Consider the following 134,208-nt stretch of genomic DNA (forward strand, 5'->3'; position numbering starts at 1 on the left):
AGGGCCCATGGTCAAAGCAGAAGCTTTCGCCCAAGCTAGACTTGCTTTTGAAGCACAGAAATATCAGCTAAAATTTCCTTTCCCTTTGGTGGATTAGTGCCGAATAAGAGAAGGGGAGGAAGAATCTCGAATCGCGGGCTTTCCGAGAACATAAACCGTAGGCATGTAGCAGGAGGTGACTATAGGTGCCCCTTTCTTCTACAGATGTCTGTCACTCTGTGGCTAAGTCTTGCAGGTCAAGGCCAAGAATGATGACATTTCATTCATCAATACTTTCCCCCTCAGAGCTATTTTCTTCTCTGGAAAGGTCGAATCTCTCTCTGCTCTGAATAAATTACTAGCTGGCTTAGCTATTTTCCGGTGAATGGGGTGGGCAGTCCAACGGCCTGTCCTCCAGCTGCAGAAGGGAGATAGCACAGGCGGAGGGAGCGGGCACGGGGGGGGGGTCGGGGACCCCAGCCCAGCCCGGCCCGGCCCGGCCCAGCCCGGCCCAGCCCGGCCCGGCCCGGCCCGCGGCTGCAGCTGGCGAGCCCGGATCCGGGGCCTTGTCTCCCGTAGGACACACTGGGACCTCCAGCGCCTTGAATGACGGGAACCCCTGCCACGGCTGCCTCTGGACGTGGAGGCACCAGGGCGGCCCCCTTAGCCCCAGTCCACGGATATGTAGATTTTGTTTTTAACTGAAGCTATTTTTAATGTGCGCTTTTTACATTTTATCTGTCACTCTTTGGAGAGAAAGGAAATCCTTAAACATTTATACAAGAGGAAACAACTCCTCCAAGATCACAAAGCTGAGAAGTAAAACCAAATACTGGCCCCCCATCTGCACGACTCCGACGCGGATGCCCGAACAGGGCCATCACAATCGCTTCTCTTTTTCTTTGAAAAAATATGGTTGTTCTTCTATAGCCACCTAAACAAAGATTATCTCAACTTCTTAATGAATTCTAAAATTACTTAACTGAAAATCTAAATGCCATAATTAGTTTTTTTTTTTTTTGCAGGTTGATCTCTCACATTTATATTTGAATAAATGACAGTAATTATAATCAATAGTGATGATGTTCAAAAAGGCACTCAGATGCTGAAATAGAAAAGGGTATAAAACATGGTCCCTGCTCTCAGGAGCTGGACAAACAGTACCTTGATTTAAAAAAGCTCATAATGTGTCCAGCTTCTGTGGCTCAGTGGTTGGGCATCAACCCATGAACCAAGAGGTCACCAGTTCAATTCCTAGGCAGGGCCCATGCCCAGGTTTCGGGCTCCATCCCCAGTAGAGGGCATGCAGGAGGCAGCTGATCCATGTTTCTGTCTCATCGATGTTTTTATCTCTCTCTTCCTCTCCCTTCCTGTCTCTCTAAAATCAATTAAAAAACATATTAAAAAAGCATATAATGCATGAAACGATAGCTAAAAACAAAACTAAAGATAAACGCGTGATCGTCAAGGGTTATGAGGAAACCGGCACTGAGTTGGTGGAAGTTAAACAGAAGTTTTAAGACAACCACACGTCCCCTCCATGCCTACCCGCATGGTTTATTTCGTTTATTCCCAGTGGAAAACCTCCCCCTCCGCTGAGAAATACTACATCACCGCTGTTGTTCCAATAAACTAATATTTCTGCCTGGCTCCACAGTCAGTAATTTTATTAGGGTGTGATCAGGTGGCCTAATGCTGTTTTATTAAGCCTAAAGCCAGAGCACAGTCTCAGGTTACATCTTCAAGTGACGAGTAGCATAAACAAAGGGACCAACTTTAATTTCAAGGAACATCCCGGTCACCCAAGGTCACGAAATAAGGACATCAGTGAAACTGAAACATTCGCTGTGAAAAAGTGATCATCGCTGCCTGGACGGCTAGACAAACAGAGAAGCGTTTGCATCTACAGTTTCGATAAACGTCCCCTCACACTGAAGCTGATTTTAAGTGTTTTTAATTTAAAACCAACCAAAGGGGCAGAATCAGGCTTTGCCTGTGGGCTTTTTCTTTTTTTCTCTCTTATGTGTTTCCCCCGCCTCGACCATGCCGACTCCGACCCCCTCTGCCCCGGGGAGGAAGGTGGGAACCTGAGCAAATCTTAACGCTCGACCAGTTTCCCACGGGCATCTGGTCGCTGTTCTTTCTTTCCCTGGTTCAGTCCATACAACAATACGGCGCCTAAGTCCACTGTGTGTCGAAGTTGGTCTAAGGCCGTGAGCGACACACGGGGGTCCACAAACCCACCCGAAATTCGAATGTCAGTTTTCCTTCTCTTAAGAATCAAAGCCTTGCACTGCCTGCTGTCTTGTGCTAACACCAGTTGCTCGTCCATCTCGTCCCGTGTTAGAGTTATCTACAGGAGGGTCCAAACAAACGAGGTGTGTGGTTGGGTTCTCTTGGGGGGGGAGGGGGGCAGTGGCTGCTGTTCCCTAAGTACTGACATTTCCAGGGAATGTCAGCATTTGCTGCGAATGAACCCGTTGTGTCATTTCCAATGTACCATATCTCATGGACTCCAAGACTCTTTGATTGTAAGATGCACCGCTATTTTTAAAAACACTGAAGCAAAAGCATGCTGTTGATTAAACATAATTCCCTCATAATCGCCCTGCATGATGCGTGTATCAGTCACACCTGCCTCTTGCTGCTCCGAGTTTCTTTCCTCTGCTCTGAGAAGCGTGGCCATCTCTCCTGCCCGCAGTCGCATGGCCCCGAGGGCACTGAGCAGCCCTTTGCAAATACCGTGATGGAAAGTGCAGCCCAGAATCACCTTCCTTTCTGTGACCTTTACAAAGTCCTTGGCTATTGTTTGCTGAGGAAATACGGAATTGCAAGTATTCCTCCAACAGTGAATATATGTTTCGCTGACCACATCTCTAGGTTTCACCGCTGTTTCTGGGCCCTTCTATGCACACAGTGCCTAATTGTGGTGTAACCGTCCCGTAGATATTTTAAATAGCATGTAATGTTAACATGCAACGATGCACATCACTTATTGAAGTGGTATCAGTGTGTACCACCAAGGCCAAGTTCGTGCATCTGTGTGCAGAACAAACACAGGCCCTCCCTCAATTGTAAGATGCCAGAGTAACGCATGGCCTCGATTGTAACGCATGGCCTGATCTCAAATGTTAAAATGTGAAAAAAAAAAAAGCCCTGGCCGGTGAGTGGTTAGAGCATGGGCCTGCACACCAAAGGGTCAAGGGTTCGATTCTGGGTCAAGAGCATGTACCTAGGTTGCAGGTTCAATCCCGATTGCAGGAGGCAACCAATCGATGTGTCTCTCTCACATAGATGTTTCTCTCCCTCTCTCTCTCTCTCTCCCCCTCCCTCCCTTCCACTCTAAAAAAAAAAAAATCAATCGAAAATATCCTCGAGAGAGGATTAACAATAACAAAAAAGTGGAAAAAAAAATCTACATCTTAGAATTGATAAATACGGTAAACATAAGTTACACACACACCTGTATGACATAAAGCCGTACCGGAAATTCTTTGCTCACAAAAGTTCTTCTAGTTGCTTTGTTCCCATTTCGACAACTTCAAGTGCACTTCAGGGTTGCATCACCACTGGCCTATTCATGGCCTAGTTTTGTGAGCTGGACTGCAATTTAAGGACACTGCTTGTGAAACGAGTCATTGCAGTGTGGGCGTTCTGAAGGACATCCCACATCGCCCTCACCACCACCCCAGCCTCGGAGTAGAAATCATCCAAAATGCACCCCTCGCTGCAGGGACCGGCTCCGCCTTCGGCTGTGGGCTGCCTGCTCAGGCTCGGTGGTTACTGCGAATGTCTCCGTCCCAAGAATGAAGGAAAAGGACCCTGCTCTTGAACTTGTAGCCTTACTGAGCATGGTCGCCTAAGGCCACAGGGGCTGCTCCCCGTGGGAACTATGGAAGCCAGTGTAGAACACAGCTCAGAGTGAGAGAACGGGGGATGCATCGCCACTGCCCACTAGTCATTGGCTGGGGGCTGCTTCTACGGTCGGGCATTCATTCCGCAGAGCTTGGAGCAGGCTCCCCCTCCCAGAAGAAACACCCCAGCAAAGAGTCTCAGAGGCTGGGGGCTGGAAAGCAGGCCCGCCTGCAGGGCAAGGTAAGCGTGGAAGAGACACGGGTGAGGCGCCCACGCAGGGCACCTGATGAAGCACCTCCCATACTACGTGAGGGCCGGCTCTTGGGAGGCTAGCTCCTTCCAACCCCAGGCCTATTGCCTGATTCTTTTTAAAGCGACAAAGAAAATTGTTATGGGTGGAAGAGAGAAAAAAAAACACAACCACGAAACCAGCAGTATTTCCCTAGACGAATCCTTTAGGCCTTCCTGCGTCTTCCAAGGGGAGCAGATTGCTTCGTGAGCGCCAGGATCTTGGCTGGCAACAAACTCAGCTCCTCGCCTCGGATTTTCCCAGCTGTGTGTACAGCACAGGCGAAGGCCTTTAGCAGCCTGGCAGCTCTCGCAGGGATTAGGGTTGCCAGGAAATGGCCTCCCTTTCACGCCCGCTCCTGCATCCATGATTTCACTTTGAAATTAGTTTCTTGTTATACAAGGGGTCGTCCACGGGGAGCCCAGAATAAACCTCCTATAAAACTGGATGGTTTTTGTGGACTTGAACTTTTAGGGTTTCTCTTTCTCCACTTTGACTTCAATGGAGCCACTGTTCTCAGAAGAGGGAGTGAGTGATAACCCTCGGGAGCCCTGGCATGGGGCCCTGGCACAGGTCTGCATGTGTAACTGGCCATCCCGAGGTGCCTCCTCCTCAGCATCTCATCCTGAGATCAGCCTTTTTGTTCCAAGAGGAGCTGAATGTGGAAAAGGGCTGACAATGCAAGCTTTCTTGTCCCCAGGCCTCACTTCACACCGCTACGGTTTCCCCGCTGAGAACTGACAGCGCCCTAGGACGGGGACGCCCTGTTCCCACCCCCCTCCTTCGACGGCTGTGCAGACGCAGGGTCAGGAACCAAGGTGGCTCGTTACTCACACCGTGGGTAGGAGGCAGCCTGGGACCTAAATCTAGTCCCCTTGTCACTATGGAGTTCCCAGGGTCAGAAAAGAAAGAGAAACGTGGCCATCTTGAAAAAAATGACACGAGTCTTGAACATTTCTGCACGTCCAAGTATCTGTGCCCTTGGGGCACATGTTCCCCCAAGAACATGAACAAAATGGGGAGACGCGTGTTTCTGCAGTTCGCGAATGCAGCGGGTCTTTACTGAGGTTTGCACTCGGGGCTGCGTGAGTCACTGTGGCTCCTTCCCCCCACGGCCCCCAGCCCACCTGAGTTCACCTGCAGCTGCTGGGGACGGTTCCTGTCCAGGCCCGACGGTTCCCACGCCGAGTGCCTGCCCCTGTCTCTGCTGCCTGCGCTAGGTCCCCACCTGCCACAGGGCCCCTCAAACAACAGCGCACGGGAGTCATGGAGAAATGCTCCAGGGGGACAAGCCGAGGTGTTTTCTATCCGGCCTCCAGAGGGGCCCTGCAGTAGCTGTTTATGGACCCACCCCGCATCGAGGCTTCTCTTCCCTGATCCTTCCTTCTCAGCTCGGCTCTCTGGGACACCCTTCCCTGAACACCTCCTGCACCCCGGTTTCTGTCTCAGGGTTGGTTTTACGGGGCACCCACATATAAGCACCATCCTTGCTCAAGACGGTCTCCTTTCCTCCGTCTCCCTGCTCCAGCAGCTGACGTAAGGAGGCGATCTGGCGGCGACATCACACTCACTCCTCTGCAAGCCCCGGGCCTCCCCGCCCAGCGCGGGCTCCCCACTCAGCCGTCTCGGGGAAGCCTGGGCAGCCGGGAAACAGGCTCCTTCCTTCGCCCATGGTCCTGGGTGCTGGGAAAACATGTGCCCAGAGCCCTCATTTCCAGGCTGCCGGTTTTTAGCACTTCACTGCACATGCTGCAGGTTTGTGCTGTTCCTGAAGGAACGGACGTCGTGAAAATCTAAATAGAACTTTTACCTTCACGGTCAAGTTCCTGCTGTCCAAATGCCACCGCTCTTTAGCATGCAGTGGTGTTCTCTTGCTCCTCTGGCTCCCTTCCCACAAGCATGCCCTTTGGACATTGCTCAACAGCATCCCTCCGCAAGGGAGCCCCAAAGCGGCTGCTCCTGTAACCCCGAACCTCTGGAGAAGCTCAGTGGGCTCCGTGCCCTGCTGCGACCTCCTGGCTCCCTCGGGTCTCGGGCTTGCCTCAGGAGAAGCTAGTGCAGGTGGGATTGTGTGGTTGGGCCCAGCGCCAGCAGCGTGGTAAGAAGGCGGGGACACTCCCTGCTCCTTCTGCACAGATTCCTTCTTTTGGCCCCAAATGCTGCCCCCCTTCCCCTCCACACACTCACACACTCCATCCACCGCATCTTCTGGAGTCCCTGTGCCCCACCTTTGACCTCCTGCTCTCCAGGACTGAACCAGGATAGCAAGAAACAGGTAAAGAAGAATTAGGCTCTAAATGTCCCTGCTCTTAAAGCCTGAGTCCCCAGCACCATCGGATTCAACACCTGTTTTGTACGATAGATATTTCACTGGCCTAAAAATACCATTTATAACTCTTATAATGCACCTATACATATAATATTTTTAAAAATCAATATAATCCCCCAAATACAACAATGTAAATATCAAGTATATTTCTATAATGGAAAAAGAAATACGTTGGTTTTTTAAGTTACATAAGTTGATTCTGGGCCTGGATAATTGATACAGGCCTTTCCCCGACGTGTATGTCCAGTGGGTCATTCAGCATCATGTGCTGGTCCATTCAGCGGGTTGTCAGGCACCGAGCTTCCTTCCCCTCCCCCCAGCAAATGCCAGCTGGCACCCCCATCATTGTGCTCACCCAGAAAAGTCCCCATCAATTTCCAAAATGTCACCTAGAAGGCGGTACCAGCCACACTGAAGAGCATCGCCCACCCTTTGCGCCCTACACACACGGGCCGCAGGAACTCCAACAGAACTGCGGCGGGAAGATGACGCCCAGTGGGGTCACCTCCCCTCCACCCCAGCTAATGAGCTCAGGCGGGGGCCGGGCTGAGGAGCTGCCAACGTGCTGGAGCTGAAGCACTAACGAGCAAGAGGACCTAAGCACACTGCCAAGGAGGGCACCGTGGCCATGTTTACCAACATTTTTAATGTTCCCACCCTTTAATTCAGCAAGTCCACCTCTAGGAATTCACCCCACAGGTAAACTTTCTTGCGCAGAATCATGGATAGTCAAGGAGCCTCCGGTATAATCGGAAAATATCGGAAACTATTTCAATTTTTATCAATAGGGCACTGGCTGGCTGAAGGCATATCCATACAGTGGCATGTTCTGTAGATATTGAGGTAGAGTGATGCCAACAGTACAGAATGGCCTCAAATACGTTTTTTAAGTGAAAAAAGCAGAGACCATGATGTGTTCTGGGCTTCCATGGGGAGATTATATATGTGGGGTGGGGTGTGTGTGTGAGACACTTATTGGACTTGCTTGTATGGGCATGGACTCTCTTTGGAAGGATTTACTGGAAACTGGAAGCACTCCTGGCCTTGAGAGAGGAGAAACAGGGTGGGGAAAGGAGAGGGGTGGGGGGAGACTTAGTTTTCACTCTGTACCATTTAAACTTTGAATTATGTTCATTTACTACTAATTCGAGCCATTTTAACTTCATTTTTAAGACTAAGAGTCTTCCTGATAAGGTTGTCTGGGAACAGCTGTGTCCTCAAGACTTAACTCAAAGGAAAGAGAACGGCTGCCACTGAGCACACCGTGGGCTGGCTGGTGGGGCATGTCTCTGCTAGAGGCTGGCACCGGGCAGGAACACACACGTGTCCCCTGCTGCAAGGGGCTGGCTCCCAAGGGAAGCTGCATCCCCAGGACCACAAAGACCCAGACTTCAAAGACTCAAAGAAGTTCACCCTCTTTGCTCATTCACTTTCCCCAAGTCCAGCCAGAGAGGCTTCCCCTAAAACTTCTACAAAGGAAAGTGAGCCAAAGGACAGGCCTGAGGACACTGGCCGCCGGTTTCCCTGGCAACCATCATTTGTCAGCTTTTCAGCATTAGTTTGAAAAGCGAAGAATCCCACATGGAGATCAATCGGCTGGGCGCTGACCTCTCCTCATTCCGGTCGCCTATTCTTGAGGTGATCTCTCATTTCTGATGGCTCTTACATCCCGGCTGAAATAAATGGTGCTAAAAACAATCCCTGTGGCCCTCTGGGAGTCAGTGACCCAGACAAAGGTCAGCAAATGGCTTTTCATTCACCACTACAGACCTTGTCAGTGCAGTCAACTATCAGCCTGATAAGAGTTGCTTATCATGATTATTATAGTTGTTTATAATATTATTATGTATCGATCACTTCACATGTGTCCAGCATAATCCTCACATTGAGTGACTAGGTCACAGTGTGGGACCTCTCATATAGATGAGAGTTCAGTCAACAAGTATTTATTGGGCAACTGCTATGTACTGAGCACTGCTGCAGGAGATTAAGGTGAAATATGGCAGCTCTAGCACTGAGTACCTACAAAGTGCCAGCAGCAGGGCTGGAGCGCCAGGCAGTTAACGCCCCTCCCCGGCATGGCCTCAGCCTGAGACTGGCTGGAGCTGATGGGCCCCTGCCTTAGCTCCCTCTGCCCCGCAGGTGACATAACTCTGAAGAACGTGTTCCATGCCAGCCCCGAGTGTTCCCCAGTGGGATTAGCTGCCGCCCACCCGTGTCCCTGGACATTTGTCATTGTGACTTTGCTATTGCCTCTCTTAAGCCAGCCTGCTTCACTCCACCTGATCGTGTTTGGATTTGTGACCCTTGAACGACAGTCTCCAAGGTCCACTGCAGATTTCCGATTCCTTGAGTCCACCAAGCTTAGAGAAATGCCAGTGAAAGAATACGGCATTTTCCCCAATACAGGCAGGCTGCAGGCTGTTGTGGACTAAATGCTCATGTCCTCCCAGAGTTCATAGGTTGAAGCCCCAACCCCCAAAGGAGGTGTCGCCTTTGGCAGGTATTTAGGGTTAGGTAAGATCAGGGGGTGGGGGCCTCATGATGGAATCGGTGCTCTTACAAGGAGAAGGCATGGACATTGCTTTCTCTCTCTCCCCGCCATGTGAGGACACAGCCAGGAGAAAGGCGCCTGTAAGCCAGGAAGAGAGCTCTCACCAGGACCAGTCTGTGCCGCCCCCCCAACCCCCATCTTGGTCAGGCTTTCCATGGCAGGGCAGGAACTGGGAGGCCTATTTGGAAGTGAAGGGACAGCTAACACCCTTGTAGCAGCCACCAGCCAACATGCGTGGAAGTTGGTGGGGAGATGCCCCAGGCTCTCCTCCGGCCTCAGGTGTGGCTACGGGGCATGTTCCAAGAGGATCTCACAGAGTCCCCACTGGGACTGAGTCCACAGAGGTGCCGACTCATTAATTAACATGCGCTTGGCTGTCTTCCCTTCCCTGCTCCATGTGACCACTTCCAATAAAGTCCCTGCAGCCACACGCTCATCTCAGCCCTGCTTTTGTGAGCCCGCAAACGAAGACAAGCAATTCTAAAGGAAACACTGCTTCCAACGACCACAGCGACTTCCTTCTGTCCAGTAGGTCATTCCCCACAATGTCAGGTGACATTGGCTATGTGGGCCTGTGAGAAGTTCTGGGATAAATAATGGTATTTCTAATACATGTTCAAGAGGGGAAAAAACCCCTCAAGACTCAACATAGAAGTCTTTAAAGGAATACATCTCTAGCTACAGCCAACAGTCTCCTGACCTCCTTTAAATGGGGATCACTTGTGACAAGTTTAAGTTCTATGAATAATAAATTAGGAGGCTCTAATACGTCCCTGGAAAGTCCACTCAGTTTTCTACAAATGCAAAGTGGACATGCGTCTTAAGAAAAACCCTAGGTTGAAACTATCTCAGCTGTTTCAGGGCCTGCTCTTTGGGGATGCCTAACCTAGTCTAATGGAACCTCACTTAAATTCTTTACACCCACAATCAGATGAAAAGTTCTAGATTCCAAAACCAGTCAACAGTCACAAGTTCCCTCTCACTGCTGCTCTCTCTGTCTCTTAAATGCCACAGGGGGATGTGGCCCTGGGGGCCCAGCGGGCACCTCTCAGTGCCCTGAGGAGGCGGGCGCAGGGGACCCAGAGGGCACTGCCCTAGTCTATTCCTTTCCGGAGACTAAAGGATGGCTTAGGCTGAAACCTAATTACCATCTCACACTTGGTGAAACACAAAAACAACCTCCAAACAAGAGCCCATTGCAACTTCCCTCGTCTTTATTTGTCCTGGAAAGCAGACCCTTCTCTCCTTAGTACAGGGGGGAAGCCTACATATCAGAGCCCAAGGGGGGCCTCAGGCAGGGGTGGGCACGTGTTCATGCAAATCCCCGCTCGACCTTCTCGCCAAGCTTCCCGGGCCCCCACCATCTGGAGACCCCGGCAGCTGAGCGCAGACTCCGATTTTGAAAGACGCCCTCCAGCCCCTTCTCCACGAGGGAAAGGGGGGGGGGGGGGCCTGGGCGGACGGCGGGATGGGCAGCGACCCCCAGGTCCCAGCTGGGGCGGCCAGGGCCGCGGTGGAGCGTGGACAGGAGCCGCCCTCCCTGCGCCCGTTTGCCGTCGGGGAAGCGGGGTTGGCCCGGCCCTGGCGGGGACGGAGCCCGGGCGCCCGCTGGCAGACCCCAGCCCTATGGCAGACCCCAGCCCGCTGGCAGACCCCAGCCCGCTGGCAGACCCCAGCCCTATGGCAGACCCCAGCCCTATGGCAGACCCCAGCCCGCTGGCAGACCCCAGCCCGCTGGCAGACCTCAGCGCGGCGACCCGTGCGGACCCCGCGGCTCGCGGGCTCGGCTCGCCCGGCTCCGGGTTCGGGGGCACGACCGCGCAGGGACGGGCGCACGGGCGCTTGGGGGCCCCCCCGCCTCTCGGGGCCCGCGAGGGAGGAGGGGTGAGGTCTGATCTCAAAGCCCAGCAACCCCAGTTCCGGAGGGCCGGGGCCGGGGCCGGGGCCGGGGCGGGGGCTGGGCGGACGCCGAGGGCGGCGGGGAACCGGGAGGGCGCCTCTAAGGGGCGCTCGCTGGCGCCACTTGGCGACGAGAGGCCGAGGCGCCCCGGGCAGGAGGCCGCTCGGCCGGGAAGGTAACGCAGCCCCTTCCCAAACCGAGCGAAGCCCGGGGGTGGCCCCTCATTTTACAGCTGCGGGAACAGCCCCATCGGGGCCGCAGCCCCCCACTCCCCCGGCCCGGGAACGCCCGCTCTCGGGGTCCTGGGGAACTTCGAGGGCTTTTCCTGGCGCTGGGGAGAAAGTGAGTCCCCCCCTCTCCCCTAGGGGGCCACCGCAGCCTGGGATGCTCAGAGAGGGGCCGACCCCCGTCCCCCCAGAATTGCACTCTAACACCAGCCCTGCCCAGTGTCCCCCCAGCTTCCTTCCCGGCCCCTCGGGTCCCCAAAGAAGACTAAACGCGGGCAGTTTCCCATCGCGGAGGGGACCCCCGAGCCCCAGGCCTCCCACCCTGGGGAGCTCCGTGCCGGGCGGGGCGGGGCAGGGAGCCCCTGGGGCGGGGAGGCGGCTGGACACCCGGCCCCCCGGGCGCGCGCGGCGCCCTCTCCCCCGGGAGCCACGCCCCCGCCGCCGCCCCGCCCCCGCCGCCGCCCCGCACCCGCCGCCGCCCCGCACCCGCCCTCTGAGCACGTGCCGCTGCGGGCGCGTCGGCGCCCCGCGAACAGCTGACTGGCCCCGCGCCGGGCGGGGCTATTTAAGAGGCGGCCGCGGGCCGGGCCCCGAACTGGCTCGGCTCCCCCGCCGCTCCGCTGGACCGCGACGCGGGCGACAGTCTCCTGCGGAGGTAGGTGCGGGCTCTCGGCCGTCCGCGGGGAGCCCGAGTGCCGGCGTCCCTGCAGGACGCTGGTCTCCAGGTCCGCGCCCCTCGCACTTCGTTTCCCTGGGGTGGTTTTGGGGTCTTCCTGCGGCGTCTCCCGCTGTCGGGAACGCTGCGCTCGGGGTGCGCCCCGTGGGGCTGCTCTGCGGGGCGCCGCGGTCCTTGGGGGGCCGTGGACACAAACCACCAGGAGGCTCTGGGATTCAAGTCCATCTTCCTCAATAGCGCAGCACAGTTCCCCGGGGACGTGCGTTTTATTTGCTCGCGGATCTAAAACGCAGCGGAGCTTTGCCAACCCGACTGACAACCGAGCCCGTATTTCTGAGTTTTTCCCCCCCTCCAACCCTGCCTGTGCCAATTCCCGCGTGCATATGGAAGAAACTTTATAAATATGGCTTTCACTTATTGCTCTCTTTCCCCCCCACCATTTATTCCCCTATTTGAAAGCCTCTTAGCCGTCTGGAAGGTGCTGCCTTCCGTCCAGGGTCCATTTCTCCCACCGCGGCTTCCCCCTAGGAGATGTCCACACGGTCGTTCATCTCTCGCTCTGGCAGTTAGGGGAAGACAGACGCTCTAGAAACACCTCCTCACACTCAAGGCAAACAGAAGACGTTCCTTCTGCTAAACAGGGCAGAAGACGGGGCTCTGTCCGCCCCCAGGCACCGGGCGTCTTTGCCCAAAAGACAAGCGGGGTGCGCCCGGACGCGCGTCCCGAGGCCACCGCGCTCGCGTCTGCGCTGGGCGAGCCCTGGCGCTTGCACCCTCCTGGCGCGTCTGGAGCGCCGCGGGTTTGCACTGAGCCCCCTCCCCCGTACCCCGGCTGCCCCGACCCTCCGCGAGAGCCTACGGCTGCCTCACCTTTCCGTTCACGGCCGCCCCCTTTGCTCTCCGCAGCCATGAACAGCGGCGTGTGCCTGTGCGTGCTGGTGGCGGCCCTGGCGGCGGGCGCCCTGGCGCAGCCCCTGCCTCCCGCGGATCCCGAGGGCCCTGGGGCGCAGCGGGTCGAGGAGGCGCCCCGGAGACAGCTGAGGGCGGTGCAGAGGGCGGACGGCGAGCCCCGAGCGCACCTGGGCGCGCTGCTGGCCAGATACATCCAGCAGGCCCGGAAAGGTACCGACGCCGCGCCCCCCCCATCCTGCCCCTGCGCGGGGCTCCCAGCCCTGACCCTCTTCTCTAGCGTCTGGCTGATGGAGGTGGGTAAACCCTCGGGAGGAAACACAGGCGACACTTTGAGCTGAAAGGTTTTTCACTTTTTTCTTTCTTTCTCGAGTTACACCGCGCAGGGCAGTGCAGTTTCCCGGACGTCCTTTGTAGCAAACTGAGAGCGAGTGTGGGGCTCTCATCAGTCAGGGAAACCTTTTTAAAAAGCTTGCTTTAATTTTTGCTAACGGTGTTGCTGCTGAAGTGCTGCACCATATTATAGACACATTAAAAGAAACTTCCTGAACCAATTACTGACTCCAAAAGGGTTCACAGGTCCACTAACCAGCCTTTTCTGTAAATGCACAGGATGCTCGAGACTGACAACAGTTTAAAAAGAAGAGACAATGTGTCAGTTTTCGCCAAAGTCTGTAACAGGAGGAAAGAATCAGTAGCAGGTTTGAGTTCTTGGCAGTGATTTAACATAATTACCCAACAGGAGACATGTTTGTGATTTTGCTCTTGGAGAGGCGTTCCCAGCTGCAGCCCCATCAGAGGTTTTCTCCAGGAATGAGGTGATCCAGCAGCTTGCTGGCTGAGTGGCTGACACACAGCCCGGTCCCTTTCCTGGGCCTGCCTGTCTCACCTGTAAAGAGGGGAGGAGGCTAGAGTTCCACGCTTGGGGAGTGTCAGGGGAAGGCCCGTCCATCTCTAGGGTCCTAAGGAATTGTGACCGGGGCTGGGGCAGGTTTTTCCAATCAATTCTATCCCCAGTGGCAATGATGGTGAACACGCTGTTCTGAGGGGCAGCGAGCTAAATTGGACCCACACACCTGGACAGCAGAACCACAACAAACACTGCTGGGTGTGCCCAGGGCCTGGATCTGAGCCGTGGCCCCCGGCTTGATCAGATGGGGGAGAAAGCCATAGGGGAGTCTCCTATAGTTTCCTGCGAAGGTGAGACCGGTTTTGAGCAGTCGATTTCAGAAGGGAGCAGAAGATGGTTTGTTATATTTCTTCCTCTCTTTGGGAAATTGTCCCAACTACCATCTTCTGTTTTATTTCCCTAATTAAATGGAAAGATGTGGAAGAAATACCAATCAGAGGACAACATCCAAAAACCTTTGAGGTTCCTAGTGATTGTCTGTCTGAAAGTTACTGAAATATCTGTCCTTGGACGTGGGCTGACTTTCAGCCAAGCCGGTCTGAAATACCCTTGGCTTTTCACCAAGCCGTAATCTGGAGTCTCCCCCCACCTCCAGGAAAGATGCACGAGAAACGGTTCTGGGAAGGAAGCCGGTCGCCAAACCGGTCCCCTAGAACTGACCCTTGGCGGTGGCTTATCCCACACATTTTAGCTGGAATCATACTCTTCTGTTTGAGAGATATGAACAAAGAATAAATATTTACTAACATAAATACTATACAGTTTCTTTGTTTGACGTGTTTTGAGGTCACGTCAGATGTTTTTCTCAGCTGTCGTATATATTGTGCGTAAAGGCTCTAAAGTACACAGTGCACCCTGGGCAGTGCTCGCAAGCTTGGCATTGGGAACTGTCTGCAGAGCTCTCACTGATCTGAGGAGAAGTGGTTCCCTTGGAGGTTTGTGGCCAGCAAAGCCCCTGGGCCACAAAAAGTGGGGACACAGTGGCCCCCAATACAGTGGGAACCTCTGAGTGGTCCTTCATCCCTCTACTCTTGAGGCCACCTTGGCTTTGCCCATGGAGGTCCCAGAGGGACTTCTCTTGTCCCTTAGTTTGCACCGGAGAAGGCTTTCTACTGGTTTCCGACCCAGGAGGCCACTGTCTGATCTCTGGGCAGGGACTGTGTCATGTGCGTGGGAAGGAACCGCCGCCTCGTGTCCCTGCTCACTCAGTGTGAATGATATCCTGAGGTGCAACGAGGACCATCCTGTTCCTAAGGACTTAACTGCCACCCCAAAGGGCCCATTTCGGGCTCAGTTTCTGCACTTTGGTCAAAACGGCTGCATTAAATCACCTCTCTGCCCGCCCTCCTTCGGGTGCTGCTGGCCTGCCAAGTTTTGAGTCTGACAGTGGGCCTTTTTCTTAATACCACTTTTTGAAAAGAAGGGAGCTTTCAGATGAATGATTTTTAAAGGGTATTTGTCTAGCAATAGGACTTGATTCCATTTTTTCTTTAACCGTGCCAATATCAGAATATTGTCATCACATCACCTTAACGAGAGCCAGGGATGCTCAGGGTCGGGGAGGGGTGAGCGACAGGCCTGGGGAAGGGCTGGGGGAGGCCCTGGTTGGCTTCTGCTGCTGGGCCGGCTACGTGGGGGGCGGGGGGAGACAGACGTGGGGCCGCCTCCTCTCTAGACCCCGGTCCAGCAATCTCGCCCTCTCCGTGGCTCTCTGATGCCTGTAAGAAGGTGCACAGGACCCATTGCCTGGCTTCCCCACTGCTCTCCTTTACAAATCGAACTGGTGACGTTTGAGGGGTAACGGCTGCGTTTCCTTCCTCCCCGCCCCTGGCAGCTCCTTCTGGCCGAATGCCCGCCATCAAGAACCTGCAGAGCCGGGACCCCAGCCACAGGATCAGCGACCGGGACTACATGGGCTGGATGGACTTCGGCCGGCGCAGCGCCGAGGAATACGAGTACCCCTCCTAGGGCGCCGCCTCAGCGCCACCAAGCGCCTCCAGACTCCCCGGAGGCGGGATAACAAAACAGTCACACTCACAGCTCATCGTCTCTGCAGTTTGACATTTTGTCTATTTATTAAGTTCTCCACGTGAAAACCCTGTGAGGTTGTCTGGCACAGCCAGCACCTCAGCAGAATTGTACAAACGGAAGACAGCTGTCTCCCTCATCCGTGACCCCTGGTTCCAAAGTGTGGCGATGCTATTAAAGTGATTTCATTCTGTGCCTTCGTTCCCTGTGTCTCCGGTTCAGTCCCCAGAAGGTTCGAGGAGGGAAGGTCCCGGTGCCCAGGGACAAACTCCTGCAGCAGAGGGTCCCCGAGGGGGTGAGAAATGAGGGTGGGGCGGGGAGCTGAGCCTGTGAAAGGGCCTCTGCGCCAGCTGCAGGCCCAGCCCTGGCCACCCTGGCTGCCGGGGCCCCAGCTGGCACCACTGCAGAAAGAACCCGCCCTGCTTGCAGCCAGGGCCTGCTGGTCGGGGTAAAGCCCAGAGAGGCAGCTGGAGACGGAGCGGCATTAGCGTGGGAATGAGTGGTGGCTTTGAGAGGACCCGACGGAGCTTCCTGGGCGAGGGTGGGAGGGAGCCTGAAGACCTGTTCCCCTAAGCCCCATTCAGCACCTCCACTGCATTCGGGATGGGCCCCGTCTAACCGCAGTGTCCTGCTCTGATCCCCAGGCCACTTGCCAACACAGGGACCAGGAGCTAAGCTGAGCAAGTCTCACAACAGCTCCCCAGCTCTGCTTTAAGGGGCCCCGGGGTTCCCCGCTTCCTCCTCTCCCACCCTCACCCACTCACTCCTCTCCACCCCCCACCCTCTGCCAGCTGCCCCTCTTGAATCCCTCCGACTTGCCTGCCCTCCACCCCAGGCCACTCCTCCTCCAGCCGTCCTGGCCATTTGCACCCTTGGCTCTGCCAATTAGGGCTGGTCTTCAGATTCCTTTTTGTGGATCCATTGGAATTTACAAGTTGAAAACAAAAACAGCTCTCATTCTAGCCCAACACACACCGTTTCCCTACCCCACTCCCATTTTATAGATAATAAACCTGCCTAGGACCACACAGGGAGTGGGTGGTGGAGCCTGCGGCCCTCTCCGGAATCAGCTCCTTGCCAGGCTGAGACAAACAAGTTGCCTGGTGGTCGCTGCACCTGCTGATGCCCTGAACCTCCGGCTTAAGAGGCCAGGCCTGCCCTGACCCGTGACTACTCAAGTCTCAGCGCAGCCAGCAGCCAGGGCGTGAACAGAGTTCCCTTTCCCAAGATTTACCCAAACCTGACGGTAACACATCTTCGCAAGGGGGATCTTTACACAACGCACCCCAACCTCCAGCACCCAAAGGCACCTTTGTTCTCAGGTTCAGCCAGTCGCAGGTAACAGGAAAGGGGGACTGAGGGAACTTCTATGTTTATTCTTTTAACAACACAAAAACACTTTTTTTCCTTGTCTCGGGTTTAAAGAGACAAAGGAAAGAATCTTGACTTCCAGATTGAGATGGAGCCACATTAGCATATTGGGTGGGTTTGTTTTTTTTTCCAGTATCTTCAAATTATTGCCAGCCCTGAAGATAATTAAATCAGAGATCAAGCCAAAAGAGAAAAAATATTGCCTGGCTAAATTTCCTCTGGGCTCTGGGTTCTGAAAGGATTTATTAAACTCACCTGTTGGTATCTGCCGCCTGCTCCGAGTTGTGTTCTCAGAGAACCAGGACCGGGGGCTCCCAGATGAGGGAGCGCCTGCCCGGGATTCCCCAGGGTGCCTGTCGCTTAGTGACATCTAATCACCCGGGTGTCCGTGAAGTTCTTAGGCGCTTACCTAACCCGAGAAAAAGGAAGTTGGTTCCACCTACAGAAGACGATAGTGCCGCCCAGTGGAAAACTGCTTAGAAAACTGCTCCTCGGGGAGCCAGCTGTGTGAGACCCGCAGGGTTCAGGCTCATTCCTCTTTGCCCACCTGCCCTTTATCCAACCCTGTCAGCTGGACCGCTCAAACCGGAAAATTAAGGACATGGGGCTGTTTTCTAACAATGGGTGTTTTCTGTTATTTTAATTTTGAAACTTTCACATGGCTGCCAAAAGGCCCCAGGGTTTGGAAAATCACCAATAAAACCGAAGAGAGAACAAGACGACTGACAAGTGAGGTACTTTCTATAGAATCAAAACAGAGAAACAGGACATTTAGATATATTTGGATACATTTAGATCTATAGTTACCAACTTGTCGCTTGGTAACTATGGTTACCTCTAATTAGTGAGCTCCGGATGCTTTCGAGATTTGAGTGGAGGGAAATTAAAAGGAAACACAATTCCAAATAAGTAGCAAATCAGCTTCTTCCCCTTCCCCTTCTGACTCTCCTTGCATAATGAGGACCCATAAACCAAAATTGGGAGTTGAGGTCCTCTTGAAGGAGGTGACACCAGAGGCCAGGGCGCGTGGGACAGGAGGCTCACCGCAGAATCAGGCTGAGGCAGGAGGCCCGGGGGGCTGAAGCCGGGCGAGCGGTAAGGCTGATACCCAGTGTTCATTTGAAGTGTGTACGTGTTCAATACGGAAGACTTCCCGTTCAGTTACGACTACAGGACAACAAAGTTGAACGTAATTGTGAGTCTCTATATTAAATATTCTACACACACTTTCAATGAGTAACACTCACTATTCTCATAATTCTTTTCTTTCCCCGTTATGTTCGTTCTTTGATTTTTGAAATGTAACTTAATGTCTGTTGAAAGTCATTTAAAAATTGGTCTTGGGTTTTGTATTTTTTTTAATTCTCTTTTCCCTGCAATTCATTGTTATTGTATTTGACACAACTCCTGGCCCATGATGGATTGATTTAAAACAAACCAACGGATTCTGAGTTGCTTTCCTGGGAAAAGCCAACCCTCCCGAATGCAGGCTTGGATGCTCAGGGCCTGTTCCTTCAGGTTTTCTCCTGTCTCCGAGTGCCCTCTACTGGCCACCGAAAATACATTGTCCCAGGAGAAGATGTTTTCCAGCCATGAGCCCAAATGTGCAAAAAATTAGTTTTGTATTTTTCTAAATCCTGACTTAATTCCTATTATGAGCTCCCAGTCCATTCCGATAATTAAGAATAACTTCCCACCTCCACCAACTTCTCTCCAGGTGGCCTCTATGTCCCCGTGCCCATACTCATGTGAGCTGGGGGGGGGGGGGCATGTGCCTACATTCTTTGTCCTGTTGAAAAAACCCCAGGGCATACCTGTGTCTCTGCTCCCAAGCAGCGTTTGGAAGTGAGTCCCACATCTGTCTGGGGCCAGATACTTGCTGCCATTTCCGCTGTCCCTGCCCCATGTGGTCACTGCCGTGTTGGAGATGAGGAGCTGGCATGGGTTCTGGAACATCTCCACTCCCTCCCCTAAATTAGCTCAGTTGTCCTTGGATCCCCAGACCCATCAGGGGCTTCTTCCAAGACCCTGCACTTGGCTTGGGGATAGGGAAGGTGACTGCTATGCCAGCTGTGGGTAGGAACCCTCTACCCAAGAATCTCACTGGCTTAACACCACCGTTCGTTCCTCTTTCAGATCACATGTCACACGCAGGTTGGCAGGGAGTCTGGTCCACGCCGTTCCTTGGAGACCCAGGATGATAGAGGCTCCGCCAACATGTGACACCACCATCTCAAGGCGTGGCTTCAGGGGAGGAGGGGAGCATGGCTGCTTCTCTGCTCACAGCCCACTGGCCAAAACTAGTCGTGTGCGTCCTTGCCCACGATGTGCCTGGGAAACATGTAGACCAGATGGCCCGTGTGGTGAACACCATGGTCTCTGCCACAACCACGCTCCACTTCTTTACTGATGCCCAGCCACAGGGCCTCTGTCTGCTCCTCAAACACAACAAATGCTTTCCTACCTTTGCGCCTTGGCACCAGTTGCCCTCTGCCCAAATGCTCTTGTGCCACATCTCACATGGTTGACCCAAATGCTACCGCCCTGAGAGGCCTTCCCCAACTGGCCAAAGCAGCCACCCGCCCCTCACAATTCTCTGCTAGCCCTCGGCAGGCCATGCTCCCAGGTTCAGCGTCTCTCCTCCGACCTGATCCCATGAGAGAAGCTGCTCGCTGGTTTATCATCAGATCCCTGCTATCAACAACTCCTGCCATATGGCAGACGTTCAGAATATACTTACCCAGCCAACTAACCGTAAGTATTCCTGTGCCTGTTCCACAGGTTAAAAAATGGGGGACCCAAAGAAGGGGCTTGCCCAAGGTGACACCACTGCAAGATGGTAGCACCTGGTATAAGACCCACACAGCGGCCACCCACTGCTTGCATGATTTCGCTACTTCCCAACACTGAGATGGCAGAATGTGTTGTATTTCACCCCTTTTTCACAGTTCTCTATTTGGTGACCCTCTATTTGGTGTTTAGTTTTTAAGTCTCTTAACACAACTCTACAGAGGTCAATTTGGTACCATCTGTCAAGGACTTTATCTCACAGATGTGCTCGCATATGTAAAAAATTACATATATGCAAGGTTTTTTTGTGACAGTGCTGTGATAGCAAAATATTAGAATTAACTCAATGCCCGGCTGTAGGACACTGGTCTAATCTGGTCACAGTGGATATATGCACATGGTGGAATAGTATGCAGCCCTGAAAAGTAGGGAAGAGCTTCAGGTTCTGATTGGAAAGTTGTCTAAGATACAATATTATGTTAAAAGAAGGATTGGATATAACTATGTAAAGAACCACATAGCATTTGTTCATTTCCCCAAAGAACTGGATACCTTACAGAGAGAGGTCATCATCTATCAATGAAAAAGATTAAAAGATGCAAATCAGAATACCAATGTGGTTTCCATCATTTGAACTTATTTTATTGATATTCATTAGCAAATAAAATTTGTTGATTTTTGATGCATTACAACACACTTGTTGATAGTGGTTGCCTGATGTTGATCATTTATTTGCTAAATACTGCAACCTCCAAACTGCTGATTTTTACACTGGTGTTTCCTTTGTGACGATGGGTAGCTCCTCTCTCTGAATACATAAAGTGGTCCATTCAGTCCATGGTTTTCATGTTCCTTTGTTATTCTACCTACTGCTTTAAAATACATTCAAATAAAAAGATACACGTTCCTTGCATTGAGTGCACACATACAGCCACAAGGGGTGTTGAAAATAATTGACCAACACCCTCGTGTTCACAGAATAAATAGTCTGAAATCTTGGGACCGAGGCTCGTTCCTGGGGACTTTCTTACAGTATCTCGTGTGGACATAAGGTTACACTCCTTCAGTTGAATGACACATCCTTTGCCAAGGGAGGAGGGGGACGAGGGATGCAAAGTGGCAATTTCATTTGCATGTGATGCTATCCTTGCATAAATGTTGGAAACAAATGGCCACGGGACACCGTGAGGTACACTGTAGTCTTCAGATTAAAATAAATAAACAACCTGCCCAGACGGGGATGCCACAGACACTGTGACCGGAGCTGGAGAGAAGACGCTTGTTTAAAATACAGCATATATAAATAATAAATAAAAGTCCAAAACTCATTCGGCGACAGTGGCGGGACCAGGCTCCCTTGCTCACTCATGTACGTCTCACAAGCACCTCCATATTTTCCTAAGGATAACAGTGGCCCTGGGAGATGGAAGGCTTTCGGGAGAAGGAATACCTTGTGGTGACTGTTCTGTTCTAAAGCAAGAGGGCAAAGTATGTGGGGGTTGAATGGCTGCCACGAAAGACCACGGAAGTAAAGCATGTGGACAGACTTGGGTCTCAGCTGAAGGCCAAAGCCTCGTTTCTCTCATAAACCAGGTTAGTATTATGTTTGGTTGTGGTTCTTTTTCCTTTGACTGTTGAACGATTTCATTCACAACCTTTTCCCTGCCCCCTTTCCTTTCAATGTTACTGTTGAGGTTGTCTTGGGTCTGGTCTTACTCCATCTGGTTGTGCTGCTGGGTCCCAGAAATAAGCTGCTATCTCCTTAGGGGCCTGGTGTGTTTGCCGCTTGTACTTTGATGTCATAGAACCACAGAGAGAGCAGACACTGGGCCTTCCCCACCTAGGACTGCTACTTCTCTGCCTACAAATATAAAATTGAATCAGGACACACACAGCCCACAGGGGCTGCAAATTGGTTCAGTGGGAGTGTAAACACATTCTCTTTCGGGTCAGGTGTCTGGCCTGACAGCTGAATGCAAGACACTGAAGGATGACTTCAGGTTGAAGGCGTGGAGAGCAAAAGTCACACCTCAAAAAAGAAGCAACCATCCACTGAGGCAGTGTAACGAAGGTCCTGAAGGAGCTGGGCCACCCATAAAAGAAAGAACAGCTCTCTGGTCCTGAAAGCCACGCCAGCTGCATGTGGCCAAGAATGGAGGTTCCTTACGCTCTTACAGGGGTGGGCGAGGCGAGGTGCCCAATGACATGGGGCGGGGGGGGTCATTGTGCCCTGTGCCATGTGACAGCTCACGACAAGCACACTGGCAGCCAGCCATAAGTTCCCTGGTTTCCTATCCATGGGATAAGAACACCCTGGGGAGTTTCAGTGCTTCTCAAAGGACAAGAGGAGAAAAGGACACCTGCCTGCCCTGCCCCACCAGGCTAGCACAGGTGAAGTCCTCAGGAGAGCAATGACAGTGCAGGGGCACTGCCCATGGGATCTAAAGAAAGGGCAGGTCGGATACTGGTCTCCAAGTCCTATGTACACATTTTACAAAGTCTCCACTCTTCCTCCATTAGGCACAAGGTTGATTTGTCTAGTTCAGGAGGGGATGGGCGCAGAGGGAAGAGAGAGCGCGCAGTGCAGGGGGGAAGCGAGGGAGGAAGGACAAGACTGGTCTCCTCCGAGGAAGGGCCCCCCTGCCACCCTCACCGCAAGCTGGTTTGTTTGGGGAGCTTAGCACCCATCAAGATGCCTGAGGTGAGAGTCACAGGGGCCTTCATCTGCATGCTGGACCCCACCATGGTGGGAAAGCTGCGATTCCGCCGGATGCCACTGCTGAGCTGCAGCCCACCCATGGCATTTGTGACGCTGGGACAGCCGAGAGGCAGGCCCTCGGGTCCCAGTCCTCCAGGGACAAGGGCCTGTGCTGGGCCCGAGGGCCCACAGAGGAGAGGTCCCTGGTCCTCAGTCAAGGTGGGGATGTGGGCTCGCCCTGAGTTCACCACTTTGGCCACACCAAACCTCCTCACTTTGTCCACGAGGTTGAGGTTGGAGACAGACACATCTGTCTGACTCTCACTGCTCTGGACGGGCTTCTTCTCCCTCACCTCCCTCAGGATGGAGCTGGCGGGCTTGGAGGCCAGGAAGTTGTCATAGGGAGGGCTCGTGCACTTGAACTCAAAGGAGGGCGGGGAAGACGTGGGTGTCTGCATGGGCGAGTTGGGCGGAGTGGAGGGGATCACGGCCATCCTGGGGGTGTAGGAGTGCAGGAGGGAGCCTCGGCCAGCCCTGTCCCAGCTCTGCGGGTCATACACTGCCGCAGAGATGCCCCGTTCCTTCAGCAGCCACACCAGCCCCAGCGATGTGCTCATGGTGGTTGTGGACTCGCGGATGTTAGTGAAGGACTCAGCCAGGCTCAGTCTCCGGGGAGTGCACGGCGTGGCCACCGGCGTGGACTTCAAGTGGCTGGTGCTGCCACAAGTTGGAGTCGGGGCTGAGTTAAGGCTGAAAGGAAAAGAGGTCATTCATCAGAAAATGCCTATGAGCACCAGGAAAAGGGGGCAGTGGCCAGTTTCCTGCAGGGATGCAGGGCAGGCCTGGGACAGGATGAGAGGACACCCCCCCAGCCCAGGCTCCCCAGATGCCTCTTTCCATGTCTGCACCTCCCCTCACCCCTGGGGGCTCGGATTCCCTTAGGTGGGGCATGGATTCAGTTTGCAGGAAGTTGCACACGATTTCTGTCTCTCAGCCCTGTAAGGTGCATTTAAGTGTCCCCTTTGCAGGTGAGGAAACAGGCTCTGAGTTAGGTGGCTTACTCAATGTCACAGTAAGCTATTAAGTGGGAGACCCCAAATTCGAACCCAAGTATAGTGACCCCCAGAACAAAGTTCCTTCCTACTACTTACTCCCCTGAGGTCAGAAGTTACCCACGACTATGGGTTATGAGTTTATCTAGGAATGGCCAGAGCAGGTGAGACATTCAGGTGGAGGGACTTTGGGTGACGGGGAGATGGAGGCTGAAGGCGCACATCAAGTCATCAGCAGATACTGGCCTCCCTGACTCCCAGAATGGGGCAGCACCTAGCCCTCCCTGTGGTCCCCCAAATCCATAACTTGACAAGTGAAGTCATGGGGTTGGAGGAAGCCACATTGCATCTATGGAGCTGCATAGAGGAAAGTAAGGATTTCTACATCCACTCGTGTAGTGCTGACTGAGGACCCTCAGGTTCCAGAAGTTGGGGCTGGGAAGTAGGACAGAAAAGTGTAGAGGACCAGCAGGGGGCATGCCTAGCTGTCTGCTTAAAGGACAGGAGGGGCCCCCTTCTAACAGCTGTGACAGGAGGTGTGAGGCCACACCCACAGGTAGCCTGCAGGAGCAGCAGAGGGACCAAGCAGCACCCTCCTAACAGTCTCACGAGACCTGTCTTGCTGCCGCCCAAGCATGTGGCTGTGGCTGCAGCTGCAGGTGCCCCTTGGAGCAGGCCAGTGGGGTAATCCCCAGGAGCTGGGGACAGGGCCCTCTCTCCTCAGCCTGACAAGGAAAGGACCAGATTTGGGCAAAGCACCAACCTAGGGAAAGTGAAGGAAGGGGACACGCTCTGGAGCAGGTTCCTGGAGTGACTAGAGCATCTCCCCCAACCCCTTTTGGGAGGCAGCGCTCACAAGCCAGTCCAAGCGGAGGCATCATCTGGCTCCACACTCGGTGACCTCGCCGCTGACCGGTCAGCACAGGGAGAGGCACACAGAGCAGGCCCATCCCACACAAGCCCAGGGGCGCGGATGCTGGTGGCAGGGGCACTTGGAGAAATACGAGATTAGAAACCAGAGATTCCTAAAGTTAAAAGGTGGACTATTCAGCCCTGGCCAGTGTGTCTGTTAGTTGAGCACCGTCCCGTGCACCGAAAGGTTGCAGGTTTGATTCCCAGTCATGGCACATGCTGGGGTTGTGGGTTCTGTACCCAGTTGGGGTGTGTGCGGGAAACAGCCTATCAATATTTCTCTCTCACATCAATGTTTCTCTCTCTCTCTCTCTCTCTCTCTCCCTCTCCTTTCCTCTCTCTTTAAAAAGTCAATAAAAAACATATATATTTTTTAAAAAGGTGGTGTACTCTTCAAACAGGGCAGGTGGAATTCTACAAAATGTCGATCTACAAGCAACGGAGGGCAGTAAAGTTCTGGACCGAACATCCTGTTCCCAGGGCCGTTCCCAGGGAGTTTCCATTTTGTTTCAAGCTGCCATTCTTTCAAACTCAGACAAAAGCCTTCCCTTGCTCCCGACTGCCAGGCTTTCCCGTCCCTGACGCAGCCCTGTGGCTGCAGGCAGGCCGGCAGCTTTGAGTCCCAGGGCTGCATTCGGAAGAGCTCCAGGTGCCAGCCTCTCCCCAGGGGAAACCCTACCCCGTGGTGTGAAGCACAATCTCTTCCTCACAGGTCCTCTGGAGGCAGGGAGGGCGATGGAGAAGAAAAGCTAAGATGTGGAGACCCCCTTCGGGTGAGAACTGTGGTTAGGCCTGTATTAGTGCTGGCGCTCGGCTCGACTGGGGCGTTTAGATGGGTTAGGGGCATCCACCGTCGGGGCCGAGTTAGCCAGGCACAACCACAGAGACACATCCACGCCTAAGTCCTGGGTTAGTGGCGGCCACGCGTGCACACACAGCCCTTTCCACGTGGCCCTGCCGGGGCAGGCACGGCTGGCGTGTGCTCACCCCCTGCCTTGCCCGTGGGCTCACTGTCTGCCCTACATCTCCTCTCAGCTCAACGGGGCATGGGGCTGCTTCGCCGTCCTCCGCACATGACCTGCGGAGAGTTATTCAGAGTTGAAGGCAGCTGCTCCCTCCAAGCTGGCCCTGCTCGCCTCCCCCCCTCTGGGCTTCACCTTCAGTCCCCAGCATCTCATACCGCAGAGAAAATGGCTGGGGGTGGGGGCCCTCCCTTTCACTGGAAGCTGGGGAAGGCCTGAAATCAAGCCACACCGACCACCCCAAGCCATACAAGTCCCCTCGCCAGATGGTGCCAACCTCTATTGCTTCTCAGAGACACCGGCGGAAAATGGACCATGTTGGACATGTGGTGTGGTCTTCAAATCTGATCATTTCAATCATTACAGTGAAGCTGTGGTGCATGGTTCCTGCAGTCTATCCCAGGGGCACAGGGGCTTCCAGGGGCTCAGCGAGGAAACGCCATGCTCTACTGGCAAACTTCCAGGCAAAAGCCACCAGACTTGGCCTTAGGGCCTATGAGTGTCAGCTTCAGCTGGTGAAGGAGAGGCCTGAGAATCTTCCATAACCAACTAAGAGAGCAACTAGAGGTGGTCCAGGTCTCTCTATCTGCATGGATCTGAATTAACAGGGACCTCGAGTCACAAGAAAATACGGGACCCAGTATAGGAGCCTGCAAGTGCTTAGGAGATGCCCCAGTTGGCCCGAGTTGGTGTTGAATGAGCTTCTGTACTTGGGTTTTCTCAACATTACATCTCCCAGGGAGAGCCCCCCCCTTACCCTGCCCCTGCCCCCCCCCACCCAGGGCCGGGGCCCCTTACCTTGGTGTGACCCGTGTGAGCTCGTCTGAAGGATGCAGGATGCGACAGGTGGTGAAGGTGAAGGTGGAGTTGGTCTGTGACATGCACTTCCCAGGGTGGTGTGCTAAATCGGGGGAGGGGAAGGGACAAAACATGTTTCTTGCATCCAAGTACACCCGTGAGAAAAGGACCCAGCTCAGACCTCAACAGATGCAAGAAGCGATGAGCTACCTTGATAACCGGATCTGGGCCAGGAAGGTGAAACGCGAATGTTCTGGATCGAAGGTGGTGCCTCAAAACCAACCACACTTCTGAGCACTGGCGTGCAGAGCATCGGATTCCAGCTTCCGACCCAGTCCGCACAGGGCTCCCCATCGGAGTTCTCCGGTCAGTAGTGGATCCAGTTTGAGGGGCTATGGGGCCCATGGGGGGTAAATTTGGTTTCCCTCTTAAGAGGTCAGAATCTGCTTCGGTCTTTGTTGCTTTATATTTCTTTTGATTGGCAAACGGGTGCTGAACTCTGCCAAAGGGAGGGGATGGGCTCGGGGCAGGGAGAGGCTCTTGCCCCCTGGAAACAGGGCAAGGCTCACAGGGCTCCCTTTTCTGTTTATGCAGAAAGGGGCTTGGCTTGAGGATCCTGGTTCCACTACTGTCTATCTGTGGTCGTCAGGGGGGGACATGAGACCTCAGCTGCCTCAGCAACAACGTGGCTGAGACCCAGACCCGGGGCTCTCCATGGTGCTGTCTGACACACAACGATCCCAGCAGCACCAGCCCCTCCCCGGGCCACGTTTTTGCCATCTCTAGGATGTCTGATTTTAATGAAAATGAGACAGCAACAAGTGATCCTCCATTTATTTCCTTTTAAAGGTCTCCAGAGTTGTTGTTAAGGCAGCTGAAGGCTGTGAGCCGGAGCGAAGTAAATGACAGAAGCGTAAGGACCATGCATCAGAGGCTGGCAAGTGAGCAGTAAAGGCCTATGGGAGACATCATGATTGCAGAGGTCATCCTCATTCATAACTCAAACGTAAAAAAAAAAAAAAAATTAAAAAGGAAAAAAAAGATGCTGCTGCTGCAAATAGCATGCACAATGAAGGACTGGGGTGCCCCCTGCCCGCCCGGCCCAGCCCATCCCACCCCTGCAGCAGCTCAGCCCCCAGAGACCTCCTGGGAGAAAACTGATTAGAGACTATCAGAGGCCATGAGTGCCCTGAAGATTCAAAGGCTGTGAATGAGAATCTTCTAGCCCTTTATGGCAAGTTTTCTCTTGGATTTCACAAAAAGGAAAAGACAATACAGAAGAGATTGGTGCTCCAGGCCCACAGAGCCACACGTGGGTGATTGTGTCTTTAAAACAAAATAAAACCGGAAACCAGATGAAGGAAACAAACAAAAAATGTTGGAGACACGCGAATGGAAGGCAGGCAGGACAAAGCCAGAGCACAGAAATGATGGTGGTGACTCGAGGAGCAACATGAGACTGGTTTTTATGGTCCAACCGTCTCTCTGTGTCGACAGAGGCTCCCGTGGCCCCTGGCGTGGCAGCCAGCGCTACAGCCACGAAAGCAAACTCTCAACCACAGGGAACTCCAGGCCAAGGGCGGGGGGGGGGGCACATAAAAATAGCCTTTATGAATCTGTGCTTCTCAACCAACAGACGGAATGGTTTAGGAGCTCGGATAACCAAGAAACTGCTGCAAGCAAAACAAAAATGGAATAAGCTATGAAAAAAGGCAACCGAACAATCACGATTCTCCGACTGCCATGAGGTCTAGAAACAAAAGCAACAGAACGCCTGAGAGAAGCGTCCCAAATAACGCCAGGGGTTATTCAGGTGGGGTGGGAGGGAGAGGTGGAGAAAAGGGGGGTAAATAGAAGTAATTAAGACAAAACAGTTGAAAGACAGGTAACATTAAAAAAAAATCAAACGAAAGCAAGGCTGGATTTGCAATTAGAAGCGCGCCCCATTTAAACGCAAGGCCAAAACATCAGATGGAAGGGGTGTGACGTTCACTTCCTCCCCCCCATCGCGTCAGACCTCCGACTGCAGCGGGGGGTGTGCGATGGACGTTTCAGAGACAGTTGCATCAGCAGAAGCAAAACCCAGCTTATGCAAATGGATTTGGGGGACAGTAAAGGCTGCTAAAATTCAGAAGTCATTGTCCCCAGAAGTCAGAGAGCTTTAGAAGACCAAGGAGGATTAACCGGTATCAACAGAGCCAAAGCCAGAGGCTGGGCCCCTCCGAAATACCACTGGGACGCCTGGACCCGCCAGTTCTCCGCGTGTCACCGTCTGCCTGGCCGCTGCAGCACCTCCCTTCCTTGGGACACAACACAGGGACAGTGAGTCGCCCTCCGGGGGCTCCTTGCGATGCCACGGAGCAGCTCCGGGCCAGTTTCTACCACCCTGCAGGCAGGAGAGAGCCATTTTCACAGGAAGAGGCACAGCACCCCAGGGTAGGGGCTCGGGGCACGGGTGGCTCATTGCTGAAGTCCCCGGTCCCCGCCTGCACCGGGCCTGCCTGCAGCGCTGCTCACTCGGGCCTCCTAGGACGGGTTTCTTGGACTCAGTGCTCTGACTTCCTACCTAAACCCTCCTGCCCTCTTCTCTGCGTGACTCTCTCTCGGCGAGGTGCGGGGAGTAAACGGGTTAGAGCATTACCACTGACAAGTGCCTTCATGGGGATGTGATTCTCCGGGGACCGAGAAACCTGGGACTGACTGGAAAACTGGGCGGGTGCTTGGGATCCTGCTGCTGCACCAGTCACGGGGGAGCCTGGCGTCCCCACCCCACGCCCGTCTCCAGCGATGCCCTGGACGCCCCGCAGACTGCGCTGGGGGTCATCTGCAAGTGTGTTTCCCCGGGGGACTGCTGCTGCCGACCTCTCGGCTCCCGGAGCGATGGGCAGGGAAGCCCACCGCCCTCCCCACGGCCCACTGCTCTAATGGCGAGAAGAGGGAGGGAGCAAGGGCAAGGCCACTCTGGTGGGGACCTGAGGATGACCGGCCCTGTGGTCTGGGCATCCACGTCATCAGATTCGTACCCACCGAGGCGCATGCATTTCAGTCGTCTGAAGGGTGCTCTCCCTCCCCCACCCACAGGGAAGACAGGCCAGTAAGGTGCTGGGCAGAGCAGAAACTTCTCTTGAAAGGCCACTGTGGCATCTGGTCCTTAAAGGAGCCCTCGGGTGAGCCCACACAGATGTCAGAGAGCAGCTGCACCCGGGAGTGACAGCACAGCTGCCTGCATGGACCCTGTCCGAAGGGCTGCCAGGGTTTGTATGTTTCTATGGGCCTGTTTTAGGGTCTTTCCCCCACTTGAAATGGTCTCCACGTGTCTGAGTATTAAAATAAACGGACCCTCACTTTCCTCGTCTCTGCGGCTCTAATCCCACCTCCTTCTCTCGTTGAAAGATCAAGGCCTCCAAGAAAATTCAACTGGACTGTCCGTCCAACTGTCTACCTTTACCGCACGCAGGCTCTTCCCTGCTCACAAGTGCCTAACCCCAGAACACCGACAGCACAAGATAACGCCTCCTTCTGCGGATAAAGCGCACTTTCTGGGTGAATTAAAACATACAATGTCACTGAAAGAAAGTAAAACTATAATCTAAAAATCGTTTTAAACAATCCATTTTAATTATCTAAATTATTTACAAATATGAAAACAAGGACTCATCATTTTTAAGACATGGCATTTTAAAAACCAGCAAATGATGATACAATAATAATACATTAAAATATAATAAAAATGTTTTTCAGTATGTACTCCAAACTTTTTCTCCATGAGATAGCAGGCTCTAGACACGAGTGCCTAACATCAAGTCTTCCCAATTTCCTTCCATCATCCATTTGCAAGAAAAAAGGTTAATCGCCTTTTGTCTTCTAAGTTTCTCCCTACTGGGTCTTCCCAGGCAGAGGGCAGCTCCTGGGACTGAGCTGTCTGGCAACAGAAAAGGCCAAGCGTGAGGGGTGGACCAGGGAGGGGACCAGAGCAGCCTAGATGCAAATGCCAAGACAAAAGATGCCCAGGCCTTCCTGCTGAGGCTCACCCGTCTATCCTTGACTCCAAGATTGTGTGCCTAGTGCCACTTGGGGCCTCTGGGGTCATATCAAAATGGTCCCGTCCTTCCCAACAATAGAGAAAAAAGAGCCAAACCATTGTCCGGGACTTTTCTTTCTGCACCGAACTTCGAACGAGTCCTACCCAGAAAACGAGCCCCAAAGAACTCTGGCCTAAGCAATCAGACCTTTCCTAAGTTACCTTCAGCAATCCACATGCTTCTCTTTGATGGTTCACTTCCAACCTGACCCCTCTCCTCAGAGGTGCTGGGCTGGATGTGCTGCAGGGCTGAGTAAGGAGGGAAGGAGCAAGGTCCTCATCATTGGTCTCCTCTCTCCTTCTGTCTACCAGGAGAAGTTCTTAGCTGACCTGATAAGCTCTATTCCTTCTGCACAACTTCTCGAAGATGCACCTAATGGTGCTTCTTTAAACTTCCAGATACACCTTCTATTCCAGGTGCAGGGCTGCAGGGAGGGGTCATCACACTCGACATGATTCCTCCCACTTCAGCCACAAGAATCAGCAGACAGTGTTTCCTGTACTATTTTCTGCCTTCCCGAGGGTACCGGGGTGCTCATAACAAAGGGAGGGAACACCACGCTGGCTTCCCTTTCTTAAATGTGAAAAATACTACACAGTAAGCATTGTCATTCCCGTGCAAGCTTCATCTGCTAACTCAATTGCTACATAAGAAAAAATAAACCATAAATAAACCTATAGGCTACACAAATCCCTTTAACTTGATGACACCTCTAAAGTTTATGTTGAAGGTAAAAGAAAAGTTGGTCCCAATTACAGTCCCTTGGCCACAGGCGCCTGAACTCAGCCAGGGGATGGGAGATGCCACCAAGACCCTCGGCTCTGTCCAGCCTGGCACTGTGCAGGGAATGCAGCGGCCTTCAGGAATGACAATTATGAACCACGAGGATGAAAACACTGGTGAATCCACCCTTTCCTGGGTCTCTCCCTTTATCCCGTAAGAGTTTCCCTGTTCTCTTAGCACAGGCAGCCAGGAGGTCCGGGAAGCCTGACAAATAGTAACCACAGGACGCCTGTGTCCAGGCCCCGAGCACAAAGCTTTTCAACCCAGCGGCACCCAGGACGTGGGCAGTTCCGTAAACTCAGGGTCACGCTTTCATGCTTGCTGGGACAGTGGGGCGGGGGGGTTAGAGGGGAGACCAGACCGAGTTGTTTCCCAGATTCATCTAGCGTCCTCTCTCTGGAAGAGCTTCCTGATATCTCTTAGGCTTGGTTTGGTCAAGGAGTATTGCTGACGCTTTTTAAAAACCCACTTTTGAACAAACACGCGAGCTGGAAAGGAACACAAACACCTTCATTCAAGTTAGAAAAGTACGAAGGCTGATGGAGTGTCGTCTACGATTCTGAGCACGCGCCAGGCTTTCTCCTAGGCGAATGCAGCAGCAGCTGAGAGACTCGTTCGCCCAGCCCAGCCCAGCTCAGTGTGGGACTCAAGGATCTGTCCCTGAGACACAGGAAGAGACCCACAGCAGGGGGAGGGGAGCTGATGTGCTGGGGGGTGTTTGGGGGGGGCGAGAATCCACTTCTTTTTAGCAGCCTTTCCTGCTCCCCCTTCGAGAGCCCTGCTGGGGCGTACCTCCAAGGTGACCCACTTGTTACAAAAGGAGGCCCCGGACTCTAAAAACCAGAATTTTGCCATGGGAATGGTGTCATCACCCACACGGACGAGCGGAAGCTACAGACAGAGCGCCACTACGGATGGTGCCCGGGACAGAGGTGAGGACGGCCCAGAGCTCTGCCTCCGGTACGGGTGCCGGGCTCACGGGACTTAGCTGGGTGCCCTCACCAGACCCCTCCTCGGCCTCCGCCTCCGCCTCCGCGGCCGCCGGCGGCTCCTGCATCTCTTCTGGGAAAGCCTGAGGCCGGCTCGGGTAACTTCTGCCGCCTGAGACAGTCACGCGTGCTCGGGACCTCTCACCTGAGGTCTCTGGGCGCTGCACTGGCGTGGAGGTAGCTAGGCCCCGGGGGGAAATGTGGTCACCTGTGTCGTCTTCCTCAAAGTCGTTAAGGCAGTACACTTCATCCACGTCGACATCCAGCGTCCGGAAGCCCTTGGTGACCACCCCGGGCCGGGGGTCCAGGATGCCCCCGAGGTGAGGCTGGGCCAGCTGCTGCCAGTGGTGAAGGGTGGCGGAACCTGCGGGAGGAAGGGCGGACAAGGGGCGGGGAAGAGAGAGGGTTAGGATGGACGTCCAAGCTGACGGCCACTCGCCACCCTCCGGGCACCCGGCGGGACGTGAGCTCCGCGGTAGATGGACCCTGGCGGGGACACGGGTGGCACTGCCTCCCCCTCCTCCTCCACCACAGCAGCTAATACACACGATGCCCGTCGGAGGCACCAGCTTAAGGAATAAAAAATAAAATTTTTTTAAGTAAAATTCATGCCATACTGTGTGCCAAGGGTGTTTGGGACAAATGCTTTATTTTAAATCGATTGATGTCAACCCCCAAATCCAACACCACAACACTTCAGGAAAAGAGGGAATAAAATAAGCAAAACAGGCACAAGGTGGGGGCGGGTGGGGATGGGGGTGGGAGCAACGCGTCCTGATTCTATGCCACGTGCACACTGCTGGGAACAGGGGGACACAGCAGAGGCAGGCTGGGACAATGTCGAGCCAAGCCAGGGGCCTCAAGAAGAGAAAAGCAGAAAGGAAACTGCAGTAGCAGAGACGAGCAGTGGGCTAGCCCCGGCCTCCTTCACTTCGGTGCTCTGCATCTGCCAGCGACCTCGCCGCGCTCCAGGTTTAGGGATGGGGACCGGCCTACAGCGGGGTGACTGAAGGACACGGTAAGTCTTCACAGAGTCCTGAGGCAGAGGAGCCGATCTCCTGGGTGACACTGGACCCTGGGACTCAGGTGACATCATGCAAGGTCTGTAATAACACCAGCGTGTGTCCCCGAGGACCTGAGGGTGCCACAGGCGCTCACAAAGAGAAGTGTTCCAAGACCAAGTGCGCTTAGGACACCTGGGTTAAGAGGTGTCTTTCTGGAGGACCATCTCGGGACCTTCAGTGCGCTGCTCGATGCTGCGATTCTGCCCACAGCCCCCTTCCCCTCGGAGCACCAGCTACACCTCACGTGGCCCGGGAGGCTGGCATGCCAGCCTCACTCTCCAGGTGAAGTTAACCACAGAAATAAATACTCTACACTCAGGACAGACTTTGAGAGGGTCTCGGGCACAGGAAAGCAAGATTCTTCAGCACACGTGGCCTCCCAGACGGTCACTGTTGATTTACCAGTGGTGTCCTCTTTTGGGTGGGCAAGGCCCCCTCCAGGCCGCTAGGCAGCCCCATCAGAAAGGGGAAGCCAGGGATGCCCAGAGCTAGTAGCTCAGGAAGGCAACCAGGCATCTGACCGAGAAGCAGGGAACCCTCGCTCATCAATCAGGGGCTCCTGACCCTCAGGGGTGCCCAGCGAGGGCACCGCCTCTCATCACAGCTGGAAAGTGACTTTCCTACGGGGCAGTCTCAGCCAAGGAGCCGTGAAAGAATTTTGTAAATGTGCAATTTCAAATCCATTTAAGAGAGAGAAAAAATCGTCCCCACCGCACCGCCTGTCTTGTTTAGAAGACTTCCTGGACCCCTGCTTGCGTTCTGTCCAGTTTTAAGTATGCACAGTTCAATAGCAGCCTACTTAACTGGAATCTACTGAATATAAACAGAAAATATTTCTTCTCTTGCAGAAAAGAAATAACATTAAAAAAAAAAAAGATGCCTATAATGACACAGGACACCACACATCTGTTCTCTCACTAGGTGATAAGACACTTAGAGCAGTGGTTCTCAACTGGAGGTGATTCTGCCCCCCAGGGGACACTCCGTAATGTCTGGAGGCATTTTTGGCTGTCACAGCTGTGGAGGAATACGGAATACTAACAGCATTTAATGGGTAAAGCCAGAGGTGCTGTTACCCATCCTACAACGCACAGGACAGCCCCCACGACAAAGGGCGATCTGGCCCCAATGCCAACGGTGCCGATGGGAAACCCTGACCTCTGGCTGTGGCTCTTCATTCTCAGATCCTTTGGGAATCTGAAGGCAGCCATGGACCCTCTCCCCAAAGGGATCTCACGTGTAAGCATCACCGTGCATGAATGGCCAGGGCTCCACACACGCGCTGAGACCTGTTGGCGGGATCCTGAGTCCCAGGTGCCGCAGCATCGTGGTTTACGAAGAGCTACGCGCACTGAGGCATGCCTGCGTGGCAGAGTTTACAGGTGTGACATCCACTCAGTCCTCAGACCAACCAATGAGGTTACATATTATTGCCCATACTTCACATATGAGGGGACTGAGGCTCGATGAAGTGACGTGGCTTTGTACAGTCACTGAATCAGTGGTGGCATCGCCAGGGTTTAGTGCTAAAGGCCAGGTTCTTTTAGTAATCTCTGGCCACCTCCCAAAACCCACGGATCTGAAAACAAGCAAGGACATCAGTGCTCCAGCCAGTGAGAAGCATAAACAGTGGTAGCAAAACTTCCAGGTGGGTGTCCAGGGCCCACCAGGAGACACGCGTACTTCTGCTGATGGGATTTCTCATGCCCCCCACCCTGGGACCCCCATTCATAACCCACAATAGCCTCCTGTTCATGCGTTCGTTGGAGGCATGGGCACATTCCTGGCAACAAAAGCACATGGGGAGAAGCCTTCAACAGGAATAGGACCTCGCGCTCGGGACTGCACATACAGGCCTTAGAAGGGTGATGAGAGATCCCCGGGTACAACGTGGCCACGGATCCTCTACCCCTGGAAGGGGCAGAATGGGAAAGTGGACACTGTCAAGGGCGGGCCAATCTCACCATGCTTCTGAAGGGGCCCGAGATGTTTGCAATGCACTGGGAAAGAACTCGGTGAGGCTGGGGGACGGGCCCAGAGTCCCTGCACCTCAATCCTCCTGTTCAACAGACCGTTCCTGCCCCCTCCGCGCCCCCGGCCAATGCACGAGCTCCAGAGAGAAAGGAGGCTACAAAGGGCCTGCTTTTGGAGTTAAAGAGGCTACAGAAGTGCATGGGGTTATTTGCATTCCCTGACAACGCACAGCCAAGGAAACTGAGTGACATTACAAAGGAAAGATTATGCTGAAAGATGCACGGACTTGGATTTTTCACCCCACGCCTCGGGCCTCCCTCACTCATAGAAGGACAGCTAGCTTTTACTGAGCACTTACTAAGTGCCAGGCACTCTCCTGAGGTCTACATTTATTAACTCACTTAATTGTCACGGTAACACTGTTGTCCCCATTTCACAGATGAGGAAACTGAGCACAGGGAGGTAAAGTAACTCGACAGAGGCCGCACAGCCAGCAAGTGGCCAAGCGGCTCCAGTGCCCACCTCCTGAACCACACAGGCTGCCTCTCAGCCAGCGGCGAGGAGGCCTCTCATTTGTGAGTCTCAGGAACCAGGTCAGTAACCCACCCAAATGGCAGTTCTAAGAACCCATGGACGACGTTAAGTGAGGACTGGCTGTACCATTGGCTACCTCCCACTACCACCCCCCTCCCACCCCGTGACAATCAGGCTGTGGTCAGGCAACGGGGAGGGAAGAGAGGAACCTTCATGCTTCTCGTTGGCACCAAGATGAAATTCTATGAAACAAGGGCATGGACAGCACAGAAAACATACTTATGGGTCCCTGTCCCTCTGTCTGCCTTTCTTCCACACCCCACATCTAAAAAGTATTCACATCATTGGACAAGAAAAACAAATCCATTTATGTCAGAGGAGGGCCTGGGGCCTAAAAGTGAGAGCTAACCCTCTGGGCAACGTACAGCTTAGAAGTGTATGCTTTCCCCCAATTACATATTACCTTGTTTATTTGGAAATACTACCCTGGCTGTAATTAATCAGAAAGGAAGAGCAAAATTCGGGGAGGGGGGGGAATACCACCTAAATCATCTTTTCAATGCACATCTCTCTCTTCTAGTCTGAATGTTTTGCTGGCCCTCCACCCGCTCAGAGCACGGAGGTGAGCGGGAGGAGCGGGGACTCGCATTCTAAACGCCTGCCGGCCATGCAGCCGCCTCCAACAAGCAGGTGGCGAGACGAGTCAAACAGGTAGGGAGGCACCGATGGAGGACACGGATCGCCATCTGCTGTGATCCCAGCCAACGTGCTCCAGGGGCCTCCACTCAGGTACATTTACCTGGGTCACTGGGGATCCCTGGAATCCTATCAGCTTCTTAGTGGGCCACTGGAAAGAGATGACGTAAGTACATGGCCCCAGCACAGTGCTGGTCCAGGTAGGTCTCAACCCTGATAAGGCCGCCTTTAGACCTGAGCTGCTGGAACTTTTGAGGAGCCTAAGTTTTAAGGAGCACCAGTTAGGTGCCGGGCGTAATACAAAACACATCACACTCACTCTTCTCTTCATCACAGTATCGTGTGGCAGATGTGAGCCCTATTTCACAAAGGGAAAGAGGGGTCAACAAGGTGAGGTAACTTATCCAAGGCCACAGTCAGAGCTGCACCGAACCTGGTGTTGCGTAGATTTCCACGCTAGCAGTAAACCTTTGCAAAGTAAACATGGTAACACAAAACATAATTGTGGAGGGGAGGAAGAAATAAAATACTGGTTATATTTTAAACAACTAAAAAGTCCAAGAGCTGCGAAATGGAGCCAGAGGGACTTCGATTATGAGGATGCATCACAGGCCATAGTGATAAGAGACGACTTCTTAACAGTGCTTTAGCCCTCTGGTGATCAGGGTACTACAGATGAAATTTATCATGCAAATCTAAAAGGATTTCCTCTTAATCCATTAACATATCACAAAAATACTGCTACCTAAGTCACAAGATTAAAAGAAAAAAAGGGTCTATTGGTCATATTAAAAAAAAAAAAATCTTCCTGCAATAACGATTGGAAAATGGATCCAAAAACATATTCTTAGATGAGCTAATGAAACACAAAGTCAAATATAGAAAGCAGACAAGATAGAGATGATAAATTCCAATGATCTTTGAGAAACAAAAGGGAAAAAAGAAAAGAAAGGCATAAAGTAAAATTGCAGAAATGGGAGATTTTATTGAAAGAAAAAACAGACATAATCATGGTTCAGAAAACAATCACCAAGCTTACAACTAAATAAACATGAAAAAAAAAAAAAAATGAGCCGTCCCTTTTCTGAAATCTAAGGACCTAAATTATACAATTAAAAAATAATCATGAACAAAAGAATATAACCCACCCACTTCCTTCCTTTGGAGAATATGGAACCCAGCTTGTCCTGGGTCTTTAACAAGCACAACCTCATCTTATAGCAGGAATTCTCCACGGGGGAGACACTGCCCCCTAGGGGTTGAAGATGGGTTCTTGGGGGAGTGAAAAGAATCTACTCTTCTTAAGCACAGAGCATAGATATACATATAGTACATAAACAGTATATCTGTGGTATTCCATTTTCAGGGGGAATAAATATCTAAAACAGCTCCTTCAAGGGGGCAATAATTTTTTAAAAGTTGAGAAATACTGCCTTACAGAAATTCTGATTTGGCTTTAATACAGAATTCGAAAACACCTTCTCCAATTCACATAGGTTTCCAAACTCAAGGAGTAAAAAAATGAAAAATACAAACATGTGGTGGGGCAGTGGTAGGTAAAGGCAGGCATCCTATAACGCCAGAGGGAGAAGAAAGAAAAAGAGGTACATGTTTCCATGAGCTTCAATATCTGGGGTGTCCCTGGCAGTAGAAAGGGAACTCCCCCTGGAAAAGGAGGGATTAAGAAGGCATAGAACTCACTGGCCTCCACAGCCACCCTCGGCCTGGCCCCCAAATAGTGGGGGTCTGGGAGCCTTGCTCAGAACGCGGCATAGGAAGGAAGCCACACTCCTCATCTGAAGATCCAAGCAGAACAAGTGAGCTGACAGACTGTGAAGACAAACTGCAAATCCCTTTCATGTGGTTACTGAGAAAACTTACAGCGTTGGCTTTGCACCCCTCCCTCCCTGACACCAAAATTTCTGAGAAGTCAGAGCATTAATTCCTGGGCAGGGCCTAAGGAATTTCTGAGTACGTGAGCAGTGCCTCTGGCCCTCGAAAAGATTTGTACTTCTAAGGACCTAAATGCAAGAGAGAGCTAGAAAGCCAACGCCTGTCCGCATGTTCTTTCCCTTGGCTTCCTGGCCGAGGTTAGTGGCGGGTGCCCGTGTGTTTCCAAACCTGCAGGGGGAGCTGGGGGCTCAGGCAGAGCCCCTCAGCGGAACTCAAACCAGCAGCACGGGTGGCTATCCCTGAAGAAAAAGGAGTAGGTGTGACAGACACTCCCTGCAGGCTGGTGGTGGATCAGAGCCCACAGGGAGTCACCGAGGAGGGCAGAGAGGGGCCGGGGGCCCTGGTGATCACCTTCCAGCGGCTTCACGATCTGGAGTTTCTCGGGCAGGTAGGAGCGGCTGCTGAAGGACATGCCCGAGAAGCCGGTGAACTCGGAGAAGCGGGAGTGCGTGCCCAGGGACATGATGCTCTCCGTGGGCGTGAGGGAGCCGCTGAGCAGCTCGCCCTTCTCCGCCAGCTCCCTGAGCTTCCTCTCCTGCTCCTCCTCGAAGAACCTCCTCTCCGACAAGTAGTTTTCCCGCCGGAGGGACAGCCTCCTCAGCGCCGTCTCCAGGTCGTGGGAGCCTGGGGTGCCCGGTGTACCCGGCTTCTTACTCTGCTCATTTCTGAAAGAAGGGGGGACAGGGTGAGTGTGGAACACCCAGCAGGGGGAGCTATAGAACACACAATGAGGCCTTGCTGCTGAATGTCCAGGGGTGGCTACAGGATTTTCTAAGGAAGCCAAGACAAGCCACTGAGATGTAGGCAAATATGGGTAAACAAATGCCTATTCTGAAGAACTAATTCCCTCTGTTGGTTTTTTTTTTTTTGGGAGGGGGTTGAGGGGGAGGAGAGGGAAGAAAGCACTCAGGCAGAACAAAAATTTGCACACACGACGTAAAATCCAGTCCCTATAAACACCTCCCTTAGAAAGATGCCTTCTTCAGCTGTGGTTCCTAGTTATAGGAAGGGCAGCAGGCTCAAGGGATGCTTCACTATCTTCTTGAATTTAAGGAGCTGAAAGCTCCAAACTTCTGGTCAAGCAGTTTTCCAATGGTCTAACCCCACTGGTCAGAAAAACCATTTTTTATTAAGTCTCAGGAAGAGTGTGCACAAAGTAGACAATGTTGGGGGTTGCTTGAAAGGGCTTCAGGATAGAGAGGGAACGAGCACTGCTGAGGAAGGCTCACCGCAGGGACACTCAGTGTGGCGGACACCTGTGGGGTACCCTGCACCCCACCTTCTGAAGCAAACCCGATTCTGGTCACAAGATAGAGCCTGAGGCCTCCTCAACCTTTCAAACATCCCAGCCACAGAAGAATTCATGAAAAAAAGTCTATCCTGTAGCCTTGACAGTGAAGATTAACAGAAACATTCACTTCTCCTCCCCTTCAGGATTTTGCAGAAAAGCAGACTTCCTGCTGCACCCTGTAATACCTCTTTAAACTGGTTACAATATCAGTATCAAGGATAAGACTGGCCTCAGAGGGTTGGTGAAACATTTGAGAACTGAAGGGTCTGTATTTTTCAGGCAATTCTTACTGGTCTCCCTCTTCTGCTTACTCTGAACCTGTGTTCAATCCACACCACCTCTCTCCGAAACAGAAAGGTAAAAACTCCTGGCTGGCTCACCCCAGGTTTGTTGACTCTGCTTCCAGGATGATGCTGTTGGTCTTGTTGTCCAGGACGACGTTGCCAACGTCGCTGCCGTAGAAGCTGGACCGGGGGGTGCTGACGCAGCTGGACAGGAGGGAGTTCATGGCCGAGGACTGGTTGGAGCCAGGGATGTTCATGGGGGAGGGCGTCAGAGACCTCTGCTTGACGACCTGGTTGATGTTTCTCACGGTCTCGAAGACGCGCTTCTGGTGACTGGGGAGAATGTACATTATCATCCATGAATAAGCAAGTGTAGGAATGGCCCTGGAGTTAAACCCTCCAAAAACTGTCAACTGAGAAGCCAAAAAGGTAGCTAGCCCACGTGAGTGCCCAAGCAACCTGCCATCCTGTGCCTTCCATGTGTTTCTCAGGGTGTTGGTTAGAATTCAGAAGACTTGCCAACTCCTGAATTCAGGGCTTGTGCCCTAAAGGGGATGCCAGCAGGAGTGATACTGCTTTACACCTCTCTTAAGCTTGACCTACAAATAAAAAGTACTTAAGTAGTGTTCTGTTTCCCAGCTAGCTTTCATTTTTCATGGTAGTCACTAGAATATAAACTCCAGGAGGGCAGTGTTCTCTGCTCAGCACATAAAAGGGCTCAGAAAATACTTATAGATCGAGTACTTCTTGACTGTTCATATAGTTACATGCTGCTCAACGAATTTTGAAAAATGTGTCATGCTCGGCCGGGCGTGGCTCAGCGGTTGAGCGTCGACCTAGGATCCAGGCGATCGGGGTTCGGTTCCCAGTCGGGGCACATGCCCGGGTTGCGGGCTGCCGATCAATGACTCTCTCATCATTGATGTTTCTATCTCTCTCCCTCCCTCTCCTTTCCTCTCTCTGAAATCAATAAAGATATATAAAAAAAAATAAAGTTTAAAAAAAAAAGAAAAAAAAAGAAGAATGTGTCGTTATGCAACTTTGTCACTCTGTGAACATCACAGAGTGCACTTACACAAACCTAGATGGTAGAGCCTATTGCTCCTAGGCTACAGACACAGCATGCTACGAGATTAAAATCAAGGACAAGAGAAAAATGCAATCAAGGGATACAGTAAACCTGGGGTATATGAGGCTGCTGCCGGCATTACATGGCATACTGTTTTACAGCAAACTTTTTTAAAAATAGGAAGAGCACACTCTAAAAAATGATAAAAAGTATAATAAATACATAAACCAGTAACCCAGTCATCTATTTTCATCATCAAGTATCACATACTGTACAGAATTGTATGTGATACACTTTCTACGACTGGCAGCACAGTAGGTCTGTTTACGCTAGCATCAGCACAAGCGTAATGCACTGTGTTATAGTATGACAGCTATGATGTCACTAGGGGGTAGGAATTTTCAGCATTATAATCTTATGGGACCACTGTCATATGTGTGGTCCATCATTGACCGAAATGTCGTTACGCGGCACATGACTGTGTATAATAAAACCAAGACTTAAAGTTAGTCTTAAACTTCTGAGAGGATAAACGCCAGATTAGTCTGTTTTTAGAAATTGCTCATTTCTAAGAGCAGAGCCACAAATTTTGACGCTCATTTGTTCCTTTTTAAGAAGGAAAAGGCACGTGTCTGTAAAGGACACTTCTTTCTGGGATGGGGCTTCACACAGCACCGAGGCCCAGGGACAATGGTCACTCCCAGGCTCCCTCTTGGTTCTGTCTAGGAGGATTTGGTACACAGAAATTGCAATGAAATCGGATCCACAGGTTCCTCATGAACACTCCAGGGCAGGCCAACCTCAAGGTCTCAAATAGGAAGAAAGATGGCAGAAGCCAGCCCTAAACAGAGCCAGAGGGAAATGGACACCTTGCTCACACCCCCAAAGAGCCTTCTGTATCTCACATTCTTTTTTTTCTCCCTAAAAGGTATTAAAATTTTTTTATATGTTTTTCACTGAGAGGAAAGATTAAAAATGAATGGTGGTATCAAGATGGGGTTTGTGTTAAGAGAGATGGAAAATACATCTCTTCTCTCCCAACTTCCTAGAAGTTCATAAATATATTTAAAAACAAGAGGAGCTGGGGGATATTGTCAGCTGTGTTCTCTTATTTCCCTTAGTCTGTGGAAGGACCACAGTGATCACTGTTGATGCCTGAGGCCCAAACATTGCTTGTTTTGATCCCCACGGGTCACCAAAAGGTCTCTCTAGGAAGCTCAGAAATAAGGCCATACGCGATGTCTGGTGACTCGGGCTCTTCCAACTGTAGCTCCTTCCGCATTGTCCCCTCGATCTCGGCTGCCAAGGAGTCCTGGGAGAAGCCAGAAGACACACAAGTGAGCAGCAACTCAAACGCTCTACATCTAAAAGAGGCATGTGCTCAGGCTAGCCACAGAAGGGTACCACTGAGGCCTCAAAGCCCGCAGACTTCCCACAACACAAAGTTGACAGCATTTGCCATTGTCAGAGAGCCTGGCTGAGCAACCCCCAGGCAGGTCTGAACGCGGCAGGATCTGAGTGTAGATAAAGCCCCTTCGCTTCCCGTGGCTAAGGGTCTGAAAGCAAATCCTATGTTCCCCTGGCCAAACCACTGAACCACAACTGTGGCCACAGGAGAGGCGGAGAACTTTCGGTGGGAGAGAGGACTGTGTTCAGAATGACACTGATGGGCAAATTTCCATAGACCACCAAGCTTATGAATAGTCAGGTGACGTCATGGCCCACAGGGGCCACACTGAGCTATTTTCCTCCCAGTCTGGGGGGGCTGCTAACTGCCTGCCGCTTCTCATTGTGTGAAGTAGAGCCTAACAGACAATCCCACATACGAATACAGATATATGCCAATAGCACCAGGTTGGGCAGAGCAGGTCCTAGAGGAGGTCACCCAAGGTAGGACAACCTTACGGGGAGCTGTGCTAACCAACAGAACTTCCTGCAATGTTCTCTTTCTGTCTAACATGGGGGGCACGAGCCACCCAGGGCCACTGGGCCCTTGACTACATTTAACTTCAATTGATTGACATTAAATTGATTTAAATACCTTTAATGCATCATGCACTTTAAAAATAGACATCTTCAAAAACAGAGCTGTGCCATCAGCTACAGAAAAAGACAAACAAAAGCTTCATCTCAGCAAATACAAAAGCTGAGGCTCTCTCCAAAATAATCCCAACTGCAGATTTTCAATTCCACTTTCCTCAGGTAATGGGTTAAATATGAAAAGTACAGGTCTGTCCTGGAGCGTGTGGGGAATGCAGTGGAGTGAGTCTTAGTTGCACGGGGCCTGGGAGACCACCTCACCCAGGTGAGAAGCCAGGAAAGAGGGAAACCGAGGCAAGAAGTGTACAAAGGTATGCAGGCCAGTCTGTGAGCAGAGTGTGGTCAGCTCTAGGTTGAGGAATTGGGGGACAGAATGTTCTTTACTGGGATTCCTGGAATCACTGGTCGCCAATCTGCTCCTTGGGATGCTATGTTCTGTGCCTTCTTTTTGGTTTCATTAGATTTCAGTCAAGTTGAAAGCAACAAAGAAAAAGAGATCACGATTTAGGAAAAGTGGACCAGACAACAAGGGCTGGGGTGAAGGTAAAGAGCCCTGAGGAAAAGCTAAATTCAGAAGGGACCGAGCTCCACAACATTTACACAGCCATCCACTCCCATCTTATTCAGGGGACTTTCTCTCAAAAGCTCTCTCCTCGGAGAATCTGGTATTGCATCAAACTATGGAAACAGAGCCCAAATATAAAAGCTCTGGGTAGTTTGTCCTGCGGTGTGTCCATCGCACCATCCAAATCTGATATCTATTCAGCATCTCCAATTTAGGTGCAGGGTCATAGAGAAAGGGAAGGAGGGAACCGGCAAGCAGACAAGGTGCTCACCTCCCAGGGCTGTGGTCTGACCGAGGATCAAAGGAGTGGGCTCCCCCGGTTTGCAGGGACATGACCAGCCAGGGTCACCGCCAACAACTAGAGGGAGAGTTAGCCTCCTGGAAAACCCCTTCCCAGCCTTGTTCTTGAAACCCAAACAGGAAACAAGTCAGACTGGGGCTCAACAAAAGACTGCGGGGAAATAATATGAAAAATATAAAAATGCCACAGCTCGCAGAGAGAGAAACCCTTTTTCAGGTCACAGGTACTGAACGGCACCAGGAGAATGATTAATAAGCCTGCAAAGAGCCAGCAGCACCACGCGGGCAATCGGGGAATTCTGGAATGCACTCGTGCGGCCGAAGTAGCACCTGCTTGCTTAAGGTCAGAAAAAATAATGTATAAATAGCATCTTCCCAATAGCTGAGGTTCCAACTGAAGACAGGTGCAGAGGGATGGATAACAGTCAATCTTTCTTACATAGCTAAGAGGCCAGTGGCTGGACACAGGAGCCCGCAGCTCGATCCCGGATCCAGGCTGTGAAATGAGAGGCCGCCCACACAGACGCAAGCCCAGCCCCGCCTCTGGGTGGGAAGGGGGCTGCGGGGCCGCAGGGGACCCACCATGGGGAACAGGCCAAGCGAGTGGTAGCGCCGGGACGTGGTGTTGGGCACGGTCTTGTTCCGGAGGTTCTTGAGCTCCTCCTGCGCCTCGTGGAGCATCTCCATGCACTCGGCATACTTGTCCTCCAGCTCGCGCAGCTGCGGGGGGCAGGGACACGTCTCGTGAACACTGGGGACATGCCGCTACACCCGCACAGCCAGAAAGACCCGGGCACACTCACAGAGAATCCTCAGAGTTGTGTGTTTTTTTTTTACGTGGAACACACTTACAGACTCAGAAATCTCCCAAAACTCTAACTAGGGGCAACTGAGATTAAGCACATCTTTAACCTGGGAGAGTGAATCGTGACACCCTTGTCTCCAGGGTGACTTTGAATGGGCTCCCATCATGTGGTGTGCTCTGTGTCATCTCTCACTGGACCATCTGTCGAGCGCCCATGCACACCTGGCCCCGGGGACGGGGGCGTCCAGGAGGGTGTAGAGCCCACCTCCCAGGGGCTCACAACCAGTAACTACATCAGTGGGAATCAGTGTAGGACTAAAAATGACCTTCAAGTCAATAAAAAAATGGTTGTTGAGGAGAGGCCGATGCCCCCTAACTGGCATTGAGGCCCCGATGAAATGAGGGGAGCCGCTTACCTCGGCCGTGAGCTGCCGCTGGGCATCCTTCGCGGCCCCCAGGTGCTGGACCAGCTCCTCATTTTCAACTGCGCACTGAAACGGCACCGGGCGGTCAGCTTCTCTCAAGACACCCAGAAAGGCCCGACTGTCCCCGCTAATGACTGATCCGTGGGGATCCTACACTTCTACAGTGACTTTTATCTTACGGTGGAGGAAATTTCCGTCTGTTATGTAATTTTGAAGGCCGTCTTCCCTCTCTCCATATGCATTCTCTGTGGCCCACCCTTACCCCACCCCATAGTCGGCTGCTGCCCGGATGCGCTTCACTCCCAGGCTTCCAGCAAAGGCCAAACATGAAAACCAAACTGTCTTCTGGCTGCTTCATCTTATATCTAAAGGGGGAGCTGTTCAGCTGCAGAACATACCAGATGCTGGTGTAAAACCAAATATGAGACTAGATGATTCATAAGTTAAATTCCCAAACTCCTGGTCTATGGCACCTTTCTTAGTGAATCCTATTAATTTAAAGGTATTCTTAGGAGGAAAGTGGTGATAAATAGTATACTGTTGAATCCACTAAGCCTTTTCTCCAAAGGGCAGCTACTCCTAAACTATGAAACTAAAGGATGCTGTCTCCTAGGGTAGACACCCCTTCTCGATCTCAGCGTGGCCCCCCTATGTCGGCCAGAGAACCAGCAGCCTTACAGCTTTGGCCTTCTTCTGCAGGTCGACGATCTGAGACAGCAGGTGCGTGATCTCCTCCTGCTGGCGGGCAGCATCTTCGGTCTTCTTGGCCAGTTCCTCTGAGATGCTGGCAATCTGCACGTTGGCATCCCCTTAGACCAGGAAACAACAATCACAGGCTGAGTCAGCAAACCCCACAGGCACACCACGAGAGAACAGTCTCTTTGTGGTTTGTACAAGAAAAAGCACCTCTATTACTAGACAGGGTTGGGGGTGGAGGGGTGGACAGCTAAGAGGCCACATGAAGATGGAACTCAGAGCACCCAGTTTTGCTCTACAGTGAAGCAAAGCAGAGCGTCTTCCTCTGGCTCTGTCCGACGTGAAGAGGAACCTGGCCCCCGGCTGTGGTTCTCCAAGCTCAGGGTGAGGGCCCAACCCCCTGAGCAAGGCTGCCTCCCCAGAGGAGACCAGGCAGGCCTTGGGAGCCAGCCAGGAGGTGCCACACCAACAAAAAGGTGCGTCTGACTGAAGGCCACTTTCCACCCATGAACAAATCCATACATTACCAGGGACTCCCGCTGGCCCTGTTCTAGAAAGGAAATACGGCCGTGCACGACACAATCCCCGTGGGCGTTTCCCACCGACGTTTGGAGCCATAACTCATTTTACTAGATCTGAATAGAGGGTGTGTTTCATTTACTTAGTATTTTGCTGAAACTCGAACTAGCCTGTGTATCGCTTTGCCTAATCTTAACTTGTAAACTTATAATGGAGAGGGTACAAAAAACTAGTCTCAACTTCCACAAATCAGATGACTAGAAAACAGCTTTTTGTACATTTTCAATACGGGGCTCTGAAGCTACACCTAACTAAGGCATTAAATAACCCCAACAGTCCAGTAGGAAGCAAAATTAAAAGTAAATACCCATCTCAGCAAGAAACTGAGACAATGTATGACTGACAACCTGGGCTCCAATTTCTCACAAATCGGAGTGAGGGGTGCCACACACGATCAGGGAGACCTCTAGTTTTAAGGAAAATGCTACTGAGCGCCGGCTGGCAGGGAAACTGCACTTCATCAGGGGATGCGAATCTGTCTGCTCATAATGATGGCAGGTGCAGAAAGTAAAAAGAGGAACAGGAGTGGGGCACGGGCCAGGGACATACTCAGCTCCTTCACACAGTCATTGACCAGCTGCTGCTCCTTCTCTTCGTAGGTGATGGTCTCTGTCTTCAGCTGGCAGGCCTGTGGACAAGACCAGGTGAGAGGTTCTATACTCACGCCTGGATGGCTGGGGCAGGCAAGGCTGGGGCATGGAGCAAGGGCTCACCTGGTTCTGGGAAGTCACCCTTCAGCATTTCCCCACCTGTCACCCACTGCACCCTCAAATACAGAAAGCCAATCTGAATCCCCAGCTTAGTGGATGAATCTCAGATTTCCAAAGCTGGAATATGTACCGCTAGAGGGTGCCACACAAAGCCTTGCACACAAGAGCTATACAACCCGCTTCACTAAAACTCTGTGAGAGCCATCCTCGTGTCCAATCTGTCTGTTCATTTGTGTCTGTCCTGGCTGCACCGTACCTCTGGCTAGAGAGCATAAGCGCACTGACACCCAAGACAGAAAGTTCTAAATTTGCATGAATCAGTGTTTCTAGATGGGGACAGGGGTGGGGGGAAACAGTGTGGGGTTTGGAGTCAGGGAAACTTGCAAATCCTGGCTTTGTCGCTCACTAACATGCACGACCTTGGGAAGTCAAAGCACTTAGCAGCCTGGGTCGCGGGCTTCCCACTGGAAGTCACCAGCTTCCAGCTTTGTTGTGAGGACTTAAAAAAATAATGCAGGCAAAGTCCCCAACACACAGGCCAGTCGATCAGAGATACTCAAAAGCATAAGTTCCCAAGCTGCCTCTGCTCAACCTGAAGTTAACTGTCTACGAAATACGTCTCCAAGTTCTCGGGTACCAGTTCCTCGGATGCTGTTTCCTGTCACCTGTGGTGCCATGGAAATGAGGCCTTCGCACTAGGCCTCCACATCATGCCTGTCAGAGCTGGAGAACACCAAGGAAAGACCCCACTGCGGGGGCTTCTGCCCTAACTGTGAAGGGGCACAAGTTGCCACCCTGGCCAGTCCCCACACTGAATAATTCACTGGCTGGTCCGCCCCAGCCCTGGGAAGCAACGCCCAGCACATAAATGAGCCAAGGTTCAGGCAGTTCGTCCAGACTGTCACCTTTGAGAATGGCAGATAAGGTGAGCAGGGCCACCACCCCTCCAGAGGGGACAAGAGCAGAGTGCGTCCCTTACCTCGGATCGAAGTACAACGTTCTCCTCTTCGAGGTCCTTCAGCTTCTTCTGAAGAGAATCCAGGTGAAAGTAATTCTGAACTGAGGACGATGGCTCACTCCTCTTCAACCTGGGGAGAAGGCACGGTCACTTTCTAGGGAGAGAGACCACCCTCCCACCCCCACGCACACCACGGGGAGGCCCCGAGGCCCGTCTGCAGGGGAGTCAGGAGACACACAGGTGTGACAATGACCCATCTGGTTGCTCCCACACCCCCAGGACAATGGCACCTGCCAATGCACAGGTTCGCTCCCACTTCAGACTCACATCCCAACCCCTGTTCACAATTTGAAGTTGCCACGTTGCCTCAGAATTCAGGGGAATCAAATCTACTTTCAGGGGAATCAAATCTACTTGAAGACTGCACAATTCCAGAATGCCTGGGAGTTTAATATGTATAATGCGCTTCTCTATGCCAACAACTGTTTTAAATACATTTCACTCACTTAATGCTCACAACCCTATGACTTAAGTGCAATTACTACCCCCATTTTACAAACGAGGAAACAAGCACAGAGAGGTTAAGTAACTGAGCCAAGAGCACACAGCTAGTAAACCACAGAGTCGAGAACTGAACTCAGGCCATCAGGCTCCTGAGTTCATGCCACTAACCCCAGGCTCTGCTAACTCACAGAGAAGCCCCCACACCTCCTATCCCCCAGGCCCCCCCACAGCACCTCAGGCTCCAGGACCCTGCAGTTCCTCTAACAGCAGACGCCACCCCGTTACTCACTGACATGCCAGACCAAGAAGACCCAGTAAGAGAAAGAGGCAAAGCCTCTCCTTCTACGTCCCACTAAAATGGTGAAATCAGTCTGTTTGAGACACTCGGAGGTGCCTGGCCTGGAGATGCTGGGAGGCTGACCTGCGCTGCTGGGGACGGCGACCCTGCCTAGGCAACTCCAAGGACATGGCCAGCAGCCAGCCCGTGCCTGGCCCCCGGCCGTGCGCCCTCTGGGACTTACGGGGTCGAGCACACGGACTCGGGCTCGCTCTCCTCCGCGGCGCTGGTGTAGAACTGGAGCAGCTCATCCTTCATGGACAGCTCATGCCGGAGCTGAGACACCTGCACCAACAGAGCCGGGGCCCGTCACTCACGCCCCAACCGCGACAGTGCTCAGTGACAACATTTAAAAAATTCCTCCTTCAAAGTGAAGGCCTGTAATTGATTTTGTGCTAGTCAAAGAAAACAAACAGTTGAGTTTTACCCCATTTAAGAAAAACACAGGGAATTACTTTTTGGCAAAAAAAATCCCTCTGCCTCAATTTGTAATTTTTACTTTGATAAAGAGAAGAGGTGAGAGGGGACTAGAAGGTTCTAGAATGGTGTTTGGGGCACAAGATAGCATCTGGGCTTTGCAAGTAGCTGGGCAAATGCCCAGAGACGTGGATCATGTCACCAAGTGAAAGATGAGGCCCAGCTGTGGGTCGGAGACACAGTGAACGGGGGCTGCAGGGTGGCGGCGTTCGGTGGGTGTCGAGGGGGCCGCTCCAGAACACTCCAGGCGGCTCCGGGCTTGGGACCGGGACCGGGCCTGGGATGAGCCCCCGAGAGGGCCTTTCCGAACGGGGCCGCTACAGCACCCTCGGGCCGGCTCACCTCCTCCCGGACGTGCTCCACCTGCTCCTCCAGCAGCTCGTTCCTCTCGCTCAGGGTCTTGTTCTTCTTCAGCAGCGACTGGCCAATCCGAGCAGCCAACTCTAAATCCCGCTCTTTCTGTGAAAGGCAGGGGGAGAGCAGAGGCTCAGGAACGGCTCAGGCTTCCCGAAGGAGCCAGGGAATCCAGTGCCAGCGCAGGGAAGCAGGGGCACTGAGCCACAACCGAGGGATCACTAATTCACATCCATTCACCAGCATCTGGTCCCGGTTCAAAGGGGTGTACGCTCTGCCCACGCAACGTGCAGGAGCCATGCAGGCCGCCGGCAATGAAAGGAAACCTTAGCGCCCGAGGAAAACAAATCTCTCTTCCAACAGGAAAAAACCTGCTTCCAAAAACATTTTTCTGCCACTGCTTTTGGTATTTGTGTAGTCATTTGATAGCCGGTCCCTCCCGGAGACCTGAGGGCTGGGCTCCTGTATTGCCAGGCACCAGGCACATGAAAACAGTGACCATTTGCGAGACGAATGAATGAATGAGCCGAAATTCCAAAGCGCTCCTACGATAAAGCCAAGAGCAGACACAGGGAGGCAGCTCTTCTACACCTTAAGCTGGAACTGACGGAGTTCCTTGTATTTGCCTCACATGCATAAAATTGCCCTAATTTAGAATCAAAGGTGTTACAGACACAGATTTTTCTTAGTTTAGCTGATGACAACGCTCAGAGCAGAGCAGGATACCGAGGAAAATCTTGAGTGGCAGACAAAGGTTCAGCTGCCTGTATGGGAGGAAAGCTGTCCCGACAGTGGAGACAGTGGGGCAGTTGCCATCACCAAGCGCAGACTCCCTGAGCCCGCCGGAGGGACTGTTTGCCACTATGGTTAGACCCCAACTTGCTCACATTTAGGTGGGGCTGGCAAGGGAGTAGAACTCTGGAAACTAAATTATTTTAGAAGCCTATGCTAATTATTCTGTTCACCTGGCATAAAAAGCAGACAAATGGGAACATGTAGCTGTTAAGAAACATAACATAAACGGAGCCACTTTAAAACGGAGAGGGAACTGCCATCCCGGAGGAACTGCCTTGCACCTCTTATGCCTCAAACCTCTGAATTGTTCAAACAGGGCACAATAACCTTCAGTATGAGCCTAGGTAACCTTGTGTCCCAAAGAACTGTTTACAAGGAAAACAAGAAAGCAGATATTATGACCACTAGACTGATGGCTACTGGACTGAAAAATCAAAAACATTCTTTAGAATAAACATCACTGTGTTAGCTTTTCTGCACCAGCAGAAATGCCTTCCTTCTATTGATGGAACTACTCCCATTTCTCATAAATACTCCCTGCCTCTGTTTCCTAAATTGGAACATTATTTATTTGGGTTTCTGCCTGAATCAATGCTTCCCAAATAGCTATTCTTTTTTTTTTTTTTTTAATCTCAAATAAACGCTTACTGCCTCTCCCTTTGAAAACCCTTTTATTTTTAGGTTAACACAGTTAAGGTCAGAAAAAAAAATGCTGGGGAGGAGTCATAGCTTCTGGTCGTCTATTAACTAACTACATGGCCTTAGGTCAATCTCCTCCGCTCAACGAGGACCGGGTACACTCTAGGTTAGTTTTCTCCAAAGACAGGTAATAACTTTTCAGCAGGTTGAGCATCAACTTAGCACTGACGACTGACATTTCGGTTTAAATGAAATTCAACAGCACAGAACTGAAATACCAAAATGCCTTCCACGTAGTAAGAGTACAATTTCACATTTAAACTTTTGCTTGTCATATATTTATGTGAGCACTGGGTCACAGCCTAAGGTGTGTTTCTTACAGCAGGTACTGGTCCAAAGTTTACCTGCTCCAGGTGAGCTGTTCTACTCTGAAACTGAGAGAGGTCAGGCTCTGATGGGACATCCCTGGGCCCGGTTCCCTGGTCTGTCAGGTGGAGGAGGGAGGAGGGGCAGACTAGCTGAGATACCCTTGAAAAAACCTTCTGGCTTAATGATTCATTGACTTGTACGATTAAAAACACACATCAGCAGCTTCTATTTTTAACTTCTTACACATCCCCCGAACTACTCCCTGCACCAGCAACGCGCCTTCCCTTTGTTTATCACAGGCGTTCCACTGAATTACTGCAGGTCAGAGTGTAACTTGGGAGGACCTGGATTTGGCAGGGCTCTGGCCCTCCCTCCCCCAGGTCTTCGACAGTGCTAACACCTGTAACTGCTCCACTGGCCCAGAAGCCAGCCGGCTGTCACGTCCAGTGAGCCATAAATACCTCCAGCTCATTCCTACAATCTGTGCCTCCCCAGCACACCCTCCCAGGGAACAAAGGTGGCCAGTGAGTCTGCCCACTCAACCAGGATGCTTGTCTCTGTGTACCACCCTCCTCAGCGACAGTGCCTAGCAAGGAGGGGCCTATCTCAGTGGCACTTTATCACTCCTGGGACTCAACAGTTGTGCTTGTTTGGTACCTGGAGGGATGGACGCAAAGGAACTGTGTGAGGAAACTTGCACACCTCCCTGTCTGGGGGCGGTAGCCCAAGTGGTTGCAGCTGGCTAACCCTCAGAACTGCGACACCAAATCCATTTCCCTCTGGAAGTGTGGTCTCCACCAGGCTCACTCGAGTCGACTCAAGTTCGCTGCTAAAGCAAGTTCTCAGAGTGAGTGCCCAGCACGTGCTTAATGCTCAGCAGCTCACCGCCTCACTGTTCTGCGTCTGCATCATGCAACTATGTGGGTTCAGAACGAGTCGCCCCAAGATGTGCCTCTGTGGTATGTAGATTGTTTTAAGCTCAAGGTAACTCTGCCGCCTCCTTAAAGACCTAGAATTTATATCAGGGCATCGCCCATAGTAAGAGATTATGAAAGATCACCTCTTTTGACCTATCTAAAGTGCAGGACAGCCCTGGCAGTTTGGCTCAATGGTTAGAGCATCGGCCTGAGCACTGAAAGGTTGGGGTTCGATCCCTGGCCCTGGACAGGGCACGTGCGGGAGGCTACCAATCGATGTGTCTCTCTCACATCAATGTTTGTCTGTCTCTCTCTGCCTCCTTACCTTCTACCCTCTCTAAAAACCAATGGAAAAATACCCTCAGGTGAAGATTAAGAAACAAACAAAAAGAACAGCTTCTTTTAGTCCCCGGGACAGGCGGCCAGGTGGAGCTCATTCTAACAGCTCACTCCCTCTCCACAGACATGCTTTGTTTAAAAAGACTATGACTTGTGTCTCAGCCCCTTTAACCAATGAACACAACCCTGGAGCTGGAGAGCAGCCTGCCTCCCACACTTAGCAGCTAACTCATCTCATTCACCAATTTTAGGGTAACGAGAGTGACTAAGGAGCCCTCGGAGTCACCCTCTCTCTCCAGCTGGGGAGGAGGCAGCTCTGCCCAGAGGTGAATTCCGGACAGCAGCAAGCAGGGCAAGCTGCCGAGCCCTCTGCCCCGCAACCCAGAAGCAAACTCTCCACGCTGGCTGTGCATCGGCGCCCTGTACAGATCCCCCAGGACCCCACCTGCGTGTGGCAAGTGTGCAAACCAAAGCAAGTGATCATGATGGAAGGAAGCAGAGCCAAAGCCAAGAAAAGCACAGGACAAGGGTCACATGCCTGGGGCAGTCAGCCGGTCACCAGGAAACCAGCCTCTTCCAAAGAAAGGCAGTGACTCAGAGGCGACTTGTCAGGACGAGGGGAAGAATGTCACATACAAAACACACAGACACACACTGACCAACCCAACTAGACCAACCCACGATGAGCCACTAAAAATAAAACCAAGGTGGCACAACACAGAGCCACCCGAACAAGGGCCCCACAAGCATTCTTTTCAGTAACTCAATTATTTTAAAAGACAATGCATTCTCTTTATACACTGACACACCCTTCAATTAGCTGGGGTGGGGTAGTGAACTACTTTTAACCAGCATCTGCCTAAGGGCTGGAGCCCCAGGCTTCTTGGGAAGAGATCCCTGCTGGTCCGAGCGGGCGATGTCGCCTGTGCCGGCATCACCCCCAGCACTGCCATCTCAAACTCCGTGGGCACCCACAGAGGCAGCACACCGTAACAAACACTACCCGGTTCATTTTTTTATTTGTTTTTTATTAATCCTCACCTGAGGATATTTTTTCCATTGATTTTTTTTAGACAGCGGAAGGGAGGAAGGGGGGAGAGGGAGAGAAACGTCAATGTGAGAGAGGCATATTGATTGGCTGCCTCCTGAACTCACCCTGATTGGGGGGGGGATCGAACCTGCAACCCAGGTACATGCCCTTGACCAGAAATTGAACCCACTGCCCTTCCAGTCACGGGCTGATGGTCTAACCGCTGAACCACACCAGCCAGGGCCCAGGTTCATGTTTTTAAAAGTAAAAATGTTCCACTGACAATCAATGAACCGTATTCCCCAAAACTAAATACGCAGGGCAATACACACTTACCTCCTCAAGAAGCCGAGTGACAGCATCGATGTCATTATATGTCTTAGTCATCTGGCCAACTCTTTCAGCACATAAAACTGCAAGAAATAAAAATGACAATGAATCCGACAAGAAATAACAAGTGTTGGCAAGGATGTAGAGAAAAAGGAGGCCTGGTACACTGCTGGTGGGAACGTAAATTGGTGCAGCCGCTACAGGAAATAGTATGCAGGTTCCTCAGCAATTAAGATTATAGCTACCGTGTGACTCAGCAATCCCTCTTCTGGGTTCCTACCAGAAAAACTTGAAAACACTTATTCTTACAGACATATGTGCCCCTATGTTCATCGCAGCATTATTTGCAGTAGCCAAGGTATGGAAATAACCTAAATGTCCTTTGACAGATGACTGGATAAAGAGGATGTGGTATATACACAGTGGAATACTACTCAGCCATGAAAAGGGGGAAATGCTGCCATTTGTGACAACATGGATAGATTTTCAGAGTATCACACTAAATAAGTCAGAAAAGGACAAGAACCATATGATTTCACTTTCATGTGAAATATAAAACAAAAAGCAACAAATGAACAAACAAACTCATAGATACAGACAATAGAACGGTAGTTTCCAGAGGGGAAAGGAGTGCGGGGAGGAAAAAGAGGGTAAGGGGGGGGGCCAAACACATGGTGATAGAAGGAGACTAGACTTTGGGTAGTGAGCACATATGGAATATATAGATGATGTATTATAAAGTTGTATACCTCAAATTTATATAATGTTAAAGTTACCGCAATAAATTTAATTTTAAAAAAGAGAAAAAATTACAATGACATTACCAATGCCACAAACCTGCCAAACAAATGACCCATCTAAAAAAAAAAGCAGCTTCAAAACTGTGCCTGGATATTAGGCACAAAGTGTGGTTGGTTTTGCCAAGTTCAACCCACACAACACTCAGAACCACCTGGTTTCATTTCCCAGTTCTAGGGAAGAGCCCGATGCTGAGGGGGTGAGAGAGTAGGAGCTCTAAACCTTGCAAAGCCTGACACTGTATGACATACTCAGAGGTGGTGCTGGGGGCAAGGCACTAGGCAGACAGTGATCTGGCCTCATACAAACTCAGCAAGCTAAAATGGGTCAGCAGCACAGCCACAAAATTATCAGAAAGACCAACAGGATCTAGACCTCACTAATTATAGAGACCCAACAACGTGGACAGGGAGGGATCCTTCAGAAAGCAGCAATTGATATAATCATTAAACAACAGTAGCAGCTGGTAATTTCATAATGGCACAGCCCCCACCCTCCCCAAATGGCCTAAATTCCCCACCCTCCCCAAATGGCCTAAATTCTAAGGCTATGCAGCCAGTTTCCATATCATGAAAAGTAGGGGGAAAGAGTTTTTTAATCCATGACAAAAGGACCTCTACTATTACTGTGACACAGGTTACTCTCTCTGACTCTTTAATTTCAGCCTGCATTTCTCCCATGGCCTTCAGGAGAATAGTTCCTGCTATAGATGTGCTAATTATAGAGGAATTCTGCTTGAGGCTGAGCTTTCTGCAATGATTTGCAGGAGCCTCAAGACCAGTCTCAGACCAGCAGGGGACAATGGACCAGGGAACTAAGAGATTTAGAGATTTCACACTCTTCCTTGGATCCGTTGGTGCCAAGGTGTCACACACCTCTTGAACTGCCCACGCTCCCTTCCCTGGACATAAAAGAAGCCTGAATTCTGGGCTCTCTTAAGATGGATTTGCAGAAGCTTCAAGGCAACTCCCATCTTCTTGAGCTGGAGCCTTCTTGATCAACAAACCTTTCCTTATTCCAAACTCTGATGTTTTGAATGCTGGCCTTTATGAAGCGTCAGGCACATGAGCCTTGAACCAGTAAAAAACACACACACACACACACACACACACACACACACAGAGAGCGATATTTCACTACGTGTATAATTTACTGCGCTCATAAAAGGCTGCATACAGGCCACTTTAGGATTGTGCCTCTGTTCTCCCTTCCACTGGAGAAAATCCTTGTGCGATGAAAGAAGACTTGAGTCTGCTGAAAAATCATGGGGCTGTTTTATTTTAAATCAATGGCAAGGAACTGATTTGTAGTTCTACAAACACCAAGGGAGCATGGGTTTCACTGGGTGGAGGAAGGATGAACGCAAACTGATTTAGGGCCAAAGTATAAACTTTTTTGAAACCCTCCACTTTGGGGCTAAATAATAGCTTCTTAGTAACTCTTCTTAACTAAGATTCTGGAGAGTTCGGCTTTGTAACAGCCCACAGGAGGCATCTGGGAACTGAAGTGTGTAACTATACCAAACTCAGGGGCATTACCAACGGCAGGCTGCAAGTGTAACGTGATAGTTCTCTAAATATTTCATTAAATGCAAGTAGAGATCATCTTGGGGAAGGAGCTGAGAGAAATCTGATCTGCTGGAATGATTTTCTAGCTTAAGAAGGTGACCTAAAATCTGGTTCCAAATCTGAAACCCAAGTAACACAGAGCCCTGGGAGTGAGGAGAGGGGGCCCCTCTTCCCTGCCTCTCCCCCGACCTGCGCTTTATGGCAGGAAACCTCAGGCCTGCTGCGGGACGTGCCAGCTCGGGCACTCTCCTTCCCTCACCCCCTCAGAGATGCCAGGTCGGAAAAGGCAAGGGGCGTGTACAAGGGCTGGTTTAAACCAGAACTGAACTCGATGGAGGTGGAGTCCAGCTCATATTGCTGTAAATAGTTCATCAGCCTGAGGTCAGGAGAAATCCTTAAGTGCATACTCCTAGGCCTAGGACAGGAGTTAGTTTTCAAGCTGCACATGTGCCACGTTCTGCCCCAGAGCAGGTAAGACCCGGCGCCCCCAGCTGGCTGGCGGGCCAGACAGCATCGATCGGCGCGCCCCTGCCATCAACGGAACGGACGCGGCAGCCACCACAGGCCTCTGCGCTGAAACCGGCCCCCCGCGCTCTCGAAGGACCGAGTCCTCTGATGTCCAGGGACCGAGTCCTCTGATGTCCAGGGAGCAAAGAGAACTGGGCTACACTATGACTCACCTGCCCTACGTCACCCTAACACAGGGAACAGGAGTCAGAGCTGGGGTTCTATTAATCAGAAATTACATTTTTTTAAGCTAACTTTTGGATGTAAGAAGTGATACCTACAGCCTTTACCCAACTCCCCCCGGTGGTCACATTTTGTAAAGTTCTATCACAGCCGAGGTACTGACACTGACACAGTCCACGATCTTATTCAGATTCCCGAGTTTCACCTGTGCGTGTGCACGTGTGTGTGTGCACGCATGTGTGAGTATTAAGCCCTGTACAATTTTGTCTCCTGTGTAGGTTTGTACATCCAGTACCATAAGGATCCCTCATGGTGCCCTTTTATAAAGCTAATTATAAAAAGCTTTAACAACCCCTAAAAATGTACATTTGGGCCGGTGGTTTTTTCCAGCATTAACCAGTCAGGCACCTATTGTCACCACACACACAGTGTCAGGAGGCCAGGTGAGCCCTTTCACGTCCAAGCAGGCTGCAGAGGAATGCAGGGACTTCCCAGAGTCCCAAGGCCTTTGACAGAGCCTAGCTATGCAAGTCAGAGGCATAAGTGAAAAACTAATATTGACTCTGGGCTATACAAGTATGCGCACTGTTATTCTAGGTCTGTTTTTAAAAACAAATAATCCAAATTGGGGGAGGGGGAACGTACAGATTTATAATACACAGAAATATTAGGATAGCCATGAAATATTGACATTTGGATGGAATTACACAAATTTTCATTCTTTTGTGTGTGTGTATGCTTAATGTTTTATTTTTATTTTTTATAGTGACCATGCACTGATGGGGGAAAAAAATTACTTAAAATATTCTTGTAGAAAATATACAATTGGATACAATATAAGGTCCTCCCTAGGTTATTATTATTTTTAATTGATTTCGGAGAGAGGGAGGGAGAGGGAGAGAGAGACAGAAGCAGCAATGATGAGTCACTGATCGGCTGCCTTCTGCACGTCCCCTACTAGGGATGGAGCCCACAACCCAGGCATGTGCCCTGACTAGGAATGGAACTGTGACCTCCTGGTTCATGGATCAATGCCCAACCACTGAGCAACACTGGCCAGGCCCTGAGGTTACTTTTAAGAGAAATTAGTAATGGTAGCAGCAGATCTTTCCTGAGCACACTCCCTATGAGCAGGCCTTGCTCATAGCCCTCTAAATGGATTATCTCATTTAATCCTCAGAGCACTAAATAGTACAGGGTAGGTGCTTACATTAACCCCATTTTACAAATGGGAAACTGAGGCCCAGAGAAGTTAAGTAACTTGTCCAATGTCACAGAGCTAGCAAATGGTGAATTTCAAAATAAGAAGAGATTCCCAGCATGGCCAGCAGATAATATTTATGGAGTCTGGGGATTTAATGTGCTTTCCCGGTTTCCCGATTTATCCCAGTAACAACTCTGCAGCACCTGCTTTACTTATAGGTCATTTCTGTAATCTATTAAAAGGTTGTTTTTCAATATTTTTAGAACCTGACCTCCAGTCTCCCCTCTCCATTAATTTCTCTGCCTATCATCTGCACTTCAGCATCAGTTTTTTTAAAAGTAAATTTTATTTTTTATAATTTCTATAAATTACATACATATTGAATAACTTTCACCATAGTCATGTACCCCCTAGAAATGCTGGGGTGCCTGCTCAAGACAGGAGCTGGGACTGGGTGTCGGAGCAAAACATGGTCCACAAACCAGTGACTCATTCCTTTTTGCTTTGACCAGCAGCAGCAGGAATCAGCAGAAAAAGCATCCCTACATCTGGCCCCTGATCCCGCAGGAGGCAAACCTCGTGAAAACTGGCTGCCCTGTTCAAAGGGACAAGGGGTGGAAGGCTCACAACCTGAGAGCCACAGCTAGAAAGCTTCCCATAAATTCTGAATGAGTCACCCCAATGCCACGTCTCTAGGCATTACAAGAGAGGTCCTTCAAAGCTTTGTCTCCACGCTTTTGAACTGCATGTGTCTACACTCTGCTTAAAAACCTTCACCAGCTCTGCCACCGCCTACGGGCAGCAGCCTCAACACCTGGCACAGGAACCACTCTTACCTGACCCCAGCCCACCTTTCTCGCCTCCTTACCTGCCACCTGTGCCCATTTTCCACCGCAGCTCATCCACAACCAACGATGCCACTCTCAGGTGTCTGACCTGGCCCTGTGTGTGCTGTCTCCCTTCTGTGGGGACTTTCTCCCACTTCTCCATCTGGGGAATTCCTGCTCCTCCCAGGAAGAGGGGCCTCCACGTAGCTGAGCCCCTATCCAAGTCTCACCTGTTCTGTCCACTACTGTAAAACCGTGCCTTTTACAGTCAGCCTTCCCCTGGAAGACATCTGGCAGACATCTAGACTGGGCCGATATGGCACAGCACTTTTGAGGGGCTGTCCTCAAGTGAATGTTTCGACCCAACCGCACAGCAGCAACCCCCGCTTGGCTGGTGGGTGAGACACATGGATCCCCACAGTTGATGGCTGGGAAACTCGGGCTCTACAAGGTCAGATGACTCACCTAAGGTCACAAACACTTCAAAAGTCTCCTAGATGCCTACCCTAGACAAATAAAAACATATCCCCACACAAAGACCTGTACATAGATGTTTATAGCAGCACTACTCATTACGGCCAGAAAGTGGAACCAACCCACATGCCTCTCAAGTGCTGAGTGAGTAAACAATTATGGTATGTCCACACAGTGGAATATTACTCGGCCATAAAAAAGATGAAGTGTTGATACATGTGACAAAACAGGTGAGCCTCAAAAACCTTCTGCCTGAAAGCCAGACACAGAAGACCATATATTGCACAATTCCACTCTTACAAGGTATCCAGTCTAGGCAAATTAGAGAGACAGAGCAAGGATGGATGGTTGCCTGGGATTGGGGGTGGGAATGGGATTAAGTGTAAACGGGCAGGAGGGGTCTCATGGGAAGAGGGAGATACAAATGTCCTAAAACTGATCTCTGGTGATGGTGGCACAACCCGGTGAATTTACTAAAAATCATTAAACTGTCCACTTAAAATGGGTGACTTTTATGGTAAGTAAATTACACGTTGATATTTTAAGTTATCAAATAATGCAAACAAGCATCCCTGAACTTCACACGCCGCCTTCCACCCACCGCCCCATTACATGGCAGTGTAAGAGCATTATTTATTTATCTCGGCCCCAACCGAGCCTTCCTCTGGGGTGTTCTCAGGAGGCAGGGTTGCTCAGGAACAGCCAATCACCCACTGGAAAGTCAGCACACATTAAAAGCACGTAAGTTACTAGTCTGCCCAGCAGAGACTAGATTATTTTTAATTAGATAACTGTCATTAAAGTGTGCTCAGAGGGCAGAACAATTTCATGATAGATCCCTACGAAAACAAGGGCCAACTCTCAGTTTTTGAGAAGAGTTTGACTTTAAACTCTCCCTGGGCACGACACTCTCCTACCTTCTCCCAAGTTGGGGCCACTTTTTGGAGGGTCAGCCAAGTCCTTCACTTAGCTGTTGTCCTTCCATATCTACGAAATAATTTAGATTTGACCAAATAGCCCAAGTGACCTGCTAAGACCCATAAGACACAGATTATTTGGTTTAAAAACACAAACAAAATAGAACTATTTTCACAGGGCCCTTGAAATGGCTACAGCCACAGCAAACCTAATTCTTACATGTCCCGTGCTCCTTCCCACCTGGGTGGTGTAAGTCATGTGAAGACAGCTGAGTCTTATTTTGGGCCCAATGCATAGGTAATACTAAAAAAAGGAAGATTTTGCTTTACTCCCAGACCAGCCTTTGCAAGGAAAGGCTCACCTCTAACCAACAGCCCAGGGAGGGGTGAAAACATAAAAGCCCTGGTGTACATCTTATCACCCCAAGATAAGCAAGTGTCCTGGAGAGTCCTGAGAAAAAAGGGGACAAGCTTGTGTCCAGTGTGACACAGAGATGAGGGGGCAGAAAGCTGCTCAGAAAGAAGCTGCAGTAACAAGAAAGGCATCAATGGACAAGCAGCTGTGGTCGGAAGCCAGAGGCCAACAGGTAGACTGTGGCTACCACTCCTCTCGGGTGGAAAGTGCTGGTTTATCACGGCCCCTGGGACAACCAGGTGGCAGAGGCCAGACCACTACAAAGAGCAGTCTGTTGGGCTCACCAGTATCTGCGTGGTGCCCGGTCTGTACACTGGGACCCGGGAGAGAGGTGTCGCATGCCGAGACAATGCAGCTCTGGCTACATTCACTGCTCATCAGCATCATTAACTGGAGTCTCGGCGTGAGTGTTTCATCGGCTCACCTTCCCCTGCCAAGGCAGGCTGGGAGCAGGGCCCCAAAGCAAGTCATTGAACAGGACAAAAGAAATGAAATGAATGCTGAGTACCGGCAATGTGCCAACTGCTACCCTGGGCATCTTATAAATATTATTTCACTTAAACAACCTCCTGATACAAATATGGTCCCCACTGAACACACCAGACAGGGGGAGAGGTTAAATGGCTTGTCCAAGGTTAGGCAGGGCAGAACCATGAATTTGAACCTGGTCTATTAGAAGCAGTATTCACCCCACCCTAGACCAGGACACTAAGTGTTGATCTACAGTGGCCATTCATCACCAGGGCGGTTAATGAGGGCCTGCGGGTGGTAACCAAAGGGCTCACTGTTGACCACGCACCATGTGCCTGGCGCTCTGCCAAGAGCTGGGTATCTGTGTTTACATCCATCCTATGAGGAAAAGTGTCACTACAGTCCACATTTTAGACCGGAAGAAAGTGCCCAAGGTCACAGAGCTATTAGGAAAGGGCCTGATCTGTTTGACCCCTAAGGTGATGTTCTTAACAGTTGAGTAAATAAACAAATCCCACCCTCAAGAAATTCTTGGCACAGTTGAGAAGGTAAAACATAAGCATAAATTAGTGTAATTCAGGGGCACTGGCAGGAAGTGCCAGGTGAGAGGTGCTACAGGGCAGTTTCAGAGATTGTGAAGGCTGAGCATGGCTGGGGGTCAGGGGACAGGTGCCAGAAGTGGCCAGAACAGCAAGGGGACCCAAAATACACAGACCTTGGGTGAGCTCATGGCCAGCCCTGGGGTAAGGCTGGTATCCAGACGCAGTAAGAGAACCGCCCTGAGCAACTGACATCACTGGAGGCCTGAGTGGGGTTGCCATGGACACCAACAAGGAAACCCCAGGCTGGACCCGGGTGATAAACCCCATCAGCAGAGACACCTTTGGAATTGTGCTGAGGGAGTCCTGATAAGCCAGGTCAGCTCCCTCCTCATTTGTCCCCCCGGGGAGAGAGTCCTGCAGGGCACCTGCATGTCCTGCTGGCCACACTGTCCCCTTAGCCACCAGGGCTGCTGATGGCTCCTCTGGGGCGGATGCTCCCACTCCACAGGGACCAGAGGCATCGCAACCACCTCTGGGACTCAGCACAAAACAGAAGGATGGGCTCCATTTGGGTGGCTTCTGCTTGGCCCTGGAACCAACTGGAGACCGTGGATGTGGGCACTTTTTTCATCTCTGCTTCTCCTCTGTCTGCCTAGTGCTCAGCGCCTGAAAGCCAGACTTTGTGCAAAAGACTGATGCTGCCAACCCTGTCTGCAGCCACCTCTAAGCATTGGACACACTCTCCTGCAGCCAGTGTGCTCCGGAAACCTAAACCTGCTGATCAGGAAACCCCGGACCATCCCACGGACTCTTTCCAAGTCCTGCCAGGAACCGAGCGACTGATCCTGCCATTGGGTAACAGCCTCAGAAGGGTTCAGGTGAGAAAAAAAATCACAGTCTGGCTTCTTTAAGCATTTCCTTGAGAAAGCCATGGGACTCAGCCACGCGAGAAACCGCAGCAACTGACAAAACTTCGCTCTTGGCCAGTGTTAGGCTGGAGCTGGGGGTGCTGCTCGGACACAGAGGGGTGTGACCCGCACCTTCACTCCCACCAGCCCAGCTCAATCTCCCCGAGCAGAGGGGACGGAGGAAACCCTGCAAAGCCGCCCCCCACGACGCCACTCAGCATGAAACTGCTGGAGGTCAGTTCTGGTTCTGCACCTGCAAGCCTTGGGTGAAGACAGAGCCGGGATATTTTCTCTCCCTGAAGATGAAATGAGATAATGGGAGGAAAGGGACTCTTAGCTTAGAGCCTGGGTGTGGCAGGAGGCAGGGTGAGGGCCAGCTCTGCACCTAGAGCTGTGGGACTCTCGACAGGGACAACCTCCCTGAGCCTCAGCTGCTTTGACTGCACATGCGAATGGCTGGATCTCAAACACTGTTCTAAAGATTAAATGGGCGGCTTTGAAAAGTGCCCATCACCCCCCAGAAGGTGACAGGGAGAGAACAGGTGTCTCCTGTGTCTGTAGCTATCAGAGCAACCCAAATACTAATCCTGTCCTTTGATTTTTCAACCAAAAGCACCTCTTTTAAACCAGTGAGTGTAGAAAACCACCTGAGACACGGTATGTCCACACCCTGCACATGCTTTCACTGCTCACAGAGCACTTCTCTCCCACAGATGGGACTTGCTTCCCACTGACTCAAGACAAGGGTGGTGTGACAGTGTCAGAGGAAAACGGGTTGCTCAGGTTTCCAACAGAACTGGCCACAGAAACCAACCCTTCCAAACCAAACCTCTACCTTCCCAATCTATGCCACAGAGTCCCCCAGGCCAGGAGCAAGCCCTGTGAGTTTTATTTTAGAAAGAAACCTAAGCACATTAGCAATAAAGTGTCTTTTTTTTTTTTTAAGGTTACTGTCCTGAAACTATTATTGACACTTCAGCTATAGGATCCTGTAGCTGAAATAGTCTACTGGAGAAAGGTGAGAAACAGGCTGGGAACAAACGAGAGAAAGAAGAAAAGCTAAGTCTATGCTAAGATGGCAAATACAGAGCAGGGTCCGTGCCCTCGAATGTCATCCCAGAGACGCTGGCATCTGTGCAATGTGGCAACACAGGCCGCGTGCACGGGAACCAGCCAGAGGGTGAGTCGCAGCCTGCACGGCTGGGCGCGTCCTCGAGTCCGGCTCGGCAGGCCTGGGGTGGGGCCCAAGAGGCCTGACGCGTTTCTGACACGTTTCTGGGTGATGCTGCTGCTGCTAGCAGGAACCCCACTTTGAGAACTTCAAGCAAAGTGGCGTAAGAGCAGCGGGCTCTTAAGCCATTTTCCACAGACCAAAACCACTACCTAGCTGTGTGACTGCAGATGAGTCATTTAGTTTAAGTTTCCTTTTAGAAACCTATGAAATGGAAATACTACTTAACCTCATGTGGTTGTTCGAAGGATTAAATGCACAAATCCATGGAAAGCACTCAGAACAGTGCCTGGCACATAGTAAGTGCACAATAAACATTAGCTATCATCATCTGGCTCTGTTTTTTTAAAAAGTGAAACATATAGAGATACATAAAATATATGTGAAACATGTACAATACAGATTTGTTTCTTCCCTTGACTAGGACACATGACATAGCCCTAGAACTGCAGCCTTGAATTTAGAATCCTGAGGTTCAATAATTTTAAAACATCATTTTTCTATCCTTTAAGGCAGCGCCCCTCTCATACTTTCACGTGCATAATAACCTGCTCAAGGTCCAGTTAAAATGCAGAACCGGCGCAGGGGGTCTGGGAGGGGCCCGGAGTCTGCATTTCTAACAAGCTCTCAGGTGACGCGGGTACACAAGTGGCACGCTGGCCGGCCCGGCTTTAAGGGACAGATGCTGATCAGTGAAATCGGGGCTGGCCCTAGTTCTGCAAGAGCAGATGGAAGCCTTTCCCTTGAGCACTTCCAGGAACCCAACAAATGCACAGTCCCCCTCAGTCTGTCACTCCTCTCTTCTTCCACATCTCTGTCTCTTTCATGGAAAGGCCGGGCGGGGTGCCAGCCCTCAGCACGGAGCCCCCTTGCTCTTTTCTGGCTGTTCCCACTGTTTCCCCCCCTTTCTCCAATTTAATATGTTTAACTGTCATGTAGGTAAAGGGTAAATATTTTCAAGATATATACTTTTTGTATGTGGCCAATGATGGATAATTTTAAAAGTAAAAGTTATGCTGAGACATGAAAATAGGCCATCACCAGAGCAGGATTCTGAAAAGGTATATTCTGACTGTTTTTACTCAAGACCTAAAGAACATCTATGGAGTCACTGTTTCAACATCCTGTTTTACCCCCAAAATCCCTTCCTCCGGGCTGTGGGTGAAAGCCCCACAAGCCCAAGTAGGAAACACACCCAGCACGTGGGCACACCTTTATTTAACTAACACCCTCCCTCTTCTGCAAAAGCAGCACTCCCATACAGCCGGTGGTGGGCTCCCAGGTAACGTTAGTGTCAGCCCTTGGACTTTTCCATCTGAAATATTTTTAAGCTATTTTTTTTTAACTCCCTATTTTGAATTGGTAATTAATAATGTTTTAAAATAAACAATGCCAGCACAAAACATGCTTTATTTATAACGAGTCAGTCTCTTGTCCATTAACTTACCAAAACCTGTTCGGTCACAAGAAAACAATTAAAACTCTTAAAACGGAGAACTGGAATGCCACAAAGGAAAAAACAGAAAGACAACTACTGATATTTGCAACAACACGTATGAATTTCAAAGACCTTCATTAAGCAACAGAAGCCAGACAAAATAATGCATACAGGTTGATTCCATTTACATGGATCAGAAAACAGGCAAAACAAATCTCAGGTGATACAAGTCAGAGGTGGTCTCCCAGGAGGCAGGTATGAGGGGACTTCCCAGGATGCCAGAAATGTGCATCTCTCATGGTGGCTTCACATGAGTGTCACAGAGCCACTTACCACGCAAGCTCTACTGTGCCTGACGTTATAGCTCAGTAAGAAAATGAAAGCACTGTGAGCACGGTGACCCAGCCAGGCCGCCCTAGACACAAACAGCGAAAGGACCAGGTTTGTGCAAAGTAAGAATTTACCCTCTTCTGCGAGATCCAGGGTGTCCTGCCGCTCCAGGACGAGCTTCCTCTCTTCATCTTGGCAGTCATACTCGAAACATTCTTCTTCCCCTCCCTCCTCTCTCAGGGACATTGCTGAAGTCACCCCAAAGCCAAAACATCACCCTAAGGGGCTGTGGTTGAGGGAGCTCCCGGCTGCCTGCCCGGGGGAGCCATTGGGGCCCAGGCCCCGGGCGCACGCTGGGCCCTGGCTGGGCCGGGGATATGCCCTGGCTCAGCTGGAGCGGAGGCGACGCGGGCCATCGGCAGGCAGACCCGGAAGGGGGCGGCTCCCGGAGGCAGGGTGCGGCAGACACCTGCCTGAGTGGAAAGGCCCCGCCCGCCCCCGGGGGGCCCTGGGGTGCATGACCTCAGAGCAGGCTCTGTGTTCCCCCTTCCCGCTGCCCCAGACCCAGGGTGGAACAGCAGCTTCCTGGGAGTGTCATGGCAACTGCAGGGGGCAACACCAACCCGGCCTTAAGCAGGTAACCTGTCCAGAGGTGGGGCTCTAGCGAAGGAGGTGCCAGGCGAGTGACTGCCCAGCACCCTCGGAAAGGGACTTCCCATGGGCCGCTTCAGCTGAGACAAATCTGCTGTGACTACAGCCTGACTCAGTGCTAAGCAGGCAAGGAAGGGAGCGCTCTGAATTCTAGCAGAAGGAAAAGAAGCCGCAGTAACCAATGACCCGTGGTCAGCTTAATTCATCCCAGTCTTTCTTTGGTAATAATACATTGCATTTGCTCTTTTTTTAAAGTGCATTTTATAAATCTTGCCCTCAATATGTGTCTCCACAGCCAAAGAGCTCTTTAATTGCTAGGATAAGGAGGGAAAAAAAACCCCAAAATCTACAGCCTATTAGCTTGCAATGCTGCCTGGAAAAAGCAGCCCCGGCTGAACCGCACACCTCATTACTGATTCCTCAGCACTGCTTGGTGTCGCGTGTAACAGTGAAGATGGCAGGTTCCTCCATCAAACCCACTAAAAGGTGGCCCGGAGCGCTCGCGTCTCAGAGCGTCACAGCACATTCTGCAATTTCGGTGCTTCTGCCACCTCCAGCTGCACTGTGGCAGGTCTCCCTGCGCCTGACGGCCACACCAGGGGACCTATTCCTCCTCTGCCCACTCGCTTCCCTCGACCTGAAGAATTCTCTGCACAAGTTCAGGGCCTGGGTCTCATTCAACCGTGAACCCGTAGGGGCAAGGAGCCTGCCTACGCAGCTAAAAACGTCTGAACTGAACCGCGACCTCCATAAAAATGAAGAGAGGAGCACACAGGTGAGGGCCTCTGACTAGAAAGCCAAACTACAACGCAGGTCTTTTTAAAAAGCCTAGGGACGTCTGCATGGCCGCTTAATTTTTTGGAACCTGAAAACGATTGCTACGTTTTATAACATTCAAGACCTTTTCTTTGTAAAAAGGAGGTTTAGTAGAAATTCAGTGGCAGGGAATTCAAAATCACATTTGGGAAAAATCTCCCTAAGTTTTAAATACAATATTTATAAAGATAAACACTCGGGGGGGGGGGGGGGGGGGGATCTTTCTTTACACTAATTCCATTTAAATGACAGTGAGTCTGAAGCCCTGGGATGGGAGGGAGGGAGAATTGCCGCCGTGTGCATTCCTCATTCAGCAAGTAGCAGATTGACCACAGTAAGATGTACAGGGTACTGGGCTGGGCTCGTGCATATAAATGAAAACAAAAGGTGACCTCATAGTGTTAACTGATTTTACTTATAACCAGGTTACCCTTAACAAATGGTGTCTAAGTCTCTATATATCACATAATAACTGTTAGATACATACATATATATATACACACACACACATTTTTAAAAACATGTAGGATGTGGCATTTTGAACACAAGACCACCCTACCCACTTTGTGCCACCCCATTTCCCTAGGTTTCATCATTCTTCAGGAAATCCTCACCACCACCCAAATCTCCCCTCCCTCCCTCCCTGTGGGGACGTGAGGGGATTCTCAGACCGCATCCACACCTGCATTCACTCCAAGGTTAAAGGCAGAGATGGGCCCAAGAGCCCCCTTCTCTGATAGAGCAGTTTGTGTGAAAGCCAAAGCCACATGTGACCCCTAAAGGCCAGTGAGTAAGCCTGGCACTCCCTGTGCCACGGAAAGATAGGGACATGATGTGGGAGCTGGGGTGGCCGGGCCCAGCCCTGGGAGAGTCAAGCAGCAGGTGTGACTGTTGCCCTAGAGGCAGGAGGCAGGGAGTGAGTTCCTGACCGTCTCCAGAAACACTGCATGGGAAGGGCCAAAGGAAGAAGGGGTCGCCCGCCTCCTGCAGGGCAGAGGGACATCCTTCTGTGAGTGTCCCTCTCCAGGTCTCCTCGACATACCTCCATGAAGTCACCTTCCTGAAGGTCTACCCTGTGCTGTCCAAAGAGCAGCCACAAGCCACTAGGGCCATTTACGTTTAAATTTAAACAAAATCCAAAATTCAGCCACACCAGCTACACTTCAAGTGCTCCCTAGCCACACGTGGCCAGTGGCTGCCACACTGGACGGCCGAGGAGAGAACATTTCCATAGTCACAGAAAGGTCCCTTCTTTTCGAGAGGTGAGCTCTACACTCTCTGGCCTCCCGCCTGGGTCTCCCCACAGCCTCTGCTCCCACCGGACACCTCCACCCCTGTCCTCTTTACAGAAACACAGGGCTTTAAAACCATGGCTTCACTTTGGCCTTCCTGTGAGCTCTCCAGACCTCTGCTTCTGCAACCGAGGGAAAACACTCCTTCTGCTTTAGCAAAGCTAGTGATTAAAAACTCACAGCTACATTTAATTCCCCTTCTTAAAAAAAAATTACCTTAACAGCCATCAGAAGAGTGCTGTCTGGAAAGGGAGAAGTTAACCTCTGCCTCCAAAGCTGCATCCCACAGGTACGTCCCACAATACATACGAAGTGAAAAAAGGGAGGCCTGTTGACATCGCTGGACACGGAGTGCAGGAAAATTAGGAAAATATCTCAAAACCTACTACCAGCTTTTCAATGAATGCTTAAAGTACCTCTGACAGCGCTTCACTCGCATGCCAGCCAGCCTCACCTTGGCGTGGCATTTTAGAGGTCACAGCAATCAAGTGAGCAACAGCACACCAGACTGCCCTTTCGTATCGCCATGGAGTTTCACTATAAAGTCAGAAGTCACAGGACCCACTCCGACAACCTACCCGAGTTCCCCCATTTATAAAATCACTATTAACTAGACCATCTCCTGCCCCCACATCTGAATCTGTAACATGTAAGAGAAGGACATGAGGCTGGGTGATTACAAAAATAACTGCATGCCCTGGCCCTTGTAACTACGTTCATTGCGTGTAGTCCCATGCACCAAGGGGTTGCTGGTTCGATTCCTGGTGAGGGGACATGCCCAGGCTGTGGGCTCAGTGCCCACCGGGGGGGCGTGCAGAAGGCAGCCGATCCATGTTTCACTCTCACATTGATGTTTCTCTCTCTCCCTCTCCCTTCCTCTCTCTCTAAAATTCAATATATTTTTAAATAAATGCAGCAAGAAACAGGTGATCAACATACTATACCTTTAAAAAGGGGATTTTTAAAAAGAACTTAGTAACTAGTACTATTTCCAAGAAAATACCATTACCCACTGGCCCGGCACGTCACTGTTTACAAAGGGCTCTTGCTTTATGGACACTCTTTACGTCCTCGAGTAGCCTGTGGTCAGTGTGCTTATCCCCATTTTCCAGATGGGGAATCTAGGTTGACAGAGCCTCACTGAGGTCCCAGGAGGCACCCAAACCACGCAGCCACGGAGAGCACAAAACAGACCTCAAATGCAAACTTCCAGCCAATGCTCAGCTATCCCAGCTTTCTAGAATAACTACAAAGGTGCGCTCTGTTTCTTTAAGAGCATACACTTAAACCCAAGCCTTTTTGAAAATTAAAAAGGCCTCCCTCTCTTTATAAGCACACGTTGTTTTTTAAGTGACTGGTGTAGCCAAGAAACAACATAAGATTCTGCAACAGATCTAAAGAATTATTTCCAGACCCCTGTGTCTGGGGCGGGTCTCCACTGACAACTGCCCTGAGTTTCCCAAACACACCTGATGTTGGAAATCCCCGAACGCAAGTGCTAACAATTCAGATTTCTCCGGAGCCTGTCCTGGTCTGGAGGGGGCCAGAGAACCTGCCTTATCAGGGAGCGGGTGGTTTTCATGATCGGCCAGGCTTTCGAGGTTCTGCAATTAGAGATGGGACACAGGCAGTGTAGGGAACCGTGACCCTGTTTGACACCAGAGTTTAAACTGTAAACGGTGCAAATTCTGCAGAGGCCACTGTTACGGCGTGTTGATTGCTGGCTAATCCAAATCTCTAAAAATCACCTAAAGTACTGGGCAGCCAACCCCTCCCATTTCTTATTTGAAGTCCCTGCCCTTGGTGCCCCTCTGGGGTCTTACTGTGTGTTTGGCGCGTGGGGGGGATGGAGTGTGAGATGCCACAGCTAACACTGAACAGGGAGGAAAATGCAGTCGTCCAACACTGAGCAAAAATCCCCTAAAGCTCAGAGGGAGAAGAGAGAGGAAGCCATTTTCAATTCCGACTTTCCGGAGGGGTCCTAATCGTCCTGCCACCCTGAGTCCCACCCGCCCACCTACCCTACTGTTTTCAGTGCTAACCCTGCGATTGAAGTATGAGTCAGTCATCGGACATACGTGATGATGGTGTGTGTCTGCTCCTTTCCTGCCTGGCCTTCTCCCTGGAAGGTCGGAACCGGGAGGTGAAGGCAATTTCAAAGATGCACATAAGCAGAGGCAAACTGCATTTCCAGACTAACCTGCCGCCGGGAAAAATCCAACTAGCCAGAACTATGGAGACAAATAACTACAAAATTAGCATGTACTTGAAGTCCACCCCCTTTGGTGGGTTTCCTGAACTACGTATTTCTGGGCTTCTGTCCCCCTTCCATCCCTATTTGCTAACTATCTTTAGCAAACAGGATTATGAAAATTCCGGTTGTCCCAGGAGATTCCATCCCAGCGGCTTTCTCCCTTCATCCGAATGGGATGGAGGGCAAAGGCCATGCATTTTGCTCAACACACATCCACACAGTAACTACAATCAACATGCATTTACCCTCGGACAGATGAGCTACCTCTTCTTCCATTTTCCTTTCTTGTTGCAAGAAGAGAGATCTGGCTGTCTCGGGGCCGAAAGGCTCAACTGAGAAACTGCTGGGTAAGAAAATCCTTCTGACAGCCGCGCAGATAAAACAGGCCTCCTCTCACCCTCAGATTGACCAACACCGGCGACTGGCTTTATCTCCACAGACTAGGGTGTAAAGAGAGCTGGACAGTCTAGCAATTGGGTCAAGACGATAAGAAATCTTCCTCCCCCGCTTCTAGGAAGGATCAGTATGAGCCACAGCCACACCCAACTCACCCACAGGCCGAGGGACAGGTGCTCTGCTGTACCCGAGGCTCCCTAACCGGTGGTTCCTTGAGGTCCACATTTTAAAAACTTATGGAGGATTCGGTGAGTCACAAATCACCAAGGAAACTACAAGAGGTCAATGGTGGTTTCCAAAAAGCAGCAGCACTGTAGGTAATAGGATGGGAACCTGCTTTGAGGAGAATGTATCCAATAGAAAACAAGAATGCAGTCATCTTGTCCCCTCAGGACCTCGGGAGCTGCCTGCCATCATCATGACTCAAGATACTTAAAGACGTACACAGACTCTACATGACACTGTCTCCACCTAAGGCTGGGGGACAGTGGAGCTCAACTGGGGAAGTTGCTTGGCAGATTTAAATACCCCCCACCACCTCGAGAGAGCCTCTGGGCCCCTGTCCTGTAGCCCACAGTCAAGGCGGAAATCAGCAGATCGCAGATAATTATGCAGTTCTTCAGCTTGCTAATGAGGCCAGCTCCCGGCCTGTTACATCATTCAGGTTAACCCAAGGTAGTCATGGTTCAAGCCATCTGCAACTCCCTCTTCAATTAAAAAGCAGTCACCTTACCTATTAACGACTCGCGTGGGGTTGGGAACAGATCATCCCTGGGAGACAGACCCTCAAAGTGCCCATGTTCATTGTGTCCTATTTGTGTGTTGTGTATGTATGTGAAGGCATGTGATTGGAGGGTCACCGATAAAGAAGGCGGATGAGCTGTGACATACAGGATTTCAATGCCCAACACCACAGGGGCCTGGGGCCCCTCCCCAGTGGCCTGGAACCTCCTGAGGCCAGTGGGGCCGCACCAACTCCGCCCAGTCTCCTCTGGAATGTGGCGCACCCTCCCTGCACACGCGGAGACCTGGCAGAAGGATGCAGTCTCTCCCAGCCCCTCCCGATGCCTCCCCACCCCCACCTCTGGGATCCCACCAGCAAAATTCCTTCGAACCACCTGCTGGGTGGGAGCCGCTGCTGCATCTTCTCCAGCCTCCCTCGGGGGCAGGTCTGGGCTCAGAAAGGGCGGGTTCCTCCAGGCCTGTAGCTGCCCGCCCAGAAGGCCACCTCTGAAACACACTCTTCCCCAGCCCCTCCGGCAGCACAGAGGACAGCAACCGCATCCGAGCTCGCACACCCGCTATCCACACCAGGCTCACACCTCGCCCCAGAGGGAATTCAATCCCACTTACAATGCTCGCAAGCCCAGCACTGCAACACCATCTCCCCTTCCGCGCAAAGACCGGGCACCCGCAGAGGAGCCTCCCAGGGGCGTGAGCCCTGCCCACCTGCCATCCTCCACCAAGCCTGGGAAACTGTCAGAGCCGCAGGGCTGCTGGCGGCGCTGGTCCCAGTGCCCCCTCCTTCTGCCCATCTCCCCGGGAAGGTTTCAGGACGCCCTGCCCCCTCCCGGGAGACAATGCCCCTACACATCTCCGCTCTATTTGGCACAGGCCATAATTACCATCCGAGCATTCTTCATAATACCAGTCTAGTTCATAATAATCCGCTTCGATAAATTTCTGCATAGTCAGGATTCTCGCAGGGAAAAGAAGGGACTTCACAGCGCCATCCACGTCAAGGAGAACGCTGCCATGCCTCCCTGCCCTTCCCGAGCCCTGGGCAGGAGAGCATCCCGCAACACGCCAGGATTAAGCTGTGCATGCTCGGCCACAGCCTGGAGCCAACACAGAAGAGGGGCAGTGAAGGGAAAAATTCAGAGGAGGGTAGGAGGAGCACGAAGGGAGGCAATTTGCACAGCCATCCAGACCCCGGCAGCCCTGAATGGGAGTAGCCAGAATCTTCCTATCCAGGCGTATGGAGGGTGACGTCAGGGACACACACCACCACCCGGAGATCTCACTCCAGCCTCGCATCCCGCTCACCGCTCATCTTTCAATCTATCAGTTGCCATAGAAACTGGCCGGCTCTGAAAAATGATGCAGAGATGGAGGCAATGTCTTCCAAGGATGCTGAGCGCAGGGGCTGAGAGGTGCCAGTCAGGGAAACAGGAGGGTGCAGGCGGTGGGGGGCCGGGGCTGTGCCACCCTCATTACCTCTGATGGAGGTCAGGACAAGTTTATGTGCTCAATTCTGGGCAAATACAGAGTGTGCATTTGAAAAAGGCCACCTTTCAAAATCTGCAACCACTACTGCATGTTTTCTTTCCTCGATCTGATTTGAAACATTAAACCCTTTGCTCCCACAGTCCTGGACTCCTGAGGGTTCAGCCCTCCCTCCCCCGGCCCAGGCTTACTTACTGCAGCTGAGCAGGCTGCTCCCCGCTCCAGGGTCCTGGGCCCCCTCACCCCCCAACATTGCCCTACCCGAGGAGAGTCAGGAATAGGGACAGGTCCCAGAAGCAGCCTCCGAGAAGCCTCACTGCCACCTGTCAGCACCTCTCACTCACCCTCACCTTTGCCCAGCACCATTTAGGAAATGCTGGCGCTCACCCCTCAGACCCCTGCTGCCTAATTACTCCCCATGGCACAGACCAAGAAAGGGGCTCAGAAGGTTTAAGACACCTGCCCAGGATCACTTGGCAAACACCAAGAGCATCTGGATGCAAACCAGGCATGATCCCCTCCAAAGCCTTTCCCACTTGATCAATAATTGACCAAAGGTTATTTACAAATAAAATGTGAAAGAAAAAAAATGAAAGGATACAATTAAAGGAGATAAACTTTCAAGTTGGCATCTCACAGAGAACACAAGGTGTTTTTAAAATTTTTTAATTTATTTTATTTTTTAATATATCTTTATTGATTTCAGAGAAAGGAAGGGAGAGGGAGAGAGAAATAGAAACATCAATGATGAGAGAGTCGTTGATCGGCTGCCTTCTGCATGCCCCGCACTGGGGATTGAGACCACAACCCGGGCATGTGCCCTGACCCGGAATCAAACCGCGATCTCCTGAATCCTAGGTGGATGCTCAACCGCTGAGCCACGCCAGCTGGGCAAAAGGTGTGTTTTTTTTTAAGAACAAAATAAAAAATGACCAGGAAAATGAGAGTTAAACTGAAAATATCAATGTGGCTTTGTGATATTAAGAAAAAATGTTATTTCCAGCTCTGTCACAAAGGTGGCCCAACACGGAAGCCACTCCACCCATCACTGCACGTCAGTCAACACTTTGGTGCCCAGACTTGAGTTAAACCTTAACAGGCCTCCTTTGGATTCCAGGTCTTAGGGAAACATCAAGGTGGGCCTGCAACCACCTCGCAAGGAGGCGAAGGCTGCTCCCAAAAGTCTGGGTAGGAGGGGTAAGGCATGGAATCCAGCTTCAAAGGACAATCGCGGGCCAGGCTGTAGCAATTTGAATATCACAAAGAAAATACAGAGCCCTGGCCGGTGTGGCTTAGTGGTTGGAGTGTTGGCCTGTACACCGAAGCTTCGAGGGTTCAGTTCCTGGCCCTGGTCAGGGCGCATGCATGAGGCAACCAGTCATCTCACATTGATGCCTCTCTCTCTCTCTCTCCTTCCCTCCTTCCCTCCCACTATCTCTGAAAGGAAATCAAGGGAAAAAATATCCTCGGGTAAAGATTAACAAAAAAAGAAGATACAGTTAATAATCGTTAAAGGAAACGAGCTGAGTCTGTAATGGCTATGAATATCAACGAACATAAAACGAAAAGGGCAAGTGACATAGAAAGGAAAAGACAATATAATAGGGAGATATTTTTAATCCACTTTAAGAGTAGGGCAGGGTGGGCGTGTGTGACTCTTGTCCCCGCACAGCACTGTCTGCCATCAGGAGAGTAAGAAAGATCAGAACCCGACGCTGTGGTCACACACCACACCAGGGAGGAGGAGGGTCCTGCAAGGCGGTCTGTATGTTTAAAATTTCCAAGTTTCTAATTATCAGTTGCGTGAGCACATGAATTAAATAGTCATATACAGACATACAATTTTATACATATGCTTGTATGTCTACGTATAACAATTTTCAATAGACTGTTATTCAATACAGCTGAAGGGTGAGTAGACATTAATGATTAAAGATCAAAGTTATAAACAATGAGTTTGCCCCGAAGTGTCCCAGACGTGACAGACCTTCCTGCAGGCCACCTGCCCCCCTCCAACCTCCTGGTGATCAGCACAGGCCACACCAAAGCCCTAGGGCTGCCGGGTGGTACAAGACTGGCTCCCTCTCAGTGGCCCCAACCCCCTCTAGAACATGCTCCCAGACTCTAGAGCTTTCCTCCCTCCAGGAAACAGTACTGCCAGCCTCTCAAACTGCACCAAGGACAGAGAGCCGGGAGCCTGAGACAGAGGGGAAGGCCCTGAGGCCCTGACCCTCCCTTCCAGAGGGAGCCGGCGGGGTTCTCATGAAACTCGGCCTCACAAACAGGCCTCCCCTCCACTTGCTACAGAAAACTACCTACCAGGACGCTCCTCAGAGCTCTCCTTCTGACTTTTTATTTTTTGAAGCATTGCCGCTGCCAGTCACTGAGCTCCCGCGGCAGAAGGCAGGCTGCCGAGGAACAGCTTGCCGTCAGCTACTCTCCCAAACCATCTCCACCCCACTTCAGGCACCCGTCCCACCCCCAGGGGGAAGGGCTCGGGGAGAACAAAGCCTGGCTTTCAGAGAAGACACCCCAAAGCAGGGAGGCAGCATTCGGTGGAGCACCCCACGGCCAAGTGCACCTGGCCAAGATGCAGTTACTAAAATCCCCCGTGTCTCCGAGAAGGAGCCAGAGAAGGGACAGGGCTCGGACGTGCTGCAGGTAGCTCACTCCCGGGGCCCTCTGATCACGTAGCAGATGTCACAGGCTTCAAAACACCAACTCCAACGGCGCCCCGACCGTGCACCTGCTGTGACTCCGAGCGGCTGTGTCCTGAGCCCATCTCCCAGGAGCGAGCTGAGCCGTCCTGTCAATCTCCTACCTGGGTCCATTCCAGCTTTGTCTTAAACATGTTGGATGAACATGGAAAGGAAAGCGGTCAATCTGCACAGAATTGCTTGCCAAGCATTTCTGTTTTTAAGAGAAAAAGAAAAAAAATACCCAACATTGGAATTGGGTTTGATGAGAAAGAATGAAAGCAGCCCGGTGGCAGGTGACAAAGAAAGCCTAGGGGCCACATGGGTAAATCTGCCCCCCGGATGAGTGCCTGTGCCCGGGGCTCCTGGGGCCATCAGGCACCCTGGCATGTGGCTGCCTTTAACCTTCGAGAGACAGGTACCTTCAGTTCCCCCAGCACGTGGTACCCAGGCCCACACCTGGGTGGGGGCACCGTGACCACGAGGTACCATGACCATGTGCGGCTAACGTGGGTAGTGCACACACAAAACCTATGTTTTCTCCTATGTCACCACCTCATAAAACGATTCACTCTCCCCCCGGCCCTTGGGAGGTCAGCACTATGATGTGTGATTTATCCGTTTTATTTGTACAGGCTTAGTACATATTGTGGTGCCTCCATTTTCATTTTACTTAGAATTTTAACTAGATAAAAGCAATCTTTGGAAGGTGGCAACAGACAAAATGATCTTTGCATTCTACATGTGAGTTTTACATTTTGTTTTACCAAAAAAAAAAAAGAAGAAGAAAAACTTGTTTTTTAATTTGAAAACATGTCTTTGGATTTTCTCTTCTTTAAGAAGCATTTAGTAAGCACCTTTGTAATGCAAGGCGCCAGAACAACTCCTGAAGGACCTGCCCACGGTGGTTTGCTTGGCTTGTTCCTTGTTTTCATCACAGATTTGCTGGAAGCAGATAATGCACCATGAACACCCTCTCTGTTCATGAAATGCTTTCAGTGTTAAGGTCCATGTTTTCAAACTGTTTAAGGAGCCCGCTGAGGTCTGCAAAAGCTTCTGCTAAACCCTTCACTGTGCATTTTCTTGGGGGGTCTTTTTCTTCTCCTGCAGTTTCCTTTTCTCTTGCCTCGTTGTGAGCTATGCGTTCCTGTTCCAGTTCCAACAACGCCTCCTTTTCCGGTCCTCAGGGCCACCTGCAGGAGCTCCTCAGCGTCTCCCGCATCCACACCCAGGTTAAAGCTGTTGGCCATCTCAGCCACAGCCTTGCGGATTTCTGCAACCTCCTCACCTTTGGCCAACCCTTTGAAGTCGCTGAAGAACCTCTTGAGTATCTTCTTCCAGATGCCATTCTTACACTCCTGGGTGACGCCACCTCAAGCCCAAGCGAGGTTCCTGATGCTGTCACAGGTGCTGTAATCCTTCCAGAATTGCAGCGGTGTCTTCCTCAGTTGTAGCAATAGCCTGAACAAAGGTCCTCCTCAGGTAGCAGACCTTAAAAGCTGCTATAGCTCTTTGATCGGTTGGTTGGATCGAAGAGGTGGTGTCTGGAGAGAGAAACGCCACTTTGATATTGGGTTGAAGGTCACCAATAAAAGGAGGGCCTCTGGAAGCCTTCTCAACAACGAGCAGAATCTTGAAAGGTATATTACCCTCCAAATAGTACTTCTCCATGTTGCTGGTGCAGTAATTCAGGAGGGCATCTTGGAAGAGGAGCTGGGTCATCCATGACTTCTTATTGCCCCTGGAGGACACTGGCCATGTGTGCTTACTGATCTGGTGAGGGCCCTGGGGTTCTCACTGCACCAGATCACAAAGGCTTCAATCTGTAGCCTGTAACACTGACCCCAAGCAAGACTGCCTCACCTCTTCAAAAGCCTTGAAACCTGGCATTGACTTGGCCTCCTTATGGATGACAGTCCTTTCAAGCATCTGTTTCCAGAAGAGGGAGGTTTCATCCATTTTGAACATTTGCTCCGACAAGTAATTTTCCTCCACAATCAGCACATCTAGAGTTTCCAAAAATTCTGCAGCGGCCTCCACATCAGCACTTGCAGACTCACCACTTACTTTCACTTTGTGTTACGGATATCAATTCCTGAATGGTTTAAGCCACCCAGAGCTAGCAGTAAATCCAACATCACAGTCAGGTCCAGCCTTTTCTTTTAGCATCACAGACTTTTTGCTTTTGGCTGTGACCGTCCTGGTGCTGAGAGGGCTCCACTTCTGTGTCTGGTCTTCAACCCAGCTCATCAGAAGTTCCTCCATGGCTGATGTAGGCCCTTGTGGTGTATGTAGTATATGTGGTGTGTAAGAGAATATTATTGGTAGGAACTAGGCGGTCCTACCATTTTCAACAACACAGATAGACCTTGAGGGCATCATGCTAAGTGAAGTTCAGTCAGACAGAGAAAGACAAATACTGTTACGATCTCACTTACATTTGGAATAAAAAAAAACCCAAAACCCCAAAATCAAACTCATAGAAAGAGAAATCAGAGCTGTGGTTATCAGAGGCGGAGGGTAGAGAGGGGGAATTGGAGGAAGGTAGTTAAATGTACAACCTTCCGGCCAAAGGTCTTGAGACCTCCCTGCACTGACCCAGCCCAGTGCGAAGTCCCTGCTTAGGTAATAAAATAAAGTCAATAATCTAGGAGATGATCTCACTTCCTTCACCAGAAAACCTCAGCTGGAACTCAAACAAATCAAGTTCACAAAAGATTACCGGCACATACCAGGCACTCAACAAAGACTTGGCTGATTCACTGCAGCCAAAGCAAACAGCGCAGTGGTGTCTGGAAGCCCTTATTTACTTCATAACCTTCCCTCCTCCTTAGGAAAGAGACAGTTCAGGTTCGCTCGGACGAGAGTGGTCAGCAGATCATATGCACTTGACAGAGAAATTTCTTTTCTTGACCCACGTTCCTCAAACACAGGTTACGCAGCCTGGCCCCTGGGAAGAGGAACCCGGGGGAGCCGCAGCCACCTGCCCTCCAACACAGCAACCTTCGTGTCTGCTGCCTGCTGAACGTTACATGTGACTGAAAGGTCTACGGCACGGTCGGGTCCACCTGAGATCAGGGAGGCGCAGCCTACAGACCACAGAAGGGAGGCAAGATTCACGGGGAAGAAGGAAACCGCATCGTGAAATTAAGCTACATCGGGCTCAGTTTCCCTTGAGACAGCGACCTTGAATAAAAAAATAAGTTTTGAATAGGCTGGACATATGTTTTATAAATTAATAAATACCGACATATTCTGAAACAGGGTTGTTGTTTTTTTCAACTTTACCAAATGAGCTTTATTCTTAAACTAGAATTTTTTTTCTCATTTAGCTACTTTGAGAGAGTGGTTAAGATATGGAGTCAAACCAGTGGACCTAGGTTTGAGGCTCAGCACCCCACCTTGCTGTGTGACTCTGAGCAAGAGTCTCAGTGTCCCCATATGGAGAATGGGGATAGCAAGACTATTTAAATCGGAGGTCACTGGGAGGATTGAACAAGAGGCACATAAAATATTAAATAGTGCCGGGCCCCCAGTAAGCACTAAATGTTGACTATTTTTCCTTCCCGTTAGACTACCTGATCGTAAATGCCTCATCTTTATGGGCACATTTTCTCTGCGAGTCTTTTTCATCTTCTGTGTGCCTCAGACTCATCAGGAGTCAAAAAAAAAAAAAAAAAATCCACCTGACTATGGTAGTGCTAACATTTTTCTTAAAAGGCCATTTTCCCACATGGTCAAGGGAGACACCCAGACCTTCCTGCCTCTTTTCAACAAGCCAGGCGAGGGCCAGATTTAAAAGGCAAAGGGTCGTTTCACCACTCTGGGGGATGACAGGTTGGAAAGGGAGTTGAGTTTTATCCCTGCTCTAATCTGTGTGGAAACCGGCTCATCCAGCAGTCGGCACCAGGGGAAGCTACAGGGCCCCCTGGAGTCCCCTGGAGCCCCCTTTATCTCCACTCACACCCACCACACGGCCACTGCCCCAGCCGGGGCAGAAAAATCTAAAATGAGGAAAAGGTTCTGCCGTCTTCTCACACACCTCAAAACTAACTTAACACACCTGTGAGTCACAGTGCTGTGAGTCATGGCATCTCCTGGGTTACACACATGTAAACAAACCAACCCCAAAAGCACCGTTTACAGAGCAGGGCTCCTAGCCTGTGCCTCCCACTGACCCTCGGCCAGGCTGGCAGGGCTCCCAGGCCCCACCTCAAGACGCAGGGGACTACAAGCGAAACCAACTGCGTTAAAACAGTTACTGCAACTTGAGAAAAGTCCGTGACTTAAATGCCTCTTTATCAATGAATGAAAACCACCATGTAATAACAAATGTAGTTTCAAAGCAGTGATGAGTAAAAGTGACATTCCAGTGTGTCAGCATCTCCTATAGCACGACATAGAAACATCCGTGATTTCTCCTGGCGACAAGGTCACATGGGTCCTGCTAACACCCTCGTGCTGTTTTCTACGTTCCTAATGAAAGGCAAGGCTGCATTTCAGTTGGAAGCCAATGCAAATAAAGGTGCACCCCTTTCCTTTCCAAGTCCACAGGACCCCTCACCTGCCTCCAGAAACACTGCATGGGAGGGCTCCCAGATCTCATCCGAGGGGTGCTAAGGAGAAGCGGTCACAGCGCCCGCAGGGGGCCACTTACGGAAGTACTTCAGCGTCTCCTCGATCTGCTCGGTGGTGAGGTCGATGTTGGCATCGGGAGAAATGAGCGGCGTGTGCAGCCAGTCGTCGTGGTCATAACCGTAGATGGTATCAGCTCTTAACTTATAATGGGGCAGCTGCTCCTCCAGCAGGCTGATGATCTCCACCTCCGGGAGGTCGGTGCTGTTGCACACGTCTAGAGAGAAGAGAGGGACGTGAGAGCCTGGGTCTATCACACGCGCTCAGCGCCGAGCACCTGAAACGCCGCCCGCCGCCCGCCGCCCCCTTCCTGCGGAATCGAGGCAAGAGTCTCGCGCCTTCAGCATCTGGGCCAAGCTTTCTGTCCAAGCCTTTCCTGGCCATCCTCTCGCAGTCACTCCACACTTAGGCCCAAACCAATTTATAATTTCTCCAACATGCCTAACTTCTTTCTGCAGCTCTTTTACCACTCAAGCTGTCCCCTCCACGCAGGATTTTGCTTTCATTTAATTCATTCACTCATCTGTTTATCCACCTACACTTCCTTCCAGGCACCCACCCATATGTATCCTGAGCACCAGAGACACGGGAGACAATGGTACACACAGCAGCCACGGTCCTGCCCGTGCAGGGCTTGTGTTCTCACGGGCTTTCCCACCACGCAAGCCCCAGGGCCCCTCCGTCAGGGCGCAGCGTGAATACCACCTCCCTCCTGACACACTGGTATTTTGAGCACTCCTGGCAGAATTAATCTGTCTTCCCGCTGCTATACAGTCAGCCCTCCATAGCCACAGGTTCTGCATCCGAGGATTCAGCCGACCATGATGGAAAATATTTGGGGGGGGGGTGCACTGTTGCTGGAGGGTACTCTGCAGTTAGGCCTACGACGGTGCATCTGTACTGAACAGGTACAGACTTTCCCTTGTCACTGGTCCCTAAACAATAGGGTAACACTATCTCCAGAGAATTTACACCGCATTAGGGATTATAAGTAGTCTAGAGATGACTTCAAGTATAAGGGAGGTGTGTGTGGGTTATATGCAAATACTGCACCATTTCACATAAGGGACCTGAGCATCCATAGACGGGGTATCAGCAGGGGTCCTGGCACCAGTGCCTCACGGACACCAAGGGACCTCTGTGTCCACAGAGCATTTTGTCAGAGCCCCTATGAAGTTCTGTTTTCTAGAGATTTTAGTGTTTGACTCATTTCCCTGTGAGATGGCAAACACCTCACATCCATCACATCATCACACTCAGCATCTCACACCGTCACATTCCACACCTGGGGTGCTCGACCCACCACCTGCGCCCTTCACACTCCCGGCCCAGACTGCTCAGGGGCTGAGCAGTGATGTCCACGAAGGTGATTCCATCCGTACGAAGCCCATGAAACAGGGCCTTTCCATTAAATTATAAACATGGCAACAGGACAGATGTTCCCAGGGCAAGAACCAGCCTTCCACAGCTTCCCTACCCCCAGGACGAATGAATTCAATAACTGCTAATTCATTCATGACGTCAATCACTGCATCGGCCCATTTCACAGAAAGTACTTGGGACATATGACGGGTAAATGACCCGTGGGAGCAATAGTGGTTTGGTGCATAGAAGCCAAGGTGCCCGTAGTGCACACAGCTGGACGAGAGAGAAGAGCTAACAGGGCTGGAAAGGGGCCTTCACTGAGAAAAACCGTTCAGAAGAACACAGCAGCGGTGAATTCTTAAGGTGGTTGGTTGCACCGAGCTCCCACCTTGAAGCAGAAAACAAAGATGTCAGATCCAGGTGGAGGCCAGTTTACCCTCCCATCCCTCTGGGAAGTGTAAGAAAGGATGGGGGGGAAACACAAAACAAAATTAAAAAAAAACACTCAAGATAAATAAAACCCAACAGCACAGGAAAATAAACAGGAGGTGCTGACAAGAGATCAAAATTATGGGGTGTTTCTGAAAGATGGAAGTTGGTATCAAATTAAAGAAGGAAGACCAACCCTAAGCACGCAGAGGAAGTGACAGTCCCGGGTGCCCCATGCCAGAGGGCAGCCCAGAGAGGGAGCAGGAAGGGTCTAGGGCACCAAAGCAGGCACAGCAGGGAGGACCAGTCCCTTTGCTGTGCTCTTGGCCTGAGCCCAGGCAAAGCAGGCTCAGGGCAGTGACCGCAGGGCCGCTCACACTCAGGCAGAATGTGGGAGACACCTGTGCCCAGAGGAACAGCTATGCAAAGACTTACCAAAATCCCTGTCTCTTTCATTTTCAGTAAGATGGCCACCGAGCAGGCAAAAAAATATATGGAATCACAGGTGAAGAGACCAACTGTCTCACTGAAGTCACCTGTAGGCCCCCCCCCCCATCCCCTACCACCCTTCTCACTCAATTCAACATGCAAAGCTTCACTGGAGAACACTTCAGTTAAGGAAGTCGCTAAGATCTGGAAGCGGCCCGCGCCCATCAGTAGGTGATTGGATAAAAAAGCTGTGGGACATTTGCACAGTGGAATACTATGTAGCTGTAAAGAAGAAGGATCTCTTGCCCTTTGTGACAGCCTGGATGGATCTGGAGAGCACTGTGCTAAGCGAAATAAGCCAGTCAGAGAAAGACAAATATCATATGGTCTCACTTATATGTGGAATCTAATGGACAAAATAAACTGATGAACAAAGTCCAGAGACATGGAAGCATGGAACAGACTGAGGGATCTCAGAGGGAAGGGGAGGGGGGCTGGGTGGGAAGAGATTAACCAAAGAACTTATGTGCATATACGCATAACCCATGGACACAGGCAATAGTGTGGTGAAGGCCTGGGGCGGGGGGGGGGGGGGGGAGGGAGCCGGGTGGAGGGGGGCAAACAGGGGGAAATGGGGGACGTCTGTAATACTGTCAACAATAAAAATAACTTTTTTTAAAAGAGCCTAGGGAAAGGGTTTTCAGTAGAAAGTGAAGACATTTAGAACTTCACTTGGAGCTTCAGGGATGCTCTTCATTCCTGGAAGGAAGACAACAGCTGGACGCTCAGGATTCTCTGCCTCACGTGGGAAACGTCACGGCAGGTACACCTGGTGTTTCAGCCCCCTCTGCCACTCCGCACAGCTCTGTCCCAACAGAAGGTACATCCTCCCCTAGGCCACAGCGAACAGCCCGACCTCAGGGCAGAAGACACCTCCCGTTCCTTGTCATCTCCCACTAACAACGAACGCCCTTTGAAAAGTTCCGGTAAGTTTCTTCCTCTCAGTCACGGGCAAGCTCCCACAGAGCTTATCCCGGGAGAGGCCTCACAGCTAGAAGACGGCTGCCACCTACTGAGGGGACGCGGGGTCAGGGGAGGCTGGTGCCCGACCCGCGGCACCTGTCGCCTGAACACAATCTGCTCCCTGGCAGCAGTGCCAGCCTGTCCTGGAATGGGCAGCAGACCAACACATCCCGCACGACGCACCCACACACCAGCCTGGAACCTTCTGGCGTCGCTGTTCCTGGGTGGTGGGGAAGGCAATGGTGTCTAAAAAAAAAAAACCCTTCTAAGAATAGCATGTCTCTGTGAGCATGCTGGCAGCTGCTCAAATGCCAAGACTTGACCTGTCCTTCCAGGTTTCCAGGGCTGAAGGTCAACCTGTTTACAGTGTGGGTCCCTGTGCCCGAGAGAGATTGCTTTCCTGAAAGCATAGGATGACCAGCGAGACAAAGTATCAAAAGGTGAGACTGGGCCAAAATGCCTTTTTAAAAAACCCCACAAACTGTATATTTGATTTTTCTATAACACAACCAGCCACATAAACATCAGCAAGTTTGCAGCTTCCTGGGAGGTCCAGAGAATTCGGGCATAGGAGAGGATTATAGACACCGCTCAGGGACCTCTCCTTGACCTTGGCTGCAGGGTCAGAAGCCCCAGGGGTATCCTATAGAGGGGACCCCACAAGTGGCTCATGGAGAAGACACATGGAGGCCTGAGGATGGGTACACACAGGATGAAAGCCTCCAAGAACCCCCCAGGAATCCTGCTTTCCCCATACCAAACACCAAGTCAGGTGCCTTCAGAGGGTTCCCCGGCCCTCCCAGCAGCCTGAGACATAGATGATATTTGTGCTGTTTTATGGGTGAGGAAGCTGAGGTTCACAGGGACTGTGGAGTACCTTGCTGGTCAAGGTCACATAGCTGAACAGGTGACAGATCCTATGTGAGAAACCTCAGCTGTCTGACTAAAAGCTGTACCCTTCCCCATGCCACCCGCTGCCCACCTCCTGAGCGGGCGCACTAGGAATACTGGGGGATTCCCTGGATATTCTGAGCGGGAAGCTTCTGTTAGAACAGGAAGATTTCACGAGTACAGTAAGGATGTTCAGTTACACACACGGACACCTGAGGGAGGTGTCGGGATGCTTTTCCCTTCCACAGCACAGGAAATGTCTGCAGATCCATGAAGGACGGGCCTCAGCAGGGCAGCCCTGCCCCGCCCTCCCTCTCCTGGGCTTATCCAATTCATGGAAGGACACAGATGGCCCTACCTGGAGGAAAGGAGCCCTTTATGCTCCTGGCGGTCATCATTTCTCCACAGCCCTGACTCACAGAATCAACAAGCTATAAAAACGTGTTATCAGGGAGGCCTCAAATGAAAGGCATCGGCCTCCTGATTGAACCTGATCCCAACAGGTTCACGGCTCTGGCAGACCTGCAGCAGCAACAGCCTGGAACCCACTGACCCCTCCCCCTCCCAGCCTGTCCAACCATGCAAAGGCCAGGCTCCCCTGGGGCAGGCAGGGTGAGACCCTCAGCATCTCCCCTTCCCCAATTATTACAACAGCCCCGTGGTTGTTGGCCATGCTGCTGCTGGCCCCATCTGTCAAAAGACACTTTTTATTTTTCTTTAAAAATAAATGTATTGGGGTGACATTGGTTGATAAAATCATATAGGTTTCCAGTACACATTTCTAGGATACATGATCTGTATATTGCACTGTGTGCCTAAAAAGACACTGTTTAAATCACAGTACTGCCTTGCTTTTAAAACCTCCTAGCTCCCTATAAAGTGTTTCACAAAGCAGCTCACACCTCCTTCCTAGAGCAGAGGCTACCGGGACAGAAGTTTCCCAACATCCAATTCCTGCTTCCACCTTTTGATAATGGAACCCATGCAGGGTGGCTGGGCACATGGCCACTGCAGCTAAAAACTACATTTCCCAGCTTTCCTTACCGTAAGGTATGTTCAGATGCCCCGATGTAAACAGAACTTCCAAGTCACACCCTTTCCAACTATATAGTTGGGGGAGATGGGCTGGTCCTGGAGCCACCTTCAACCGTGTAAGTAAAGGCAACACCCAGGGGATGACCAGAGCGACCCTGGGTGCCTGGAACAGCCTGGTGGGGACAGAGCATGCCTGGGCTACCTTTCACTTGGCATTTTAAGAGAGAAACACCTACCTTAAGGAAGACACTATTATTTGTCCCTGTTAAAGCAGCCAAGTCAATACCCAAATAGCCTTTCTTGCCCAGCTCAGCCTCCATGATTTTCTCCATTCCCTCCTCTGTTAGCCCACACCAACTTCTCACCACTCCCCAAACACATTTGTGCAGAAATCTTGGTTTCTAAGGCAGCTCTTCTAGCTGCCTGGAACGTCCTTCACAGCTCAGCAAACTCCATCTCAAAATATCACTCAAATGTCAGCCTGTATTCCAAGCTGCCTTGCCCTCTGTCCTCTGGCGATGGATTCAGTACACAGCTTATTGCACTACAATGTGATGTGTTTTCTACAGTCTCTTCACGAACCGTGAGCCCCTCAGGAGAAAGGGCTCTGGATCACCCACCTGTGCATCCAGCCCTCAGCACTGTGCCCGGCAAAAGGGTCAGAGTGTTGGATGAGTAATGGAACAGACAAAGGAAGAGTCAGCAATGGGTGACAGGCGTGATCTGCCAACCCCCTGCCCACCCAGGATGGGCACACACCGGCCCTCAGCAGGGGGAAGTGGAGTTATTGAGTGTCAAGGTCTTTCCAGGCCCCTCTCAGAATCACCCAGCATCTTCGTCCAGCATGGAGGAAAGTCCAACGCAAAGTGAAAGTCCCCTTGACCACTCAGCAAACGCCGATCTGACCCAAGGCCCCATTCTCATGACACCACTTTGAGAGCAGAATGTAACAGGTCTCTCAGCCTCTTCAGAGCTATACCTTCCTAGGTTATCTCCAAGGCATACGGTTTGGAGTGAGTCTCCCGACCTGAGGATGAGAGCTTCATGCAGGGCTGCCGTGGAGGTGGGAGAGGGTGCTGGGGCCTGCTCAGTGTCCAGTGGAACTGGGGCTATGGATGTAGCTGTGTCCTCTCTATGCCTGACTTGGACTAGACCCTTCCCCCCAAGAAAGGGACCAGAAGAAGGCCCCTCCATCTAATGATTTGCATGGATGCACAAGTGACATGCCAACTTCATGAAACTTGCCAGGTGCCCAAGCTGATGTTCACATTTTACAGCAGAAATGGCAGCTCTAAATTAGTGTCTGACATTTAAAAATCAGAGACTCTCATGTAAAAATACCGATTCCTGGCCTCTAGCCAGGGGTGGGGAATGGGCCATTTGGATATTTATAACATCATTCATGGGTCATACAAAATTATCAACTTAAAAATTAGCTAGGAAAAAAGCTCCTAGGTTTATTGAATTTTGAGTCCCGCCTGTGGTTGCCTTGGCAGGGCCAGACCAAATGATTTCGCGGGCAATATACAGTCCACGTTCCAGACGTTTCCATCCCTGCTCTAGAACCACACAGTTACATGCTCCGAGTGGGTGGCTGTCCCTGAATGGGGGGTAGCTCCACTGGGGTCTCTGGGCCTCCGGTCTGCAGGCCAGAGCTGGAGGGCTCTGGGCCCGGAGAGCAGAGAGCTGTGCAGCTGCAAGGGAGCCAAGTGGGAGGAAGAGCTGTCTCGGAGGACAGTGTCCTAAACACCCGGGCCCCAGGAGATCCTGGGGAAAACAGCAGGGGAGAGGGAAAAATGAGAGAGGCCAGTGCTAGACAAAGAGGAAACTTAGTGAGAGAAAACTGGCAAAATCAGAGGAAGACAGCAGGACAGAAGGACAGAGGAAAGAAGGAAACGGGAAAGTCAGGGAGGAGACAGGATGTGAGGCCCGGCGGCACCATACTGCCACCTGCTGGCAGGTGCGAGGCCTGGGCGCAGCAGGGCACCCTTCCAAGACGGGAGAATGGGACCCAGCTTAGCCTTTTCACCCCAGCAAGTTGCATCTTGGTCTGTCTGGGACTCAGTTTCTTCATCTGCAGAACAATGGGGTCGGGTGGGAGAAAAGCTCTCTTTCCACCCTAAATGTCTCCAAGCACGTGTCTGGGGAGAGCGGCCCCTGGGCACACCCTGCCCCACCACTGAGAAGCCCCGTGGCCCTGGATGTGTTGACTTCCTCTGTATTTTTACATGGGATTCTCTGAGTTTTAAATGTTGGACACTAATGCAAAATTTTGTAAACACCCGTCGACACGTGCGCCTCCAGTTTGCACCCTGGGATCTCCCATCCTGGTGTCTCACTCCGAGCCTCAGGACTCCCTTAAAGGTGACAGTAAAACAGCAATATAAGGAACCTTGACGCACCCAAACTAGCCATATTCCAAAAGCCCGCCGTGCTCTCTTTCTTCCTCCCCATCTCAACCCAACTCCATTTCTTTACTTGGCAGTGACCACAAACCCACGGGTTTAGAGGTTTCAAGATGTCACAAGACCCTTCTCCTACTCAGCCACACACAAACCATTCTGTACAGACTTGGAAACAAGTCCTTGTTTTGAAATTATTAAGATGAAAGGGCACAGAGTCAGAGGCTCCCATACACACAGACCATGCCAGTGCCACATGATACTTTGTGTTCTTGTCTTTTTTTAAAATCCTCACCCAAGAATATGTTTTTATCAATTTTAGAGAGAGAGGAAGAGAGAGAGAGAAACATTGATCGGCTGGCTCCCGCACTCCCCCCGACCAGGATCGAACCCGCCACCTTTTGGTGTACAGGCTGATGCTCCAACCGCCCGAGCCACCCGGCCAGGGCCACACATGATCCTCTGTAACTGGTGTCCGGCGGGCGTCCTTCTAGAAAATTCCTCCCCATCATAAAGTCACATTGGTTAGAGCCTCACCTAAGCATCCTCAGGGAACTCAGTGTACACACTCTCTACCCCAGGGAAGTTGTGATTTCACAAACCACAGAGGGGCCATTAGAGCTGGAAGTTCTGGCTCAGCCACCTCATTTGATGGAAGACGACACTGTGCCCGGAGAGGCTGGGGAGGTGGCCAAGTGTCACGGAGCAGCCAGCCGCAGACCCAAGACCAGTGTCCGGCCCGCTGCTCAGCTGCCTCACGAGGGGCCTCGGGGAGCAGCGGGGCCGCCCCGACCCTGGTCCCCTCACTGTCCACCCAGCGCCCTGCCTGGTACCCAGTCAGTGCTCAAGAAGCGCCTGCTGAGCAACGCAAGGCCCTGGAACCTGTTCCTGCGTTTCATTATCTCACAAACCGGCGGCAGAGCAGGGTGAGGCTGGGGACACAGTTTATAAATGAGGAAACCAGGTCCCAAAGATCACTCGAGGCTGGGCCGGACCCCACACCTGCCCGCTTCCTCTCAGCCCTAATTCACTGGCTCCCTCCCACCATCCCTGGCCTGTGAGGACCCTGCAGGGAACGAGCCTGCAGGAAGGCATCTGTCCCCCCTTCGCTGATCTGTAGGGACTTCAGCAGAACTGAGGACCCTGCCAAGGACCAGGCATGGGGTGACAGTAACATCGGGCAGTCTCCAGGAGAGGGAAGCCCAAAAAGAGAAACATGCATGGACAGGAAAGAAAAGGCCCCCAAACTGTGCCTCCGAGACAGAAACGAAAGCCGAAACCAGGGGTTCTCTGGAACGGCAGTGGCCTTACCTGCCACCAGAAGAGACTCTTTCTAAGAGAAAGAACAAGCAGTGACATGGTTCGACTCCAGGGAGTCTGGGTGTCAGGTTCTGAGCTGTCGCACAGAGCACCAGCTCCGAGGATACCTACCCCATACCTTCCCCGACAGGAGCGCGGGAGCCTCTCCGCCTCACGGTCCCCTTCCCAGCAGGGCCTCCAGCGAGAGGCTCAAGTGCAAGCTTGTGCGACAGGACAGGACAGAACAGAATGTGGAGGAGTCCACGGGGACATGCCGGTGTGTTGTGCAACCGAGAGGGCAGGAGGAGGCAGGGCCAAGCAGAGGAGGAAGGGCCCTGCTCCGGGGGCCCCCAAATGTCAACACCAAGTTCAGTGTCTTTCCGAAACGGTGACTCCATTTGGGCCTGGTGTGGACATCTCCAAAAGCAGGTGGTCCTGCCTTACAGCTCAGACAGGTCCTAATATAAGGCACAGCTAGAACTGTACAGGCATTTCTTCTCTTTTAAAGGAAAAGTCAATGTGTATAAATCCAGTCCAGAGTTAAACCTCCAGAAACATGCTCAGAAAATGGAAAGTGTTACTGTTCATTTGAAGTTGTTTTACTAGGAGATAAACAGAAAAAAAATACTTTGGTTTTCTGATTTTCTTGGTAATTTCTCTTTAAAGTGCACATGCTCTATCTTGTAATTACACAACTACCAGGGGAAAATGTTTTTAGAGAAAAATAGCCAGGGTCGGTATGCTTGTGATTGAAGTGCCCACAGCTGAGTCAGTGTTTGCTGCCATAAACTGGAGGACACGTGCAGTAAACAGTGGGGTACACGAAAAACTGGTCCTGACCCTCCAACCAGTACTCTCACATGTGGGAGTGAATCTAAGAAAGGGCTCCAAAAACTCCAAGGCACAAAATACATAAGCACATTCACTGTGCATCCGATAAAAGTAAAAAACATGCAATTACAGGTTCCTCAAAAAGTTAAACACAGAATTATCTTATGATCCAGCAATTCTACTTCTGGGGATATGTCCCAAAGAAGTAAATGCAGGACTTGAACAGATATTTGTACACCCTTGTTCGTGATAGCATTATGAACTTAAACACAATGGCTGGAGCTTCAGCAGCCTTTTTAGACCATGAGGTTACCTTAAGGATGAAAGTCACAACCAGTATGGTGGACCTGAATGAAGGACAGGAGGAGCCTGGGGCCCTGAGGACAGCACCACAAAGCCTCCCTCTGAACTTCTTTTATTGAGAGAAAAACCAATCCTATGAAGTGAAGCCACTGTTCTATGCAACCAAACCTAATCCTTGGTGATACAGGTAGTTACCCTTTAAATTATTACTAGGAGGTGAATCTGTATTTCTCTCACTATCCATAGCAAAGATAGGGTAACTTACTTGTACCTCATCTCACCAAGCTCCTTCCCATTTCTTGGGTTCTGTCACCCCAATCTCCGGGTACAGATCCAGTTTCCTGTTTTCACATTATTGACTTTTTACGCCTGGAACTGCTTTCTATTTTCCTAAACCACTTTTACCCAGTATTTACAGTGAGACGCTCCAAGGCCTGCGCAGCTGCCTGGCAGGGTTCAGGATACATATCCTTCCACCTTTCCTCTTCTCCCCAAAGTCAGCTCTTACTAGGGGACCGTGGAAGGCAGTTAGCATCGAGGGGTAAACTCTGAGATAAAGAGTTAAGTGCCGAATCAGGAAAACTTAATTTTACTCAGAGAACAAAATTTTGTGAAACCATAATACCTACTGTGCCTCCACCATTCAATGCAATCAACTGTCCTATTGTTAATTGAAATAATTTCCTGAACGGGAAATTCTGTTTATAAGCGAACAATGGTTACTTTTTTAGAACATCAAATGAGATCAGCTGGATATTAAAAGACTTCAAACTCATCCCCCACCATGACTACAGCCTGATGACAATGCACAGTGAAGCAATATGGATAAAAGAAAGAAAACCGAGAGGGAAATGATTCCATGTTACTTGAGCCAGGTTTCAGCCCTACACAGACACAAATGCAAAGTTACACAGGACAACCTCCTACAAAGAAAACAAATGAAAAAGTATACACTATGATAAAGGGGAGATGTTAGCGTTACCGGGGGACGTGGTTACAATGTACAAACGTCAGAAGCGGTGTCAGTGTCTAGCAGGAGGACGTGCGGATAGCATGGTGGTCACCCAAGAAGGCCCCTCGCTCCGTTCTTCAAGGCGAGGGTGAGCCCTGAGGCAAGAAACCAAGAGTTGGCTTTTTGAAAACGGACTGGGGGTGAGAGCTAAAGAGTCTAAAGTTCCTGTTTGAGGTGATGAAATGCTCCAAAACTGATTGTGGTGATGACTGGAACATACTAAAAGCCATCCAATGATACACTTGGTGTGGGTGAATTATAGGATGTGTGGATTACATCTCAAGGAAGCAGTCTCATACACACACACACACACACACTGCAACCACATAAAGCAGGGTCCCTGAGCGCACTCACTTCCGTCAGTAACGGGGCCACACCTCTGAGAAACAGAAACACTGCTCAGGAGAGGTAAACTGCCTTCCACAGCAACTGCTTGGAAAGCCCACGGAGCTTGTAATACCTTTTCCAGACATTTCTACTGAAAATGGGTTAGGCAAAATGAGACTTCATGCTTAGAAACAATAGCTGTGGCTGTGTAGGGAATTCAATGCCACAGAACAACTGTTTACAGCTTAACAATGCTGAGTGGGTGGGGTACTACTGAACTCACCAACAGTCCCTGGAGGGCTTTTTCTGGTTTCTCAAGTAAAAAGGGCTAGTTCTCTCTTATGGTTAAGTTGATGCAGATCAGGCCATGAAGGTCTCGGCCAGGAGTCCACAAATTATGGCCTACAGTGAACCTCAGCCCCTGCCTGTCTTTAGAATTAAAATTTTACTGGAACACAGTTAGATCTGTTTCTATAGGTGCTGCCTATGGCTGCTTTGGGCTATAAGAACAGAGATGAATAGCTGTGACAGAGACCACAGGACCCACAAACCTGAAATAATTATACTCTGGCCCTTTACGGAAAAGTCCAACCCCTGCTCCAGGCCACAGGAGCCCGAGTCCCTCCTTCCCTTCCCCGCATCCACCCCAGCTCTCTAGTCCAGCAGGACTAAGAATAAACAAAGGGCTTGGAGGTCACTGACACCGTGGGGCTTCCCTGAAGACCCACCTGTGTACCTCCATCATTCAAGGCGGCTCCTTAAGTACCTGAGGGTCTTCTAAAACCCCAGGCTGTTCACAATCTTCCTTCACTCCCCACCCTTGCTAAGGTTCACTGTGAATGAAATATCATTTTGCAGCTCTGTGACTTTGAGCCAGGCCACAGAAGTTGCTCTGGACAGAGAAATGTGAGTGGACGGAACTTACTGCATGTCTAACCAACACTTGGACTGTACCTGTGTGGTTGAGTGTCCTCTTGAGCTCCTGTCCTCTGCCAAGGAGAGGGTGACCCCACACAGCAGATGCCCCGTTAGCCCAAATTCTGCAATGAGTGACAAGTGGAACAGACCTGAAGCAAAGCCCAGGCCATCCTCAGGTGACCTACAACCACGGTCATGGAATAAATGATGCCACTGTGCACTTGGGAGCTGTTTGTTACTCAGCATTTCTACAGCAAACCTGACTGATACACACCCAATTTTAAATCACATAAGGTACGACCACTGAGAACTAGAAGAACAGAGTTCACACCACCATCAGGATCACCTGAGAAGTTTAAACAAAAAAGACATGGCCACACTAGGCTCTCATAACATGCTCTCTTATAAAAACAACTAGAAGCAGCTCCAGCAAAGAGCACATGGGGTAGAATAAAATAAAGGTAGATAGATCGAGGCAGGAGAAGGGGCTGGGTTGGGGAGGGAGGATTTCTTTTGTTCCACCTACACAACTAAAGTTGCCTGCCTCACCTGTTGGGCTCTCTGGACAATCCCTCCGTTCCTTTCAAAAGTGGCAAACCCAGGGGCTGCAGGTACCTGGTCTCAAGGTCAAGGCTGCCGCTCCTGTTGCTAGTGCTTCCCCGGACCACTAGGTGGTGCTGCACCCGCACCCGGACATGCCCACTCCCTCCCTCCCCGTCCTGGCAGAGGAGAGCGAGCCAGCACAGGATTTGCAGGCCCTTCCTCAAACTCAGGTTGGCCTCCACCCATTTCCACTCGCCACAAACGCCCACATAACTAGAGGGAGACAGAGGTGAAATAACACTGCGTGATGGAGCGCAAACCTGCACCCGAATTGTCTGTTACGAGCTTTGTTCCATACAGAAAAAAAAGTATAATTCTATTTATCAGATAACATGCTGGGTTGGGACTGAGAACAGAATTCCCACAGAGAAGAGAAGCAATGTCAGGGTCCCCATGACCACAGGCTGAGCCTCGTATCACCTTTCCAACCATTAAGAAGCAAGACCTTCCTCTCTCCCACCGAGGCGGCTCGGTTTGCCCCCCCCCCCCCCCCCCCCCCCCCGTTCCATCAAACCCCAGCCGGGGCTGAAGTCCACCTGGATCACAGAGGTTCAAGTCCTGGTCTGAGCCGGCTCGTCCGGCCACGTCTGGTCTGTTTTCTTCCATCTGCCTTTAAACATCCTGTTCACCTCAGACTCACGCCGCCTTGTTTACGTCCCCTTGTCCACTCCCCGGTCCCTCCACCGGCGGCCTCAGGCTCGCAGCTGGCCAGGCTGGTGTCACCGCCTCTGACCTAGACACCATCCAACTCCCCAGCCTCTCGACTCCTGGACCTCGTGGCCCACCTCTGCCAGCGACACCTGGGACACCTCTGAGATGGGAACTTCAGGTGCCCCCTCCCTGACCACGGTCCCCACCCCTGGTCCCTCCAGGGTGCCTCTAATCAACACCCTCTTCCCACCCAGTGTGAATCCCACTGCCCTGCTTCCACAGCCCTCCCTTCTACACTTCCACGTACTTTCCTGGCCCTTTCAGGACAAAACCCGATTCTGGATGAAACCAACTGTCCCCTCACTCCATGCTGCAGCTGGGCTCCGAGGCACCAGGGGACTCACAAAGCACGATGGGGCTGCCAGAGAGCCCTGGGATGCCTCGGACACCTACCCTGGGGTCCCCATGCTCAGCACTGGGTCTCCTACTCCAACAGGGGTGGGCGGGGGGGAGGGAGGTGGGCTGGATGAGATCTGAACCGGCCTCCCAGCGGGGCAGTAACAGGGTGAAACTGCTTTCCAGACGCCCAGAAGGTGGGCGGCGGTTCTTTGCATGTTCTGGCCCCTCCCTCTCTCTCCTGGTGGTCAGTGCCCTCCGGAAGACCTCCAGAATTCAGCCGTCAGACCTCTCACTGGGCTTCATTCCCCTCCCTTCCCCCATGACTCCATCTAAGAATTCAAAGACCTACTACGCGCTGACTGCATGCAGAGGGTCATTTCTCTCCTCTGGTCACTCACCTTCAAGCTCACCCTCGCTGTCTGCTGACCCCTTTACTGTCTTCCTGCCTCCAGCTCAACCCAGTGTGTCCCAAATGACACGAAGCCCCTCCACTGTCACAGGAGGAGTGTGAGATAGCGTGAGAGGGTGCCTGTCACCCACACGCACTGGGAGAGGGCCAGGGTGCACCAGGCCAGCTCACACCCACATGTGCTGGAAAAGCGCCGAAGAACATTCGCCCAGTGGGGCCGATGACCTGCTGTCTTCCCTGGGAATCCTGCCTGACGGTGGCACAGCTTCCGGGGGTGCAGGGAAAGGCGTAGTCCCAGGCACCAAGAGATCTGGGTTCGATTCCTGGTCAGGGCACATGCCCGGGTTGCGGGCTCGATCCCCAGTCAGGCGCGTGCAGGAGGCAGCCGATCAATGACTCTCATCACTGATGTTTCTGTCTCTTTCTCTCCCTCTCCCTTCCTGTCTCTGAAATCAATAAAAACATATTAAAAATAAATATAAAAAAATAAAAATGAAGGAAGAGAAGGAACACTGAAAATGAAAGTCCTACGAGGTATTCCTGTGGAAATGAAATGCCCGCTGGCTCCCGGTGCTGGGCCGTCTCCCGAGGACGGCGGTTTAGAGTCGGACCTGCAGGCCTCCCAGGGCGCGCCACCCGCGGGCGGCCCACCAGCACGTCTGTTCATCCTGCTTACCAGGACGGAAGTCTGGGCAATCGGGGCATATGTGGGGATCCCTGCTCATATAAGGCCCAGGTACACGCAGCGGGTGACCAAAGTGTGGCTCCTCATGGCTGGAATTCAAAATCCAAGCCTCCAGACAGCGGCGCCAGGTGGGGTGGGCAGGCAAGCGCTGTACGGGAGACTCCACTGCAAACTGGGCTGGCTGGGCCAGCAGGACAGAGACTGGGAGCGAAGCTGGGCCGTAAGTAAGAAGTACTAGTAATGGTTACGGAACCCTCTCCACGCACCGCGGCACAGGGCACTTCGTAGGAATCACCACACGGAGGACCCACAACCCCGAGGTCCCCTTGCCATGCCCATCTCAGAGATGCAGAAACAGGTTCAAGGACTCAAGGACTTGCCCAAGGTCGTGAGTCACACCCAGACCTCCCTGCCCCGGAGCCAACATGCTTTAGGCCCCACACCCTAGGAAGGCACAGACCGTCCACGGGGGCTGAACTATGGGGGCGGACGTCCCACAGGAGCGAGTCCACGGCACCCTGAGAAACTGCAGCAGCAGTTTCAGAGAAACCATTCATTCATTTCCTCTTAAACCTTTGTATGTCCAACAAGGTTTCAACAAGACCACTGGAATACGCATAAAAGAAGAGCAACCTATAAGTTTATCAGAGGGAGGCCGGAGTTGGCAAAGGACAATGTTTTACCAGAATAGCGACTCACGGAAAACCTAAGGCAACGGAGCTTCCTAGGAGGCAAAGCAAAAAGACACCCCCCCCAAACAAACAGAAAACCTCACTATTCAATACAAGGGAAACATAAGAGAAGAGAAAATAGTTCGAACATGAACCTCAAAAGTTCATCATGAAGTTTTTGATGCAAATGCGAAATACTACAATGGGAGGCATCTTTAAAATCATTTTTACAAATGATACAGTCACTGCTGCAATCAACTAAGAGTTGTTTGTAAGCAGAGGTCCCATGCTACAGGTCCACGGAGACGTTTAAATCAAGGTATTTTCACATCCGCAGAAGGTCCTACCGGACTTCCTACGGAGCTTCAGGCTTTTCTAAGTATTTTCACAAAAATATGTCCCCTGCTCCCCCCAATAGCCCACATTCCCATTAGACGAGCAGAGGAACAAATTCTGCCTCCCCAGCAGCTCCAGACGCCTGCCGGACTGCTGCTCCTAGAGGCCACACACCCCGCGGCCTCCCGGCCTGCCACGTCCGGCAGAGCGAGCTGCACAAACTGACAAAGGTGAGCTGGCCACTGACACTGAGAAGAGGGCGAGGGGAGAGGAAGGAGAGGAGTCAGCGGCGAGGGGAAGATGAGCGCATTTCTGAGGCGCGGGTGGGGAGTGTGGGCGGAAGAAAGAACAGAATAAGCCTGGGCTCAGAACGTGGAGGAGGGGGCCACGGGGTCCAGGCTCAGAGACAAGACAGACGATGGGGAAGGGGCCTGTAAGCAGGGGAACTGAAGGGCGACATTAAATCCACTAGGCCAGCTGCCATCCCCCCGCCCCCACCCAGCAGCAGGAATCCCAGGATTTCCCCGCAGGCCAAACATAGATGGACGATGATAAACAAAGACGCAGAGAGATGATAGGTAGGTTGGTATGTAGGCAGACACAGACTGGTGTTAGAGAGACAGACAATAGTAACAAAGCACATTGATAAGTGAGCAACTACTACGTGCCAACAGCACGCTAAGTCCTGGGCGCGTGTGAGCTAATTACTCTTCACAGCAATCCAGTGAGGCACTGCCATGCGCCCCTCCTACAGCTGGCAACTGACGTATAAATAATAATTATCTTACTCAGAATTATGGAGGAAACTCCTCCATGAGCTACAACTAGAAAACTAGTAAGCACTTACCTCGTCATAGAAAAAACATTCCTCTAGGAAACACCAAAAGATGTTCAATGTCCACACCCTGAGAGGAATACAAACCGAGACCAGGCGCGAGGCGGTTTTCTATATCTCACCCGCAAAGAGGAGATGTTTGCTGATGCCCAGAGTGCCCGGGATGCGGGCCCAAGATGCTCTCCCACGTACGACGTCTCTGGCAACATCCATCACAACTCCAGTCCCCACTCGAGGAATTCTCACAAGCGTGCTCATCACATAGTTGCTCCAGTGTGTGGGAACACAGACACCCCCTGCAGCCCTGCCGTATTTGCAAACTGCTGGTCCATATTCCTTGGCATGCATCACTCATCATACCTACTCATCAATTTTTGTGTATCTACTCCTCAATGGATGGACATCGGGGCTGCTTCTACCTTTTGGCAATTATCAGTTACACTGCCTGGAACACTTGCGTATAAGGTATGGTGTGAACTTACATTTTCATTTCTTGGGTATGTAACCAGGAGAACTGACAGGTCACACAGTAACGACGCAGTAACTATGTGTAACCGTTAAGGAAATGCCAGACTGTTGTCCACGGTGGCAAATGAATGTTGTTTTAAGCTGCCAAGGTTTGGGGAAATTTGTTACACAGCAATAGATAACTAAGGCATGAGAACTAAACAAAGTTAGATATAAAAGGCATTTAGGACAATGCCTAGTACCTAGTAAGTGCTCTATCAATGTTAGCTATCATTATCATCGTCAGTATCTTCCTGCCACAGGGCCTTTGCTTCACTGCTTGGAATGCTCTTTCCCCCCTCCCTACACCACTAACTCCTACATATCCTTCAGACTTCTGCTTAAATGCCGCTTTCCCATAGAAGCCTTCTTGGAAATGCCAACTCCGAAATCCCCTCTGCACAATCTCTTAGTGCCCTGCACTTCTCCTATGAATATCAAACACAGTCATAGTTCAATAGAAATCTGTGTAACTATTTTTAAGACATTTCCCTCTTCTGAAATAGAAAAGAATCTCCAGCTGGCCCAATGCCCTACCCTCTGTACACGCAACAGAAACTCAGTGACACCCCTCAGAGGCCAGCAGCCCACTGGACAAACGAGCAACGACAGAAACAGGCTGGCTGCAGAGAACGAAACACAACAGAAAGGAGGCACGGACGCATTCACAGTGTAAAAGACACAAAATAAGATGAAATACCAATTTTTTTATGGCTACCTGACTAGCCACGATGAAAAGCATTGATAATACCCACACTTGGCAGGAAACTGCCAGGAACGGCCACTCCCTTGTGCTTGGGCCCGGGCGACGGACAGTTCACTCTCTGTAGGGCAGTGTTGTGAGCCATGTGCACCAAATCCTAAATGCACGTCCCCCTGTCAACTTACAGACACGCAGGATAAGTGACCCCAAAGACACACTTGCCAGAATGTTCCGCCTGGCCAGAGTGGCTCAGCTGACACAGCATCATCCCGAGCACCGAAAGGTGCCAGTTCTGGGTCAGGGCACATGCCTGGGCTGTGGGTTTGATCCCCAGACAGGGAGCATATGGAAGGCAACCAATCAATGTTTCTCTCTCTCTCTCTCTCTCTCTCTCTGTCTCCCTTCTTCTATTAAAAAGCAGAAACTAGAAACAACTAAAAGCATCCTTCAAGCAGGGACTGCCAGAGGCAGGGGCACTTTCTTGGATCTTGAGCGGCCGAGTACAATGAGTTGCCTTTGCGGCTGCACCTTCACAGCAATTCTGCCAGCAGGGGCTGCTCCTCCAGCCACATCCACCTTCACACCCGCGTAGTTACAACTGAACCCCAGGTTCCATCTTTTTACTTAAGTGTCTCCTTTATGTTACGGTGAGGTGTTACATTGGCTCTTGTAAAATTATGTGTTTAGGGGGACTAGGTATCTATTAATTTCAGATTAATAAAGGAGAAATAACAAAATGTTTCATATAAAAAGAAGCATTACGTCTTCTGGTTTAAATAAATGATTGATCATAGCGATACAGCCACACAATGGGAGACGATGTAGCCATTTTACGGGATGAGGCAAGATTACATACACTGTAATAAAACATCCGTAGGTAACACTGTGCAATCTTTTCTAAGGCAGATCAGGGTAGATGATATGGTCCCACTCATGCTGTTAGAAAGAGAATTACATGCATTAAAACTTCCTGGAATGTGGCCTGGCTGGGTATCATCTTGGTGCACCAAGGTTGAGGGTTCAAATACAGGTCAGGGCACATACAGAATCAACCAAGGAATGCCCAAGTAAGTGAAACAACAAATCTCTCTGTCTCTCCTTCCTCTCTCTCTCTCAAATCAATAAATAAAAATTAAAAACAAGCAAACAAACAAAACCTCCTGGAGTGATTTTTTAAAACTGTTACACTATAAATGGTGGAGTTACTCTGCATTGACTACGCTTTGGTACAATTTCAAGTTTTACCACTTGCATGTGTTATTTTTTTATAATTTAAGACCCTCGTTAAATGAAACCATTAAAAATAAAAATCCAGAATGAAGGAGGTTAACTTCAATAAGGTCAGGACACAATACTGCTGGGTCCTGACCCCAAGGATCCATTTTACACAAGAGGACAGCTTCTCTCCATGCCTCCTTAAAGGTGCAGGTGACAATGGTACCCACCCGGCAGGGCTGTAGGGTTGTTCTGGGGACAAAATGAGTCCCCACAGCAGGTCTGGAAGCCAGCCAGGCACAGAGCAGCTGCTGGGTAAGTGTCAGCCTCCGTTAGCACTCGCGATAGCTAATTTTATGTGTCAACTTGACTGGGCCACAGAGTGCCCAGCCATCTGTCAGACATTATTCTGGGTGTTTCTGAATGATTAACATTCATATTGATAAACTGAGTAAAGCAGGTTGCCCTCCCTAATGCGGGTGGGCCTCATCCAATCAGTTGAAGGTCTCGATGGAATAAAGAGGCTGATGTTCCCACGAGTAAGAGAAGATTCCTCCTGCCTGACTCTGCCTTCAAACTGACATCAGTTTTCTCCTGCCTTTGGATTCAAACTGAAACATTGGCTCTTCCTAGGTTGCAAGCCTGCTGGTCCTTGGCCTTGACCTACACCATTGGCTCTCCTGAGTCTCCACCTTGCTGACTACAGATCTTGGGACTTGTCAGCGTCCATAATCATGTGCACCAATCCCTTATAATAGATGTGTATGTGTGTGTCTTGGTTCTGTTTCTCTGGACAGCCCTGACTAATGTAGGATTTACGAAATCTAATTCATTCCAGGTCTAATTACAGCTATAAAGTTTCAGTTCATGATAATTTCGGCTTGATTGGCTCATCTGCCAATGTTCACATGAGAGCAGGGTTCAGAGGACCGAGACAAGGTTCTGACTCAAAGTTCCTCACGGGGCCATGAGTCCGAGTCACCAGTGAACTGTGTGGCCAGGGGCATATCCAAACCCACCTACGAGGCCTGATCCCGATAGTGGCACCTCTGCACCCTCCTCAGTAAATCCCTGGAAAGCCCTGGCAGAGCTCGGCTGTGTAGGAAGAACAGGGTGCTAAATAAAGGCAGAGGCCCATGCCTGGCCCCTTGCTCAGCAACTGAACCCTGATCTGGTCACATTGAAAAGAGAGCACCTTGACAAAGCATGAGCCTGCAGGTGACAGGCCCATACTTGCAAGTCAAATGAATGTAAATCCATTATGAAACTTAGCATTTAAAGGAACACCATTAGGAGTGCTATTCATGGCTGGGATCAGTGTTCTGAAGTCCTGCAAAGCATCCCTGCTTAAGTCTTTAATAAGACTACTCTTTAATTTTTTTATTATAATTTATTATTTGCCAGCTTCCTAAAATGGTTTCAAGTGAGCAAAGACTAACACCAATGCATTAGATACATTCGAGGCTTATTTCAAATTCAGAACAAAAACCAATGAGGAGGACGGTAATAATGTATCAAACACCTGGAAATGTAGCCCCCCAACCACATGTCAAGGGTCTCACCAATACATTTTAACTAAATGTTATGATGTATGTCAAAAAGCCCCTGTGATAAATGCTCTACTCACTCACCTAATGAAGAGGAACTGAGGGGAAGAAAGAAGCTGGTGGCCCAAAATCATTTAGAGCACATTTAAAAGACCTGAGCGTTTTGTGCTTTTGCTAAAGATCAGTTAGACCCCCGCCACTCCTGCATTAAAACTGCAAAAACAAATCAACTGTCAACTAGGGGAGATTCCACTGAGAGAAAGTCAAAAGGAGCAAAAGGTATTTCCAAGTTACATTTGTAACATTGCTAAGTTACAAATTGAGAAAGGAGTTTTTTGTCCTAGATTCTAATTCACATCTCCTCACTCTGTGAAAAAGGGGATATTACAGCTGCCCATTCTTTCCTGTTTCATTTAGACAAGCAAGTAGCTTTTAGATTATAATTTTTCAATGGAAAACACATTAAGAATTTTATTCTAGACAAGAATTAATAAGAAAGACCTTAATTTAACTCTTGAAGTCCATAGTATTTTATTTGAGCATGTTTGTGGACAATAAATCCTCGAATTTGGTGGCTTAAATTAGTGAGAGACAAGGAACAATCCCAAGTGGTGGCCCTGAGAAGAAGAGGGCACCCAGACAGGACTGCTCCTGGAGGCGCCTGGAGCCACTCTCATCTGGGTCACACCTGCGCCCACCCCCAGGGCTCTGGGGGCCAGGCCAGTTCTCCTCAATGGACGGATCCCAGCAAAAAGCTGGCCAAGAATAGATGCCGGCTGAGCAGAATTACTGAATAAACCTGAAACTACACACACACACAAACACAGACATTCACAGCATCTCTTTAATCTCCTCTCATGCAAAGTCTCCTACGTCCTGACACCTAAAACTGGCCCAGGACAAGAGGAGCCCCAGCTCCCAGGGGTTCACCGGTGTGTGGCCCAGACAGCCTGGGGCGACAGCATTGAGACAACACAGAAACCAGGTGGGTCAGCAACAGTCAGACTCCAACCAGCTCAGAGGAAAGTCTGCCCCACAGCCAGGAGACAAGCCAGAGCAGAGCTGCTTAGCAAGCTCCCCATCACTGGGGTGTGGGTCAGAAGTACCAGGCCAAGCGCATTTAGTAAAAAAGAAATAAAAAATGAGGGCGGAAAAGACGGAAGGAGAGAGGAGACGCTGTCTACCGCTGGTCACCTTTTGAAAACTTCCTTGCTGCCCCCGACACCAGCCAACCGAGGCTCTCAGAAACCAGGACGAAAGCACAGAATTTAGGAAAACCACAGAGCTGGAGAGGTCGGAGGGCCGGAGACGCCATTCAGATGCTGCACAGAGCTGTCACGGGAACGTGGTGGGAGTCGGGCAGGCCTGGTCCCAATTCAGCCCTACGTCCCGTGGCCCTGCGTCCCTCTCCCCCTCAGCCTGGATGAGGGGACGAGGGGTGAGCAGCCACTAAGGTCCCTCTGCTTCGCCGGTCAATGGTTCAACATTGCAATTTCCCTGCCACACGCCCCAGGAAGACCTGGCCAGCAGAACAGAGCAAGAGAGAAACGACGCGCCCCGGGGTCCGTTCTCCTTTCCAGCCACACGCACCACAGAGAAAGCCAACAGCGGCCAAACAGGCGAGCATCCACTTACCACCCGCGCCTGTCCGCGTGGGCTCGCCCTGGCACTGTCCTGGCAGGGGCTGGGCCCCTACGGGCCGCCTGATCTGAAACACCAATGCCATGTGCAGCAATAAACTCCAAGGCAACTCGGAGAGGGAAGGGGCTCTTCTCCACCAGAGCCGGGCCGCAGCACCTCGGCCCCGCCACTCCCACGCCTCCCTCAGCACTTTTCCCGTCTGCCTGTTGGGGCAAAGCCTAGGATGGGAGCTGCCCTGGCCGCACAATGGGTTACGCAACCAAGGCAGGCCGGGCACCCTATCGGCTCATCTTGTAAAACCGCCCCAAACAGAAGATGACGCACCTGAAAATGTGATATCCCCAGGTTGGGGGTAGGGGGTGATGGGCTTTCGGCTTTGCCTAAAAACTGCAGAGGAACAAACAGTCTCCTGTTCGGCTCGGCGCTCCCTGGGAACAGGGGGCGGAGCGTATTTATCCGAGACCAGACTGCCTTTGGCAAAGCCCCGGGAGTCCACTCCTGTATCCCCGGGGACGCTCCAGTGGCTCCGAGAATGTTTTCCACTGTGTGTCTTCCTCTCAATGAGCATCTACTGAGACTTGAACCTGAGCGTGATCTGCATGGTCTGGCTGCCCAGCACCTTAAACAGGTAACACTGCCTGTGTTTACTCTCTTGTTTACCCAGCCGCAGCCAAAGGTGACAGCGCTGAGCTCCACCTCTCAGCCGTCCTCCGGAGCTGGCTGCAGGTATCCCAGCGAGGTGCCTTTGGTGACCACGCCCTGCACAGTCTGAGGTTTCAGCCCTATGTTCTGCCATTTCTTTGCCCTCGGTTGTCAAGTTCAGAGAAAGTAAAACCGCCTAACAGGCTGGATGTTTCCTGGATTTCACTGGCACAGACGCCAGAAGAATCCCAGGGATTAGTTCACCTGTTTGGACAAACGAAGACACAGCTGGGACTCCGCCTCCTCCTCCATGAAGTCCACCAGGTCTTCCTCTAACTTTACCCCCTCCGAGGCTTGGCCAGGCACCCTGCCTGGTGCTCTCCCGTGCACCTGTGCCCATTGCTGTGCCAGCCACAGTGCACGTCCAGTTTCCACTCGCTCATCTGGCTCCCCAACTACACCGTACTCCTGGGTGACAGAGAACCTGTGGCCCAGGGTCGTGACCTGGATGCATGTCCCACCCCCTCAGAGCTCAGGGATCTTGGGCAGGATGCTGAACATTTCCTGATTTAGTCTCTTTACCTGTAAAAAAGGGGTAACAGACCTCCATTCACAGGGATACAGTAATAATTAAGTGACAATTTATTTACTCAACAAATGTCTACTGAGCACTGGCCACAAGCAGGCGCTAATGCAGTTGCTGGGATTCAGGGGCACACACGTCCTTGCCCTGAGGTTAGTTTATATTCTATTTATATTCTGCAAGGGTAGCTCATGGCTAAGTCTGGGGAGAAAGATAAAGCGGGAAAGGGAGACAGGGAAAGGTAGGGGGATCACTCTTTCTGCAGGGGGGTCTCATTCCCAACCAAGTGCCATATGGAGAAAGTGAAGAGGGAGCCATGAGGACATCGGGGGTGGAGGCGACCCAGGTGTCGGGCAGCTGCAAGAACAAGGGCCCCGAGGAGGGATGGTCCTGTGTGTCCAAGGACTAGAGGGGCGGCCAATGTGCCCAGAGTGGAGCGGGCACCGAGAAGCCAGGTGAGAGGGGCAGGGGAGCCCTGTCACTTACACCCTCGCAGGCCACGGTCCGAATGAAGCAAACATGCACATTTTAAGCTGTCATTGGGCATTATTTCAAACACGAGGACAAGATCAAACACTGCGGACAAAACTGAGAAACAAAGCAAGCCGCAACACAGATACAACTGGGCTTGGCTGTAATTACGCTCCTGGCTGCCACTCCGTCGCCAACCTACACCTTTGCCACCCAGAGCCTCTGGTGCTGCCACCGAGCACCTGCCCCAGTGAAGACCGTGGGGGACAGAAAGGAGCAATCGCTCCAGCACGATGTGACAATCAGCAGACGTTGCCAGGGCGGGGAGGTGATAATCCTGCTCCTGGGACACTGCAGGGTGTGACTGACACAGGCACCTGTAAGTCTTGCAGATCTTGACAGTGTACAAAGGGCGCCGTGTGCAGTTCCCGTTTCTGCATCCTGCAGGCCACTGTGTCTCATTCCCACGACACCCATCGTGTGTCTGAGGAGACGGAGCCTGAGAGGGGCCCGTGCCACACGCACCGAGTGTCACTACAGCTGTGCACACGCCTCATCAATGTTCCTGTCTTTAACCTTCAGGGCAATTCTACGAGGTGCCGTCTCCATCTCGGACAGGCCGGTTCTTGATGGGCAGCCTCACGATCCCAAAGCTCAGACTCTGGTGGTCCCCCCCCACCCCCTACGACCCTACCCCAGGCCCACCCGGTGGCCGTATCCTTCCCCCTCCTCCCTCCCTGGCAGGGAAAGGTCCCGTACCTGTGATGGTGCAGGCATCCCGATACCCTCTGTAGCTGGGAGCATCTTCCACAGCCTCGCTCACATAGTGCTCCTCAGGGCTGCCTGGGCTGCAGGCTAGGACCGCATGGTGGCACGCCTCCGGAGAGGGCACAGCGTGGGCCAAAGCGTCGTCGTGCAGAGCTGTGGCGTCCAGCTTGGCAGGTTTCACGGGGAGGTGCCCACTGCCATCGGGGGTCCCGCTGCCGGAGTCTGGCGCAGTCGGGCGGACGGCCCCCGGGAGGTCCGGCTCCCCAGCAGGGCTTCCTCACAGGGGGTCTGTGGGACAGTCAGAGAGAGGAGCACAGTTACTCAGAGTCCGAAAAAACAAAAATCCTTAGAAAATACGGGCCCCGAGATGACATAGGTTCAGGTTGCAAATTCTGAAAACTGCTTCCTTCAAGCCAAAAACTGACAACTACAGACCTTTTCCAAAGGAAAAAACCACAAGCAATTTCAGGAGAATCAGCCCATTCACAAGTTCCGGGGATCCAAGGTTAAAACCCTGGGGCCCAGCAGGTCAAGCTCTCTCTAGGGGCCACTCCAGCAATACCAGCCTAACCCTAGGACCATGCACAGCTCCGTTTAAACTCTGACGACCAAAATACAATTGCTGTAAAGGGATGGTGCATAACAGAGGCTATCCAAGACTCTACTGAGCTCCAGTTATAGCAAACTGCGTGCCAGGGATGTGCCCACACACTCAGGAGAGCGCTCCTGCCCTAGGGGTTAACCTTTAATTCAGCCATGGCCCCTCTCCTCCCGGCATTTCCTTCTCCGCGTGACACCCAGTCACGAGCTGTTTATTTCACAGGGTTCCCTTTGGGAAGAGCCTCTCCATGTGCCACCACCAGGATGCCCTCATCTGCACCTGTCCAGGACTCAGGTCTCTCACAAGCTGTGAGCTCCTTGAGAGCACGGGCTGGTCCTGACAGCTGCTAGGTACTAAGTGAATATTTGCAGAACACGCAATAATGACTGAAACAAGGGGTTTGGCGCAAAGACGTTGAGGGTCCCCCAAAGCTAGGAAGCTGTGTCCAGTGCTTTGCAGGTTCTAACTGATGCCACCTGCTGCCACCACCCCTGTTCTCCACTGGGGACTGTAACCAGCCCCATTTTACAGTTGAGGAAAAGAACACTCAGAGAGGTTTAGTAAGTTCCCAAAGGTCACACAGCCAGCAAAAGGGGGAATCACTTGGATTAAGCCAAGCGATGAGACCCCAGTGCAAAAAGTATTCTGGGCACCTGGCCTCCTGCCACACGTCCTGCCTCCCTTCACTCTCACACAAGCCGGCATTTCTGAGGCTCCACGCGGGTCCAGGGACAGAGCAGCCGCAGCCCCGGCGCTCTCTGGCTCCAGCCAACGCTGGCACACTAAGCCAAGGGCTCCTTTCAGGCAAAGGACACAAGCAAGGCTCAGAGTGAGGGTGGCGGCCCCCAAGCAATGAAAGCGCCTCTGTTTCACGCACTGAATTCCGCTGGGGAGCCTGCAGGGAGGAAGGATGTTTCTCGGCAGAGGAGGGAGAAATTCTGCAACCTGGTCAACTTCTCCGCAGAAAGAGGTGCCAGGGAAAGAAGCGGGAGAAAGTCTACACGGAGGCAGCTCTGCATTCAGCTCAGAGACTCCGCCTGCCTGGCGCCTGGGTCCCCTTGGCCTGGGTCCCCTGCCTCACTCTCCTCAGCCCTCGGCCAACGATCCCAGCCCCCAGGTGGTCAGAGGACTGGACAGGCTGTCAAGCCGATTCCAGTTCATTGTTGAACTCGGCTTTGCTGACCAAATACACACGTGAAAGTTCCTAAGAGCTCCCCCTCCAGTGTGGGATTTTTGTGGCTCGGAAACTGAACTCACACCCAAAGAGCCGTGTGACTGGGGAGCTAGTGTCACTCCTCTGGGCCGCAAACGCCTCATCTGGACAAGAGCGAGCCAGAGCCAGCATCAAGGGACCAGCCGCCTTGTAGCTAAGCCACGCCAGGGTCCCCCAAAGTGGGTGCAGGAGGAGTTGTGGGAGGCCTTCTGCATCTCCTCAGCCCTTCCCCCAAGTCCCGGCCACATGCAGGTGACTCCTGGCAGGAGAGTCAAGTGATCCTGCATAGACAGAGCTGTCTGTCCTTTGTGGACACAGATCACCTGTTTCCCACGGGCTAAAAAAAGAGCTTCCTCCAGGAGCAGTCCAGAGGTGGTCAGGAGAAAACCAGAGCCCAGCTCCAGGTTGGAGGCCCAACAGGTGAGTAGAAGAAGCCAGAGTAACCCCTCTGTGGCCAGCCAGGTGCCTGAGCTTTCAAAGGTTCCTTTTTCTGGGCAGAGGCATCCAAGAAATCTACGGACTGTGGCTTACTGTCACGGTTCAGCAATTCTGAACAAATAGGTCTGAGTACAGCGAAAGTTTCCAAAACAGGACAAATGGTTCACCCAGATTCTATCTGTCCTCCATTGCTACTGTGACAAACTGCCACAAATTTAGTGGCTTTAAATAACATCCATTTGTCAACACACAGCTCTGTAGGTGAGCAGAACTGTGCCCCTCCCTGGAGCTTTGGGGAAGAAAACCTGTATTCAAGCTTATTCAAGTTGTTGGCAAAAATCAGTTTCTTGTGGTTGCAGGACTGATATCCCGGTTTCCTTGCCAGGCCTGGTCTTTGTTCCCAGAGGCTGCCCATGTTCCTTCTCACACTCTCCATGAGCTCCTAGGGGCCTCTCTCCAGTCCCTGCCTGTGAACCCCACATCTCGGAGCAATGGTGCGTTGAATCCTTCTCATGCTTGGAACCTGCCTTCTGCTTCTGCCACAGCTCTCTAGCCTCCTGTTCTGCCTTCCCTTTTCTGCTCTTAAAGGGCTCCTATGATTACACTCAGATAATCCAGGATAATCCCTCTATCTTCAAGTCACATAATCAATAATCTTAATTCCATCTGCAAAGTCCCTTGGAGCAGTCCCTAGATTAGTGCTTGACTGATTAACCCGGGGACAGGAATCTTGAAGAAATGACTTCAGAAGTTTGCCTCCCACAGTGGCCTTTAATTCTGAAGACACAGCATGCCTCAGGAGCCCCTGGTATTGCCCCAAGCCCAGGGAGAGGGTGGACCAGGGCAGCCCACGGACACCCAGACCCTTTCAGCCCCAGAGGAAGATGACTGAGATCCAATGCTGGGGACCAGGCAGGCCTGGGTTGAGTCCCAGCTCAGCCACCACCTACTGATTGCAGCCCTTGGTCAGGTTCCAAGAGGTCTCTCCCCTATAAAAGTGTGGGAACTGCTACCTGGTTGTCAAGCTGCTGGCAGAAGCAGACACGGTGAAAGCAGATGACCTGAATCAGAAGTCTCAAGACACGCCCTATGGGTCATAAGCATTTAGCACCTGAACATAGGATGGAAGAATATTTTCAACATATCTGTATCTTAGGAATAGCCCCATGAGGCCAGGCGACCTGCAGGTTATGGATGGGTCCCAAGGGGAAGGAGCCACTTGGAATCATGGTGACCACTCCAGGACCTCGACCCTTGCTTGAGGCGGACTCTCTCACCAACGACCTTGACTAGAGTAAGACCAGCGCCGACGTCTCCTGCTCTCTGGCCGGGTTCTTTTTCTTGCCATCCTACGGCTACTTCTCTAAGGAAACTGCTGCCTGCTTGGACAGTGGTGAGACCCACATGTGCCTCAGTTAAAGTGCAGACATCCCAGCTCTCCTGTAACTGTAAGATGAGCTACAGGCCTGGCACTGGGCTCAGTAATGTACATGCGTGACCCCGTTTGAGGCTCACCACCTATAAATAATATCACTATCTGCTTTCTACAGGAGAGGAAAAAGGCTCAGGGAGATTAAATAACATGCCTAGGATTTGAATCCAGATTTGAATGGCTCTGAAGACGCTGCTCTTTCCCTTACAGTTGTAACACTCTACTGAAAGATACTCACAGTCCAGCCCTGGCCAGGTGGCTCAGTTAGTTGGGGTGTCGTCCTGTACACCAAAAGTTTTGAGGGTTTGATTCCTGGTCAGGGCATAGGCCTAGGTTGCAGGTTCAATCCCCAGTCAGGGCTCATACTGGAGGCAAATAATCGATGTTTCTCTCACATCAATGTTCCTCTCTCTCTAAAAATCAATAAAAACATATTTTTTAAAAAGATGTTTCTTTCTCACATCAATGTCTCTCTCTCTCTCAAATCAATAAAAACATATCCTTGGGTGAGTATAAATAAAGATACTCACAGTCTAGTGGAGAATCAGACATTCCATGGGATCCTTGGCCAGTGACCATTCTCCTACATCTCTCCACTGGATCTCAAAATAACCATCCTGCCGTAACAGGGGCAAAGGAACTCAATGCAAAGACCCCACTGTGACCAGTCCAGTCCACAGAAGAACCACGCACAGCCCAGCCAACCTAAGGATGAGGTCTGACCTCGGGACCATCCAGGGCCACCTGATGGGCAACCCTGCAGGTCGGCTCCTCCCCTTCTCCGTCTTATCGCTCTCCTACCTCATCTGACCTTCCCGGCAGTCTCAGCAGCCCAGGCCAGCTCCCTAAATAACTGGGCAAGTGGCTAAGTGGTGGGAAATAGCATGGCAGGGGCGAAGAGCTGGCAGATGCGGAGGGGATGAGCTGCAGGTCTGCAGGGAGGTGCCAGGTGGGCTGGGGAGCAGCCTCGGCCCTGCAGCAGAAGGCTCCCTGCAGCTTTCACAGGCCTGGTGCGCTGTGTCCTGGAAAAGCAAGTCTACGCTAGAGCAAAGGTTAGGTGACTGGCGCAAAATTTTATCTCATTAACGACAGAAGCAGGACTGGGAGGCATCTCTTATTTACTCAAACAATTTTAACTCCTGCTGCACAGGGAAGGAGCAGCTTGGGAGAAGACACATAGAACAAGAAAGAAAATGTGAAGGAGCCAACATCCACCACTACGGCCAGAAAGTCAGAGCCACACTGGAGTGACCGAAGGCACAGGCGAGGAGATGCCACATGGTCTCAAGGACGGCTGTCGGGGCCTCTGTGGACTCCTATGAGAGCCCAGAGGGCCCCTCGAAATGGAGAGGCCAGGACAGCTGGAGACCAGGCAGACGCTGTCATGGTTTCCACTGGACTTCGGTGCAGAAAGGGGACTGCACATGTGTGCCTGTCATGCGTGTCTTTCCTCCCTTGCTATCACTTTCCCACGCCCACCCACCCTCCCACATGCACATACATATGCACACACACATGCACCTACACCCACATGCACACACGTGCACACACATGCAACTGGCTGTACACATGCACACAAAATAAATGCCATTTCTAAGGCTACATCACTCTCTGGCTCTGAAGAAAGTGAATCCCCCAAAATAGTTTTTTTGTTTTTTTAAAAATCAAGAATCACTCCAAGAAAGTGGCCATAACTCAAGGCAACTAGAGAAAAATGACTCGGACCCAGTGAGTCCCATAACTCAACCCTCTCTTTTCTAAACCTTGCCAAGGACAGAGCAACCCCCCCCCCCCCCACAGGCTCCCAGTGAATGCCAAGTCCATCCCATCCATCGGGGCTCATGAATGAATGCTGCTGTCACGGGACCAAATCCCCCCCCCACCTTTCCAAAAAGACTCCTGCTGCAGCGGGCTCGCCACCTCTGCCAGCCCGGCCCTGCCTCCAGCGGCAGGAGGGAGTGAGACTGAGGGGCCGCGGCTCCACCAGCCTTACGTAACCGTCCCCCTCGCTCTCGCTGGCCCCGCAGGTCCAAACCCGCCATAAATAGCTCCCTCTCCTGCCAAAGAGCCCGGGCTGGAGGCTGAGCTGCACCTCCCTACGGCCAGCCTCTCCTCTTCCGTCCCCAGTGGAACCTTTCTGTGCCTTCCAGCAAAAAGCAAGCCCAGTGAGACCAGCTGGCCCGGGCCCAGCACAGACATGTGTCACCTGAGAGACCCCAAAGCTGGGCAAGTCCTTTAAGCTTGGCTGTGGGTCCCGGGAGCCAGCGTTCCCAGGCCCGACTAGAAATGGGAACTGGAGGACGTTACTGTGCACAGGGCTCCCAGCATGCCAGGCCGGGGGGCTCGCTCTGTGCTCCCAAACTGACTCAGGGCAAAGCCTCTGGACACTTCACTCTGCCAGCTGGGGAGGGGGAGGCCAGCCTGCGGGTGGCAGGCAGGCCGGAGGGGTGGCAGGGAGGACTGAGTTGTCCTCAGCACAGCATCCTGAGTGCATGCTCCCTGCCCCACTCCAAACCCCAATCAGACACTGCAGTGGTCTCTCTTCACATTCCCAGGACACCGGGAGGAAATCTGGAGGCTGGCCAGAGCTGGAGACGTTGGCAGGAGCAGTAACCTCACGCCAAGTCCCCGGGGGGTGGCTTGTTGGAAATCTCTGAGATGCCCAGCTGGAGAGCTGCGGCTTTGAGGAGGAAAGCTTCCCCCACCCCCCAAGAAAAGCCAGATGCTAAATTAGGAAGCCCTGGGGCCCACACTACATGTGTCATCACTTGGAAGGGCCGTGGGGTCTCCAGGGAGCGAGAAATGGGGAGAAAAGGCAGCTGAGATCCAGGGGGCAGGCATGAGGCCTGGCCCGCCCTCCCGGTGCACAGGCCTGAATTAGGAATGAACCTCATCCTGCCCAGATCAGCAGATGCTGCGCTGTCACTCTCTAGGATAAAGGTAATATAATCACCAGAGTGAGAGGCCAGGGAGCGGGCGTGGGGATGGGAGAGAGAAAGAGGGGAGAGAGCAGCTCTCTGGCTGTGACTCCTTGGGAGAGCCTGGCTTTTACTACATTCACTCCCCAGGAAGAGTCAGCCTTTTAAAAACCATGACTCCAGCAAGGACAGGGACCCTGTGCCCGGCCAGATCTCACAGCACCCTGCCAGCTGCATCATCACCTCCGAGAGTGGCCGACGGGAAAGGGGGCTGGAAGGAACTCGCCCACCGTCCAAGATCCTCCCTCGGGTGGGGCGTGTGTGGAAGCCAAGCCTGTTTAATACTACAGCACAGGGCACACACACCAATAAATGTGTACGGTATACATCAACTTAGTTCGTTGAACTTTCTCTGACTGCGTATGTGGATTTGAAAAATTTCAGAAGAAAACATTGGGACCTAAAAAGAGCAAATCTACATGAAAGAATTATTTTTTAAGATTATAAGGTAACACTGATTTCACAACAAATGTATGCCAAGAAATCATGAAGACCATCAAAACACATTAAAACCCATAATTAAAAATGCTTATGTATGAACTTTTACTCAAGAAAATTCAGTAATAAAAGTTTTCAGAAAAACACCCACCAGTAATGAAAGAAATGAAAATTAAAACACGACTGTGATACCAACTTGTTATCTATCATTCCACCTGTGCTTCAGACAAGGGTGCAGGTAGTGAGCTCACCTGTGCCCAGGGGCATGCAACAAAAGCAACTCCACTTCTACAATTATTTCCTAAGAAAAGAGTGCAACTGTGTACAGACATTCAACCTTCCTCTTCTCAGCATAGCACAACAGAGAGAAACTGGGACATGAAAACACCTAATAATGTGGATTTCAATTCAATCAAGCCAGGTCCATCCGTATGGCAGGTGTGTACGCTTCTCACCACAGCTCCACCTCTAACGGCGCCGCAGAGAAACACCTGGTGGCCAAGGCGTGCTGCTCGGAATAGACGGAGTGGGCGAAGGGCAGATCGCAAAACAGGGTATGGACAGAATATGGAGTCTCTGTTTTAATAAAAATGAGACACAGGCCAATATAATAAAAACATATTTCCAGTAGAATTTCCTCTTCACAGGCATCCCGCACCCATAGCCTATCCCCACCCACAGAACTACCGCTGTCACCCCTCCTTAGGAGGTCCCTGGCTGTCCTTCAACACGACAATCCAGCCCCTTCGCCACTGCACCATCCTACCCGCCCACACTTTCAACCGCCTGGCTATGAGCACATTTCCTCAACGCAGGCACAAACGCGTTTCCTAAAGAAAGCACCTCCACTACAAGCTCACCCCCTCCGGGGACAGAAAGACACAGTCACCATTAGTCGCCACTACGTGATGTCGGGCAAGTTAGTTAACCTCTGTGAGCCTCAGTTTTCTCATCTATAAAAAGTCCCTGGCCGGTGTGGTTCAGTGGTTAGAGCGTCGGCCTGCAGACTGGAGGGTCCTGGGTTCGATTCCAGCCAAGGGCACACACCTGAGTTGCAGGCTCCATCCCTGGCCCCAGTCGGGGCGCATGTGGAAGGCAACCAATTGATGTGTCTCTCTCATCTCAATGTTTCTCTTTCTCTCTCTCCCTCCCCCTTCCACTCTCTGAAAAGCAATGGAAAAAATATCCTCAGGTGAGGATTAAAAGAAAAAAAGAAAGAAAAAAATGAATCTCATCTAAGCAACAGAGGAAGGCGGGACATTTGTGCTTGAATTTGACTGTATTTCTGAGGAAGGCTTCATTTCTGTTTCCATATCAGCTTCTCGGTGTGCACTAAACCACAGGGAAATCAGGGCCTGCGTGTTGTTGAAAACAGAGTCCACAGCTATGGTAACCGGAGTGGTCACTGTATTCTGACTTCCCTGCAGTATCAAGTGAGAAGAACCATCTCTGGGCTCGGACAGAGCAGCCTAGCTACATAGACTGTTCTTTGAATAAAATGTGCTTACCTGTAACCAGTCCATCAAGCCCCTGCATTGACAAACTGTACCGCATAAAAGTTCCTTCGGCTAACAAGTCACATTTCAGGCGAATAGAAGTCTCCTGCTCCTGATTTTATTCATTTTAAGTAATCCCCCAAGAGGAAAGTCGGTTTTATTAGGTCCACATTAAAGTCAGATTCTGGATTTAAACCAGCTTGATGGCAAAAAAAAAAAAAGGCTCTCTCCACAAAGCACTGACACAGGCGTCCGGGGGGGGGGGGGGAATGGGAAACCATAGCTGTTTTTATCATGCACTTTAAGTAAATAATCCAAAGCAGACCTCAGGATTACTTAAGAAGTAGCACAAATAATTAGGAATGCGTGGTATTGAGGGTAGAAGCCAAAAGTCTCTGAATGAGAATATCTTAGGAGGCAGTGAGGTCAGAGACCAGAGGTGCTGAGAGACTGCAGGAAGCACATCACCCCCCACCCCCACCCCGAAAAAGACACTCAATTAGTCTTTCTCACTGAAGTTAACAGGGCCGTTACCAGGGAACTGGTCAAAACAGCCCTGAACACACCAAATAAATATTGACAGCTGGGCCCTCGGTCACATAGTTGCCTGGATGGCAAGATCTCCCCCGGATGAGCACAACACGTACAGACAATGACAAGACCGGACACGAAAGGAGGAAACACACCAGGTAGGAGCTGGGTGGGTGGAGGGCAGAGAGGACTGAGTCACCCCGGGGCACCACTTCTGTGCCGACCTTGCTCAGGGGATCAGTACCCACCTGCGGCCTTCCCAAGCTGGGCTCTGTCTTTCTCTGACCCTTGACTTTCCAGGGGGCAAGCGCAGCTCTGCCCATGGCCTTGGTGGCTCTAACACACCTCAGGGCTTCCTCCTAGCAACAGAGAGTTTAACGGCAGACCCCACTAGGATGGCTTGCTCCCGGCTTCTAAATTGCGCCACCTGCATGGCCTCAGGAGAGCAGATGGGGTCACATTTTTCAAACTCTGTTATGTTTAGCCTACAGCGTGTTTTTAATTTTTGAATTAACTGCCAAGTCTTGAAAGTCAAAAGTTTTCATGTAGAAAAATGTGGCGCTCTCGGCCTCCCTTGATAGGTTTGGAGATCTGGCAACATTCCGAGATGTTGCTGAGAAGTAACACTTGGTCAGGCGCATGGAGGCAGCTGCCCTCCAACTTGCCACAGTCCCCACTGCTCCCTAGTACCTGATACCCAGCTGGTCTCATCCCTTTATGTTATCTGCCTGGCCTCTATTAGCATGTTATATAGAAAAAAAAGGCAAAGCTCTAAAATAGCTTGGCTTCAACTAATACAGAATGATTCCAATCTCGGCAGCATCCCCCCCTTTTTTATATCAATGTCATTTTGAAAAATTCCAGTTAAAAAGAATCTCTGGAAATGGTATTGGTTTTAGATAAATTTCTGGTTAGCTTATTGTTCATACTTATAATTGTGAACATATAACCCATCATGAAAGTTTTTTTAAAACTCCTTAAACTTTCACATGAGAATTTTCTCCATCACATTCTACTATTCAATTTATATCAGAATTTCGCAGAGGAATTCTATTAGACATTCAAAGATCTGATAATCCCAATTACACTTAAATTGTTCCAGAGCATAGGAAATGGAAAAAAAAATCCATTTCTTTTTCTATGAGGCAAATTTAACACTGTTGCCTAAACTATATAATATAGCACACCAAAAATGTAGAGACTAATCTCAGTCATGCGTATCAATAAAAAAATCTTAATATAACATGAGCAAAACAGCTCAACTACGACATTAAAAAACAAAACAAAAAAACCCACATCATGGGACCTATTCCAGAAATGTAAACATGATTCAACATTTTAAAAATCCATTAATAGGACCCAACATATTACTAAATCTAAGGAGAAAAATTATAATTATTGCAAAAAAAAGTCAATAAAATCCAACAACCTATTTCTAATAAAAACACTCCATGAAATAGGAATTGATGGATGGATGCTGCCTTAACATAAACACACACACCACACAGTCCTAAAGCCTGACATCTTACTCCGCAGGAAGCACTGGCAGCATTCTCAATGAGGTTAGGAACCAGGTTAGACACTCACTGTCTCCACTACTGTGTAATAACGTGTTAGGGGTATTAGCTGATACAATTAGACAAACGGAAGTAGTCAGCGGCATAGACTGGAAAGGAAGTCAAATGGTCTCTTTGCTGATATGACCATATGTCTGGAAAAACCACAAGAAATATCAAAACCAATTCGACCAATAAAGGAAATCAGTAAAGTAGGAGGATATATTAATACAACAATCAGTGGTTTTCAAAACCACAACCAATAACCAGTTAGAAGACAAAATTCCATATATGAGCAAAATAAAATAAACTGAACAAGAAATATGGAAAACACTGAAAAGATCACGCAAAGTTACTCAACATGACATGACTCGTAAATTATTAGAAGCAACCAAAATGTTTATAAAAATGAATTTGTTCAACGAAACAATGGAATACTACACAGCAATAATGTGTGTGTGTGTGTGTGTGTATACATATATATATGGGAGTTCTCCGTAAACTGATTCTGGAACAGTCTCCATAATAAACAACTAAGTGAAAAAAGATAGGTATAAGATTACTACTTTTTGTACAAGAAAGAAGGGGGAATAAAATATTCACATACAAGTAGCTGTTTGTTCTTATAAAAATAAACGTGGGATGAACTAACAACTGGAAATTACTACCCTGCGGGCAGGTGGAAAAAGGGCGAGAGAATTGAGAGAGTAAAGAGCCGTCTCTGGGTGCACCTTTTCTACACTTTGGACTTTGGCTCGTGTTACTGTTTTACATAATCTAAAAATCAAATTGCATCAGTGGAGACGGGGACTCTAATACTGCCTGGACACAGAAAGAACGAAGGTAATCACAGAGCCAATTAGTAGCGTGACACCCGCAAGAGGAAAAGACGGCCGCGAAGTCACTCTTGCACACAATACTCTGTACACGCTACGCACTCGATGAGATACATTCTAAAGACAAAAAAACGCAAGAAGTAAACCTTGAATTTTATTTAGCACGTTTGTTTATGGGAGTGGTATGGGTAGAGCCAATTTTAAAATTATTTGGGGCGTGATGTGTAAATATATTGTTGTTCATAGCAAGGTGTCGTTTGTAACAAGGTTTGGGGATTGTTTGTGTGTTCAGTGGAAGGTCAGGGAGGGAATTTTTGGCAGAAGGGGCAAGAAAACCCTAAAAAGGCTCAACGTGGGTGAAACTTAAGATTCGAGGGACAAAGGGGGAGAGGCAGGGCCTGTGCGCGCCTCCTCCTCACCAGCCCCAGGGTTACCGCTCGCACTGTCATCCTATGTAACCGTACACCGCACTGGCCCTGGCCTCGGACCCCATGCTGGACACAGCTTGGCCTGTGTCCAGGACGCAGATGACCCACCGTGCCTGACGTTCTCCGGGATGCAAAGTTCATCACGAAATGCTCAGCGAGTAAGGGAACCCTGGGCTTGGCCATGGGAGCGCTTCACGGCCGGGTGGCCAGGAATGCTTAGCACAAGCAAGCACCACGGACTCGGGTCCGCAGAAGGGCACGTGTCTTAAAGCCCATGCCAGCAAAAATAAATAAATAAATAAAAATAAAACCCATGCCAGCACTTCCATGTTCTCTGACCCCTGCTGGGAACCAAGCAGCATCCAACAGAACAGCCTTTACCCACCATAACTATCGAAACAAACAAACAAAAAAAGCACAGCCCTTCGTACTCCAAGGCAGAATCATTCATAAATCATTTTCAGAAAAGCTGCTCATTCCCAAGAAGTTAGCACAAATATTTTAACTTCGCTATTTTAGGAAACATTCTGTAAGCTGCTTAAAATGTTTATCGTTCGCTCGCTTTCCCATGAAAAATTCATAATCAAGTGGCGTGCAGTGTACTCTGCGCTTTCTAGTCCAGAACCACGTGGTGGCCGCCCAGGTCCCCGCTGATAAGGTTATTAAGAGTTCCTAGGAATGACATGCGGGTCACTCCGCAAGTTCAAGCATTTGCTCCACACCTCAAAGTCGTCCTGGGCCTGACGAGGGACTGACGGTGAGAGAATTCATATTTTGGGGATGTGTCACTACTGAGCAATCCCGGAGGCGTGTGTGGAATCTCCCCATCTCACCTTGGTCTGGGAGGTACCTACTGTCACAAAACCAACCACTCGGCCCGGCCGGTGTGCCTCAGCGGGTGAGCGTCGACCTAGGATCCAAGGGGTCACAGTTTGATTCCTGGTCAGGGCACATGCCTGGCCTGTGGGCTCGATCCCCAGTAGGGGGTGTGCAGGAGGCAGCGATTGATGGGGTTTCTCTCTTACATTGAGTTTCTCTCTCTCTATCCCTCTCCCTTCCTCTCTCTCTAAAATTCAATTAAAAAAAAAAAAAAGAGAGAGAGAGAAGACAAACCACTTGGAAACACAGTTGCCAAAAATAACAATTTACTGTCTGTCCCAATTCTGTGGGAGTGGCAGAGGCTCAGCCGGGTGGTCCTGCTGTTCTCGCTCCGGGTCTCCGTGAAGGGCGGCAAGGGCTAGAGCGCGTCAGATGGGCTCACTCACAGGTCTTCCTCCTTGGCGGCGGTGGCTGGAAGACGGGAATCTCTCTCCAGTGGGAACATCTTGTTTCCATGGGGCTCCTCAGGCTGGACCCCAAGGGGGGGCATTCACAGTGAGAGGCAGAAAGGGCAGGGCCCTTTAGACTAGGCCGTGGGAGTTACAGTGTCACTTCTGCTAAATCTATTGGTACAAATAAGTCACGAGGCCAGCTCGGATTCAAGGGAAATAGAGATCCCACCTCTGCATGGGGCTGTAGCAAGGATGTGCGGCCCAGGGTGTGGCAGCCAGTCTCGGGCCCCTCAGACACTGAGGCAGAGCTGTGCTTGCCCTGCCCTGCGTGGTTCACACCTCTTCAAAGGAGCAAGAACTCGCTGACAAAGCCTTTCCTGCAAGAAAGAGCTGATAACACAGAGAACCTGAACACTTCAGCTACGCTCTGGGTCTGTACAGGGCAAGACAGGAAACACCTCGGGCTTGGAGGGCAATACGGTCTTCTCTGTGGCAACGATTCCGCTGGCTCTGTAACGGGAAAGCAGCCACAGACAATATGTAAACAAATGGATGTGGCTGTGCCCCAATAAAACTTTATTTACAACAGCAGGTGGTGGGACAGAGTCACCTGCTGAGCCCTGGTCTAGGAGCACTGGATTTGAGAATGGAAAAGTTGGGCCTGGGATTCCGATGTCACTACTCACCACCCATGTGACTTAGGTGGAGTTTCTCCCATCCCCCCCCCCCCCAACAAGCCAGCTCCCCAGGAGGGGGTCACAGGGGGGCAGAGAGCAGGGACTGACTGTCCAGCACTGTTTTGAAACGGAACCTTCACTGATAAAAATTATATTTTGCAGAGGACTGAACAGTCTTTGTTAGAGACCTGGCACCGTTTTGTTCTTTCTCAATAACAAAATACCTTGTTTTAAGGCATACGGACGGCACTGGCACGGCCAGCATTTCACAGACAACTCGAGTATGTGGTCAGTGAGGAGGAAAATACCAGAACAAGTGCGTGCAAAGGGTTACTACAGACACGGAGTTTGCTCAGAGGTGCAGCCGCACAACCTACTGCATTGAAGCCGGGTTTGTAGCTTCCAAAAGGTTAAAAAATTAGTCTCTGAGACAAGAGTGTAACTTTTTAAATGCTAAAAGCATAACTGGGATGTTTTCACAAGTGAGTGCAAGCTTTATTTTCCTGAAATTGGCCTTTGTAGAAAAACAATGTATTCAAAAAAATTTTAATCTACCTTTAGCCAAAAGATATGAATCCTTAGCACTGAAGTCCTATGTTGGCATCTCCACTAACAGGGAAGCCCGTCAGCATCCCAACGGTCCCCTAAGAACATCCCACATCAAAAACTGGCAGCAACTTCTGCTTCTACCCCTGCTTTTGGAGAATTCCATTCCATCCACAGGAAGGTGGATATATTAGAAGCTGAGAGGCCTTGCCCAAGGTCAAAACCTCGACCACGTAGGATCTTCCTGCTCCAGAAGCCCGAGCGGGCTCTCGGCCATGACACCTACTTTCCTCTACTGCACCCCCTTTCTCCCGCAGCTGGGCAGCCTCCCTGGGAGCCAGCTGTGCCCTGGAGTGATGGCGTCAGCAGCATCCTAGAAGGGTGTGGGCTCCCTCCTAAGCCCCGGAGCGAGTGCCAACGGCTGTCACCGTGTGGATCGAATGTCCCCTTCCAAGGCAACCTGGACCACTTCCAGAGCAAAGTACTGCTGAATAAAGTCAAAATCCAGGAGAACGCAGGGATGGATGGACCTGCTGCTCCCAATTCATCAGTTAATAAATCAGCATACACTGTGGGCCTCCTGAATCAGAAACTAGGTGGGAAAGAAGGCAGATGACTTAGCATGAAGAGAAGCAGAAGTGGCCCAAGCCAGTTTAGCTCATTGGTTACAGTGTCAGCCCTCGGACTGAAGGGTCCCGGGTTCAGTTCCGACCAAGGGCAAGAACCTCGGCTGCAGGCTCGATCCCTGGCCCCCATCGGGGCGGGGGGGGGGGGGGGCGCAAATAATCGATGTGTCTCTCTCACATCAATGTCTCTCTCTCTCTCTCTCTCCCCCCCACTCTCTCTGGAAAGCAATGGAAAGAATATCCTTGGGTGAGGGGAAAAAAAATTTGGAAAAAAAAGAGGAAGAGATGTGAACACTCCCCAATTCCCTTGTATTTGTACTTGAGCAGAATGGAATTCTCACATGATGGCTGGGATGTCTATATTAAGTATCGCAGGCCAATCTTCTCCTAAATAAAGTTCAAGTGGCGCTGAGTTCACATGATACCCGGAGCTCTCCAGACAGCTGACTGTTGTCCCCTATCTCCGGCTCTGGAACTTGAGCTTCAAAGCAGCTCCCTGCCCGATTCTGCCATGGCCGGAGTCCATTCTGGACCCGGGGGGTGTGAGAGTGATGGGCTACCAAAGGACGGACAGACAGCAGGCCTGCCTCCCTCACATTGCATGTGCATGTGTGTGCGTGTGTGTGTATGCACCCCTGGGAGTGTATCCGAGTGGGTAAGAACACACAAACCCATCGCTTAATGTTAGTGGTCATGTATGACGTTAACATGGGAGGAAGCTGGGTCAAGGGTGTATGGGAACTCTGTATGATCTTTGCAATTCTTCTGTAAACCTAAAATTATACCATAATAAAGAGTTTGTGGCTTTGATTTTTTTAAATAAACTTTTGGTCAACTTCAAGGCCTAAAGCTTTACTATGATTCTAGTTTTCACAGGCTCCTTTGACATAAGTCATTAAATCCCTCAGAAAGTCACTTTGTTTCTCCCTGAAATCAAGCTGATAAGATCCCCTGGGGTCTGCAAAATGCACCTGACAAACACAGTCTGGGTGTTCAATGTGAAGAGTAAGGCTGTTTTCCCTGTGACAGGCTGTAACTAGAAACCAGCGAGATGGACAAGCACAGCCCCGCCTGGTGCAGCCCCGCCAGGTGCAGCCCTGCCATCCGAATTCTCAACGCTACCAAAGCAAAGAGACAGCAAACACTGAAGCACAGGCCTTTGGTTGCCCTTTATTATTTTAAGTGCACCTAAAATAATATTTATTTCGTTTTCACAGTGTTGCCTATTCAATCTTTAAGCAAATATTTCAAAAGAGGTGATTCAGCCCTGGCCCCCTCAGTTCCTCAAAGCTCTAGGTCTCTGTACATGTTCCCTCTACTGGGAATCTCCTCCCCAGGGATCCTCACGATCTTTCCTCTCATTTTTTTCCAGATGTTACAGACACATCAACCCTCAGCGAGCCCTTTCCTGACAACACTGTTTAAAACTGTGCATCTCTCCCAACACTCAGCATCGCCTTCCCTTCTGTTCTCCTTAGAAATTATTCCTTCTAACATTCTGTAATTTTCTCATTTAATGTCCATTTCCCCCCAGTAGAAATGAAGCTCCATGTGGGTATGGTTTACATATGTTCTGTTCAGTGCTAATGGGATTTCTTTAAAACCCTCTATGGAGAGACATTCCATGTTCATGGATAGGAAGACTCAACATTATCAAGATTATTAATGATATGGTTCTCTGGCATCAACATGAAAAGAATGGAATATTTGAAATAAGGAATGCACATTTCTTATGCAGGAAAAAAGTGATTAATATCGATTGAGCACTTTCTGAATCACTGCTATGGGTATGTAAATTATATTATCCATACTAAGTATATGTCACTTTTACGTAAATTATATCTCATTCATTCCTCACAAAACTGTGAAGTAGGAGGAGCAGATATTATCATTCCCATTTCACAGAGGAGGAAACTGAGGCACCACAAGTAACTGGGGAAGCCAGGAAAGACTCTAAGTAACCCAACACTGTGTCTGGCACCATCTCCACCACAGGTGTTCTCTGCAGGGTAAAAAACACCCTGAAATTGGCACCTTTAAAATGTTTCCCATAAACACTGCTGAGTTGGATAATTTTTAAATAAAACGTAACTACTAAAGAAAATTATACATGACCTATTACATATATTCTTGTAGGAAAATGCTGAAAAACCTGTGGTCCAATTTAAGAGCCAGCCTTGCTGAGAGGCACACGATTGTCACCAAGCCACTATTTTCAAAATTTTGTTAGAATTCATGAAGACTACCAGAAAGCCTGCTAGTCAAGACAAGTATATATCTTTTTAAGGTATGGTCAACTCAGTTCCCATCCTAGGGCGGGGAGTGAGGGTGGGGATCTTGAAATCTATAGATAAACAGGAGCACACGTGAAAGTTCCCTGAAGCCTAAGACCTACTTACACCTCATGTATATATGTATATATATGTGTGTGTATATGTATATATATATGTGTGTATGTGTATGTATATACACACCTGGATCCACTTTCTTTTGAATCACAGCACAAAGGGCAGGTGGTAAAGAGTAACTTTCCTAAGCTGCAGATTTTCCACATTTTTAATATTTTCAAAATCGAGGTGTGTCTTATAGCCGGTGGTACTTTACAACTACTCTATAGCATTTTCTTTCTTTCTTAGAGGTACACAAGGTAATGGTGTGTCCTATGAGCTTAACTTTTGGTGACATGTGGTAGATTCCTATTTCTTCAGTAGGAAAGTAGCATATTATACGCACAGTTCTGTGCTTTGCTTTTCTCACTTATCGATGTCTGTACAGATGTCTCTTGACTTTTACAGATGCCCAGTAATCCAGTGAATGGACAAACCATAACTTAACCAGCAGCCTAGCAGGGGGCATTTAGACTGTTTTAAATCTTTTGCATATACTACAATGAATATCCCTGGACAACAGGTAACAGGTTTGTGCATTTTGAAAGCCAAGGATAGGCTCCTAGATATGAAATGGCTCAGTCAAAGGGAATCATTTTAATGCACGTGAGTTACTTTGCCAGGTGTTAGAGGGAGAATTAGCTCAACAACTCAAGTGGCCAAAAAAACAATGGGTGAGGAGACACTGGATATTAGGGGACATCCTTGCATCAGGCAGGACAGAGAACAAGGTCACTTTAAGGCTTCCTCCAGTGCTCAGTCATGAGGAGAGCTCAAAGGTGCCACACTACCCCCAACCTGGGCAAAGGGCAGGTGTGGGGAGGAGTAAAGGAGGAAAGTGAAGTCTGAGCTCGGCCTTAAATGACACGTTCAAGTTTACTGTCATTTAGAATAAAGAAAACATCTTTCAGTTGGTTGTATTTTCCCATTTCTTCAAATACTTCAAATTAATAGGCTAAGTAGCAGGTTAAACAAAGGGAATTCTCAAAGTTATAGGACACTTTATGGAGAAGGGACATGCGGCGTTCCTGGGATACAGATGACAGTGAACCAACCCCAATACCCAACCCATCCCTCCTGTTCCATGGGGCTACAGGCTCAGCGTCAGCGGTCACCTGCAGGCTGGTTCTCCTCTCGTCACAAGGTGAGGGCAGCAGACACAGCACACACGGCCATGACCAGGGAAAGAGGAGGGGCAGTCTCTTCACATCCCTCTCTCTCCCCACGAGAACCTTCCTCAGGAGACTGAAGCAGACTTGTCCTAATCGCAATCACCCTTGTCAAACCCATGGCAGGGGAAGTGGGACCACTATGAAAGGCTTGGACCAATCAACACCTGCCTGCTACCTCCCCACCCTCACCACACCCCCAATGCTGCAGAGGGGGCTGAAGAGTGGAACAAAACCAAATTCTGTTAGGAAAGAGGAAACCATGACAAAAGCTGGATATTGGGGTTGGCAATCAGTTTCTGCTGGTCCCACCATTCATTCATTCATTTGTTCATTCATTCAAGAAGTACCACTGTGAGCCGGCTGTCAGTACACATGGAGAAAACACTTGCTCAAAATTCCAGCCCTCCAAGAGCTCATAGTGCACAAGAATATTCACATAAGAATATTCCACTTCCTTTACATGCAAAGCAGCACTGGATATCCCAGGTGGTCTAAATACTGGAAAGTAATTCACAGATTTCAGGAGTAATTTTAATTACTGTACTTAGAACGCACCAATGCCCTGCTTCCAAGCCTCACGATCACAGCCCAGTAGGAAGCTGCGGGGTCTGAATGGATCTGAACTGGATGAGGTAGCAGAAGGTGCCCTTCACCAGGCCCCTGTTCCGTGAATAGCAGCTGTGCGTGACTCAGGTTACAGGTTGGTTCAGATCCACATAACACTGGCTCCTCTGACGGAGGCAATTCGGGTGCTCTCTCTCTCACACGAGATTTTTATTTTTAAAACTCTGGTATTGGAACTAGAAATGTCCATGTTGAAAGTATTAGGAAGGATGGAGAACAGTCTGTTATAACAATTAGAGCCAGAAAAAAGGGAAGGACTTACAAATTTTTTTAAATCCCAATTACTCAATATTGTATCCTCACATGGACGTTTAAAGGTGATGGTATGAAAAAGGCGTACTCTTACGTTGCATTTGGGACATTAAAAAGGAATTCTTAACTTGTTTCTATGCGATTTCTGAGTGAACAGAACAAAAAAATAATGCTTTTAAGTTTACAATTTCTAATATTCACCTGGGTGAAATAATCTAGTTAATATGTATACTAAATATCCATCTAAAAATCAATGAGGGAATGCCCTTCTAGTTGCTAGATGGAATGCTGCCCAATTCATGAATTGCTTCACAAAGCCAATTAGATCTTAAAAAAAAAAGAAAAGTCAACGATGTAAGAAAAAAAGAGTGTATTTCTGCTTATGTTGAAATATTTTAAGCATTTATTCAAGGATATTTATTCCAAGATATAGTTCCATTAAACAAAACAATTTCAAAAGTTTATATGACAAATGGCCAATAAGCACATGAAAAGATGCTCAACATCAGCGGCCATCAAGGAAATGCAAATCAAAACTACAAGGAGACACCACATCACACCACTAGGATGGCTGCAATCAAAGGTTACCATGTGATCTAGCAATTCCGCTCATAGGAATCTACTCAAGAGAAATGAATACATATGGCCACATAAAATCTTGTCTGTGAATGTTCAGAGCAGCGTTATTCAAAAGAGCCAAAAAGTGGAAACAATCCAACAGTTCATCAACTGATGAATGGATAAACAAAATGTGGTCTATCCGTACAATGGGATATTACTGGACGCATAAATGAACCTCCAAAACATCACGCTAAGTGAAAGGAGCCAGACACAAAGGATCAAGTATTATATGATTCCATTTATGTGAAATGTCCAGAACAAGCAAACCCAAAGAAAAAGAAAGTAGGTCAGGGGGTGACTGGGGTTGGAGGATTGGCGTTAATGTGGGGTAAGTGTGGATGGGCATGGGGTTTCTTTCTGGGCTAACGAAAGTGTTTAAAATTGATTGTGGTGATGGTTGCCAAAAGTTACTCACTGACGATGATATGAAAAATAAAATTTTTTCACAAGTCCATAGCTTTGGACACCCAGAGCTGATATATTACGAACGAATGTTCAGAGATAATTGTGTCAACGATTAGGCTGGAAAATAGAGAAGGGCTCATCTCTTGCCGACGTGGCTATATCTGTGTCAGTGAGTAAAATAACCAAGTCATCTCCACTTTCCACCATACGTAAACTGTGCCATACTTTTGAATGTTTCAACCATGCTGGGCACAAGTACAATGGTGGGAAAACAGCAGGCCATTTTTAGAGGAAATAATGCAATCTCCCGTATACTGATGCTGCTTCCAAGCACCAGGCCAGCAGTGAGAAGTCCTTGATGGTTGGTCTGACTATATGACTAGTTAGCTGGTGAGCAGGTGACCTGGGGTGAGTTATTTCTGATTCTCCTGCTGAAAATCCACTCATTAGTAAAATAAAAGCCTCATTCCTAATTCTGGCCTACAGGGTCTTGCTGTGGGACATGGATCTGCCTCTCTGTGCAGGGCTAGGGGTCAGGACAAAGCAGGAGAGCAGGGTGGTCCATGTACCAGCCAGGCTTAACTCTCCAGCCAAAGGGAGGACCATAGGAGGTCATCACGCCCTAAGTATTTATGAGTCATGTTGATTAAGCACTTAGCACAGTACTTGGCACATATGAGCCCTCAATAAATGGGAAGGGTAGCTATTTTTACTGGTACAGACATACACAGTTCTATACACATAAACACACACACCCACACCAGCTCTGTAAGGGTAGGTCCCTATGTACGCTGTATCCTCAACACCCAAATAGCAACAACAGCAGATGCTCAATAAATGTGCTGACTGCGTGAAACTGGCCTTAGAAAACCAAAGGAAGATGCTTCCAGAGGAGCCCAAGTATTTAGAAAAAGTTCTACTAAAGTTAAAAGCAGGTCCGCTCCCACCAAATGAGGACACTATGAGAAGGGTCTATGAAACCAGAAAGCAAACCCTCAGCAGGCATCAAATCTGCTGGCACCTTGATCTTGGACTTCCAGCCTCTAGAACTGTAAGAAATAAATTTGCAAATAAGATTTTTTAAAAAATGAAAGCAGACCTCTGTGCCTCCCAGTACGTTCTGTCACAGCTTAAGTAAGCATCAGGGTGGGCTGGGCTGTCTGCAGGGACAGACAGTTTTGTTCCCAGCTGCATGGCATAAGCAGTAAATCCGTCACCAGCAGACAAGGGCCTAGGCTCTCAGGAAAGATGAATCAGGGAGGGAGACAGGCAGTGTCCTGGACCCAGGACACCTCTCTGCTGGGCCAGTTCAGGCCCGCACTACCTGACCAGCCATGTCAAGCAGGGTCAGTGTGAACTTGGCTCAGAGCAGACCTTTGGCATGGGCGCCAACCTGGCCTCTGCCAACTCCTCTGGGCCTGGATCTCAGGGGCAGTGCCTCCTGTGACAAGGATTTCTCCAGTCTTCACCTGGGTCCAGGAGGAGAAGGGACCACACCACAGAATGGGGGCCCCAGCAGAGTGTACCCAGCCTCCCACAAAGAGGACAGACTCCCCCTACCCCAAAGTAGCCACCTGCCCCAAGGGCCCTCTTTTATGCACTTTCTTTGCTACCAATTTGATCCCTAACTCTGAATGGGACTGTGGTATTTTCTGTCTCATAAAGGGTCTTTTTTCCCTCTGGGAAGGGGGGGGGGCATGTACCTTTTCTTTTTCTTCATGCAAAGAATGAGCTGGGCTATCGCACTGCACTAACTGTAAACATTAGATAAAAGTCAACCAGACAGAGTCCATAAGGTCCACCAGCTTAAACAAATGAAAAGGAAAGGATTTCATTGTGTGGGACGTTGCCTGCGAGGAGCAAGGACTCATCAAAGCAGCCATTGTTCCGGAGGAGAGAGTCCGAGGCCCTATTCCAGGCAGCACATGAAAAAGCAACATTCAGCAGCCTGCAGCGTCAGGGGATCTAAATGTCAGAGGAGTGGTCCGGGCAGCGGGCTCCCCTGCCTGTCCCCCTTCACAGGGGCTCGAGCCAGGAGCCCCAACAACTCCAAATGCCACGGAGAAATGACTCCTGAGGGCCTGTGCACCCGGCCCCCAACTTCCTCAGGGCACAGCGACCTCAGACAACTGGAACTCAAATTCTGGGGACCCTTGCTACCTTGGTCCCTGTTCCCAGGGCTCTTGCATGAAGTGGGGAGAGGAAGGCACACGGTACAGAACCAACACGCACAGTGTGATCTCAACTAGGTTAAAGGCACATCCCCTACCCATACGCACACAGAATAAAGACTGGACGCAAACCCCAGAATCCCACTGCTCTTATCACTCGCATCCACACAGAGGCCTCCTCAGTTCTCCACATGATGTACAGCAAGACAAGTTATTTCATTCCCTTGAGATCTAATCATGCTTTAGGTCCAGTTGGCTGCTTTCCCACGTGAGAGGCCAAAACCCTCGACCATGGCATGAGGGGCCTGAAGCAGTGATGCTGGGCGGATATCTTTCCCAAAAGCCCCAGGCCGGGACCACTCCCTCAGGAGACAGCTTGCCAGGCTTCATGGGACTAACCCTTACCCCTTCCAACCTATCTTCTGTGTGAGTCTACAAGGTCATTTAGCCAGCTAGCAAGGATCAGAACCTTCTGGAGGGCTTGTTAAAAAAACAGATTGCTGGGCCCTATGCCTGAGATCCTGTGGTCTGGATTAAGTATATGCAAGTATCTACATTTCAGGCAAGCTCCCAGGAGAGGCTGCTGCTGCTGCTTGGGGACCATCCTGAGGACCACTGCTCTAAACTAACAAGAAATTTCAAGCCAAATGCATCCCTAAGATAAGGCACACTGAACTCTTTAGCAGAAGGTTTTTATCTAATAATAATTCATTGTGCTAGTCAGTGTTTTGTGTGGTTTTCTGTATCTGTGTTTCATTTTATAATAAAAAAGTTTTTTGAAAAGTTATGTGCATGATATTGTCTTGATAAAAACAAATTATTTTAAAAAATAAAGTCTAATAGACATCGCACACAGAGATTTTCTGGCAAGATGTTCTCTGTTCATTGAAATACCGGGTATTTCTGAGTAGTATGATTGGGATGGTTTCCTGCTCTCAACTCTGTTCTTTCCTGAAGCCCAGAACTTTAAAAACAAGCTAATTCACACACACACACACACACAGTCACTATTTTAAATGTAAAAAGTCAACCATAGGCAGCTATGAGCTAATGTTCCAAAGTCGTGAGTGCTAGAGCTCTCGCCTTCTTTCTTTCTTCTCTATTTTACGTGATTAATGTCAAACCCAGATCTGAAGGGTAAAATGAGAAAAATACATTTTAAATGAGCCCATTTTTCTACCTTACAGATCTGACAAAAGATTGGCTTGTATGGAACTATTTATACTTCCCCTTGTCTCCATAAACTATATAAAAGGAAATTCAGAAATATAATAATTATGCATTCCTAAAACTGCTTTAGTTTTTTAAAAATGTATCTTTATTGATTTCAGAGAGAGGGAGGGAGGGAGGGAGGGAGGGAGGGAGGGAGGGAGGGAGGGAGGGAGGGAGGGAGGGAGGGGGAAACATCAATGATGAGAGAGTCACTGATCGGCTGCCTCCTGCACGGCCCCCAACTGGGGATGGAGCCCGCAACCCGGGCATGTGCCCTGACCGGGAATCAAACCGCGATCTCCTGGATCCTAGGTTGATGCTCAACTGCTGAGCCATGCCAACCGGGTGTAGTTTTTTTGTTTTTTTTAAAGCAATTTATTACCTTGGCCATGCTTAACATAAAGAATAGATTTCAATATTCTGCACTAAAATACTATTCAGAATTAGGTAAGGTGTACACACGAGTATCTCCAATTTCAAAGTTTCCATCAACCCTTAAAAACTAAATGAAATTAAAGCAATCCTAATGAACAAAAAATAAAGTGATTTCAGGGCCCTCAGGAAACAGCAAAATGCATCATGTTCAGAATCGATAATGAAAAAACATACACTTAACTGAAAAGGAGAAAACTACTCAGTTGGCCCCCGAAATATGCCCCGTTAGTGCCTGTGGGTCTATAAGTTAGTCGCAGGGGGCAACTTTTCTATTTCTTCCTCCCAAAACGAGTTCTGCCGGTTCCAGCGGACGCTGTGCTCTCGCCTAAATCCAACCGGAACACATGCCACCTTCCCGGGAGTGGGATCTAGAGCCCGAGGAGCTCGGGCACCGGCTGGCTTACACTCGGGCGGGTCCAGGGGCCAGCAAACGCCTCCAGAGGGGAAAGGCCAACAGGCAGCCGGCGGGCAGCAGCGGGCCATGGACCAGGCCCCGCGTCTGCCCTCCCGGGCTCACTCCATCCTACCCTGTGCCGACCTGTCAGAGGGTCTCCTCGGGGGTCCTGAATGATGCAGAACTTAGGTGTGACTGTTTTTCCTAAACATGCTCTATGGCACATCTGAATCAATAAAAATTAATAAAGTTGTAAAACTTTCTCAATCAAAAAGCAAAGCTTCCTGTTTCAAATTTGGTTTCTACTACAGAAGCAAGTCCCCAGTTTTTAGCTGTTTGACATTCAGTTTGGGGAGCACTGCCCCCAAACACACATTACTGGCTTAGACGCTGGCCAGGCACAGGAGGGAGGGAGATGGGGACAGAGGGCCGCTCTCTACAGGCTGACACGGGCAGGCACAGGACTCCACTTTCATGATGTACAACATCGCTCAATTACCTGAGGTTCACAGGACCAGAAGGCTCAAATACGCAGATTTAAAAAATCACCTTTACAAGTAATGGGCGATTATACCAACGGCCTTGGAGTATGGGGCAGATTAAGAAGCACCATTGGATAAAAAGCACATTATGGCCCTGGCCTGTATGGGTCAGTGCTTGGAGCCCTCACACAGCCCTCAGACAGAGGGTCTCAGGTTCGATTTCTGGTCAAGTGCACATAACTCAGTAGCAGGTTCGATCCTCAGCCCCGGGCGGGGTGCATGAAGGATGCAACCAATTGATGTTTCTCTCTCTCTCTCTGTTTCTCTCTCCCCTCTCCCTCCCTCTCACTCTCTCTAAAAATCAATGGAAAAAGTATCCTCATGTGAGGATAAAAAAAAGAAAAAAGCACCACCGCTGAATAAAAAGCACATTATGGAGTAATTCCTTTGACTAACAATGGCCTGATTTCCAACCCTCCCAGGTGAAGGAGTCTTGGCTAAGAGTGGAAGCCAGACGGCAAGGCCTCAGGTTCCCAGGACACCCGCAGGCTGCAGTGAGATCTGGGGCTGAAGGTCTGGGGCCCAACCAGGGCAGTGAATCCAGACTCTAGGGGGGGACTCAGCGGCCGCACTCTCACTTGAAGCATTAGCACTGGGCTAAGGCTGTTGGCCCTCCCCTGGGATCAGAGGTGCCATTACCCCGAACCTCACAGAGAGCCTTCAGCTTCTGCTTGAATGAATTGAGTGACACTGTAATTCCACCTTTAAAACTCCTCCTCTGGAAGTTTCCACTGCAGGTTTCCTTTAAAGGAAGGTATGAGTCCAGCTTCTCAACAAGGTTATAAAATGAAAAGGTAAACATTTACAGAGATGTAATGCACTATAAAATGTGTCCTCACCTGAAATTTACGGCAGGGAGAGGTTTCTGCTTTGAGAAATTTTAATCATCACACTTCAAAATTGCTACATCTTAAAAAATACTTAACACACAGGCATCACTGGTAAAGATTTTATTTTCTTCCCCTAAAGTGGTTTCACGGTTCTAATTCCTTCACTGGGCTAACTGGAAAATCCAGAGAAATCATGTACTTCAAGTAAAAAAACAGAACAGAAAAGAAAACTTTAAAAACTGGCAGCCAACTCATGGCTGTTTCAATGGCCAACCTTTGTTACTAAATAGTCTCTTAATAACTAATAGAGAGCATTTATTAATAAGCAATTAAGCCATAGTACGTCCCTTGACCCTCAGCATCCGATGAGGATGGCACCCACTGGGTCCTACTGAGGAGGAGATGTGACAAGTTTAAGGCCCAGTCCACACAGTCCCCATGCAGTTCAGATGGCGCGCGAACATGAGCAGTCTGTTCCAGAGTCCAACCTCCTGGCACAGCAAGATGAAACTTGTACTGGCAAATCCAATTTATTGACTCTACTTTCTAGGAAAGTTGCCCTTGTATATGGAGAAAACTCCTTCCATATAACACAATATTCAAATGGCCTTAAAAAAAAAAAAAAAAAAAGCCTGAAAAGTAGATGGGGGAGGGGAGTAAGACACTGAAATAGGACTGAAAAAACAATATTTTAAATTTCCAACATCAGAATAAGATTTGACCTTGGGTGGCGGGCACACAGTACAATATACAGATGATATATCATAGAATTGTAAATTGAAACCTATATAATTTTATTGATCAATGTCACCCTAGTAAACTTAATGAAAAAATAAATTACAAAAAGAAAAAATCCAACATCAGTTTTAAGGTCCAAAGTCTAAGACAACCCAGTTCCTGGAGCCACCTGAAGGGAGGGTTTCTACGCAGACCAGGGCTCCTGCAAGTCAAGAGAACTAGGTGGCGAGTGGGCGCCCTTTTCATCCCAAATCAGCCCACTTCGGGAGTTCAGGACACAGGAGCACAACCAGATGGTGAACCCTCGAGTCTCCATTTGCAAAACATTTAACTATGGCCATAACTAAATAAATCATTTTGCTTTATTTCAAATATTCAGTCTGCTGCCAACCAAAGGCATTTAAAGGGCCTCAAAGGCAGCTGTCCATCAAGGTAGCAAGAGCTCTTTAGAGGCCTTTGCATTGCCCTCTTCCAAATCCCAGTCCACTGGGGGGGGCGCCTCTGGCCACTCTCACAGCACTGTGACAACCAGGGACAGCAAGGAGCAAAGCCAGGGACTCGCTCAGAAATGGTCAAACCCTACAGACAGAACCTGTCTGAGGCCATGAAACCTGGGATCCCCTTTACTCCCCACCTCCACGGAGAAAACAGAACACACAGTCTTGACTTGGAGAAACCCACAGGCAGAAAGCCAAAGACAACATCCATCAGAAGCTGGAGAGATTTGCTCACGGGCTGGGGGGTTGGCAGGGTGGAGGGGCTGGAGTCACGGCAAGGACAATGGATTTCCAAGACAAAGGGGGAAGGGGGAGGGCAGGGATCAGGAGGAAGGGACTATGAAGAGAAAAAAGAAGGGGCCAGGGAGAAGGGGGAGATGGGAGGGGGGAGCAGCAGAAAGAACAATGGGGGAAAGGACAGGAGAAGGGTAAGGGGGAGGCGAGGGAGAGGGGGAGAAGGGGAGGGAGAAAAGGGAGGGGAGAAAAAAACAGAAACAGCTGAGTGCCATGAAAGGGTTGCTAGGCTGCTGCCCATAACCTCACAAGAATGGCAGCAGATACACTAATCCTCACCCCAAGACGGGGAGGAAAGATCAGCAAGAACTCTAAGGCAGGGCTCCTGGGATCAAATTCCACACAAGCATCCTTCCTAGTGTGTTCTTTGCAAAGGAGGCCAACATCCTCTGGTAATAAGAACCCAGGATCATCATTCTTTTTAAAAGATGAGATAAGAAAATTAGTATAATTAGCACTTCCAGACCAGACAGGTCAGGGTCTACTTAAGTTAGAGAGACAATCCCAGCAGTGGCAACGACAGATGATCAGCCCTAGAGAGTGGAAGAGCCCCATTGGCCGTCAAAATTAAGAACTGTATTCCTGCTCTGGGACACCAACTGGGAAGCAATCGCTTTCATTGGTTCCTTTCCCAAAAGAGAAAACACAAAAAACTTCAGTTCAATAAAAAA

General features: G+C 50.5%; 2 protein-coding genes across 4 annotated transcripts; one reads left to right on the plus strand and one right to left on the minus strand.

Annotated features, from left to right (window-relative positions):
- The first annotated feature begins 11,648 nt into the window (after positions 1–11,648).
- CCK (cholecystokinin) lies at positions 11,649–15,849 on the plus strand. Of its 2 annotated transcripts, XM_087824590.1 has the most exons (3): positions 11,649–11,788; positions 12,716–12,931; positions 15,463–15,849. In XM_087824590.1, the coding sequence occupies exons 2-3, from the start codon at positions 12,718–12,720 to the stop codon at positions 15,594–15,596; spliced, it is 348 nt and encodes a 115-aa protein (XP_087680716.1). In that variant the 5' UTR covers positions 11,649–11,788; positions 12,716–12,717; the 3' UTR covers positions 15,597–15,849. The 2 variants fall into 2 exon arrangements, with proteins under 2 accessions (XP_087680716.1, XP_016051684.2); XM_016196198.2 differs by lacking the exon at positions 11,649–11,788 and having other exon boundaries at positions 12,666–12,931.
- A 4,630-nt stretch (positions 15,850–20,479) lies between these two features.
- On the minus strand, positions 20,480–106,172 carry TRAK1 (trafficking kinesin protein 1). Of its 2 annotated transcripts, XM_087824818.1 has the most exons (16): positions 105,888–106,172; positions 80,989–81,183; positions 54,194–54,270; positions 49,757–49,873; positions 49,122–49,222; positions 48,118–48,226; positions 46,978–47,056; positions 45,832–45,962; positions 45,145–45,219; positions 44,506–44,643; positions 42,254–42,330; positions 40,046–40,282; positions 38,726–39,039; positions 32,362–32,517; positions 26,300–26,402; positions 20,480–23,265 (listed from the first exon to the last, which is right to left on the minus strand). In XM_087824818.1, the coding sequence occupies exons 3-16, from the start codon at positions 54,242–54,244 to the stop codon at positions 22,467–22,469; spliced, it is 2,487 nt and encodes an 828-aa protein (XP_087680944.1). In that variant the 5' UTR covers positions 54,245–54,270; positions 80,989–81,183; positions 105,888–106,172; the 3' UTR covers positions 20,480–22,466. The 2 variants fall into 2 exon arrangements, with proteins under 2 accessions (XP_087680944.1, XP_087680945.1); XM_087824819.1 differs by lacking the exons at positions 80,989–81,183; positions 105,888–106,172 and adding an exon at positions 73,035–73,282.
- Between the last annotated feature and the right edge of the window lie 28,036 nt (positions 106,173–134,208).

This window comes from Miniopterus natalensis, chromosome 15, assembly GCF_054644295.1.
Source record: "Miniopterus natalensis isolate mMinNat1 chromosome 15, mMinNat1.hap1, whole genome shotgun sequence".
NCBI lineage: Eukaryota > Metazoa > Chordata > Mammalia > Chiroptera > Miniopteridae > Miniopterus > Miniopterus natalensis.

Coding starts and splice junctions, on each gene's coding strand:
- CCK (XM_087824590.1), top strand. CDS start 12,718: ATGAACAGCGGCGTGTGCCTGTGCGTGCTGGTGGCGGCCCTGGCGGCG. Junction 12,932..15,462: donor CATCCAGCAGGCCCGGAAAG/GTACCGACGCCG, acceptor CGCCCCTGGCAG/CTCCTTCTGGCCGAATGCCC.
- TRAK1 (XM_087824819.1), bottom strand. CDS start 73,098: ATGCAGAAATTTATCGAAGCGGATTATTATGAACTAGACTGGTATTAT. Junction 48,227..49,121: donor GAGTCCGTGTGCTCGACCCC/GTAAGTCCCAGA, acceptor CCTTCTCCCCAG/GTTGAAGAGGAGTGAGCCAT. Junction 45,963..46,977: donor TGACTGTGTGAAGGAGCTGA/GTATGTCCCTGG, acceptor TCCTGGTCTAAG/GGGATGCCAACGTGCAGATT.